This window comes from Phycodurus eques, chromosome 8 (genome assembly GCF_024500275.1).
Source record: "Phycodurus eques isolate BA_2022a chromosome 8, UOR_Pequ_1.1, whole genome shotgun sequence".
Classification (NCBI taxonomy): Eukaryota; Metazoa; Chordata; class Actinopteri; order Syngnathiformes; family Syngnathidae; genus Phycodurus; species Phycodurus eques.
In genome coordinates this window covers 12,730,541-12,874,719 of record NC_084532.1, presented here as the reverse complement: position 1 = coordinate 12,874,719, position 144,179 = coordinate 12,730,541, and the positions used below count along the sequence as shown (strand labels likewise).

General features: G+C 41.2%; 3 protein-coding genes across 10 annotated transcripts in view; 2 read left to right on the top strand and 1 right to left on the bottom strand.

Annotated features, from left to right (window-relative positions):
• Window positions 1-49,831, bottom strand: part of rnf13 (ring finger protein 13) — a 57,030-nt gene extending 7,199 nt beyond the window's left edge. Inside the window, exons 1-8 of one of the 2 annotated variants that reach the window (XM_061684827.1) lie at window positions 49,633-49,831; window positions 42,676-42,859; window positions 42,465-42,545; window positions 36,410-36,532; window positions 12,142-12,229; window positions 10,579-10,669; window positions 9,840-9,945; window positions 7,456-7,549 (exon numbers count right to left, since the gene is read on the bottom strand). In XM_061684827.1, the coding sequence (XP_061540811.1) occupies window positions 7,456-7,549; window positions 9,840-9,945; window positions 10,579-10,669; window positions 12,142-12,229; window positions 36,410-36,532; window positions 42,465-42,545; window positions 42,676-42,789 (697 nt within the window). In that variant the 5' untranslated portion in view covers window positions 42,790-42,859; window positions 49,633-49,831. Of the gene's footprint in view, window positions 1-7,455; window positions 7,550-9,839; window positions 9,946-10,578; window positions 10,670-12,141; window positions 12,230-36,409; window positions 36,533-42,464; window positions 42,546-42,675; window positions 42,860-43,543; window positions 43,657-49,632 lie in introns of those variants that run through there. The other variant, XM_061684828.1, reaches the window with a different exon arrangement.
• Window positions 49,832-58,832: 9,001 nt separating this feature from the next.
• Window positions 58,833-74,451, top strand: ppp1r2 (protein phosphatase 1, regulatory (inhibitor) subunit 2). 3 transcript variants are annotated; one of them, XM_061684357.1, is made up of 6 exons: window positions 58,833-59,192; window positions 62,377-62,484; window positions 62,719-62,802; window positions 65,792-65,898; window positions 67,428-67,595; window positions 73,146-74,451. In XM_061684357.1, the coding sequence occupies exons 1-6, from the start codon at window positions 59,062-59,064 to the stop codon at window positions 73,163-73,165; spliced, it is 618 nt and encodes a 205-aa protein (XP_061540341.1). In that variant the 5' UTR covers window positions 58,833-59,061; the 3' UTR covers window positions 73,166-74,451. The 3 variants fall into 3 exon arrangements, with proteins under 3 accessions (XP_061540341.1, XP_061540342.1, XP_061540340.1); XM_061684358.1 differs by lacking the exon at window positions 73,146-74,451 and adding an exon at window positions 68,612-71,772; XM_061684356.1 differs by lacking the exon at window positions 73,146-74,451 and having other exon boundaries at window positions 67,428-68,594.
• Window positions 74,452-76,061: 1,610 nt separating this feature from the next.
• On the top strand, window positions 76,062-130,441 carry LOC133406001 (arf-GAP with coiled-coil, ANK repeat and PH domain-containing protein 2-like). Of its 5 annotated transcripts, none has more exons than XR_009769010.1 (24): window positions 76,062-76,474; window positions 94,382-94,439; window positions 99,145-99,264; window positions 99,581-99,634; window positions 100,339-100,397; window positions 102,793-102,976; window positions 105,563-105,607; window positions 105,685-105,780; window positions 109,322-109,396; window positions 110,546-110,557; window positions 116,873-116,985; window positions 117,284-117,335; window positions 117,778-117,878; window positions 118,109-118,214; window positions 120,227-120,435; window positions 120,943-121,012; window positions 121,540-121,634; window positions 122,045-122,247; window positions 123,475-123,567; window positions 124,033-124,259; window positions 124,344-124,453; window positions 124,529-124,639; window positions 125,473-128,329; window positions 129,279-129,367. XR_009769010.1 is itself a non-coding variant. In XM_061683160.1 (24 exons), the coding sequence occupies exons 1-24, from the start codon at window positions 76,422-76,424 to the stop codon at window positions 129,380-129,382; spliced, it is 2,412 nt and encodes an 803-aa protein (XP_061539144.1). In that variant the 5' UTR covers window positions 76,062-76,421; the 3' UTR covers window positions 129,383-130,441. The 5 variants fall into 5 exon arrangements, 4 of the variants coding, with proteins under 4 accessions (XP_061539144.1, XP_061539145.1, XP_061539146.1 ...); XM_061683160.1 differs by having other exon boundaries at window positions 125,473-125,534; window positions 129,279-130,441; XM_061683161.1 differs by lacking the exon at window positions 110,546-110,557 and having other exon boundaries at window positions 125,473-125,534; window positions 129,279-130,440.
• Window positions 130,442-144,179: the final 13,738 nt, after the last annotated feature.

The following is a 144,179-nucleotide window of genomic DNA, read 5'->3' as shown; positions in this document are numbered from 1 at the left end:
AAAGAAAAACTGAAATATCACACAGCCATAAGTATTCAGACCCTTTGGTCAGTATCTCGTAGAAGCACCATTTTGAGCTAATACAGCCATGAGTCTTTTTGGGAATGATGCAACAAGTTTTTCACACCTGAATTTGGGGATCATCTGCCATTCCTCCTTGCAGATCCTCTCCAGTTCTGTCAGGTTGGATGCTAATCGTTGGTGGGTAGCCATTTTCAGGTCTTTCCAGAGATGCTCAATTGGGTTTAAGTCAGGGCTCTGCCTGGGCCATTCAAAAACAGTCACAGAGTTGTTCTGAAGCCACTCCTTCGGTATTTTAGCTGTGTGCTTAGGGTCATTGTCTTTTTTTAAGGTAAACGTTCGACCCAGTCTGAGGTTCTGAGCACTCTGGAGAAGGTTTTCGTCCAGGATATCCCTGTACTTGGCCACATTCATCTTTTCTTCAATTGCAACCTGTCTCCCTGTCCCTCCAGCTGGAAAACACCCCCTCAGCATGATGCTGCCACCAGCATGCTTCACTGTTGGGACTATATTGGACAGGTGATGAGCAGTGCCTGGTTCTCTCCACACATGCCACTTAGAATTAAGGCCAAAAATTTATATCTTGGTCTCATCAGACCAGAGAATCTTATTTCTCACCATCTTGGGAGTCCTTCAGGTGCTTTTTATCAACAAATCAATGAGGAGAGGCTTCCGTTGGGCCACTCTGCCGTAAAGCCTCGACTGGTGGAGGGCTGCAGTGATGGTTGACTTTCTAGAACTTTCTCCCATCTCCCGACTGCATCTCTGGAGCTCAGCCACAGTGATGTTTGGGTTCTTCTTTACCTCTCTCACCAAGGCTCTTCTCCCCCAATTGCTCAGTTTGGCCGGATGGCCACCTCTAGGAAGGGTTCTGATCGTCCCAAAAATCTTCCATTTAAGGATTATGGAGGCCACTGTACTCTTAGGAACCATAAGTGCAGCAGAATTCTTTTTGTAACCTTGGCCAGATCTGTGGCTTGCACCAATTCTGTCTCTGAGGTCTTCAGGCAGTTCCTTTGACCTCATGATTCTCATTTGCTCTGACATGCACTGTGAGCTGTAAGGTCTTATATAGACAGGGGTGTGGCTTTCCTAATCAAGTCCAATCAGTATAATCAAACACAGTTGGACTCCAGTAAAGGTGTAGAACCATCTCAAGGATGATCAGAAGAAATGGACAGCACCCGAGTTAAATATATGCGTGTCACAGCAAAGGGTCCGAATACTTATGGCTGTATGATATTTCAGTTTTTCTTTTTTAATAAAGCAGCAAAAATTTCAACAATTAAGTTTTTTTCCTGTCAATATGGGGTGCTGTGTGTACATTAATGAGGAAAAAAAAATCTACTTAAACGATTTTGCAATATAACAAAGAGTGAAAAATTTAAGGGGGTCTGAAAACTTTCCATACCGACTGTATATTAGTGTCAGATCACACCATCCGTCGTCGTTTGAGCCAAAGTGGACTTCATGAGTGACGACCAAGGAGGACACCACTGTTGAAAAGAAATCATAAAAAAGAGAGACTGGAATCTGTCAAACTGCATGTTGACAAGCCACAAAGCTTTTGGGAGAATGTCCTATGGACAGACGAGACAAAACTGGAACCTTTTGGCAAGGCACATTAGCTCTATGTTCACAGACGCAAAAATGAAGCATACCAAGAAAAGAGGACTGTCCCGACTGTGAAACATGGAGGAGGCTCTGTTATGTTCTGGGGTATCCATGCTGCATCTGGCACAGGGTGTCTTAAATCTGTGTAGGGGACAATGAAACTGAAGACTGTCAAGGTATTCGAGAGAGAAATGTGCTAACCAGTGTTAGAAAGCTTGGTCTCATTCGCAGGTCATGGGTCTTGCAACAAGGAGGTCATGGGTCTTGCAACAAGATAATGACCAAATTACCTGCTGAGAGGTGCATAAGTCTCATTGAAAGTTACACAAATCGTTTCGTTGCAGTGATTGGCTCAAAAGGTTGTGCAACAAAATATTAAGGGTAACATCATTTTTGTCCAGGCCTGTTTCCTGAGTTAGTTATTTTAAATAATTCTGTTGAACCACAATTCAAAATCAATATCTGATTTTCATTGTGTAATTTTCTTGAAATTTGTATTTATTATTAGTTTGGTCAAATTCTCATTATTTCTGTGACCATTGTGGGTTTTTCCTTTTCATTAACAGAGGGGTACCAACAATTTTGTCCACGTGTATTTGTTCAAATATACAGTATATCTATAATAATATTGTATATTACTATACATTTTTGTGTATATGTTAATAACAATTAAATGGATTCAAATTTGAAAAATTCCAACAAAAAAATACAACGCTGTGGCGTGAAGCATTGTGAACCCTGCAACATGCAAAATGCCAAGACCATCGGTACTACTACACAGAGAAATTGTTAACATGAACAGACCTAATTCAAAGATACCCCCAAGCATCTGCTTGAGGTGACATGCTTACTTGTGAGATGAGGTAAAAAAATAAATACCACATTGCCAAAAACTGCGGCCTCCACTATAATGGACGCCAGGTCTCACTCTCAATTAATCCCTGGTTGCATAATACACTCAACATAAGCGCCTTTATCCCCAAAGGATAAAAACAGGCAGTAACTGCTGCTATCTCAGTTCATAGGCAGTTTTGTTTACACAAGGAGATTTAAAAGTTAACTGCATAGCCCATTTGAGCCATGTTGCTAACCATAATAGCAGCACCTAAGCAGTCTGTTGAATTAAAATGTGGAGTCTTACAGGCTTCCACTTGGATAATAATAATAATTCATTTCATTTATAGGCGCCTTTAAGGTCACACAAACATCGTAAAAGAAAACAAGCAGTACAATAAAATAACAGAACAATTAAAATGGAAACTGTATGGGAACAATATTATAATCATGTTCCCTGTGCAGTTTTAGAGATCATTTTACGTGTTGAAACCTAATTTCTAATATTATCCACAAAATTGTATGAATTTATTCTGAACAGAGTATTTTCTTCATTTTTTAGCAATTCTCTTGGCCGCACAACTTCCATCCAGTAGGATGTTCGATTTTTTTGTCTAACTTTTAGCCTTTACGTGTTGCTGCCTTCAAAATCAGTAGTGACGGTTGATGTAATTTAAACTAGTATACTAGCAATGGGACCTTATCTTGTGCTAAATGAGAATTGTTAAGTACTTAACATGTTTTCTTATGTAAAGTCATGGCTTTAAAGCCATCAATACACACACACACGTCTTCTGCAAGAATTGCCCCCAATGCCCCTTAAAAGCACCCGAAGACAAATACAGCAAGTTGACATTCATTACAGCTGCTCAGGCTTTCTTAGGACTTGAATAACTGGTCGGGTGCCTTTTTTAGAATTATAAGATGAGAGTGCTCTATAACTTGTAAATGCAAATACAAGGCATGAGCCTCACTGCCCATGCATTTTACATTTTCTTTCTCCACAAGCAGGGATATGCAAGTTGTGAAATAATGGCTCTCGTGGGGGAAAAAAGTAAGATTGTATAGTATTCATTAGATCTAATTATATCAATTTGTCCCATTTTATTCCTTGTGATTTAATTTGCCAATTTAAAAAGCTGTCCTACATTCTCCGTATGCAATCTCAGAAGGCATCTTGACAACATGTAAAGCTTTCAAATTCCCGGTATTCCTGAAAACAGAACAATAAAAAGGACATACTGTACATCACAACTCATGTCCCCTCCTTTTTTGTTCTTTATTAATCAGCTAGCCTTCCAGCAGCGTCCTCGCATCTCGGAGGAGCCACGCTGTCCCACTGAACTTCAGATGAGCAGTGTGAAGCATGCTGGCAGGGACATGACACTCAGCGGAAGACAGGCCGCTAGAAACAGCCAAAAGTGTGCAGAGTGGTGCTGAATGAGAGAGTTGTTCTGTGCCCTCACCCCTGAGAAACTGCAGCTGCTCTGTTCACTGCAGGTTTGTGAGCGTGTGTGTGTGTGTGTGTGTGTGTGTGTGTGTGTGTGTGTGTGTAGGCATCAGGATAGAAGTCAAGAGTTGAGAAGGAGGGGCTTCCAAATACAGGCACCTCCAAAATGATTGGAACAGCAAGGTCAATTCCTTTGTTTTTGTTTTATACTAAAGACATTTGGGTTTCAGATCAAATGATGAATATGAGACAAAAATTCAGAATTCCAGCTTTTATTTCATGGCATTTACATTTAGATGTGTTAAACAACTCAGGACAAAGCACCTTTTGTTTGAAGCCACCCACTTTTCAAGTGAGCAAACGTATTGGAACAGACATTATTAAATTAACTTAAAGTGAATAAAATTTAATATTTGGTGGCATAACCCTTACTTGCAATAATTGCATCAAGCCTGCGAGCCATTGACATCACCAGACCATTGCATTCTTCATTTGAAATGCTTTTCCAGGCCTTTGCTGCATCCTCTTTCAGTTCTTGTTTGTTTTTGGGGTTTTCTCCCTTCAGTCTCCTCCTCAGGAGGTAAAATGCATCCTCTGTTGGGTTAAGGTCCAGTGATTGACTTGGCCAGTCTAAGACCTTCCACTTTTTCCTCCTGATGAAGTCCTTTGTTGTGTTGGCAGTGTGTTTTGTGTCATTGTCTTGTTGCATGATGAAGCTTCCCCCGATTAGTTTGGATGTATTTTTCTGTAAATTGCCAGACAAAATGGTTTTGTAGACTTCAGAATTCATTCTGCTGCTCCCATCATGAGTTACATCATCAATAAAGACTAGCGAGCCCGTTTCAGAAGCAGCCATGCAAGCCCAAGCCATGACATTACCTCCACTATGCTTCACAGATGAGCTTGTGTGTTTTGGATCATAAGCAGAGCCTTTATTTCTCCATACTTTGGCCTTTCCATCACTTTGGTAGAGGTTAATATTGGTTTCATCAGTCCATAAAACTTTGTTCTAAAACTTTTGTGGCTCTTCTCTGTACTTTTATGCAAAATCCAATCTGGCCTTCTGATTCTTTTTGCTGATGAGTGGTTTGCATCTTGTGGTATGGCCTGGATATTTCTTCTCTTCTTCTTCGAACAGTGGATTGTGATACCTTCACCTTTGCCCTGTGGAGGTTGCCAGTGATGTCACTGACTGTTGTCTTTGGGTGTTTCTTCTCAGCTCTCGCAATGTTTCTGTTATTAACTGCTGTTGATACCCTTGGCCGACCTGTTCAATGTCTGTTGTTCAGTACACTAGTAGTTTCTTTCTTTTTCAGGACATTCCAAATTGTTTTATTGGGTATGCCCAATGTTTGTACAATAGCTCTGATCGATTTTCCCTATTCTCTCAGCTTCAAAATGGTTTGTATTCTCCCATAGACAGCTCTCTGGTCTTATTTGTTCATGGTTGCTTAACAGCAAGTGCACTTTTCACAGGTGAAACCCAAAGCCAAAAACAAGCACTATCTAATATTTAAGCAATCAATCGAAAAGGCAACACCTGAGAAACTAGAAACACCCATCGGTCACATGTTCCAATGCTTTTGAAAAGTGGGTGGTTTTAAACAAAAGGTGTTCTGTCCTGAGTTGTTTCACACATCTTGATTCTGAACTTGTATCTCATATTCATATTTTGATCTGAAACCCAAATATCTTCAGAATATAACAAAAACGAAGGAATTGACTTTGCCGTTCCAATACTTTGGAGGGGACTGTATGTGCCACAAGCTCTAGGTCTTGACAGAATTTGATGGTGATTCTCACCACCAGAAATGAGCGCGGATGATGCAAGGCCCTGCAATCACACTGGAACCAACCAAGCTAAAATGACAGAGTGACGCTGACAGGCGCAGCAGCTGCTGTTACATAATTCTGTATATTGATACAGATCCTATGTCTCACGCTGCTATTGTGCACTAGTTACTTGGACAATATAGAGTTCACTGTAAACCATCTTTAGTCTGTACATTATCTATGGACATGTGAAGCCTATTTTGTCAAATTTATTCAAGCATAATATGAAAATCATATCCATCCTTGTTCTTTTTTGACTATACAGAAGTGATATAAATTTGTATTTGTAGGTTGCACTGCATCATACTGAGAGCTCTCTCAAATAATTGTTTTTTAGTGTCACGTGAAAGCCAAACTAGGAGGCTGTGGCACAGTTGGTAGAGAGGGTCATCCAGTGACCGAATCCCGGCTCCGACTCTCCGCATGTCAAAGTGTCCTTGGGCAAGACACTGAACCCTAATTTGCTCCCTGTGGGCCTGGCAGCGCCTTGCATGGCAGCAGCCGCCAACTGGTGTATGAATGTGTGTGTGAATGGGTGAATGTGAGGCTTTGTAAAGCGCTTTGGGCACTGTGATAGTGTAGATAAAGTCCTATATAAGTGCAGTCCATTTACCATTTAAAAAAAACATTGCGGCACGTTTGAAGTTTACTAAAGAGGACTTGGATGTTCCACAGCTCTACTGGCAAAATATTGTGTGGACAGATGAAACCAAAGTTGAATTGTTTTGGAGGATCACACAACGCCATGTGTGGAGGAAAATGGCACAGCACACCAACATCAAAACCTTATCCCAACCGTAAACCGGTGGAGGGCGCATGGTATGGTATGGGCGTGGTTTGGTAAATCTGGACAGCTTGCTATCAACAATAAAAAAAAAATGAATTTGCAAGTTTATCAAGATATTTTGCATTAGAACTTGAGGCCATCTGTCCAACAGTTGAAGCTCAAAAGAGGATGGGTGTTGCACCGGGACAAGGATCTAAAACATAGAAGCAAATCAACAACAGAATGGCTTCAGAAGAAGAAAATTTGTGTTCTGGAGTGAAGCAGTTTAAGTCCTGACCTCAACCCGACTGAGATGCTGTGGCATGACCTCTAAAGTGCTATTCACACCAGACACACCAAGAATTTTGATGAACTACAACAGTTTTATAAGAAGTAATGGTTCAAAATTCATCTTGATCGTTGTGCACGTCGAATATGCAACTACAGAAAAAGCAAGACCGAAAGAATGTTTGTTTACAGGTACTGTGAACACAACACACTCTGCCATGTGCCGCTGATTCTCTTGTTTGATTGGCTTGTATGTTTGCTATGATGTCTGTTTACATAGATGACACATAAAGCTTGATCAGGCTTTACTTGAGCTGAACTGTTCCACTTCTGTGTCACCATACAACTCGACTGTTTATCCTCTCAACAGCAAAAAAACCCTTTTTCCCAGTTTGGCCTGAGAACACATTCTTAACCCTCAGTCATATGTCCACCCTCCACACAGAATACCTCTGATCATCCAGGGAGAGTTTTGAAAGAAAAAAACAAAAACATTTGAATCTATAATAATCCGATTAGCACCAAGGTGGAAGAATGATGTGTCAATGCGCTGGTTATCATGCTCATCTGGGTCAAATTGTGAGAAAGCACATCGAGTATAAATATAAATCCCTACAATAACAGGACAAAGAATGGGAGAGGTACTTACCTTTTTTAAACTTGTGTATCGGAAGTTTCTTTAACTGATCTTTGCGCAGGCGGCTCCTCCGAGCCCTGTGTCGATCTTGGACAAACTTTGTGATCTAGAAACAATGAGACCATAAAAAGTGTCCATTATCTTATCATCATATCATATTGCTCCAGTAGCGCAGCCAATTGGAGAAGTTTGACCTTCTCTTAGGTCTAGGTCAGTGCAACGCGGACCAAAAGGACATTGGTGTTGGATGTGTCTCATGGTTTGTATTTCTTCGCATTGGAAGTTCGGGTCATTTGCATATTCCCATTAGTGGAACCCTGATTTATGAACACCTCAATTATTGAACTATTTTATTTACAAACCACAGTACAAACAATATATTTCCCATTGGGCGAACCCTATTGCAGTGGGCATATGTTTCATTCATCACGTTTGGGCTGGGCGGTGCGCCAATTGTGGGGAGGCGATCAAAATTGGTCCAAGAAAAGCAACGGACAAGTGTGGCAAGAGGGAGGGACTTTGGACTAAAAAAAGTACAGGTACTGTATATCAATGGCGCGTAAGTATGGAAGAAACAAGTCCAAAATTGGCACTATTGTGGAAAAAAGGAACTTTTTTTTCCTGACATGGCCAAGGGAGTGAATTATCTTCGAAAGGACCAAGAGAGAGACTTCTGCACCAAGTGCAGAAGTCTCTCTCTTGTCTTTTTTAAACAAAAACACAGCTAGCGAGAAATTTGAAAGAAAGCGAGGCACAACACAGACTTGTCGTCAATAAAAGAACCTGCAAGCTGCATATTTGTAGAAACCTGTTTTTTTAAAGTTGAGGGTTTTGTGATGTCCGACTGGCTGTGCGTGTCGGCAGGCAGCTGCATTTGAATGAGAACAGTTCCGCTTGTTGTTGTCGATAGAGATTTTTGATTGAACACCCCTTGTCATGTTTCATATAAAGTACTGTATAGCCTTTAATCGTGTTCAAAGTGTGCAAAGTTTACATTTACTAAAATAGGCACTTGTTGAGGCTGGAACCAATTATTCATTTTTACATTATTTATTATGGAAAAAATATGTTTAATTTACAAACCTTTCAATCTACAAACCCTGTTCAAGAACCGAATAAGTTTGTTTATTGAGGTTCCACTGTATGAGTGGCAGGCCACGCATTTTCATCTGTTGTTTGTTTCTCTCTCACACTTCTGGTTGCTATCTCTCTTCTGATTGGTGGTGGTACAATCGTGGCCACTCAGTGAGGTTAGGTTGTAGCATCCCCCCGTTAGTATTCTGCATGTTTTGTTCAACTCTCTATCAGACTTGGTTGCATCTAGGCCTGTCACAATAACTACTACATTGACTTATTGTTCAATAGATAAAATGGACACGATTGTTTTTCCGGACTTGATAAACTGCCATTGTTGTGGTGAGCTCACACAGTGAGCCGATGGTGAGTTGGATGGCTGTGTCATTAGCCACTAGTGGGCTCGTGGAACGCCAGCGGACCGGTGTTGGCTGCGTCCATTACTCCACAGCCATGCTCTATGTGCAGTGCGTAGCACACAACAGAGACACTTAGGGGAGAGTTAAATATTTATTATGTTGGCTAGCCCGCAAGCTAACAAGCTAAGGAGCTAAACAGTCCGGTCCACCACGGCGACGTCGTTTGAAACATCACCGCCTTGCTCCAAATTTTTGTGTGTTAGTCCCTAATTAACACACGCACGCACACACACACACACACACACACACACACACACACACACACAGAAAAGTTAACCGTTTATTAAGCATAACCTCAGCAGCACACGCTATTCAACCAGTAGTTGACTACAGTGAACTTATTTGATGGACTGGTGAAGGGCTTTTCTCCAGTGCCTTCAGCAGACCAACCACACAGTCTTGCAGCTAGAGGACGGGCCTTATTCTTCCTGATTTTGGAGGCATAAAAAACAACAACGATATCATTTATCATGATAGTTTTTTGAAAAATGTATCGTCCTAAAAAATATCTTATCGTGACAAGCCTAGTGGCATCACATGAACGGAAGCATACTGATGCACAATACTCTGCAGTATAGTAGCATAAATCAAACAGACTGTTTAGAGTCAGAACCCCAGGTTTTCTACATTCTCTTAAAAGTTAGAGTTTGAACTAGGGTTACCACACATTAAACTGGATGGGTGACATTCTCCAGTCATTATTTAATGATCCCGTAGTATCCATTTATTTCATCTCAACTGATTTTCTGACTTTTTACAAGGCTTAATTCCTTTAAATTAATTCTACTTCTTGACAGTATTGGACTAAGCATTAAATAAACTGCAGTTGCTTGATTTTCTAGAGTCTGATCTACTGTATTAGACGAGGTGTGTTCCAACTTGGAATCTGGACAAGACACCTACCATGAAGACAACAATAAGGATGAGGCAGATTCCAACTATAATGAGGAATGGGATCAAGTAGTACTCTAATGGCAGGCTGAAGTTTGGCATGAGGATCACATGGCCCCTGAAATAGATACAAATTCAAAGAGTGAAGGCCTCTTTATACACCCGCGGTCACGCAGCCGACAATGCCCGCATTGCATCATGTGACAGACGAATTGGCCCACGCGGCCCCCCTGCGTAGCTTGACGCGCACACGGCAAAAATTGTTGCTGCGTGTCGAACGCCGCGGAGATCATCTATTGTGATTGGTCCATTTTAGTCACATGCTGTGATGACGTACTCAGCGTGCCCCTTGGTTCTACATACCATCTACTCCGCCGCCTTCCCGATCGATTTTGCAGCATAATTAAACGTATCATCTGGTCATCTAGGTCCATTTGTTCTAGCAGACACTGTTCCACGGTCACCATTGTTGTTGCTTTGTTCCTTCTTACTGAAAGGAAAGTAAAAACAGCTACCGGAAATGGCCCAAAAAATTCGGAGGATACCCGACACCCCCGACTTGGAGGTGAACTGCAGTACATTTTCAAAACTGCGTGCGTGGGTTGTGCTCGATTATAAAGGCAAACTACGCGCGGGACAGCCGCAGTGACGTCAGCGCGGCCTCCGTCCGCGCGAGTATAAAGAAGCCTTGAGCGTGACAAACAACAACCGTTAATATACTCTCCGTATATTACAATTAACATCAACGTACCCTTTGTCAAACAGGTAGTCGTCTTTCAGAGAGGTGGCTGTATCTTCGCTTACAAACACAGAAGGAATATCAATCTTTTTCATCACGTCCACTGGAAACAAGAAATGGAAATTTAAAAACAAATGAGTTGAGTCCCCTTCAACTTTATCACACTGGTTATACTGAAGCCCTATGCTAAAACAGACATAAGTTAGGTGGTGAGTGGTGCATGGCTTCCTCCACACACTGTTTGGATTTGAAGCTCGAGTGTCACCGGTTCTGCAATTATTTCTTGATCAAGATGTCAAACTGAAGTTATTTACATGCATTCCTGAACAGAAACAATATTGTTCAGTGGTTGAATATTATTCTTGATTAATTTCTAATTTTTCAATTTCGAGCATAAAAAGTTGAATTCATTTTGAAATTCCTCATTCGTTTTGCGAAATGGTAAAAATGTCAAAGAGTTAACTCAAATTGAGACTGCATCCATCCATCCATCCATCCATTTTCTGAGCCGCTTCTCCTCACTAGGGTCGCGGGCATGCTGGAGCCTATCCCAGCTATCATCGGGCAGGAGGCGGGGTACACCCTGAACTGGTTGCCAGCCAATCGCAGGGCACATACAAACAAACAACCATTTGCACTCGCATTCACACCTACAGGCAATTTAGAGTCTCCAATTCATGCATGTTTTTTTGTGATGTGGGAGGAAACCAGAGTGCCACGCAGGCACGGGGAGAACATGCAAACTCCACACAGGCGGGGCCGGGGATTGAACCCTGGTCCTCAGAACTGTGAGGCTGACGCTCTAACCAGTCGGCCACCGTGCCGCCAAAATTGAGAGTCCTCATTAAAGCAATTCATCATGCTGGATGGTCACTTGAAAATGTGTAAAGAACTGAATATTGTCCAAAAATAAGCTCAATCTAAACTGTAAATTTCTTTTGAATGATTTTGAATCAATTAGAAATAATATAAATTGAAGAGTTATGATCTAGGGCTCATGTTGAATTATCAAATGTTTGAAAATTTTAACATGAACCGAATAAAATGGCCTTGAATGCGGCGGTGGCAGCAAGCAAAGTTAATAGCATATAAAGGAAGGGATGATCTGTAATTAACCGTGTAATTATTGGCCTCTGCACAGCAGACCAGCCGCTATACATGAATTTCCAGCAATTGCAGGAGCTTCACTTTCAGAAACTACCAGGAGCTGTCAGGCAGGAGTGAATGAAGGGATGATTAAATGTGGCATGACTCCACTTAGGTACAAGAAGAAACATGCCCGGCAGGTATGCAAAAGAGCGTGTGCCGTATTTGAGCAAAAAAAATAAATCACTTCCACAATGATTCATGACTCAACTGCGCCCCTTCAAGTGAGGACAGGGGACAGATACTATCACGGTGACTAAAGTGGGCTGTGCTCAGCTGCTGCGGGGCATCACAACATTCCACGAAACATCTTGGGACTTGAGAGGGATTCCTCAATTCAACAATCCTAGGGCTTGGTAAGCAAGCAGATGTGGAGGATGATGCATGCTTATGTACGGAGCAAGGAGAAGGCAGTGCAAGTGCACTTACGATCATTGGAGCCCATGCTGAGCAAGTCTTCAGAGTCCACATTATGAACAATGGCTGCCTTGTACCCGGCTTTCTGTGCATTGAGGACCTGGGAGAAGACATTTGCATTCTGGTTAGCAGAGAGATTTATCTACAGTGCATCTGGAAAATACTGACAGTGCTTTATTTGTTACACATTTTGTTGTTACAGCCTTATTCACAATCTCTTATTTGATTTAGATCTAAACCCTTTCCCCATTTCAAAATTCTAAACACAACACCCCAGAATGACAGCATGAAAATCGCTTGAGATCTTTGCATACGTACTAAAAATACATTTACAAAAAAAAAAAGAAATCAAACGTACACGAGTATTCACAGCCCTTGCCAGGAACCTTAAAATTGAGCTCAGGTGCATCCTATTTCCACTGATAATGCTTGAGATGTTCCTCTAGCTTAATTGGAGTGCATCTATGGTAAGTTCAGTTAATTGGGCATGAAATGCACACACCTGTCTATATTTAGTTCCACAGTTAACAGTGCACATCAGCGCACAAACCAAGCTAGAAGGCAAAAGAATTGTCTGTAGACCTCTGAGACATGATTGTCTCAAGGCAAAGATCTGGGAAAGGCTACAGAAAGCTTTCTGCTGCTTTGAAGTTCCCAATGAGCATAATAGCCATCATAATTCATAAATAGAAGAAGTTCAAAACTACGAGAGCTCTTCTTGGAGCTGACCGCCCATCTAAGCTGAGCAATCGGGGGACCTTTGCTAGGGAGGTGACCAAGAACCTGATAGTAACCCTGTCAGAGCTCCAGCATTCCTCCGTGGAAAGAAGAGAACCTTCCAGAAGGACCACCATCTATGCAGCAATCCACCAATCAGGTCTGTATGGTGGAGTGGCCAGGCGGGAACCATTCCTCTTGTAAAAGGCACATGGCAGGCCGACTGGAGTTTGCTCAAAGGCACTAGAAGAACTCTCTGACCATGAGAGACAAAATTCTGTAGACTGACGAGACAAAGACTGAACACTTTGGCATGAGTGCCAGATGTCATGTTTGGAGGAAACCAGGCATCACTCATTACCTCGCGGAAACTATTCATACAGTTAATCCCTACTTTCCAGATGCATTGTAAATATTCTATTGCAAAAGTGGTAACGCAGGTGGCTATGTAAAACCAAACAGGCTGAAACCATCCATATGAACTGTCAAATTATAGCATTTTGCTGAGAATTAGGTAGGCTGCCATTTTACAAAAGTCCATCCATCAATCCATCTTTTGTAACGCTTATCCTCACTAGGGTGCCAGGCATGCTGGTGCCTATACCATCTATCTTTGGGGGAGAGGTACACCCTGAACTGGTCGCCAGCCAATCGCAGGGCACATATGAACAAACAACCATTCACCCTCACATTCACACCTGTGGGCAATTTAGAGTCTTCAATTAACCTACCATGCATGTTTTTGGGATGTGGGAGGAAACCGGAATACCTGGGGGAAACCCACGCAGGCACGAGGAGAACATGATGCAAACTTCACACAGGCGACCCGAGAACCCCAGAACTGTGAGGCAGATGTGCGAACCAGTCGTTCACCGTGCCGCCAGGTGTAAAAAATCATGAAAGACTATAATGATGCAGGCAGCCCATTCCCCAAGAGTCTGTACAAGAAACAACATGTTTGGTTCACGCACACCCAAGACCCAGGGCACTCTCTTTGGCACAGTAAACAGTCAACCTGCCCTTACATGTCCCTACTTCACTTGTCCCCTCTCGAAGCCCAGGAGACATTCATTGAAGAAAAGCCATGGATGATCTTTTGGACCGCAAGGAAAAACAGGACTTTGACATGCAGTAAAGCTTAAGCTTCTTGTATTAGCTTTTATTTCCCCAGTTACAAATGCATTGGAAAACTACACGTTATATTCCCCCCCCACACACACGCACACACACGCACACACACACACACACACACACACACACACACAGCGGCTGAAATTAGCATTGAACATGTCACCATTTTTCTCACTAAACATACTTCCAAATGTGCTATTGACCTGAAAATTTCACCAGATGTTGGGAACAATCCAGGTAATCCACACATACAAAGAAAGTAGAACAAATACCATAATTTCCCATGTATAATGCACACCCCCAAAGTTGACCTCAAAATTCTTGTAAATCCTTCAACCAATGTATAATGCATTTTTACAATGCATGATTTTGCTTCTACCAATATGATCATAACGAAGTATTTTCTCTATTTTGTCAGTTTTTCTAAAGAATTGCAGCTTTATAGGTGGACTTCTTTCCCATTTGTGCTTGATGTACAGCTTCAGCTGTTCAACAGTCAGGGGTCTCCGTTGTCGTATTTTACGCTTCATAATGCGCCACACATTTTGAATGGGAGACAGGTCTGGACTGCAGGCAGGCCAGTCTAGTACCCGCACTCTTTTACTATAAAGCCACGCTGTTGAAACAAGTGCAGAATGTGGTTTGGCATTGTTTTGCTGAAATAAGCAGGGGCGTCCATGAAAAAGACGTTGCTTGGATGGCAGCATATGTTTCTCCAAAACCTGTATGTACCTTTCAGCAGTAATGGTGCCTTCACAGATGTGTACGTGACCCATGCCATTGGCACTAACACAGCCCCATACCATCACAGATGCTGGCTTTTGAACTTTGCGTCCATAACAGTCCGGATGGTTCTTTTCCTCTTTGACCCGGAGGACACGACGTACACAATTTCCAAAAACAATTTGAAATGTGGACTCATCGCAGAACACTTTTCCACTTTGCATCAGTCCATCTTAGATGAGCTCGGGCCCAGAGAAGCCGGCGGGGTTTCTGGGTGTTGTTGATAAATGGCTTTTGCTTTGCATAGTAGAGTTTCAGGTTGCACTTACGGATGTAGCGCCAAACTGTATTTACTGACATTGGTTTTCTGAAGTGTTCCTGAGCCCATGTGGTGACATCCTTTGCACATTGGTGTCGCTTTTTTATGCAGTGCCACCTGAGGGATGGAAGGTCACGGGCATTCAATGTCGGTTTTCGGCCTTGCCGCTTAAATGCATTGATTTCTACAGATTCTCAGAACCTTTTGATGATATTATGGACCGTAGATGATGAAATCCCTAAATTCCTTGCAATTGTACGTTGAGCAACATTGTGCTTAAACTGTTCAACTATTTTCTCACGCACTTGTTCACAAAGAGGTGAACCTCTCCTCATATGTGCTTGTGAATGACTGAACAATTCAGGGAAGCTCCTTTTATACCCAATCATGTCACCCACCTTTTCCCAATTAGCCTGTTCACCTGTGGGATGTTCCAAATAGGTGTTTGATGAACATTCCTCAACTTTCTCAGTCTTTTTTGCCACCTGTCCCATCTTTTTGAGAACGTGTTGTAGCCATTAAATACTCAGGTAATGATTATTTGCTAAAAACAATCAAGTTTATCAGTTTGAACATTAAATATCGCGTCTTTGTAGTGTATTCAATTAAATATAGGTTGAACATGATTTGCAAATCATTGCATTCTGTTTTTATTTATGTTTAACACAATGTCCCAACTTCATTGGAATTCGGGTTGTACTTGGTTGTTATCAGACAGCAATGTCATGAAAGTCATCTTGTTTTTTTATGGACTAGGTTGATTTCTACTGACAGGAGCCTTCAAACTCTGCCTTTGCTCAGACCATTTTCTTTACGCAAAATTACCATGCTGTGATACAAAGTAATCCATACATACCTGTGACGGGCCAATGTGCGTGTGTGTCCATGCATGTACGAAGACATGCTCGGACGCTTAGGTAGAACAGTCCTGTCTTTTGTCTGCGCCATCTCACTGCAATTGTAAGAGCGTGCACGCATACGTGAAGCCCGACTGCCATACACACTAGGAAGGGAAACACGCACACTTCTAGGTGTGTGTGTATTTGTGTGCGTGTGCGATTTGATAAGGAGAGCTAAGTAACACCCTTAGTGTTGTGTAATTCCATAGAATGTATAAAGATTAAATTAGCTTCAGTGAAACACGGACAGATAATGTTCATTTGCATACCATATATTCTTCTCTCATTAGATTACACAAGCGCCATTTGTGCACTCTGTCTGTGCAAGAGGAATTCAGCCTCTGCTGAGATATGGACATTTGATACATTCCTGAGACTGAAGGGGTGAGGCTCAGAAAGGAGAGCAGAAGTGAGAGACCAAGAAAATGAGAAGCGGTAGTTCACAGAGGGAAAGAAATAGTGAATATGAGACTAGAAAAATTCATGCAATTCTGCATTGCTGCTTTTCCACTTGCAGACTAGCATATTTCATTAGTGTCAAGTTAGCACAACAAAATGTTTGCAGGAACCCTCGGCTGGGTAGACATTACATTATGATATTTCATGTGTATCATACTACACATGAAACATACCTTACAAGGTTTGATTGAATAACCAGTTTCCCTAGTTTCATTCTTCATCCATCTCCTTTGTATTAGAAACAAGCTATGACCGACAACGGACTGAAGACAAAACTGATTGCCTTCACTTTGGTTAAATGGAGACAACCTTGGCTTAAGAACATGTGAATGTTTTGATGAGACGATTGACAGTAAAAGATACATTTTCACTGAACTCAATCTGATTGATGCAGTCAGGTAAAAATGAGGTGTCTAAATTTACCATTAATGGATGAATTACACGGCTTTCAATGTAAAATGTTAATGCAACGTTTTGATGACACTGCATTTTGTAGAAATGTGTTGTTTTACTTTACTGAACATTGTTATAAATGTCAATGAGAGCCAGTTATTAGACAGATTTAATAAACTTCGGTTCATCATATGGAGACCACATGACACTGTAGAAGTTATTGACAACAACCCTTTTAGCACTATAATAATGGATATATTTTTAGTTTCACAGCTTTCAGCTGCAGTTTGAAATGTTAAAACTGCGAGGATTTACGGTAATTTGAAATAAACATGCGCCGCGGTGTCACCGGTGATCCCTGTAGTTTTAGAAGGGTTAAGAAAAAAAGAAAAAAAAACAACCAGTCAGCCATTGACACCATTATAAGTACTTTTCCACTGGAAGTGTGCAACAAAGGGAGTCCATTTGTGCATTTGAACCTGCTGAACTCGCAAGGACATTTATGAGACTTTCAGCTGTTTGGAGGGCGTCACCCTGCGACTGTCTTTCCATTCAGGAGTTAATGTAAAAGTAAAAGTTAAAGTAAAGTTACCCAACAATGAACCGCTTATCCTCATTTGTCATGAAAATAAAATATCTTGGTATAATGGCAGAGGGATTACTTTCAGGGACTGAGGGCCCGTTTCATCAGAACGTGGTCAGATCAGGTCAGGGAACATCAGCAAGAGTATCGCTTTGCTGTGTCTATCATGTGCCTCAACTAGGGTTGGGAATCTCTGGCACGAGCCCGATTCGATACATAACTAGATACACAGGTAGCGATTCGATTAAAAAAAACAAAAAAAAACGATATCTTTACGGGCGGAACGAGTCGATACGATTCGATTCAGTATGGGAGCGACACGATTCTCAATTAGATTCGGTGCAGAAAAAAAATTATCGTTAACATTTGGACATGTGCTAACCATAAAGAACCTTGACTTGAACCAATTCTATAAAATGACATTTGTCTAACCTTATTTTCAAATATGTACAGTATAAGACCACTTAATCATGAGCATTCTTGCTTTATGGCACTGTGAAAAATAAAAATTATATATTATTTTATTTAAATAGACCACAACAATACAACAATTAATTTTAAAGATTTTCTTTCCAAAAACTGCACAAACAATATTTAAAGAGCCATGGGGTGTCTCGCACACCGTGCCATTCTAGCTAGGACCACCACTGCGCACACACACTCCTTATTATTTTTTATTTTTTTTTGCTGCTTACGGACTTTTAGAGTGCTGACGGACTTTTAGAACTTTTACGTCGTGTTAACTAGTTTAGTTCAACTGCCGATTCTTGTCTCAGTTTCGGGTCACACCTGGCTTTGTGTCCTCTCGGTAGTTTCTTTTTAGGGTTGCACAGAGCACGAGACCTCTCGCGCTTGTCTTATGAAATGAAAACCATAAAGCCTCAGGCAACCGATTCCTAGCCTCAAGATATCCATTCTGCAGCCCTACAACCGATGATTACTGGCAAATTTTGTATCGACGGAGTCTGCTACTGATACAGTCGTATCTCTCACCTTTACGAACGGCTAGCCGGTCGCATCAGTTAATCGTTCCCAACCCTCGCCTCAACGCCAGGAGATCCCAAAGATGGCACACGGGATCACAACACGAGAGGTCAATCTGTCCCAGCCAGGGGTCTTGTGGGTGCTCTGTAAGCAGCAACCACCGATAAAGTGCCCTAGCAGAGAAGTATCGACAAGTCTCAAGCCCTCACATCGTGCTGGACAAATCATAACACTGAGTTTGTGAAACTTTCCTGAGTTTGTGGGATTTGAACTGGCTGAGTCGGCAGGTCAACTTTACTACTGCGCATCGACATTTAAAACTTGAGGTCAACAAATTGCTAATTACAGGTTTTTGGCATCTCGTCTTACAATTGGACAATTTACAGAGGACTTTCAATTACCCGTTGCCGGACTATAACGCCCTCTGGAGCAGCAAATTGTCCAGCCAACAAGGCGACACGGTCTTCACACATCTGCGTGGGTACAAGAGTCGGAAAAAAGGATGGCTGTGAATAAGTAAAGCGTAGAGCCTCACGTCGTTAGCTTTGGCTCGCCATCACCAACGGAACCACGGGACTGGCGATGAGAAATGAGGACACTGGTCCGAAACGATGTTCCATCTTTGTCACCAAAATGTTATGTATGTCCAATAATGCACAGACAATAACTGTGTGCAAATAACTCAGCATAGAAGTTGTATGATATTACACGCACCAACATAGTGAAACTTGTGTTGCTTTACGACACTGTGGCGTAACACTTGTCGCAGTACGGCATAATGCCCTACTATGCTACAAGCATGTGGATATGTTTTCCTGAAAATGAGACCACAGCACGGTAAATTTTTAAATACGCAAGTCTATCCTCAAATACAGTACAATAAAAGCAAAAAGTGAACTACTAACGGTAAAACGGAGAAATTATTCAATTTTTAACAAAAACTGCACAGTAATTACAACAGTAATTAATTACAACAGTAATTACAACTGCAATTAGCATAATAGTTGTATTTTTAATCATTCGTTTTTTTAGTTTGTATTTTGGTCCTTGAAATATGCCTGTATGTGTAACTGGTCTGTGGCACAAAAAAGGTTGAGGACCACTGTACTGTGCTGGAAAAAATAATGGCATCGATTAATCTACTTCGACTCGACTTTCATGACATTCCATCCATCCATCCATTTTCTGAGCCGCTTCTCCTCACTAGGGTCGCGGGCATGCTGGAGCCTATCCCAGCTATCATCGGGCAGGAGGCGGGGTACACCCTGAACTGGTTGCCAGCCAATCGCAGGGGACATACAAACAAACAACCATTTGCACTCGCATTCACACCTACGGGCAATTTAGAGTCTCCAATTCATGCATGTTTTTTGTGATGTGGGAGGAAACCAGAGTGCCCGGAGAAAACACACGCAGGCACCGGGAGAACTTGCAAACTCTGCACAGGCGGGGTTGGGGATTGAACCTGGGTCCTCAGAACTGTGAGGCTGACGCTCTAACCAGTCGGCCACCGTGCCGCCCTTTCATGACATTGTATTCGAAAATTCATTAGTCGTTAAACCCTGCTGTACGCATGCATAGAAAATCTTTCAGTTGTTCAGGTTCTTCAGGTTTACTATATGCAAAGTGGTAATTATCATTATTAACTGCCGGTAGAAACAATCACATTCATTATCCAAGTTATGAGTGAGAACTCATTCCACCTCAAGGTCCACCTCTTTCAGTGGTGTTTGGGTCAGGAAAGTGATCGCGCTTTTGCCTGGATTGGGAGTGCTCACGCTAGTGAAACAAACTGGCTTTTATGTGTTAAGCATGCCCAGACACGGTACAAATTGCCCAATGTGAATGTGGCATGAGTTGGCGTGATACCAACAACACTTTGGTCCCCTACAACAAGTTGGTACAAGAGGCCCTTTCACACAGACTTTCACCAAATTTGGTGCATCGGAGATATCACAGTAGGGCCACCATGAATTCGTCTGTACCTTTGTCTGTACAACATTGCTGTCAGTGTGTATGTTCACACAGCCAACACCATTTCCCACAAACACCTAATGTAAAGGTCTACACCAGTCGCTATGTGATAGATACAACACTTGTCAAAGAGCGACAACTGCTTTCAACACAAAGGGGCGGGAGACCTGAGTGTCGAGTGTTAAAACTTCACACCCCATTGTCCAGGTCATAGGTCATATTAATGGTGGACAAAGTTTTGAAATTATTTGTCTATGTATAATTTTTTTACACCGCCAATACATGGCCTTTGATCAGGGGTGTGTAGACATTTCCACTGAACGTTATCTGGAATGCCAAACACTGACTCAATTACCCCTCATGCTCAGCCCAGAAGTCTATTGACCTCATGAGCAAAGTCACCAGAAAAATAAATGCTGCAAGCAAGGTAAATTATTCTTGCAATGCTCATAGACAGTATCTCTTCACCCACAGACAAAGCTGAGAGCAGTGTCCAAAAGTCATCTGATGCCTGGATTTTGGTCTTGAACCAAAACACACACAGTCCAAGGGTTAGCACTTGGATCCTTTTCTCAGGTATTCCATACAACAAAAAGGAACTCCATGTACTCAGAAAAATTAATTATCTTTATGATATGTAGTTTTGGTAATTACTTTTCCGAAAAAAATAAACAAATAAAAATAAATCCTACTAAATTATCACGCGAATATTTCAATAGAACAAAAAACAGTTTTAAGGCAATTCTGACATAATACGAAATGGCAATAATGTTATTTTTCCGTGAGTGTTAATAGCATAAGCAATTACAGTATGCAGCATGTTTGCACTTCTGGTTGTGTTTAAACACAACTGGAGCCCTGCTAGTCACAGCTCACTGCAGGTCTGTGAACAGCACAACATGGATCTGCTGGTGGATTTAACCATATGGATACCGTAAAGACCAAAAACAAGGATTAAGGTAAAATGTGCAAGAAAATCTATTCTTTTGACAAGTTATCAAACACACTGAGGAGTTACCAACTAAGAGAGACAACTGTATGGAATAAGAGGCAAAATATGCCTACGTGCACAGAGTAACTGCCTTTCTACTCTTCTAAAGCAACACCTGTGTGGAAATGGACCACTGATGGCATCATCGATCATTGCTACATCACCACCCTGTGTGTGTTTCTCAATGATAACCACAGACTCCTCCTCTCAACATCTCTTCCCTGATACAGCACTGCAGCTACAGCAGGTTGCCTCCTGCCCTGCTTTGTTATACCATACTATCAAAATCCATCCCCTTATCCCCCTTCAGCTCACGTTCAATAAATTTATCTTCTACGCTCCTGCCGTGTGTATTATTTACATTTGGATGCAGGAAGATGCTTGGGCTGTTTTGCTCTCACAAATGGGTGCACACCTATATTTCACTTTCTACCATCCAAATTAGCTGGTAGTAGGGGGTGTAACGAAGCGGCACGGTGGACGGCTGGTTAGAGCATCTGCCTCACAGTTCTGAGGACCGGGGTTCAATCCCCGGCCGCGCCTGTATGGAGTTTGCATGTTCTCCCCGTGCCTGCGTGGGTTTTCTCCGGGCACCCCGGTTTCTTCCCACATCTCAAAAACATGCATGGTAGGTTAATTGACAACTCTAAATTGTCCGTAGGTGTGAATGTGAGTGTGAATGGTTGTTTGTTTGTGTGTGCCCTGTGATTGGCTGGCAACCAGTCAGGGTTGTACCCCGCCACCTGCCCGATGATAGCTGGGATAGGCTCCAGCATGCCCGCGACCCTAGTGAGGAGCTCGCTGAGTACGTCATCACAGCATGTGACTAAAACGGACCAATCACGAGAGATGATCTCCGCGGCGTTCTACGCGCAGCAACAATTTTTGCCGTGTGCGCGTCAACCTACGCAGAGGGGCCGCGCGGGCCAATTCGTCGGTCACGTGATGCAATGCGGCCGTTGTCGGCTTCGCGAGCGAGGGAGTATAAAGAGGCCTTTAGGGGCTTCAAGTTCTCACATTACTTGTAGATGACCGCGGTCAGCAAACAATTTTTTACATCAGTCATGTTTTATCCTTGATCATTTTTGATTATTGCAAAACCAAAATGCATCCATATTTCTGATTTAAGCGTCGTAGGACGTTCAAATAGTTAAGTTTAGCACTCCGTTCAATGTGCCGTGATATTTCCTGCACTGCGCATGGGTATCTGGTTGCTTCATGAGGTTTGCTTCTCAGACCGGCCCACACAGTAGCACCAGAAAAAAACTACACTGTTTGATACTCCCATGAGGCCCTGCGACATCACAGACAGGAAAACTTATTCATAACATCTTCAACATTAAATGTGTTAAAAAACACACACACACATCTGCTGTGCTTAAATCCAATATTTTATTTCCTAGTATTGATACAATTGATTGATAACCTTTTAAGATGATTTAATTCAATATATTTACATCCAGAAGGATAACTAGCCAAGGACAGATCGATCCAATTGCCTTGTAAGAATATAAAATCGATACATTGATATAATGAATGAATCGTTACACCCCGAAATGGTAGGTTTGTAAATTTTGTGTCTTTTTCCCCATAGGTTGGTTTCTTTTCACAAAGTTGAAAAATAATAATAAAAAATGCAGCAAACCATGTGACATCACTTTCTTCTCTAATTGGTTACAAGAATGCAAACAGGAAGGTAGTGAGTGAAAGAGTAATAAAAAAAACATAACACAGAGCAAACCTAGCCTTTGGTAAGCTAATGATGTGTTTGGCAAATAAAACAATTTTCTATTTGTGGTTAAATTAACATTTTTGTGTTTAGAGTTGTGCCACTTTGGCGACTGGAATTGTTGATTGAACAATTGAACAACATCACAACAGACCAAAGGCTGCTAGAATAAAAACATCCTTTCATTATGTAAACAGTCAAATACAGAAGGCTTAACTCAAATATCTTTCTGTTCTTGTTTAAAATCTGTGATTAGGTTTTGCCTCATCTATAATGGTGACAAATATTTTACTCCACCCGAGTGATGACAACCCACAAGAAGCTACTACATGCATGTCTTTCTTTGGGTGCCAACGACGAGCCTGGCATCCTCGTTAAACCTTTTACTTTTGCAGTTCAGTGTGATAAGAGATCCTTTTGAATAATTTGGCATCTGCATGTCACAGTTTTAAAAATTGAAAAAAATGAAGAATGTAATTTTGTAACTTCTAGGTTACTGTCATAAAAATAAATCGCAAAAAAAGCAGGTAATACTCTTTAATTTGGTTCCTTTATTTTTTTTTATTATATCTTCTCATTCTTTCTTACCATCTCAATTCTGACCAACCTTTGCTCTGATGTTACGAGCCTTGCGCCATTATTCCCTCACGTGTCTTCCTCCTAACCACCATTCTCCATCCTCTCCTTGGGTTTCAGAGGAATCTCACTAAGGTTTGTAGCTCCAAGGTCCAGACAACTGATTAGACAAAGGGTTCAATAAACCTGTAAACTGCAGGGAGGAGTCCAGTTCACTGATAATCCTGCACAGCTGCAGAGTTATTTTATTGTGTGAGAGATGGTCATTTTGTTTGCGGTGTAACCACAGAGAGCTGTAATACATTTTAATGAGCCTGGCACCAACATATTCTTATCCTTTCACACTTGACTGTATGGAGAGAACCAATTGGATGCATTATTTTATTGGGTGTCGCAACAGATTGCTTATCAGATCTGGTAAGACGTAGCACACTCAGGCCTTTAGTTGGACTCTGCAACACACGTGCAGATTTGACATCGCTGGCTCTAACAAAGTACATGCTGTATACATTTAATCTACAAGTATATGTAAAGAAGGTCTTGCTTGTACAACCCCAATTTCAACGAAGTTGGGACGCTGTGTTAAACAAATAAAAACAGAATACAATGATTTTCAAATCATGTTCAACCTATATTTAATTGAATACACTACAAAGACAAGATAGTTAATGTTCAAACTGATCAACTTTTTTGTTTTTAGCAAATAATCATTAACTTATAATTTTATGGCTGCAAAACGTTCCAAAAAAGCTGGGACAGGGTCATGTTTACCACTGTGTTACATCACCTTTAATCTTTATACATTCTATGGAATTGCACACTTAGGGTGTTAGTCAGCTCTCCTTATCAAAACGCACACACACACAAATACACAAACACCTAGACGTGTGCATGTTTCCTTTCCCAGTGTGTATGGCAGTCGGGCTTTACGCATGCGTGCACCCTTATACAATTGCAGTGACATGGCGCAGACAAAAGACATGACTGTTCTACCTCAGCGTCCGAGCATGTCTTCGTACATGCATGGACACACGCACATTGGCCCGTCACAGGTCTGTATGGATTACTTTGTATCACAGCATGGTAACTCTGCGTAAAGAAAATAGTCTGAGCAAAGGCAGAGTTTGAAGGCTCCAGTCAGTAGAAATCAACCTAGTCCATAATAAATACAAGATGACTCATGACATTGCTGTCTGATAACAACCATGTACAACCCCAATTCCATTGAAGTTGGGACATTGTGTTAAACATAAATAAAAACAGAATGCAATGATTTGCAAATCATGTTCAACCTATATTTAATTGAATACACTACAAAGACAAGATATTTAATGTTAAAACTGATAAACGTTATTGTTTTTAGCAAATAATCATTACCTTAGAATTTAATGGCTGCAACACATTCCCAAAAAGCTGGGACAGGTGGCAAAAAAGACTGAGAAAGTTGAGGAATGCCCATCAAACACCTGTTCGGAACATCCCACAGGTGAACAGGCTAATTGGGAACAGGTGGGTGCCATAATTGGGTATAAAAGGAGCTTCCCTGAATTGCTCAGTCATTCACAAGCAAAGATGGGGCGAGGTTCACCTCTTTGTGAACAAGTGCTTAGAAAATAGTCGAACAGTTTAAGGACAATGTTCCTCAACGTACAATTGCAAGGAATTTAAGGATTTCATCATCTACGGTCCATAATATCATCAAAAGGTTCAGAGAATCTGGAGCAATCACTGCAAGTAAGCGGCAAGGCCGAAAACCAACATTGAATGCCCGTGACCTTCCATCCCTCAGGGGGCACTGCATCAAAAAGCGACACCAATGTGCAAATGACATCACCACATGGGCTCAGGAACATTTCAGAACACCAATGTCAGTAAATACAGTTAGGCGATATATCCGTAAGTGCAATTTGAAATTGTACTATGCAAAGTAAAAGCCATTTATCAACAACACCCAGAAACCCCGCCGGCTTCTCTGGGCCCGAGCTCATCTAAGATGGACTGATGCAAAGTGGAAAAGTATTCTGTGGTCTGACGAGTCCACATTTCAAATTGTTTTTGGAAATTGTGGACGTTTAGTCCTCCGGGCCAAAGAGGAAAAGAACCATCCGGACTATTATGGATGCAAAGTCCAGCATCTGTGATGGTATGGGGCTGTGTTAGTGCCAATGGCATGGGTAACTTACACATCTGTGAAGGCACCATTAATGCTGAAAGGGACATACAGGTTTTGGAGAAACATATGCTGCCATCCAAGCAATGTCTTTTTCATGGACACCCCTGCTTATTTCAGCAAGACAATGCCAAAGCACATTCTGCACGCGTTACAACAGCGTGGCTTCGTAGTAAAAGAGTGCGGGTACTAGACTGGCCTAGACCTGTCTCCTATTGAAAATGTGTGGCGCATTGTGAAGCGTAAAATACGACAGCGGAGACCCCGGACTGTTGAACAGGTGAAGCTGTACATCAAGCAAGAATGGGAAATAATTCCACCTACAAAGCTTCAGCAATTGGTTTCCTCAGTTCCCAAACATTTATTGAATGTTGTTAAAAGAAAAGGTGATGTAACACAGTGGTAAACATGACCCTGTCCCAGCTTTTTTGGAACATGTTGCAGCCATAAAATTCTAAGTTAATGATTATTTGCTAAAAACAATAAAGTTGATCAGTTTTAACATTAACTATCTTGTCTTTGTAGTGTATTCAATTAAATATAGGTTAAACATGTTTGAAAATCATTGTATTCTGCTTTTATTTATGTTTAACACAACGTCCCAACTTCATTGGAACTAGAGTTGTATTTACTTGAAATCTTGATCTCATGCCTCTAAGACAACATTGAATAAAACAATTTATTCATCAATCATCATTTAATCATTTGGTCTAACTCATGTCTAACATAACTACATACAAGGTATATGTCTGATGGTATGTCTTACAGTCTAGTAGAACAAAACACATGCCGTGGAAATTGATATTTAAGGAAACAACAGTACCAGTGACTCTGTGTGTTCTCATACAAAACTGTGTTTGTGTGTGTGTGTGTGTGTGTGTGCGTGTAAGCAAACCCATAGGAACAGACTGCACTGTTTATTGCCACAACACCGCAAGACAAATCCACACCTTGGAGAATCAGCGCGCGCACACATTCACGAGTCATACATCCAGTCAGTCATAGTCATAAGACTGAGTGAGCGCATGCAAGAAGCTAGATCATCACATTATTAAAAGCTAGGTCTGTATGTCTGTGCTTGTTATTGTGTATAACTCCGGGGCTGTGAGGTTAGTGCAGCAAGAACAAACTTTGCTTTCGTAACAGTAGACAGTGAGAAGAGGTTTATTTAAAAATAAATAAAAAGGTGAGATGACAAATTGTAAACTTTGGTTGCTAAAAGCAGATTCATATGGTTTCAACTCACTAATAGATTAGACTGTATCTGAAAAGTTGCCCCTCTAGGCCACACCTTAGTCAAACAAAGCGTTTCAGAAATGTGTGATTTGCCGATAAAAAACTGAGGAGGAAGTAACACTGCCACTCCCAACGATCTGCTGAAGTAGTTTTTTGCTGCCATGCAGACACCATTTCAATAGACAGATTGTCATACTGAAACTTGCCATGGGTGGAGATCACGATATGATTTCATTTAATGAAAGCCTACATGATTTCAGAATAAAGAACAAAGTAGTGAGCTGTGTGCTTGATTAGTTCACTACTCTTTTGGGCGCAGTCCCTTTAAGGGTTCAAGGTAATGAGAAAGAGAAAGCGAGAGAGCGCTCCACCTTTAAGTGTTGTTAAAAACAGTCTTTCATGGTACCGAGTATTAATATTACAATAGTTAATCTTTTTTCTGTCACTCCCCTTTAAAAACGTTGTTCTGTTCGACTGAATGACTGTAATTCTGAATATATATCCATCAAAATACAAATAAACCACAATGGCAGCTTAAAATGTCCACTGTGACACAGTAAACCTGTTCCGGCATAAAAGGGATACAGCTCTTCCTTTCTGCTTGACCTGGAGAGGAAAAAAAAAAAAAAAAAAAAATTGTACACTTGCATCACTGAACATTGCCTATCCAATTAATACGAGTTTTATGACTGGAGATCACACTGTTATGCATATTGAGTTATGATAGACTGGAAGCTGGGCAGTGATTTTAATAATTTATTCTACTTCCTTACTATAGTTACCTAAGGCTGCACAAAAGGCCTTCACAGGCCAGGGTATTGCTGCGAGTAAAGTTGTACCTAAATCCACCATTTATCGCATCACCAAAAACTTTGAGAGAATCTCAACAAACAAGTTTTCAACAAACTTTGGAAAATGTCACGTGATGTAGCTGCGAGATCAGGGGCACCACAAGTGCAGATTTCAGTACATGTGCATCCAAAGTGAGGAAAAGACAAAAGACTGGCCTGATGTCAAGAAGGGGAACAAGTAAGCCACTTCTCTTTGAGAAAAAGTATCAGGGACAGACTGATAGTTAACAAACGGTCGATGTATTGGACTACTGAGGACTACTGAAGCCATTTTCTCTGATGTTTTGGGGAATCTGGAAAACAGGTTTGTCCAGAGAAGAAAGGGGCTTTGGAACTAGAGTGTCAAGGTTGAGGCAAAAAAATATATATAATAAAATAAAATAATAATAACACAATAGTAACTAGTTTTTGCCTCTTGACTCCTGTCAAGGTGCTCTTGAGCAAGGAATTGGAACCTCAAACTTAGCTCAGCGGGCTCGGCAACGTTTCCGCACCTATTCACTCTGGGATCTCTCCTTACATGTCTCCATGAAATAATAATAATAATAATAAATAAAATGTTATTCATAACGGACCTTGAGACGCAAGTGTGCTTCTAAAGGTGCTTTGACAGAACCAGACAGGTGAAGGGCTGAGATCAGTATAGCATTCTTGAGACCATTCACATGTGATGTTTCTCATTAGAGTGAGCTAATTCACAATAGAAAAAGCAAAAAAAGAAACATTAACGAAGCCATGAATAGAGAAGGGTACCAAATATCCACCGAGTGCAACTTCTATTAACCATCCTAAAACCACCAACACAGCACAACACACACGACATAATGTCGGTCATAGTACCAAAATTGACCTGTGAGAGGTAGCGTGTTGTCACAGGGCATCAGGACTACTGGAAAATACAAAGAAAAAAAGAATAATAGTAGAAAAAGAAATAGAAGAAACTAGGCTAACTGTTAGCTTATCACACAGTCTTCTCCTTGTCATTTTTATTGTCTTGAATGATTTGTGAGACACAATATACGAACATAAATAAATGTTGGTCCAATGCCAGCAAAGCTGTGTATCAAAACCTTTGGTCTCTGCTGCACATGCTGCATAACGAGGACATTATGTCTCAATGTGTATAGACATCAAAATTCATGCAGTGGGACAGGCATTCACTTTGTAAAGAATGTGACAATGAAGGTAGAAAGGGAGCTATGGAAAGGGGGGTTCGGGGGTTGGGTATCCAGTTTCCTGTTCAACCCCTCTCCTACATAGAGGTCCATGTGCCGCCGCACGAACCCCAAATAAATCAAATACAATTTAAAAAAATCCCAGTATACAGGAAATGCAACCCTTCTTTCTGAGAGATGTATTTTCTAAAAGAATCAGGAGGAATGTCGACTCGCAGACACGCACATGCACACACGCAGACAAACTCTAAATGGTGTGACACCCCATCACTTGATCAACTTCTTCCCGGCCCTTCTCTTGACAATCGACCTCTTCTTCTGTCTCAACACACACATTCACATGCAATAACACACCACCCACACTGACACAAATGAGCACGTATAGCCACGCATACACACACACGCACGCATGGAAGTGCTCACACTTAACAGAAGGTTAAGTGGGCACAAGTCTCTCTTATTGCAACAGCTCCAACAAAGTGGTGACTCATTGGATGTTAACAAATAATGTATTAGGGGGAGGCTATATGGAAACAACATGTGGGTGGCATGTTGAATGCTGACACATGCATACTAACATTCACACTAGGAGTGGGACAAAATATAGATATGATGATACTATACAGTACATAGCGCTATTATCTCTTTACAGTACAGGCTCGCCAACATCAGGTACAGTAACTGTTGCTTACCGATGTGTCTCCTGCCCGATACTAGCCTGTGTGAAACTTGTACGACTGTATACGTTTCTGTCCTCCCTGAGCAGTTTGGCAGATAGCAAACAGTTCTTCAAAAAGCGTCAATGTGTGTTTGGTTCAAGCTGCTTATTAACACTACAGTTAAAGTTTACTGTAAAACTAAACACACAGAGAATTACACACGCTGTATTTTTAACCAAACACATGCTTTGTCTCACAAACACATAGCTACGTCCACACTTTATGCTAACACATAATACAAAACACCATAGATGAGCTAACAAAAACAAACCTCAATTCCAATGAAGTTGGGACGTAAACATAAATAAAAACAGAATACAATCATCCATCCATTTTCTGAGCCGCTTCTCCTCACTAGGGTCGCGGGCGTGCTGGAGCCTGTCCCAGCTGTCATCGGGCAGGAGGCGGGGTACACCCTGAACTGGTTGCCAGCCAATCGCAGGGCACATAGAAACAAACAACCATTCACACTCACACTCATGCCTACGGGCAATTTAGAGTCTCCAATTAATGCATGTTTTTGGGATGTGGGAGGAAACCGGAGTGCCCGGAGAAAACCCACGCAGGCACGGGGAGAAGATGCAAGCTCCACACAGGCGGGGCCGGGGATTGAACCCGGGTCCTCAGAACTGTGAGGCTGACGCTCTAACCAGTCACCACCGTGCCGGATTTACAAATCATGTTCAATCTATATTTAATTGAGTACACTACAAAGATAAGTATTTCATGTTCAAACTGATAAACCTTATTGTTTTAGCAAATAATCATTAACTTAGAAGTTTAGAATTTTAGTCCCGGGTCTCCGTTGTCGTATTTTACGCTTCATAATGCACCGCACATTTTCAATGGCAGACAGGTCTGGACTGCAGGCAGGCCAGTCTTGTACCCGCACTCTTTTACAACGAAGCCACGCTGTTGTAACACATGCAGAATGTGGTTTGGCATTGTCCTGCTGAAATAAGCAGGGGCGTCCATGAAAAAGACATTGCTTGGATGGCAGCATATGTTTCTCCAAAACCTGTATGTACCTTTCAGCATTAATGGTGCCTTCACAGATGTGTAAGTTACCCATGCCATTGGCACTAACACAGCCTCATACCATCACAGATGCTGGCTTTTGAACTTGCGTCCGGATGGTTCCTTTCCTCTTTGGCCCGGAGGCCAAGATGAAAGAACGAATCATTTCATAAACTGATTCGGTTCAGTTTGTTCGCTAACCAGATTCGGTATTCTGAACGAAATGTTCGCAAAAGAAACAACACTACCCACTTGGAGGCCAAGGTGCATGGTGACACTATTCGCACTCCCCACACCCAACCTTGCCAATGGTGAACTGAGACAGGATCCGGCAATGCAAATATTTCCCCTTTAGCCACGGTGGCGCATCAAAATGTCCCACATCAAAAGCCCTGCCTGATAAAAGTTAAAGTGAGTCCACTCATTCTGACATATGTGAACAGTGGTAGTGGTTTAGTTTTTCTCTCGCGTCGTAAAATGTTTCAATCCACCATCTAGCCGCTGCTGGCTAAGTAGATAAGCTCACAGGCTTTTCCAGCTTTGTGGGAAGACCTGATCAGATCGGTGAAAACTGGAAAGTCTACATGTTAGGTTCATTATAATCTAAACTGGACATTGGTGTGAATATGAATGGTTGTTTGTCTATGTGTTGGCGACTAATCCAGGGTGTAACCTGCCTCTCACCCAATTTCAGATGAGATAGGCTCCAGGTCACCTTAGACTTTATTTTTATACTGTAACAGGAACACATTTTTGTAGCCGTGTTTAGTAGTGTTGTGTTTCATGCAGGAATAGACTATAGAAACAAAAACACTAATCTCAGCAAAGGGGTGAGGAGTTTAAATGACAATGATCAAGGAACGTGTCTGTGTGTGTCTCTGTGCAAATCAGATATGTGAAGAGGAATCTCGTTATACTTCAGCCTATGTGTCTGTGTTTTAGGTCAAACCTGGTCATGGAAATATTTTAGGAATGTGAGGACATTTGGGCTAAACTCTGACTTTCAAATGTGAAGTGTGTGTGTGTGTGTGTGTGTGTGTGTGTGTGTGTGTGTGTGTGTGTGTGTGTGTGTGTGTGTGTGTGTGTGTGAGTGTGAATGTATGAGGGGTGGGGGGGCAGTGGTGGCCCTGCCTTGAGTAAATGGTTTGGAACACTGGAACAATAAATGTCCTCACAGGCAAAAGACAACAACAAAAATTTGCAAATCTGTGTGTGTGTGTGCATATATTGAAGTAAGACCTTATAAGGCTATATGGCTGGTTTAGTCACAAAAGACTAAATGAGTGAAACAGGCTTCATTGTAACAAAGTAGCTTCTATCAAAGTGTAAAAAACAAAACAAAAAAAACGTAGGGGTGATGTGCATGAATGTATGAATGGATGGATATGAAACAGGGTGGGTGAAGCTCATCCAAGGGAAAAGGTGCAATTCAAGAGCAAACAACTCAGACGCGACAGGGATGAGGAGAGGCTGCCAAGTCGTCCCTCCACAATTACTCACACCTCTTCCAGTTCTTCACCCTCGCCCTTTCTCCCATTCCCCTCTTAAATCACATCTCCGGCCTCTCTGTCCCTTCATCCTTTTTAGCAGAGCAAGATTAAGACAAAATAAGGAAACGACTGCAACAAAGGGGACATATTATAGAAAATTATATATTTGGGTCTCTGGAGTGTCTGCTCATTCATCAATGTAAAATTATACAACCAAGTAAGTCTTATTGTGTGTGCCCATTACTGAAAGTGTTTCTGTGATATGCATATCTATCCCACTGTTTACATAACACCTGGCGATTGGCTGGTAACCAGTTCAGGGTGTACCCCGTCTCTTGCCCAGAGTCAGCTGGGACAGGCTCAAGCATGCCCGCGAGCCTTGTGAGGATAAGCGGTGCGGAAAATGGGTGGATGGATGTTACGTAACAGTGGCACTAATTTACCTAATAACCATCCCCACAGTAATTTTCGACACCCAGGAAATGGTCAGCTCGGCAGGGTGAAGATTCAGAACCACTTTCAAGTGACGGCCGTAGTCCAGCCTGCAGACTACACAGTCTGAAACGCAGTGATTGCAGAAGCAACTACATCCCTAATGAGTCCTATGACCCTACTAGTATCACGTCAAAGCCAAAAGGTAAGCAAAGATGCCTGTAGTTTTGTTAGATGCACAGATTAACATTAGCTAACAGCAATAGCTTCTGATAATCATCATATATTTGATTGCTCGGTACAGTTGTCAACGCTGCAGTGGGGGAGGGGGGTTTATTTGTGTGTTGTGTATGAAGTCCTTCCTCCACGAGGAAGGTGTCCTTTTAATCTTGATCCTTGGCGTACTTTGATGAAAGCATGTTGAAAACGTTATTAAAACACCTGTGAACTTTTTTAAATTGTGAAAAACTGCATGTCTCGCTTGAAATACCAAGTAAAGTCAAACTGAGCATTAAGGAAGGCCTCTGAATTCCATCTGAAATGCCATCCAAATCTTTCTTTCATTTTTGGCTTCTCTAATCAGGTTTCCACAACAAATCATCATTTTCCATGTCTTCCTATCCTTTGCATCTTCTGATTTTACTCCGTCAACTCCATCCTTCTCCCAATACATGCACTGTCCCACCTCAGCATGTGTCCAAACTATCTCCATCTGGCCTCTATTGCTTTGTCTCCAGATCTTCCAGTCTATGCTGTCCCTCCAATGAGCTCATTGCTACTGTCTCTATACAATACAAAATGGCTCGTCTCACCACCGTCCTAAAAAGCTTTCCTTTTACTTTAGCTGGTGCTCTTCTTTCACACATCCCTCCTGACATCTTCCTCCACCCACTCCCTACTGTCTGTGCTCGCTTATTCACTTCTCTTCCAACCTCCCTGCTACTCGTAACAGTTGATCCAAAGTCCTTGAACTCCCGCACCTTCTCCTCCTTTACTCGTAACTTCTCATTCCACTGGACCTCCCATTAACTCAAAAACGGAACTCTGAAATGCCATCCAAATATTTGTCAGCAATCAGTTACCCGTTTAAGAAAACATACCGTGGAACCTCGAAATTTGAGACTTATGCTTTTTGTTTTGCTGCCACTAAAGAAGACTGAAAAATATAACCATAAAACCTGAGATTTGGCGCAATGTGGATAAAGCGGGACACACGTCTCTGTCCTGGCTGCTCAGGACAGCCCATTTTTTTATATAACCAGGCCCTCGTTGCCAGCACGCGGCCCCACAGTTAAGGAAGGTCTTTGATGCAAATTTCCCATGCAGCCGATTGTTTGGCCCACACATCACTTTCCAGGCTGCCTAGTACAATATGGCTAAGTCAACAAAAGGTTGACTATAATAATAACAGAAGAATTAAATTCACACTCATCTCAATGCTCGTCATTTTGCTTCTTGTTGTCTTGCTACTGGTAATGGTTAACTACCATTTACACTTGTATGAGAGGTACTGTTATTAAGAGTTTTCTTTGCTATGCCAGAGCTGACATCATTTAGAAATTCACTTACAGAACAATTTGTCCAAATTTGTCTGCATTTCCATATTTTAAAAATGTTGTCAAGAACATTACCACAGGACCGTTATTGCAGTATATTATATAATAGGATCAAAATAATTCTGCATACTGTTCTATTGCACACCATAATCATTACTCTATAATTGTAATCGTTACTAAATTATGGCTTAAATATTTTTATTTTTGTTTTGATTGCATCAACCTTGTAATGGTGGGCGCATTTGCAGCCTGAATCCAAGTAGATGAGATTTCAACGCGCCATCATAAAAATATCTGTCTCTGTGGATTAATACGCCTTTTCCAATTCTGTTTTCAACCTTGATAAAATAAAAAAATAAAGTCTATTAAATCAGATTAATCAGATCTCAAAAACCCCAAAAAATTTAGCAATGTATTTTGCAAACAAATAAATAACATTGCTGATAGATTGAAGTGGATACTTTATGCATGTCACATTTGGTCCAGTCATAGTGGTTGACTTTGTGTGTGTGTGTGTGTGGGAGGGGGGGTGGGGGGGTATGTGTGTGAGAGTGTTACGATTTTAATGGAGGTCATCCTTGCTCATTTCTCCTTCAACAGGTCAGCATCTGTCTCCTCGCCTCAGGTGAACGACAACTACGCTCACACATATGCACACAACTATTGTACGTTCATCACCGTTTTGCATCAATTGCATATGCAAGACAGTACGAGGAAAGAAACAAAATGCAGAGGCACATATAGAGTATGTTGGGTTGAGAGAAAAGCCCACTTCCTGTTTTTGAGCTTCTGTTTCAGACAAGCTAAACCTCAAACATTGAGAGCTGACAAGCAGGACAAGACGGCTGTTGAAATACTTTTTTTTTTAAAACACTTATGAGTTTGCTTTTCAGTCACACCACAAACTGGTCAAAGCTTTGATATTGGCGTGCAAGTGTTTTAAGGATTATTCTGGAGATGGTGACGTACTACTGTGTCATGAAAATAAAAACACTGTCATTAATTAAAGCTGGCGGCAGATATATTGTGCAGCGGTATCTTGTTTTACAAGTTTAATTTATTCCGTGATCAAGCTCCAAACTCAAATTACTCATATATCAAATACATTTTCTCCATTGATATGCCATTGTTCCGTTCCAGACAAAAAAATAATAATAATTCAATTATAGAGGACACCCGTTATTGGCAGGGCTGGAAAGCGAAAATCCACGTAAATTTGACACCCATTATAGTTGGATTAAGAGAAAAAAAAACTATTATTTTTTGTATGTATTTTTTTAAACTCCTCAAAATCTTGAATAAGCGGGGATAAACAGTCAATAAGCATTTTTGGGGTTCAAAAAACAGGCTCACACTGTACACAGTAGTAGTCACACGTAGCTACTCAAATTTTGTACTGTACTTACTAATGGTGGAATGCACTTTTGTCAACAACTATTTTATCGCCGTAATAGTAACGCAAAGTGATCCCATATAGCAGACCTACAGGGGGTATGGAAAGTATTCAGCCCCCCTTAAATTTTTCACTCTTTGTTATATTACACCCATTTGCTAAAATGATTTAAGTTCATTTTTTCCTCATTAATGTACACACAGCACCCCATATTGACAGAAAAAAACAGAATTGTTGAAATTTTTGCAGATTTATTAAAAAAGAAAAACTGAAATATCACAGCCATAAGTATTCAGACCATTTGCTGTGACACTCATATATTTAACTCAGGTGCTGTCCATTTCTTTTGATCATCCTTGAGATGGTTCTACACCTTCATTGGAGTCCAGCTGTGTTTGATTATACTGATTGGACTTGATTAGGAAAGCCACACACCTGTCTATATAAGACCTTACAGCTCATAGTGCATGTCAGAGCAAATGAGAATCATGAGGTCAAAATGAACTGCCTGAAGAGCTCAGAGGCAGAATTGTGGCAAGGCACAGATCTGGTGAAGGTGACAAAAAACATTCTTCTGCACTTAATACAAAGCGAAAAAAAAAAAAAACATAAAAGAAAATAAATTAAAAAAAAAAAAAAAAAAAAAAAAAAATCAACTCAGGGTTGTAACTCAAATTACTCTGAACATGGAGCACCCATAAGTCAAGGTACCACTGTATTTCAAAGAGGCACATACTGTCCAAGCGGCAAAAAAACGGTGTACCTTAACATCAAAGTTGCAGTCAAAGCGTTTGATAAGGACAATGAAGGCACCCGTCAGGTTGTCTCTTGGGGGGGGCTCAATGGGCTCGCATGCATTCGCTGGTCGTGCCCCGATCAGGAAACCCTGCGGGGATGACAACATTAGTATCTTTGAGATCATCACATAAAAAACAAAGGCCTTATAATGCGGCGCGCCTTATGTGTGCACAGAGTTCCAAAATCTGTAAATGTTGTGTGACTTTGATGAGCACGCTGTTTGACTGACGGGCATCATTTCCTGCCGACAGGCTGCTTATATAGAGGAAAGGCGGACCGTGACTGGGGACAGCATGCGGACGTTAAAGGGGGAAGGGTGCATGTGAAAAAAGCAGATACAACACTGTGTCAAACAGAAGTAGCTGTCAGAGGGGCCTTTTCTGGACACTCACACAACAAAATCAAGGTTGTTTTTTTTTTTTTTTTTTTTTTTTTTAAATGAAATTAACACTTTTATACTGAGTCCATGTTAGAGTCTTGCCGAAAATATGGGACCTTTAAAATCCCTTTTTTGACCCATTTCCCCCAAAGAAAACAAGCTGCCTAATAATTACCTACGCCTTTATGTAGGATGTTGATCTCCTTGGGCCACACCCACACTCATTACACAAATACACAGCACCTGCTATGCTTAAATCCATTAAGCATTCAGGTTTATCCAGCTGGGAGTTAGGAAATATGCCTAGAAGTCGTGATATAGTCAAAATACCTCTAATCTAATCTAATAATCCTGCACACAGTGTACACACATATATACTGTACATACATACACTATGGTTATATGTATATACATATTCATGAATACATATATTCATATACACTATTTGTATCTCAGAAGCAGGGGATGTGTCATGTGTATATTAAGTGTACACTGTAGAAGTGTCCGATGCTGTTTCAACAGGAAGTGTGGGGCAGTCAAGCACCCTCAAGATAACGGCTCGAAAAACCACCATGTATATCATCAGAACTTCCTCTTACTCTCTCTCTCACACACACTTTTTCCTTAAAACCAACTTACCTAAAATCTACAAAAATAAATAATTTTCACAGAAAGTGAGCATCGGAGTCAATGTGTAAAATGCACATCAAGCACAGGATGTAAATAATTACCAGCACCCTGGCCACCCTCACCCCTGTTGCCTCCTCCACTGGCGCTCCATGACGTCACTGTGCTACTGCCCTACTGACTGTGGAAACTGTGGCAAACGCGCCCTCTGTAGGCCAAATAAGGCTATACAGTTGGTAGAAACGGCAGCGCGCCAACGGGTCGTCTGTTGGCCAAATATGGATATACGTGATGTAGCAAGGAAATGACGACAAAGCAGATGAGCCCGGGTGCATTATGGGGGAAAAAAGCGAGACGGTGGAGGGGGTGGGGGGAAGTAGTGATAAAACACATCCTTGTGCTTCTTTTAATAAGTAAATAGTCACTTACACAAAGTATTTGATATTTCCATGGATAAATCTGAGAAGGGCAAAGAACTCATTGAAAACCACCTGCGGTAAATCTAAAGCAACAACAAAAGCATAGACAATAAAATCAGGTCTAAATAGCTACATTAGAGGTCTGTTTTTTGGACATACTTGGCAAATAAAGATTATTCTGATTCTGATTCTGTTGATCAAGAAATAAACAAAATTAATGCTAAAGGTGCCAGATGGAGTTGTGTAGAGGTTCACCTCATTTAAATCAATGCGGACAGAGGGGTGAGCCAGACAGAGAATACTTTTGAGACAAAGACCTAAAAAACACAGTCACTGAGCAATAAAAGGTTACCAGTAATGCAGGTAATTATTATTATTTTTTTTTTTACAGCCAGTGTCTTAAAGGTCAGTACCCAAAAAGCCGACAGTCAGCCAATTAGTGCCTAGCTTCCGACAAGTTGTGTATCTTTTTTGGAAACGGAATGGGTGGATGCAGGGAAAGCCTGCATGCGGCAGATGTTCTAATGACCTGTAAATTGTTGAATATTAAGTACAGCAGCTTCATTGGAGCTCGAAAAGTTGCAAAAACAGCACTGATAGGACAAGTATCTTGACGCTCACTTCTCCCACCATTGTTGCATTGAAAGCAATGTCACTGACGTGTTTTTGATACTTGCCATTCGACACTGACGGTGACGACGTTGTCTCAGGGGTAACTGTAAAATGTGCAGTTCCTCTTAATGTGTGGTGTGTGTAATGTCGTCGTGTCAGGGGTGGCTGCTGCTCGCTGTGTAAAAACCACACACGTCCAGCAATATTGCTCCTCTACAGAGTTGTGTGTAAAACGTTAAGTTCCTCTTAATGAGGGACTTTTCTGCTGCAGCTCTGATGTAAGGACCCTGTATAAAAGATGCTGAGAGCATGATACAAAGGGCTCGTGGATGCATTGGTTACTCATGTTAAGGTCCTTACACACTGTACTTTGTTTATGTGGTGGCCACCGCAGGGTGGGGTGCAGGACGGAACACGGACAGTGGTGGCCTAGCGCAAGCTTGACTATATTTGCCACTGGTTTGCTAAGCGACCAGACCGAACATGAAGCAGCCTGGTGCCTTTTCCCACCGACTTGGACGTAAAAGTAGGCCGCAGCTGAGCAATATGTATTTGTCATTGTTACCATGGAAAAGCCCTGGCAGCAGCTAAAAAAAGGATCCATCCTTTTTTTTTCACAGCAGAATCTGGGGAGTTTAGGCTTGTCGATGAGTTATAGCCCCATGATGGCCGCATTGCTGCGTTCCTCAGACTAAGCAGATCAGTGTCATGGTAAGAATGACATTCCCAGACCCTTTCCAAAAAATTGGAATATCATGGAAAAGTTAATTTATTTCCATAATTCCATTCTAAAAGTTAAACTCTCATAGATTACAGATTCAAGGCCCACAATTTAAACAATTTCAAGTATTTATTTGTTTATTTTTACATAATTTTAGCTTCCAGCTCATAAAACCCCATCTTCTCCTGCCATATTTTGTCCTTCCGCTAGACTTTCCATTGATATGCTTGGACTCAGAACTCTATGAACAGCCAGCCTCCTTAGCACTCTAAACCTTTGTGGCTTACCCATCCGATGGAGGGTATCAATGAAGGTCTTCTGTCCAGTTGTTAAGTCTGCAGTCTTCCCCATATTGAACCCAACTGAGACAATTGTACCAAAACGAAGCAATTTAATGACACCTGGAGAAACCTGTGCAGGTGCTTTGAGTTTAGGAGGTGATTAGTGTGTGACACTCAGTTTAAAACATTTATGGCCTGAAAAATTTGGGCTGATTTCGTCACAGTATTCAAATTTTTGGAATTCCTGATTTCATAGGTTTTATGAGCTGGAAGCCAAAATTATGTAAAAATAAACAAATTGTTTAAATTGTGGGCCCTGAATCAATATTCTATGAAAGTTTAATAACTTTTTGAATGGAATTTTGGAAATAAACTTTTCCATAATAATCCAATTTTTTGGAAAGGGTCTGTACTTGTCTTGTGCCCAATGGCTTATGACACTGGGACCGCACATTCATATCTTTTTCCTCCATTTTTTCCAGCTGTTTTCAATGCACAACTCTGCCAAAATCTCTTGCTGTTGTCACTGAAATCACTCCGACACCATCTGTGCAAAAATCTCATCACAGGACGCTGCTGCCCGAATGAAAATTTTTTCAATTCAGACACACCAGTGGGCAGCCGCACATACACAATGAACGGGTTGGTTGGTGGCCTAGTGCCCTGTGACAATTGAAGTGTGACAAGGCCTTAAATCCCTTTAAAAAAACACCAGGACAAAACTGTTACTTTCCATTTATTTCAACTTGACGTATTTTATTTCTCTACATTATATATTTTCTGATAACTGTATACTGTCAGGCGGCCGACTGGTTAGAGCGTCTGCCTCACAGTTCTGAGGACCGAGGTTCAATCCTCGGCCCCGCCTGTGTGGAGTTTGCATGTTCTCCCCGTGCCTGCGTGGGTTTTCTCCGGGCACTCCGGTTTCCTCCCACATCCCAAAAGCACGCATGGTAGGTTAATTGAAGACTCAAAATTGCATGTAGGTGTGAATGTGAGTGCGAATTGTTGTTTGTTTATATGTGCCCTGCGATTGGCTGGCAACCAATTCAGGGTGTACCCTGGCTCCTGCCCGATGATAGCTGGGATAGGCTCCAGCACTCCCGCAACCCTTGTGAGGATAAGCGGCTCAGAAAATGGATGGATGGATGTATACTGTCAAATATATTTAAACACAAACACACACGTCATCAATTGTGTACTGCTTATCCGAGGGCTAGGTTTGGTATGTCCCGGAGACCACATAAAGCCCGTTCTGTGCTTCAATCTGGCTCACGGAGTATTTACATTATTGTTGGATTAAAAATATATTTCCTAAAATTGTTTATGCAAATGTATTTATTTATCATTCATTCATGGCATTAAAAAATGGTTAATTGCTATATTGTAAATAATACAATTTAAAATATTAATATAATAAACAATTTTAAAAGGTACATTTAATATTTTAAAATTGTATTTAATTGATTTATTCTAAGTGAGTGTTGCTGAAATTAAATTTTTTTTAAAGCAATAACAAATTAATGAAGATTTCTATCTATCTAATTACATTAATTATACATATAGAAAATTATACATTATATAACTATGAAAAATAATTATTTTATTATTAAAAACACTTTCAGGTATTTTGCTATTATCTTCTATTATCTCACACACATTGAAACTTGTTTTTCTTTTTTAACCTCATCTGCAAATCACCTGGCCCAGCTCTTCATTTAAAAAATAATTCCTCACAAAAGTTTTCCCACCCCTGGCTTATTGTGGTCAAGGCTACTGGAACATATCCTAGCTGACTTTACCAGTTGAGGTAGTATGAACCCTTTTAATCACAGGGCACATAAAGACACAGAACTATTCAGTCACACCTATAGACATTCTCAAGTCTTCAAATAACCTACCATGTATGTAATTTGGAATGTGGGAGAAAATCGGAGTACCCAGAGACAACATGTGAGCACAGGGAGACTCGAACCCAAAACCTCTGACTTTTAGGCCAACATGCCAGCCAAACGCTCCACTGTGCCGCCTCTATTAAAATCATTATATTCAATAAAAAAATGGTATGGAACATGGTGTTTTACAAGCTGCTGCTTATAAATGCTGTCCAATGCAAAGCCTCTATCACCAAATGTTGCAAGATGATCTTAACGTTAGGCTTACATTTTGTTCTTTGATCCCCATCATTCAGCTACAAAAACAATCAGTTGGTACAAAGAGGAGTGTTGTGTTCAATGGGCTGACAGAAGTGATGCTGTTTTGGAAACGTGGAGCAAGTGTACACAGCAGCAGTTGTGCAAGTGAAAACAAAGAAGACTTTGTTTGGCCGCCTGCTAGCCTGAGGGGAATCCTCAGTCTTGTGTTGCCTTGTGATGCAAAAGGTGTGTTCACATTTCATAAAACCCTAAAAATTCGGTAAAAATGTGTTTTCTCTTTAGGGGTTATAATGCCAATTGTTGTTTTCATATGTACAGTCTATAAAGTGGTTAAATAATTTTGACATGTGATTCATTCATTCATTCATTCATCTTCCGTTCCGCTTATCCTCACTAGGGTAGGGTGTGCCGGAGCCTATCCCAGCTATCTTATTAAATTTCCTGTAACATTAATATAGATTTTATAATGGCACCAGTTTGACAAGAGAACAAATTATTTGTATTTAATTGATTTCATATGGTAATTTGTTTTTAATAGGAATAAATTGGAGGGTGTGGAATGGATTGTGTTTGATGTATAAGAATATACCGTAATTTCTCGTGTATAATGTGCACCCATGTATAATACGCACACCCCTAAATTGACCTCAAAACTCTGGAAAAACCTTCTACCCATCCATCCATTTTCTGAGCCGCTTCTCCTCACTAGGGTCGCGGGCGTGCTGGAGCCTATCTCTAACCAGTCGCACACCGTGCCGCCCCTTCTACCCATGTATAATGCATTTTTACAATGCATTATTTTGCTTCAGATGCTTTCAGACTCACCTTCAATCCATCACTTGGTAGTCGGTACCCAAACCGTGAAGGGAGGTCATCAAAATTCTTAGTTTTGTTGTCAAATGAGTACTGAAAGATGCCAAAAGGGAAGAATTTCTTATTTAGGACACTAAAATAAGGCAGTTAGTTAGTACAAAAAGGCTACGGACAAATCATCACTGTAGTCTTACGTAAGGCATTCGCATTGAGAGTTACTCACAGCTGCAATGTTGGCTTCCACAGGCAGCAGGTTGAGGAAAGCAAAGAGCTGAATGGTGAAGATGGTGTAGATCTGCGTGGCCGACAGCATCAGCATTCCCAGAGATAGAAGCATCTTGGCATCAAGTTGCAACGCTCACCTGCTACACTGGTCACTCATACACATACAGATACAGCGTTCGTATCTACAGAAAAAACACAAACCTTTTTTTTTAGTAAAAGTAAGTACTATGAATGGGCATGATAACTGCCAATTAGTCACTGAGGTTTATGATCAACTGTGTTTTAAAGAACATTAAGTAACACAGTGCACCACTTGACTACAGTCTTAACTATGTGGTTGCATTCCACAGCAAATTTTACGTAATTGCATTGTAAAATTATTTACTTACTAGTGCAAATAATAATATTATTATAACATTATACATATATATATATATATATATATATATATATATATATATATTATAATTTATGCCAGAAACACAGTGACAAAACAAATGTTTTTCCACTAGATAGCAGAAGGTCCATTTAACCTGTGCAAAGTCGTATATGAACTCTGGCTAGCTGTGCTTGGGCAACATGTTACCCACCTTTCTAGTACCAGCATACCGCTTATGATTGGATTCCAGTCACTAACTGTCATCTTATCACTAACTTGAACAACTGAAACTTTAATGACACGTCATCGCAGCGAATGTGGAAGTACGAGTTTATTAAAATACTAAAACTAAAACAATTGAATGCAAGCAGTATTTGACAGCGACTAGCTAGAAACTATTATCATGTTTAAAAAACAAATAAAAACAAGAAAATCACTATTTATTTTAAAAAGATAATACGTAGTCTTCCTGGGAACTGATGCTTACGTATGCCTCCGGGACGAGTGGAACAGCCTACAGCCACACAACAAACCATTTGGATAAAATTCCACTTACAAAATGAGCAAAGCCACCACAATTAACCGCACGCCTATGGGGGGAATGCAAACGCTGGGTAACAACATGTTGCCTGAAAACCATGTGACGATTTAACCAATGACAGCAATGCGGTGAGTTCATGGGCGGTTTCTGATATGGGTTATATGGGCAGCTGCCCAGGGCGGCATTTTCTGAGGGGCAGCACTCCAACCTCTCACCCCATCCCACCCCCTTGACCCCCACCCGCTGACGACCAGGCCGTCACTGGGTGACTTCACAGATTTTCCAACCTTTATAATACTTTCAACCTGTGTATCCACCAAGGCTGTAATAGATAGGGGTTTTTCATTTAGTTTGTTTTTATTTCATTTTAACTTTGTTTTTCAAATTCTGTTAGTTTGAATTAGTTTTTAAAGTAAGTTTGGTAGATTTTATTCGGTATTTTTTGTAATGTTGGGTTTTAGTTTAGTTTCTTAGTTTTAGTGTTGTTTAATATGAGGTACTTGTTGGGTGCAAGATTAAGAAAAAGTCATAAGTATTGTGAAATAAAAACTCAACAAGATACAATTAAAAAGAAAACATTTAATTACTAACAACTAAATGATGAACAACTATCCACAAATCAAATATAGCTCCTGTATAACAGCCCATAGAACCTGAAGTGCAACTGCTTTTAAGGTAAGATGCATCACAGCGTACAATAAAGCCATTCAGGAGGCTCATGATGTGTGTGCTTTGTTTTTATGTTTATATGACAGGCTGTCCATTAATTTAAAAAAAAAAACCCATCTTTGGCACAAAATTTGTTGGGATTGGTTGAGTTGTTCACATTACATAACTTCAACAAATTTAAGAGTTTAATTAAACAATATAAGACAGAAAAGAATATAACAAGAAGACCAGACAAGTCTCTTCCAATATATATTTTATTGATAGTCTTTTTCTTTGTTAGAATATTTGGTATTTTAGCAATGAAAAAGTATTTGAAGGTAATCAAGTTAGATTACTTTAATATTATAGCACTTGGATTTCATTACTGACTACATTTTTAGGTAACTAGTAACTACCAGCATACATTTTTAAAGAAACCCTCCAAACCGTTATTCCCCTTGAAGTATTCCACACAAATCTGCCGCTTCCACATCAAGGCACTTCTTTTTATCAGTAAGAGACATTAGGTACAAAAAAATAATCTTCTACCACTCCCCCATATCCACACATCTTATTTGATTTCACAAAAATGCTTGTCATTCTCTTTAGCTTTAACTTAATAAACCCAGTTGGACAGCAACTATACTTCACCACAGCATGTTATCCTTTTCCATGCACCGTATTTTCCGCACCATAAGGCGCACCGGATTGTAAGGCGCACCGGATTGTAAGGCACAGTCTCAATTACGGGGTCTATTTCTGTACTTAAGCCATACATAAGGCGCACCGTATTATTCGGCGCATGCTAAAACAAGGTAACGGAAGCAAAACAGTGAGTTTGGTTGAACTTTATTCTACTACGTATTTAAAAATACACACATTATTTTTTGATGAATCTTATGTCACAAATCCATCAAAGTCCTTAAAACATGCCGGGTTCCCTCTCGTCATTGTCGGAGTCAGTCTCGTTGCCGGGTGGCTGTTCAGCAATGATGCCGGCTTTCGCGAAAGCTCGGACAACAGTCAAAGCAGATGCCTTAGTCCAGGCATCCACAATCCATTCACATATGGTGGCATAACTCGCCCGGCGCTGCCTTAGTAAGGGTGTGTTTGCCGTCTCTCATCCATCAGTCCCACGCCGCTCGCAACTTCACTTTGAACGCACTGTTTACACCAATGTCCAGTGGCTGGAGTTCTTTTCTTAATCCTCCCGGAATGATGGCAATCTCCGAATTAATTTGCTTCACTTGGTTTTTCACAGTAGCAGTGATATGGGTGCGCATGGAGTCGCAGATCAACATAGACGGTGATGCGTGGAAAAAAAAACATCCGGTCTCTTCACATACACCTCTCTCAGCCACTCTCTCATTTTCTCCTCGTCCATCCAGCCCTTTTGATTGGCCTTAATGATGACTCCGGCTGGAAACTTTTCTTTTGGCAGAGTCTTCCTCTTAAAAATTACCATATGTGGTAGTTTCTGTCCATTACCGTGGCAACCAAGAACAACAGTGAAAGCAAAATTCTCATGCCCCGTGGTGCGTATGGATACCATGCTGGTCCCCTTTTTCTCCACAGTATGGTTCACGAGGATGTCAAAAGCGAGAGGGACCTCGTCCATGTTGGTGATGTGGTTGGGCTGGATCTTTCAGTCGGTAATCTTGTTGCTGTAGTAGGTGTGGAAGATGGTCAGCTTTTCTTTGTAATCCATTGGCAGTTGCTGCGCCACGGTAGTCCTTGCGCGGATGGCGAGATGGCGCCTTTTCATAAAACAAAAGCAGCAAAACGGACCTCCTTGAAAGTGTTCGATCTTAATGTCTTGTGCTATCGTTATTGCCTTCAGTTGAATGGTGACTGTAGAGATGCTTCTCCCGGCTGTTCTTTGTTCAAGAATCCATTGTTCAAGTTGGTCTTCCAACTCTGGCCACTTCACCTTGTTCCCGCGGAAACTCTGTTTTGTCTTCTTAACTTGGCGCAGTTCATTCTCCTGCTTCCATAGATTCATTGATTTTGAATTATCTCGCGGATGCTCTATTCCCATTTACAACCGAGTAACTGATAGCATGTAGTTTGAATTGTGCCTCGTAAGCATGTCTCTTCGCTTATGCCATTTTCGGGGGTCCTTAGCCAAATGTTGTTTTGCAGCAAACTGGTAGTACAGTATACCTACCAGAGGTGTGGCGGAAGTAAGCGTACGTACTGTAGGTAGCTTTACGTAATGTTCTCCAATTGGTTTATCGCTGCCAGCGTACGTAGTGTACGTATTACATCCCTATGTCAGCGGAAAATGGTCCAACAGTCAATCAAGCGGAGCGCTTACCAAAATCGCACAACATTTTTACAGATTTTGGAACTCAGTGCACACATAAGGCGCACCGGGTTAAAAGGCGCACTGTCAATTTTTGGGAAAATTAAAGGCTTTTAAGTGCACCTTATAGTGCGGAAAATACGGTAAGCCTATATCTCCTGCATCCTGCCCTCGAACACAAACTGCCCTCATGTCAGTATGTGTGTTCTTTGTGATGGGTAAAATGCAGAGAACAAATTTTGTGTGCGTACATGCATTTTCATGACAATAAAGATGATTCTTCTTCTTCTTCTTCTTCATTTCCGTCAACATCAGCTTTGCTTCCTGTTGTCTCTTCAGTGCCACTGTCTCTAATCTGTACACCATGGCTGGCCTCACCACTGTCTGATAAACTTTGCCCTTCATCCGAGTAGAGACTCTTCTGTCACACAACACACCTGACACCTTCTTCCACCCGTTCCAACCTGCTTGGACCCATTTCTGCACTTCCTTACCACACTCACCATTGTTCTGGACTGTTGACCCCAAGTATTTAAAGTCCTCCGCCCCTGCTATTTCTTTTCCTTGTAGCCTCACTATTCCCCCTCCATCCCGCTCATGTATGCACATATATTCTGTTTTACTTTGGCTAATCTTAATTCCTCTCCTTTCCGTTGCATGCCTCTACCTTTCTAACTGTTCTTCCACCTGCTCCCTGCTCTCACTGCAGATCACAATATCATCTGTGAACATCATGGTCCACAGGAATTCCAGTCTAACCTCATCTGTCAGCCTATCCATTACCTGTGCAAACAGGTCAGATCTACAAAGACAGTGTAACTCCGTCAGTGTAACTTTCTCTGTACTTCTCCATCAACACCCTCAAGGAAAATAATGCATCTGTGGTACTCTTTCTAGGTTCATCATTGATCATCATTGCTACGTGCTGGTCCACCACACCTGCCTCTTCTGGTATTCCTTCTCTTTCATTTCCCTCATTCATCAACTCCTCAAAATATTCTATCTATCCAGCACACTACTGGTAGCAGTCACCACATTTCCATCTCTATATTTTAGACTTTACACCGATATGATCGGCTTGATCGGTATCGACCAATAATTAGCATTTTATGCTGATCAGCTTTAATGTCATAATTCGATCTGATCAATGACTCTACAAAAGACATTGTGTACAGTATATTTTAATCCAAAAGCTCGTTTATTTTTAGCCTTGTCGCGTGTCTTTTGATGTAGTACTGTAAATATCTGACCGCCAATAAAGTTTTCTTTTTTTTTTTTTAAACATGTCGGCAGTGTGAGACACACAACACGTTTGAGACAGACGGTGCTCAGGAGAGGACTTTTATTTCATTTCACTTTCAAGGATTGCGTGAGGTATGTTTACATACTTTTATTACGATACGGCTCGCAAGGAGGCAACAAAACATTATGTAGCCCAGCAAGCTAGTGCTAGCACTAACGGTTGTATGTAAATATGCCGCCGTTCTGTGGAATAATGCTCTAAAGTTTCAGCGTGCGTGAAGTAATTTCATTACAATAAAGTCATTTAATTACAGTAAGTTGGCACCCATTATTTCTTTCATGTTGTAATGTTGGTTTGACCTGACTGATTAAAATACTTTTGAAGATACTCTGTATACAGTCCACAAGTATATATGGTAATTGAACAAGTCATTTAAATAGACACATTGCTCCATCTTGTGATCGAATTGGTGATCGGCTATCGTTTTTTTAAACTCGCTGATCGGTCCCAAAAATCATGATTGTGTAAAGCCTACTATCCTTAATCAACCTAACCTGCTGCACATCCTTCCCATCTCTATCCCTTTATCTGGCCAACCTAGATAGATATTTTCTCCTTCTTCAGTGTCGAACCTGGCATACATGTCATCATATGCCTCTTGTTTGGCCTTTGCCGCCTCTACCTGCGCCCTGTCACATCTCCATGTATTCTTGTCTCCTCTCCTCAGTCCTCTCAATGTCTCACTTCTTAGCTTGTATGTTTGATTATACTGATTAGACCTGATTAGGAAAACCACATATAAGACCTCACAGCTCCAAGAGGAAGAAATGCTTGCACATTATCTGTAAAGATTTGCTTTTCCAATTGTTTCTGTGAAAGTTTATGCTGTGGGGGGAAAACTGACAGAAAATAATTTCAAAGCTTGTTTGCTATTAGGAAAAATAAAGAAAATCCTAAAAGGAGAAAAAAAGAAAAAGAAAAATTTGGTTTAAAAAATGTAATTGACATTTGCTTATCCTAAAGCAAGGGGAATTGGGGGGGGCAGTGAAAATCAGAAATCAAATTACTTTGAAAAAAAAATCTCAGGTCATGTCGCGCAGTTTTATGATAATCCATTATAACAACGATGCACAACTGTTTGAAATTGCAGCACACACTATTTGACACTAACCGTATAACCATATTATTGCAAACAAGTAATGTAGAAATCAAAACAATCCTCAGTTGCATTACAAAATAAATGTTCTTAATTTGGTGGCACAATAAAAATATATATAAATACACCTATTTACTTGGAAAAAAATAAAAGGGAAGCGAAAGCTACACTCCATATGACAGCTGCGAGCAGATGACTAAAAATCAAGTGACTTATGAAATACAGTAAGATAACAGTAACGATGTGATTTATTGAAGTCAAAACGTGCAAACAGTCCAAATCATAACCTTAAATATTATTGAAGCGAAGATGATGATGACAACCAAATCTCGGACGCCCATTAACACAACGACTACAGATGTGCAAATATGAAATGACAAATCAAGTCAAAACGTACAAACAGTCCAAATCATAACCTTAAATATTATGAGGCGAAGATGATGATGACAACCAAATCTCGGACGCCCATTAACACAACGACTACAGATGTGCAAATATGAAATGACAAGGAGTGTAAACCAAACAAGGCGAGATAAGGTTGCTTATTCTGGGCTGGTACACACAAATAAGTGGTAGTGGACGGCGTTAAATATGATAGTTCGCGAAAAACAAACTGAGCGTCCTTTAATTGTTCCGCGAGCTAGAAACATGCTAACGCATGATAGCTAACAAATGGTCTTTACCTCGATTTCTCCGCGGTGTTTAATTTTTTTGGTTGTTTTTTTTCTTATCCTTTTGAAGCTCCAGGCAGGGACATCGCTATATTTCTCTACGAGTCATGTGAAGGAGTGAGTGCAACGGCATCGATTGGGCCGCACTCATGCCGTTCGAATGGTGGGGCCGAGCCGCTTATCCTTTGCAGACTCCAGTCCGCTATCTTCACTTGATGGGCGAGTACAAACTTCCGCCATACACTCAAGCGGACGTGCGACCCTTGATTGGGCAAACTTGCTGTCAATCACGTTTCTTTCCGGAAATGAATCCAGAAGTAAACACTTCACACGTGACGACTCAAACAACAGTTTGAGCTGCGCAGACTTCAACGCTGACGAAATGGCATACATTCATTCGTTTCTTATACGCCTATTGCTTGTAACTGTAGAAAACGTATTACTGTGGAAAAAGTTTTTGTTTTTGTTTTGTTTTTTTACGTTTTTGCCCTTATTTTATGTATGTATAAAGGTATAAGTAAACTACACTTGTGGGAAAAAAGGACAGAACAAACTTACAAATAAAAGCAAAGTACCAGTGAGACAACAAAAGAGAAAGTAAAACATTAGTCAACTCAATGATTGGTAATAAATTACCCGCTTACACACATGTTCGACAGGGACTGTCGGAAGAAGTATAAATTTATCTGTCCCTACTCCTTTAATCTCTCTTCCGTTATCAATATATCAACAATATTTTGGAATTTTCATACACTACTTCTATAACATAAGATATAATATTATATACAATGTACATGTACTACATGAAATCCACTTTCCTATCTGCTAATCATGTTTATACATATGTAGTTATGCATAGTACTAGTAGACTTACCGATAAGATAGCTAATATACTAATTATTAATAATAAACAACCACTTTTTCTATAACAATAACCTATTAATGCAAACATTATGTTTAGCAATATAACATGTGAATGTAAGGTAGTAGCTGAACGTTGCCACAAGAAGTGACTGTTTATTATTGTTTGTGAGAATTCTTACGCGCTCTTGCGTGGTGGGAAAATAAGAAGGACAACACGATTAACTTTTCAGGCTCCAACAGGCATATATAATTTCTTTCAGTCACATCTCAACACGACATGCTCCGCTTCAACCGCTCGAGCATTGTGACGTCATCGCGTCATACAGAACGCCAATTTAACACTTACTACCTTTACACATGGAGCAAGGGCGCACCCATAGATCAGTACTTAACAGTGAGCATTGCTGATAATATCATCTGTTCAATATTTTACAAGCCATTCATAGTATGTCTTCATTTCATTGTTCAATTTAGATGAGTATTAACGTGTGAGGGGTTTAATGCTGAATTCTGTGGATGTTGTATTTTGTGTTTGTCATTGACTTGTAGAAATTGACATGTAATCAAAATATTAAATGCCCTTGTTTTTTAAGTCACACTGTATTTATTTTATGTTAATTATTTGTAAAATAAAAATATTATGGTGGCAGTGGATGACTTAATGGCAGCACCGTGGACAATAATAATAATAATCAGAATCAGAATCAGAATTATCTTTATTTGCCAAGTATGTCCAAAACACACAAGGAATTTGTCTCCGGTAGTTGGAGCCGCTCTAGTACAACAGACAGTCAATTTACAGAACACTTTGGGGACATAAAGACATTGACAAAAAACAATTGTGCAAAAAGATGCAGAGTCCTCTAGCACTTAGAGCAGTTCGAACGACTAATATTGCAATAGTCCGGTGCAATGACCAATGTGCAAAGGGCGCTGAGACTTCAAGGAGTGTATGCGGTTTAAAGTGACGAGTAGTGCGATCAGCTGGGACAATGATGGTTGTGCAAATGTTACAGATACTCCTCAATCAGTGTGCAAATGGAGCAGATGCTCCTCTGGCATGAGTGGCCAGTATATGCAAATAGTGCAGCATGGCGAGACAACTACAGTGAGTGCACGAGTAATACATAATTGGCCCCACACAAATGTGACAACGAACTCAAGTCAAAAAATAAAAAAAATTCCAGCTTGTTGTAATGGAATTATAGGTTAGGTGTTTAAGAAGTTGATCGCAAAAGGGAAGAAGTTGTTGGAATGTCTACTAGTTCTAGTTTGCGTTGATCGGTAGCGCCTACCTGAGGGAAGGAGCTGGAAGAGCTGGTGACCGGGGTGCAGACGATCCGAGAGGATTTTGCACGCCCTTGTCTTAGTTCTGGCAGCGTGCAAGTCCTCAATGGTGGGTAGGGGGGTACCGACAATCCTTTCAGCAGTTTTGATTGTCCGTTGCAGTCGGAGTTTGTCCTTTTTTGTAGCAGCACCAAACCAAATAATAACAATAATGGCAGCACGGTGAACAACTGGTTGGCACATCTGCCTCACAGTTCTGAGGACCGGGGTTCAAATCCCGGCCTCGCCTGTGTAGAGTTTGCATGCTCCCTCTGTGCCTGCGGGGGTTTTCTCCTTTTACATACCTACATAAACAACCTTATGCGCCTTACCTTATGTCATGATGTCACATCGTTGTCAGGTTTATTTCTGTATTTTACTACCTTGTACAAACAGTTTTGTTTGGTCACCTGCTAAATGCAGTCCCTACATTTTACAGTGTAGCTATTTCAAAAGTGATACTTTGTTGCCTCACAATATAATACAATCAATTAAATACAATATATCTGTCAGGGTCTGTGTCCTGCAGTCCCCTTATTGGAGCTTGGGTGGCGCTCCGCACCTCTCCCTCTCCCTCTCTCCCCTTACCAATCAGCACCACCTTGGCCGCGTACCTGTCTTCTATCAGCAATCTTCACTGCCTGTATTTAAGTCTGCTTGACCCAAGGACCGGACGCCAGAGTATTCTCGCTACTATGCGGTACAACAGCCTACGTTTTACTCCTTTGAAAATAAGATTTATTCGCTGACACCCGTGCTTGTATCCACCCCCTGCTGTTTCTCCTTTTCCAGTGTCCTCCCGTATCTCCCGCTCCGCTGCCCGCTCCAGCCATGCCGTCAAGCCATTCCACCCACCCACGCTCCCATTTCCTGGCCGCTCCTTGCTCTCACGTACCACCATAGCGCCTTGGAAACCCAGACCTTGAACTATTCATCAATAAACCATTCTCAACTACTTCCTCTACCTCCGTCTGTGTTTGGGTCCAGTCCAAAACCGTATGATTACTAATCATGACAGAATACTCTGGCCAAAACATGGACCCAGTGGACACCCGGGCCACTTCATACCCACCTGTGCAATAAAATCAAAAGAAAGGGCTCCCCACAAACAGAGCGCCGTGGTGAGCCAAGCCAACACTTCTCCCAACTCTCCCTCCTGCATGACTGTTCCCTTGGGTATTCTTGGTCTTGTTCGCAACACCCCTATTACAGCCCTCATTGACTCCGGTGCTGAGAGTTTTATTCATGAGGGCTTGGCGTGTCAGCTTCAGCTTCCCCTTGACGGGCATCTCATCTCCCCTGTCAAACTGCACCGTTCACCCTGCTCATTTCCGGTAATCACTGTGAAGCCATCAGCTGTTTGTCATTCCCTCCCTGGGTACTCCGTTAGTCCTTGGAATCCCCTGGCTCCTTGTCATCGATTGGACTCACCTGTCCATCACCGGTTGGAGTCCCTTCTCCCACTTCCATTGTCTTCTCTCGGCCGTTCCCCCCTCCAGTAAACCTCCGCCACCTGCCATACCTGTCAATCTCTCCCGGGTTCCGGAGGAATACCACGACCTCTCTCCAGTGTTCAGTAAAGATCTTGCCATCTGCCGATATGACTGCGCCATTGACATCCTGCCTGGTGCCCCTCTCCCCTCCAGCCGGCTATTTAACCTGTCACATCCAGAAAAGGAAGCTATGGCAAATTATGTCTGCGAATCCCTGAGCTCCGGACCCATCCGGCCCTCCTCTTCTCCACTGGGGCCAGGATTCTTTTTTGTTGATAAGAAAGATGCCACTCTCCACCCCTGGATTGATTTCCGAGGTCTCAACGATATCACAGTCCAGAACAAAGCCCCGCTGCTCGCCCACGATAGCCCCGGTAACCACAGGCTCTAGCAGTTTAAATACTGAGCTGGGTGAGATGCATTGTTCCCTCCAGAGGTCTGTAAGGGGTTGGCGAGGCCAGGAACAGTGGTGGGCAAGTGTGCCTTCTCTAGAAGGAGTGGAGGAGGTTAGTGATAAGGGACGGTATCATGTACCGCTGCATCCAGGACGGCCAAAGTGGAGTGGTGGAGCAGCTAGTCCTGCCAGAGAGGCAGTCAAGACTGCCCTGCATGACGACTCCGGGCATTCAGGATTGGAGAGGAGTTCAGTTGAACTAATTAATTAATTTGCCTCTACCAATTCTGTTTTCAATCCTGGTTTAAAGAAAAAGGAAGTCTATTTAATAAGATTAATCAGATCTCAAAGACAAATAAACTTCAGCACTCTAGTTTGCAAACAAACAAATAACATTGGTACATTCGCCTGACTTTGATGCGGGCAGCGTGGTTTCAGTTCCCACTCAGTGACGGTGAGAATGTGAGTGCGAATGGTTGTCCGGGTCTATATTTGCCCTGCAACTGACCGGCAAACAGTTCAGTAGTCGACCTTTCGCCCGAAGTCAACTGGGATAGGCGACCCTGAACAGGATAAGCGGTATTGAGAATGGATGGATGGACAAATAACATTGCTGATAGATTGAATTGGATAGTTTATGCATGGAGAATAGTTTAGATTTCTATTTTGTGAATGTATTTGTATAGATGTCTTCTCTTAAATGCTATTTATATGATATATTTATATTTTCTATAGCCACTATTTGTCACGGTGCGAAGTCGGATATGAGTTGGATTGGACGCAAGAGCAGACTGAGGTGGAGTGAGTAGATTTAGAATGTTGGCACAGGGTAAGGATTTCCAAGTTGAGGTGGTGGGCCGTCGGGGATAAGTGGCGAGCAGGAAGTGGGAACATAAGCAGGTGGTGTGGCCTGGCGGCATGGCTGGAGCAGGCAACGAGGCGGGGAAGGTACACTGGAGGTGGGAGAGAACAAAATCGGGTGAGTACAGATGCGGGTCGTCGGATAATTACTTGCATACCACAGAAACCAGGAAGTCCTAGCATCGGCCAGTGATTCACACACAAGTGTCAATACTCAGGCGAAGGCTGCAGGACTTGAAAGGCTTAAATGCAGGCAGGAATCAGTGCTGCTTAAGACAGGTGCGCGGCACAGGTGATGCTGATTGCTGGGGAGAAAGAGTGTGAGAGGGAGAGACAAGGCGCAAGGTGCCACCCAAGCTCCAAAAGCGGATCCACTTTCGTTCATTGAACTTACTCAGGGACAACACTGAGTGCTAGCAATACTAAGCTGGCATTAGCACTGTAAACAAGCCAACATTAGCCACGGCTGCTACGTTGGCCATATGACTAGTTATTCGTAAAATAGAGTTTTTCTGTAACTGTAACTCTAAATGTTATTGGGTTAAAGTTTTATTCTTTCGAATATACAATCAGTGTAAAATCAAAAAGAGTAGAAAAGTGATAAACATACATTTCAAGCAGAAATGTGGCTAATTCCATGTTGCTTCTAAATCCTCTCAGCTGCATGAGGTCCCTTCGCTCTGCTTCAGTTTGCTAGTCTTATGCTTGGTTGTTGGCAAATAAGGGATGGGCATTTTTTTTCATTTCCCAGAGGTGGATATTATGCCATAGTTTCAGTAAAGCTCCTGAACCCCAGGGTAACAGGTCAGCACGAGACCATCGCGGTGTGCCCGCAAAGAGTGTGCTCGTGAGTGCATGGCAAATGATTGATACCTCATCAGTCACACCTTCTGTTTCTGATTGGGTGCTTTTCCTTGGGCACGGTGGTTTCTCAAAAATCAAATTAAATGTACTATATGGAGCCAGAGTGGGCAGATTTTTTTCACTGATAATTTGACTAATGTAGGACTGCAAAACGAAACTGGCAAAAAGGGTTGATTTTTTCCAGAAAGTTGCACACTTCTATTTTAAATTTAAAAAACAAAGGACAATAAATGGAACAAAAATTGAAAATATTGTTGAGCAACATATTTGTATTTGTTTGACAATCTTCTTCTGGGTGAGCAGGCTACTTCCTGGTTCATGGAGTACATCACTAGAGACGTTAGGAATAGTTGGACAAGACTCTACCACTTACTGAGAGAGAAAGAACGCTTCAGTTGTGACTTTTACGATGAAAAAAGAAAATGTCTTTGTCAGGGACATTTTAACCATGTAATTTTTGTGTAATCCAACAAATGCAAAAATGAAATGGAATGGGAAAATAAAATAAATCCATTCATTGTTTCTGTCTTAGGTGCAAACCTCCATTTGGATATCTGAGATGGGTGGATGGAGTACAGAGCAACAGTCCAGAGTCATTTATCAGAGGATAGGCTTGTAATCATGTCTCAGAACCTTTAATAAAAAATCTTACTGTAAATCTGCATAAACTATTCCTCAACTTTTTTCAGGTTTTAACTGCGGGTAGCGCTCTACATCGCGGCCTCTTTTGGCCATGTAGTGCTGGCAGATTGACTGCTGCAGAGGGGTGCGCATGCTGATTAGCCAGTGGGGGTCCATCCGTACTGCCAGTGGTGGGGGTCCATCCGTACTGCCCATCCATGTAGCTGCAGAGAGCAGTCAGCTCCTCATCCTCAAGCTCTTTGTCACCAAGAATATTATGACCTTGGGATGCTGGGATGCAGCTGGACTAGAGCCTTTGAAAATTGCCATTTGGCATGGACGCAGAGAGTGTGCGTGCTACTTAGCAGAGAAGCTATGTTCAGTGGTCTGCCTGGCAAATATGCCCCTCCCCATGCGAATCTACCTTCAGATGAGACGCTGCCTACGCCTAGTCCAACGAAGGATGGCTTCAGGTTGCTATCAGCATGCCTTAAATCGCAAAGTGCTGTTGATTGATGGCTTCACTGAACAAAAGATGTCATCCAAACCAAGGAGAGTGGAGACCAAACGAACTACCAGCTACTTAGTTTTCTCCACCAACAAGATGTTGCCACATCTTCATAGCATGCTGCCTATGAAACCTGCTGGTTTAACTAAGGCGACCCAGAGCAGGCCAAAACATAGTCAGATGAAGGGCAGAGAGGACAGTGCATTGGTTGACATCATGGAAGGACCCAATGGCCTATGTGGTGGCCAGTCTTCACTCCCACCTCTTACCAGAAAACACATTCCATGGCAAGCATTTGTTGGCGCATCACCAACCTCCCACTGCTTATCCAACTCACCTTAGCATCCCAGAGGCCGAATGGACAGAGAAAAAGCAATATACTGCTTGACAGTGGCCAGGTTTCTATCCTTCCTACCTCATGTCTTAAAGCAGTGTTTCCCAAACTTTATTGAGGTATGCTACATATTTTACATGAGAAAAAAAATCTCACGTCATATCACTAAACAGAAATGTCACAAATAGTGGATACAGAGGTTAACTGTGTACCTTCTGTCATCTCGTGGAATAGCATTTAATTGTTCTGCTTGTCAATATACATTGCTGGCATAGATAGCTAAACAAAGATCTGTAGTGAATAATGTCTGGAACAATAAGGTAAAATTTGACAATTGGATGATTTTCGGCGGCATGGCGGCCCACTGATTAGCACATCTGCCTCACAGTTCTGAGGACCGGGGTTCAAATTCCGGACCCGCATGTGTGGAGTTTGCATGTTCTCCCCGTGCCACCGTGTATCTGTATCTCTATCTATAACAAGAAACCCTAAACACATGAAGGGCAAATAATGTCATTTGTCTTGACGGAATAATGTTGCGGATATCTGAAATGACAATTGTGGACAGGAATAATGTATTTGTACAATAATCTGAAATGTTCTTTCTGACGAGACAAAACTAAATTACGGATATCTGCAACACATATGCAGTCGGGCGGCTGTGGCTCAGTAGATAGAGCGGGTCATCCAGTGACCGAAGGGTCACCGGTTTGAATCCCGGCTATGACTGTCTGTATGTTGAAGTGTCCTTGGACAAAACACTGAACCATAATTTGCTCACAGTGGGCCTGGCAGCGCCTTGCATGGCAGCAGCCGCCCACTGGTGTATGAATGTGTGTGTGAGTGGGTGAATGTGAGGCTTTGTAAAGCTCTTTGGTCACTGTGATGGAGTAGATAAAGCGCTATATAAGTGCAGTCCATTTACCATTTTTACCATCTAGCTGTTTACTGTTAAAAGGTCTTGCAATAGAAGTCTGCATTTTGCTTGAAGTCAGCTGGGATAGGCTCCAGGTCCTGAACAGGATGCTCTCTCTCTCTTTATACATATTTAAATGCAAATACATGATACAGATATCCATCCATCCATTTTCCATACTGCTTATCCTCACTAGGGTCGCAGGCGTGCTGGAGCCTATCCCAGCTGACTCCGGGCGAGAGTCGGGGTACACACTGAACTGGTCACCAGCCAATTGCAGGGCACATATAAACAAACGACCATTCGCACGCACATTCACACCTAAGGGCAATTTAGAGTCTTCAATTAACCTATCATGCATGTTTTTGGGATGTGGGAGGAAAACGGAGTACTCGGAGAAAACCCACGCAGGCACGCTCCACACATGCGAGACCGGTTTTGAACCCGGGTCCTCAGAACTGTGAGGCAGATATGCTAACCAGTCGTTCACCGTGCCGCCCTAATAGATAATATAATAATAATAATTATTATTATTATTATCTATTAGTGGCGAGGCTAGCCCTATTTTGGGTTGCCCACCAAATGGTCTTGTCTAAAAAGTTTGATCAAATTTCAGAAGGGTAGAAGGGTACTTTCCAAAATTAGGCCTACCTAAAGTACTCGACCTAGACTCGCCCTTGCGTTAATACTTGAATTACACTGTATTTATAATCCTATGCGTTCTGTTCTGCTAAATCTCCCTCACTGCCCCAAATGTCAATGTGGTAATTAGGGATTAATTTACTACCTCTACCACGCATGTATTTTTAAACAAAATTAAATGTATTCATTTATTAATTTTTTTTTGTTAAAAAAAATAGTACCTTTAAAAATAAATTCATAAATGCACATTTGTTTTCCAAAACGAAAAACAACACTATCAGGCGGTTTAAAAAGGTGAAACCCAGCACAGTTTAGAAATGTCAGAGGGGCCCAAATGTTACACGACACTCACGTTTTCAAAATATCGCGATAAACTGTCCGTAGTCCGCCCGCTCCTCACAGAATAGTTCCCCCGCCAGTCGTGAACCAACAGAAGAGAAATGTGCTCCTCCTCCGTGGATCCTATAAAGGGGTTTCCTGAACGTACCGAAGATAGTTGAGTTATGAAGGCGAGCATGTTTGATCCACTCTTTGACTACTGAGAGGGAGAAATTGTCGAGGGGATCAACACCTGCGGGAGCGAGCGAGCCCGCTTTGACAGGCATCCTACGTGTGGGAATGGCAGCTCCGCGGCCGATAAAAGGCATCCTGAAAAACAAGAATGACACCGGCAGCGTTCATTCTACGCCTGGCGAATTTCTGGGAGATAAACCGGAACAAACTCCCGGACTTTCAGATGAAGACCAGCAGTGAGTGGTCCCTGTAGCCGTCGTGTGTGTGCTTGTGTGTGTCCTACATGACGACAGCTAGCTTAACAACAACCACGCTCATTCATGGATTGCAGCGATTCTTAAAGCATAGAAACCATATAATTTCCCATTCCACCTGTTAAATGAAGGACAAATGAACAAATCAAAGTTGATATTGACACCCAAAGTATTAGAGGTCCCCAGTATTTGATATTGCTTGGTCCCTAGAGGTCCCCAGTATTAGATATTGCTTGGTCTCTCATATTGTCACGTTGACTTTACTCACTGTCACGATGTTATATCATACCCCCTTCTCACCTGTCTTGGTAACTGAGTTACTAATGGGCACATAATCTATTATTTAACACGTCCTTATTTTGCAACCTAAAACACATTTGCTATTTAATTCCGAATCCTAATTGAATACTGTACATACCATCTGCTGTCAATAAGTACCCACCCCCTCCAAAAAAACCCAAACAAACAAACAAAAAAAACGGTTGTAATTAGTCGTTGTCGAATGGGTGTTGCGGTGCAATTCTACACTATTGTAAACGACAATAACACTCGTAACCATATGTTTACTACATGCTTGACTAGCCCTGTGCGATATGGACAACTTTTTATATCCCGATATAGGTCATTTTAAATCCCAGTAGCAATATTAGAGGTGTTTCTTAGAGTAACATGTTAACCTTATTGTCATTAGGTTTAAGCAGAATTGAACCGTTAAAAAAATAATAAACCACTAATGACGAGCGTAATAGAGTAATTACCGTCGTAGTGGTGATGCACCAAGCACATCAAAATTGTTTTTACATTAATTGTCACACAAATTATAAAATCAAATCAACCACGTCCTATGATTTCCCTTGTTATTTGCACTGTTGAATATTTTGGAGGGAAAAACGTACTATTGTGCTCCATCACTGTTCGAAGAAAAACAAAAACGTGACTCAGTGATAATGACTATTATTATTTCATCTATTTCGTTTGATCTAACTTTTCATTTTACATACAACTGCATATTTTTCAACTAGGGAAGAAACTCTCTTTGCCCTGCCTTATTCCTTTTAAAAAAATCCGTATACAGCCTTTCAGTCCAGCCCTATCACCAGTCACCAAATAGCTAAAACCATTTCCATTGCTCACAAAATGTTTGTCAATACCAGTTCCAGCAGAGAGGTCTAGGAAGCTGGGAGTGTGAACGAAAACTGTGCTTAACTTGTCTTTCCAGTTTTTTTTCTACCATCCTTAGTCTTTCTTTTCTGTCAAAAATACAAATTAGGAACAAAGACGTCGACTCTGCTTTGAATTTTAAATTATGCTCATATTTGTCTTGTTGTTATTAAAAAATTTAACTTCTTTTGTTGATGAATGTACTGTAAATGGGCATTTAGAGGCCTGATGTAAAATTGTCCACACAGCACAATTTTGGGGGAGAATATACATTGTAAAGTAAACTGAACCGAGTATGTGTACTGTAGACTGGTCCAGTACCTCTGTCGTCATCACAGAATTTTCTTAAGGAAAATCCTGTTTGTGTGCTTTTCTAGGCATTTATTTGTCAAATTGTGTAGGAGACCATAAAATAAAGACTACCGGGAACTCACTGGTCTTACCGCTCTATCAGGCATTTTGTGATTAGTGAGTATCAGCCATTGTGCCACCTGCTAACCTAGCCAGCAGCTCTAGACATGAGCTACTAATGTCAGAGCATCGCTCTGTGAAATTAGGCCAGAGATGACAGCTATTAGTGAATTCCATTCCCAGCAGTGAATCAAGCTTTTTTTTGCGTTGATCCCAAAATAGCCTCTGTAAGTGAGTGAGGCGGTAAAGGGGAAAAAAACAATTCTAAAAGGTTCCTGGAGTGGAGCCAAGCACCAAACACTGAGCACCATGGTTGAACCAAATCCTTTACGTCGAGACAGTTTTCCCATAGAAATGATGGAAACCCAAGTGGACAGTCGATTTCTTGAGTCACAGTTGACATTCTTAAAAGTCATACAAGAGTAAAAATAAGTGACCCCTAATCTGAATGGAGCTTGTGAGGAACATTGAGGCACAAGATATGGTGAAGTCTTGTAATGTCAACCTTCACGTTGCCCATTTTTGGAATAAGTGGTGCAAAATGAACGCCCAAAGTTGCATAGCACACATGTCGAAAAATAAATGTATTAATGCTAAAGTACTACTGTCAGCTGCTTAGGATGCACAATAACTCACTGGTTTCCAGAAAAACCTCTGATATCTTACTGATTTGTCTTTACGTGCACCGGTTCCTGATGGCTCCTTGCCATTAAAAAAATATTTTTTCACAAGACCCAATATGAGCTTTCCCCTACGCGTTGTCTCAACAATGACCCTCCTGTACACTCATTCATTTAGTTTGCCAACAACTTAAAACACATTTTCCTGGTTATGTGTCTCAGTAAGATGAGTTTGAATCGGGTGTGAAACGGGCTTAATTGGCACATGGCATGCCCAGCTTTAGTCTGTCCAAATGTCAAACTTTACAAATAATCAATCAACAAATCTGTTTTATGGCGATTCTTAGTTTAAACCACGACTTGATTCATGTGTGCTTGTACGGTGCAACCAGCATCTATCCCCACAGTAAACCACTGCCCACTGCCGTTTTTGAATGGTTCATTTCACAGAAGTTAGTAGGGCAGAACTTTCCGACTCTGTCACCTGATAGTGCTGCTCACCTCTCTCTCATGACTCGCTTTATTTAATTAGGTATCTCCAAGTGAAATGTTGCCAGCTGTAGACCTCCGGGTAAAGTCATCAGAATATGAACCTATATTTATCTTGTAACTGTGGTTGGTTGTGTTCCTTTCCCCCCTGTGGTTATGCAGGTTTTTATGACAGAGCAGAAATTACCTGACTTGCATCTCTGCTAAAATACTGTCACAAAATCAAATATTAAGTCATTTTCATATACTGATTCAGAAATTGATGCTCATGATATTTTCATGCATTTGGTCTTGAGTGATCACAAAATGATGCAGTCAGAAATAAAAACTGGGACATGTTCAGCCCCAGTTTAAATGTGGTTGCTTTCGGCCCTGGAAAGATCTTTTGGGATTGAGGACGGCGGTTGGTAGCAGTCTGTCGTGGTCACAATACCCTAGTATATGATTGACTTTGTCACTGCTTTTGCTCTGGTCTTTTTTTACAGAAAGAAATCCCAGAAGTGGGATGAGATGAATATCCTGGCCACATACCATCCAGCAGACAAAGATTACGGCCTGATGAAGATAGATGAGCCCAGCACACCTTATAACAGGTCCTCCGTTATTAAATTTTATCACAGTGATATTTTACTTAGGGGAAAGAAAAAAAAGACAGAATATTTATGTAGCATGTTCACAGCCCTAATAAATCATAGGATAGGAAGGTTTAGGTATGGGGTTTGTATGCATTAGAATGATTCGGGGAAGGTTGCATGACATCCTTTTCACCTGTCGTGACTGTCAAGTTTTTGTCTTGAGGAATTTAAAATGTGTTTTTTTTTTTTTAGGATGGTTGGGGATGACGAGGATGAGGGGGCCTTGAGCGACTCGGAAGGTCGGACTGCACTCCAAGTGGATGACCTGACATCAAAGTAAGAATTCAATGAGCATGCAAGGGATGTGAAGGCGACGTGGTCAAAGTTTGTGAATTCAAAAAACAAAGGGCTAGTTAAGTTGGTTCAGTTTTGTACAACCCCAATTCTAATGAAGTTGGGACGTTGTGCTAAACATAAATAAAAACAGAATACAATGATTTACAAATCATGTTCAACCTATATTTAATTGAATACACTACAAAGACAAGATATTTCATGTTCAAACTGATCAAAGTTATTGTTTTTAGCAAATAATCATTAACTGAGAATTTTATGGCTCAAACACGTTCCAAGAAAGCTGGGACAGGTGGGAAAAAAGACTGATAAAGTTGAGGAATGCTCATCAAACACCTGTTCGGAACATCCCACAGGTGAACAGGCTGATTGGGAACAGGTGGGTGCCATGATTGGGTATAAAAGGAGCTTCCCTGAATTGTTCAGTCATTCACAAGCAAAGATGGGGCGAGGTTCACCTCTTTGTGAACAAGTGCGTGAGAAAATAGTCGAAAAGTTTAAGGACAATGTTCTTCAACGTACAATTGCAAGGAATTTAGGGCTTTCATCATCTACGGTCCATGATATCATCAAAAGGTTCAGAGAATCTGGAGAAATCACTGGATGTAAGCGGCAAGGCAGAAAACCAACATTGAATGCCCGTGACCTTCGATCCCTCAGGCGGCACGGCATAAAAAAACGACATTAATGTGTAAAGGACATCACCACATGGGCTAAGGAACACTTCAGAAAACCAATGTCAGTAAATACAGTTTGGCGCTACATCCGTAAGTGCAACTTGAAGCTCTACTATGCAAAGCAAAAGCCGTTTATCAACAACACCCAGAAACGCCGCCGGCTTCTCTGGGCCCGGGCTCATCTAAGATGGACTGATGCAAAGTGGAAAAGTGTTCTGTGGTCCGACGAGTCCACATTTCAAAAAGTTTTTGGAAATTGTGGACGTCGTGTCCTCCGGGCCAAAGAGGAAAAGAACCATCCGGACTGTTATGGATGCAAAGTTCAAAAGCAAGCATCTGTGATGGTATGGGGCTGTGTTAGTGCCAATGGCATGGGTAACTTACACATCTGTGAAGGCACCGTTAATGCTGAAAGGTACATACAGGTTTTGGAGAAACATATGCTGTCATCCAAACAACGTCTTTTTCATGGACGCCTGTGCTTATTTCAGCAAGACAATGCCAAACCACATTCTGCACGTGTTACAACAGCCTGGCTTCGTAGTAAAAGAGTGCGGGTACTAGACTGGTCTGCCTGCAGTCCAGACCTGCCTCCTATTGAAAATGTGTGGCGCATTATGAAGCGTAAAATACGACAACGGAGACCCCGGACTGTTGAACAGCTGAAGTAGATTAGAGCATCAGTGTGAGCAATTAGGTTATAGAAAATGAAAGCTTGTTGAACTTGCGTGGCTCCATAGCTTTAAATTTAATGTATTACAGGCTGACAGCATGCTGGCTTTATCTTCTTAGCCTGAAATTCACATTAAAGTTGGCATCATTTACGAAATCGCTATCAAACTCCTTTGAATGGTCCCTGATCTAAACAAATTTTTGGTAGGATGAGAAATACTTACTTTTTGAGCCCCTTATCTTGTGTGAGGCCTGTGTGTTGGGGGAGAAGTGGGTTTGTTTTCTGCTGTCTAATGGAAGTGCATTAATGCAGGAATGAGACGAGCTTCAGTGAGGACGGTGCTTAGCTCCAGGCTAGCAAGTCAATTAGCCTCCTTTGTCTATTTCCTCCTGAGGCCTCTAGATATCAGATGCTCTTTTCCTCCTGCATTCTCTCATCACCATGTCCACCCGCTCAGCCAACAAATGTTAAAGGTCCCATATTTTAGCTATTTAGACCTCCACAAATTGACTCTCCAACATGGACTTGGTATAATAGTGTCAATTTAATAAACAAAAAACACCTTGGATTTGTCATACGAGTGTCCAGAAAAGGCCCCTCTGACAGGTACTCCTGTTTGACCCAGTTTTGTATCCGCTTTGTCCATATTTGGCTAAGACCGCCCCATTTCCTCTGATTGGTTGCCTCCGTGTAGAAGACCCACTTGTGAGCGCACACGTGCTTGTTATGTTGACAGCGCTGGCTCAGGAGCGGAGATGTAGGTGGAGATCTTCGCTCGTGACGTAGATAATCAGAATCGTCTTTATTTGCCAAATATGTCAAAAACACACAACGAATTTGTCACTGGGAGTTGGAGCCAGTCTAGTACGACAATAGACAGTCAATTGACAGCGAATGCTTTTGAGACATAAAAACATAGTCACTGAGGAATAAAGGGTTACCAGTAATGTGGTAATGCCGGTACAAAAGTATTTTATTTATTTATTTATTTTTTTAAACACGAGAAATTCAAAATGACATTAGGACCAAGGCCCCTTGGCAGAAAGATGTCTGGAACTCAGGAATGCGTGGACAATTTAAATTTACATTTCACATGTTTACCGAGGCACCGTATTGCAAATATAACATCCCAAATAGTAGAAAAAGATGGTTTGGTAAAATACGGGACCTTTAACATATTTTTGATTGATTCACCTTGTCTTTGTCCACATCTTATGTGAAGATCAGATTTAAGATGACAGACTGAATCAGGCCAGTTTTGTTGGAGAGCAGTAGTACAGTATTATAAATGGGACCTTCCCCCACAGTCATTCACCACCATCCGCTCAGCCATAAGCCATTATTCATTTTGTCCTCTGCTATTGTGTGTGAGAGATGGCAATGGTAACGCTGTTATTTTTGCTTCATGCGCGAGTACTCACATGCTCGCTTCTTCTCTTCTCTCTCTGTGCCTGGTCTCTCCTCCCCCTAACCTCATCTTAATTTCTCTCCCTATCTGCTCCGACTCCAAATAGGGCCTGTTTTAAAGTTTCCCAGATATTCACAACTGAACTTCAGTTGAGGTGTGATTGAATGTCTCAAGGTAATAAACTGAAGAAACCTCTACTCTGTTTTTGTCAAGGTTGAAAGCAGCAGAAGGCTCAGAATCTCGATTTATGAAAGAGGAGGAAGAAGAGGAGGAAGTGGAAAGTAGTGAAGAAGAAGAGGAGCTGTCCCCCGAGGAACAAGGTGAGCAAAGACATCTGCTAAACCTTGACCTCACTATTGAATATAATTGTTGTCATTGAGATGGTCATATTTTTTCATCTGCAGCTCAGGAAAAACTTAACAATTGATTGACAATTTTGTGAATGCTGTCTGGCACATTGTATGGTAAGATTGACTCTCTCAGGATAAATGAGTGCTCCAAATAATCTATCCATCCATTTTTCTATACCGCTTAACATTGGGCAAGAGGCAGGTTTCAGCTTGGACTGGTCGCCAGCCAATCGCGGGCCCTACGAAACGCATTTTCATATACAGTCAGGTTCAGAAGAATTTAAGTTCTAACGATTTTGATGTTTTACACACCACAATGAATCTGACATAAAATCATAAGTATGTTTGAAGTGTAAACTTTCAGCTTTAACTTAAAATGTGTAGTATTGATTTCAGAGACTCTAAATGTAAGGCAGTCAGTAGTTGCAAAAGATGTTCATCAAAGTACTAAAAATCATTGTTATATTCAATGCGCACCTGAAAATGTGTCTGTAATTCCTATATTAATAACTAACATGTGCAATGTGCAATTCTGGTAAACCCTTCTACCCATGTGTAATGCATTTTTACAATGCATGATTTTGCTTCTACCCATATTATCAAAACGAAGTATTATCTGTATTTTGTTAGTTTTTTTCAAATAATTATTCTGAAGTTAAGAACTTTATTTGAACACGTAATACTTTTTTATTTACTTGCTCTTATTTTTTATTCACAGCCCTGCTTTATTTCATAATTGAGAAAACAGAGTTGTGCTTATATGTTTATTGCCCAGGCAGAATTTGTAAGATGGGTACAAACATGAAGGAACAGGTGAAACACATAAAATTTTATTTTAATAGGATTCAAATAAAACTGTTATCCATTAAGCAAAACATAAATCATAAAAAAATTAATGGTGGCTGTTGTTCAGTCATGAATTGTATTTTAAAAAAGTCGTATTAAAAAGATATATATAGATATATATATTTCACAAATCCTGCCTAAGTATGTAAACTTATGAGCACAACTGTGAAATGCTGTTTCCTAACCTCTAGGTGGCGGTGGCATATTAAAATTAAAGTGTACACCTTTTTCATAACCTCTAGGTGGCGGTGGCGCACAAGAATGAAAGTGTACAGATTTTTCATACCCTCTAGATGGTGGCATACATTTATAAAATGTGAAAGTTTTTTTCCATTTTCCCCTATACCTATGTATAATACGCACTACTAACTTTTGACAATTTGGGGGGGGGGGGGGGGATGCTGATTATACGCGAGAAATTACGGTAACTGTGTAGCCCTAGTTTAACGGTTCCTGTGCAGTATGTCTTCTGCTTGATCCTCTTTGACACTACAGAGGGATGAGCTCTTGGGGGAACCGTTTCTGGAAAAAAGTTAACCTTAATGTTCTATTTCATCAGGGCTAGTCGTTGCCAGATGAATGTGTCGATTGTTTTTATTTTTTAATAAAAAGGTTTTCATTTTACAGTGATATTTATCCCACTTCCTTTGCAGCAAAAAAGAAAAATTTTCAAATGATGCGAAAGAAGCACTACAATGAGGGCCTCAATATCAAGCTGGCTCGACAACTTATCGCCAGTGAGCTCGAAGAGGACGAAGACGAGGAGATGAGGGATGAAACCGAGGAGGCAGAGGAGATCAGTGTCGACCCGCCACAGGAAGGTAATAAAGTGTTAGTGTTGGGTTAAAGTAGCTATTAAGCTCCCTCAGTGAAGAAACTGTGTTCACTTATGTAGCGTAGCCACTGCATGGTACCTCTGCTCACTATTTGCTATTGACACTTTTCCATTAATAAAACCAGGCATGAAATGTACTCTTTCGGCATTTACTATATCCAGATGTTTTCCCCACAATGAGGATATGTGTCATGTAAGCATTAGAGAAACATAACAAAACGCATGCAATCGGATATCTTTAGATCAGAATCTTCCACCTGTTGTAAAAAATCTGATACGTATTGGATATGTGTGCATGTGCTAATGCGAGTGCAAACTAAATGTGCACATCAGATAAACCCATCAGTGTGAGCTTGATGTCATCAAAATACACAGATTGGTTATATACACTAGGGCTGCACAGTATTTTGTTGGAGCATCATCATTGCGATGTACATGTGCGGAAAAGTCACAGGGTCACAGGCTCTGCTCTCCAGTGAATCAACTGTAATATTAAAAGTGACCAGCAGAAGGACCTGTTTGGACATGCTCAAGAGATTAAAAGATTTTATACCTGCTGCATTTCCTATTTCGCTCTTCAGAATGAAACTAGGCAGGAATTCAGCAGCTGCGTGAGTGGGTGAGGTGGAGTCAAGGACACTGCGTAAATGGGAGTGAATGTGTTCTTATGTAAAACTGAACATAATTGTGCAAATGGATTACTAGGAAAATTATTATTTGAATCAGAATGCTATAGTTAAAACACTCTACGATCACACTGTGATAATATGTAATTTGTTTTGTAATATAAGCGTAGATACATTATTTTAATATAATCAGTCAGAGCTGTGAGGGATGCAAAGTTATCAATGTCCTTTCACCATCATTCCTGCCATACTGTGTTATGTGTTTCTGTTTGCACATTAAGGACAAAAGCTCTGTTCTTGTTTTAAATCCTCATTAAAAAAAAAAAAAAAAAAAAAAACACCATTCAAATTTTTCCTCATGCTTTTGACATTGTAGGGTGAAAGCTACAGCTGGCTACTAGTGTGGACTGAACCGGTGCCAACTAAGGTTTACACCATCAGGATTTTTGGGGCCGATCAGCGAGTTTAATAAAAAAAAAAAAAAAAAAAAAGATGCCTGATCACCAATCCAATCACAAGACTGAGCAATGTGTCTATTTAAATGACTTGTTCACTTACTTGTATAGTTGTGTACTGTATACTGAGTATCTTCAAAAATATTCTCTTGTCATGTCATATATTCTAATCAGTCAGGTCAAACCAACATTACATGACAGAAATAATGGCTGATAACTTACTGTAATTAAATTACTGTTGTAATTCACACACACCGAAACTTTAGAGCATAATTCAACAGAACGCTGGCATTTTACATACAACTGTTAGTGCTAGCACGAGCTTGCTCGGCGACATAACGTTTTGTTGGCTGCTTGTGAGCAGTATCGTATTAAAAGTACGTGAACATACCTCAAGCAATCTTTGAACGAATGTCTTCTCCCAAGCACCGGTGACCACCACCACACATTTTTCCCATTTTGTTCTTTTTTGACCAACACAATAGATGCGCCGATCCATTGTTGTTGTGGCCATGGTAACAACTGTATCCGGTCAATAATAATTATGAACTACTTTGTCTTTGGACCAGTGAACGTAGTTAAAAAATTTGAATTATGAACTAAGAACTGAACGAGTTCATTTTTGGAATTATGACCTGAACTTTGAACTAGTTCGCGTAGAAAATGAACTTTCCCACTGATTCTGTATTTTTTCACATCGCAATATATATCGCAGATTAAAAAAATTATAATTCCAATGTGATTCCCCCCCCCCAATATCATGCAGCCCTAATATACACCCACGTCTGCTCAAGCAACACAAATAGAGACATTGAAGAGCATCTGCTGTAAATCTCAACAACAGCAAAAACAGAAAAGTATGGTCAAAATATGTCACATTAGAGTTGTGGAGGTTACCCTCATTGAGATCAATGGTGGGATGAGTCACCTCTGGCTAACTAAATGTTGAAATTTTTTATTATTGACGTATCATTGTTTATAATTTGGGCATTTGTGAATTTGGGTTGTTTCAGTTGTTTGTACTCAGTCAATGTAGTCGAATGTGTCACTTGAAATTTACACGTTAATTTACTTGGGTACGGACATTCAATCGGAATTAGCCACTTGGACCAGCAGAGTAAATCCAGCTTTACTCCACAGTCTCTTTCCTAAAGCTCCTCATATACAATTAGTCTTCTTACCGTCGCCAACAGCCACATATTGTTGAGGAGTAAAGACAAACCCCAATTCCAATGAAGTTGGGACATTGTTTAAATTGTAAATAAAAAAGAGAATACAATGATTTGCAAATAATGCAGCCCTATGGGGGGCACAAGCCAGTGCAAACTGTAGGCCGGTCCCAAGCCCAGATAAATGCAGAGGGTTGCGTCAGGAAGGGCATCCGGCTTAGAACGTTGATGAGCCACACACTGATGTTATGGGAAATAATAGTGGAGGCTAGACTCAGGACAGAAGTGAGTATTTGCAAGCGACAGTATGGTTTCATGCCTCGAAAGAGTACCACAGAAGCATTATTTGCCTTGAGGATGTTAATGGAAAAGTACAGAGAAGGTCAGAAGGAGCTGCATTGTGTCTTTGTGGATCTAGAGAAAGTGTATGACAGAGTACCCAGAGAGGAACTGTGGTACTGCATGCGGACGTCTGCAGTGACAGAGAAGTATGTTAGAATAATACAGGACATGTTTGAGGGCAGCAGAACAGTGGTGAGGTGTGACAGAGGAGTTTAAGGTGGAGGTGGGACTGCATCAGGGATCAGCCCTGAGCCCTTTGCTGTTTGCAGTGGTGATGCATAGGCTGACAGATGAGGTTAGACTGGAATCCCCGTGGACCATGATGTTTGCAGATGACATTGTGATCTGCAGTGAAAGTAGGGAGCAGGTGGAGGAACAGTTGGAAAGATGGAGGCATCCACTGGAAAGGAGAGGAATGAAGATTAGCTGAAGTAAAACAGAATATAAGTGGATGAATGAGAGGGGTGGAGGGGGAAGAGTGAGGCTACAAGGAGAAGAGATAGCAAGGGCGGAGGACTTTAAATACTTGGGGTCAACATTCCAGAGCAATGGTGAGTGTGGTAAGGAAGTGAAGAAACCTGTCCAAGCGAGTTGCAATGGGTGGAGGAAAGTGTCAGGTGTGTTATGTCACAGAAGTCTCTGCTAGAATGAAGGGCAAAGTTTATAAGACAGTGGTGAGGCCAGCCATGATGTATGGATTCGAGACAGTGGCACTGAAGAGACAACAGGAAGCAGAGCTGGAGGTGGCGGAAATCAAGATGTTGAGGTTCGCTCTAGGAGTGACCAGGTTGGATAAAATTAGAAATTTGCTCATCAGAGGGACGGCCAAGGTTAGATGTTTTGGAGACAAAGTTAGAGAGAGCAGACTTTGATGGTTTGGACACATCCAGAGGAGAGAGAGAGTGAGTATATTGGTAGAAGGGTGATGAGGATGGAGCTGCCAGGGAAGAGAGCTCGAGGAAGACCAAAGAGAAGGTTGATGGGTGTCGTGAGGGAAGAGATGAGGGCAGTTGGTGTAAAAGAGGAGGATGCAGGAGATAGGCTTACATGGAAAAGGATGACACGCTGTGGCGACCCCTAATGGCACAAGCTGGAAGGAAAAGAAGCAGACAATGATTTGCAAATCCTTTTCAACCTGTGTTCAATTGAATACTTTACAAAGATAAGATATTTAATGTTCAAACTGATAAACTTGTTTGTTTGCAAATATCCACTCATTTTTTATTTGATGCTTGCAACGCTTTCCCAAAAAGCTGGGACAGTGGCATGTTTACCACTGTTTTTACATAATACTGTGATAAAACCGAACCGTGAGATATAGCAAACATTTTAGTGCACTTGACCGAACAGTGCAAGCTCAGTTTGCCACAGGCAAGCAAAAATGTTAGGGCACTTGCCTGAAGGGAAAAAAGTTAACTTCGAGCCCTGTATTTGCTCTCGCAGTTGTTCACAAAGTGGTGAACCTCACCCCGTCTTTGCTTATGAACAACTGAGCCTTTCTGGAACGCTCCTTTTATACCCTATCATGACACTCACCTGTTTCTAATTAACCTGTTCACCTGTGGAATGTTCCAAATAGGTGTTTTTTTTTTTTTTGGACCATTCGTCAACTTTGCCAGTGTTTTGTTTTCCCTGTCCCAGCTTTTTGGGAACATGTTGCAGGAATCAAATTCAAAATGAATAATAATAATGAATAATATGAATATTTGTCAAAAAAAACAAAACAAAACTATAATGTTCATCAATTTGTGTTAAATACAGTATATTGTCTTTGTAGTGTATTCAATTGATAATAGGTTGAAAGTGATTTGCAAATTGTTGTATTTTGTTTTTTATTTGTTTTGCACAATGTTCCAACTTCATTGGAATTGGGTTGTGTACATTGTTGTTTGTTAATTTATTGTTGGATGCATTTAATGCAATGTAAGCACAGATAAACAACATCACCCGGTCTGCGTCCTTTCACTTACAAAATATCAATCGCCTCCATCTATCCCTCACCCTCCATGCTGCTGCTGTCCTTCCTCATAGCCTCGCCACGTCCCACCTGTATTACTGCAACTCTCTCCTTTATGGTCTCCCTCACAAGTCACTACAAAAAACTGCAGCTTCTCCAGAACTCTGCTGCCAGTATTATCACAAGGACACCCTCCACTCATCACATCACTGCAGCCCTGCAACAACTCTATTGGCTCCCTGTCCAATATCGCATTCCAATATGAAATACTGATCTCCTTTCGAAACACGGACTCATTAACCCTCCTCAAATCCAAACACTCAAGACACACCTATTCCGGACTGCCTATTCACATTTGCCATATAATTTGCCATTATTATCATCATCGTCATCTTCATAGTCATCTCATTATCATCTTATTATCAATCAAATATTATTATTTCCACCTTCAAGGCCATTAACAACCTCGGCCCGCCATATCTTTTGGACCTCCTTCATATTGCCATACCACCTCGCTCTCTTAGGTCTTCGTCCTCCATCCGCCTAACCGTCCCTTCTGCCCGCCTATCCACCATCAGGGACCGAGCCTTCAGCCGCTCTGCCCCGAGTCTTTGGAACTTACTACCACCGGACCTCCGAAACACAGACTCATTAACCCTCTTCATATCTAAAATCAAGACACACCTATTCCGAACCACCTATTCACTTTAACATTCCCCATATTATTTTTCATTTAATTTTCATTTCATTGATGCTTTATGTTATGTTATTTTTATTGCATTGCTTGATTTCTTTTAACTATGTTTGTATTTTGACCTTGAGTGCCCTGAAAGGCGCCTATTGATAAATTGTATTATTATTATGAATGTGCTTTTTGCAGTTTCGCACGGTACTAAAACCAATCTGCTCAAACTAAATAGAGCTGTGCTGAGTTGGTACTGTGCAGCAGCATTAGTAATGTAAATATTTGTGTCTTGTTCCCTCTAGTTCATTCTCTGGACTCGTAGATGAGGTGTCTCTCCCCGCTTCAGTGTGTGTCGGCTTGCCACGCTGACAATCGACATCACTGCGTCACCTTTTCAATAAGCAGACACCGCTTCACCCGTTTAACTCCCCTAAACAGCCAGTAACCGTCAATTCACCTCTTTCCACTATTACAAAAAGTGAAATAGAACCCTCAAACCTCATAAAAAATGTCCTAACCTGAAGCCATTTAGGTCCCAACTCCCTGCTTCCCTCCTCACTGAACTGGCACGCACTAAATATAATACGAATGTGAAAGGAATTGAAGGGCTTCGAGGACAAAAAGCTGGGACTTCCCTCGCTACAGGCCTAAGCGCTAGAAGGTCAAGCAAGGGGAAACCCCATCAGATGACTGTGCATTGTACCAGCTGCAGTGCAGATGGACTTTCAGTCTGTGACTCACTGCTCTGGTTTGTTTTGATATTGTTGGCAGTTTTAATTTGACGCCCATATTTGCTAGACGTGGATGCTGGAGTGTCAAACAGTAAGTCGAAAACGGTTTTTCTTAAAGCAAATCAACCAACAGAGATTTTTTGATTTTATTTTTTGCTCTTTACAAAGCACCAGCCAGACCTCACTTATAATTTTGAGAACAATATATCTCTATCCTCTTGAGTGAATACATTTTCTACACACTGAAAGATATAACATAGTGGTTTTCTTTAAAAGAGCAATTTTCCATGATTTTTTTTTTTTTTTTTTTTTTTTCTCCCCCCCTCCCTCTCTCTTTTCTTTCTCCCCCCTGCCCTCTCCACCTCAAGCTGATGTGTGTAAAAGCCAGGACTGACTCAAGCTCCAGCTCCCTGTTGTCCGTGGGTGGAGTAATAATGTTATCTAACATCCAAGGACAGAGCAGTATAATAATATGAAGTACAAAATGGTGGACCAGCATATGTCCATAGGATGGTGAAATGTTTCTTTCACAAGGCTCTACTGTCAGCTTGAATACAACCAATGTTTACTGCACATTCGTAATTTTGACTTTCCATCATCATTTCATCATAAAGAATTTAACAGTTGATTCTCATGAAGAACATACAATTAAAAGGCCTACTTGATTTTGTGCTTTCCTAATAATGGCCAACCAAGAGAAAATAATGCTACGGATGAATAAATTAATATGTTGGCTTTATTATGTGTTCCTAATATGTAAAATTATCATTTTGAATATTAAGGGAAAGGTGGAAAGTTAAGTGTTTAGGAGCTCTGACATTGTCTTGTGCTGTATCCTTAATTTCTTTTTGTTTGAACCATTAAATTCTCGTTGTGACTGGTGATGTGCTGAGCATTGTGTTATGGAAATACAGTACAGAACATCCGGACCTGTGCAAACTGACCTTTGCAATTTGTTCATGTCATTCTGAATATAGCGTTTTCAGTTTTTGATGGATTAACCTTTCCACCATTTGCACAAGTTGGGCTCATTGTGCCACAAAAAAACAAAAAAAACAAACGAAAAACAAAAACAGGCACAACCTGAAGAAAAATGTTACTGTCATGACCACCTCTTAGTTGAATCAAATGTTTATTCACCATTGAGTGCGAACAGACAAGTGTATCGTGTAAATTTCTTCGTCTTGCCTCATTTTCTCCACCGTATTGCGTTTCCCCTTACGTTGTAATGATCAGTACTACTGTCGTATGTCTGAAAACTCTGGATGTGTCAGCTATTTTGGGTTTCCTCTAGGAACCCCACCCCCAAGGTTGTACAATTAGATCCTAATCATCATCATCATCTGTGATGCACACAGGATGACAGGAAATACTAAAGCTCAATAAGCATCTTGGTTTTATGATGACCCAAAAGAATAGTACAAAGGAGACAAAAAGTGACGATAAGCACGGAACTAAAAATGGAAACCGCTGCGACATTTGGAAAGGATCTCTGGCTCCTCTGTGCTCGGTGTCGGTACATGAGCAATACAATAAAGTATCACGTATACTATTATTATTATTATTTAAAAAAAATATTGACAAGCAAATGCTAATGTAAATGACGTAGCTGAAAGCACAGTATCTCCCCCAAATTCAAAAATAAAAAGAATTCAGAACACATTCCTTTTACGTGAGCGTGCAGTGACGATTGGGTACTTGCAATATTTCTACCCACCAGTTGATGGCGCTGTTCAACAGCATATTGAATTTATCCCCTTTGGATTTGTAGCAACTAAAAGCGGATAAAAGCCACGATGAGTTCATGCGAGGATACTTCTTCCACGTTCGCTCTGGTAGTGTGAGATTTACAACGAAACTGCAATTCACAAACGCACGTCCATGCAATGCAATGCAATGATTTAACAAGTCTCTCAAATCATCGGAATGCTCCAGTGCTTGAGTACAAGCTACCGATATACATATTTATTTAATGCAGACAATGCCCCAAATGGATTCAATCGAGTAATACGGCAAGGAAAGAGCTATCAACAGTAATTCCAACGGATCAGGAAGCCTGTCACTCGGTGCAAAGATATTAAATCACAATAGTAACAACTCACTCGGAACGCATATGTTGCGCCTCATTTTCCATTGCTGGATTGTACGTGTGGCTTTTTTGGTGGAAAATATATAACTACATTTAATCAATGTTTGATTTCTATTACAGGACTGTTGACACAATTTCGTTTATTATTATACTTTTTTTTTTTGTTATAACCAACCAGTCATCAATTAAAAACAAATAAAATCCTGATTTTTGACATCTGCACGCAGTTCCTCATTAATTACAGTTTTATGAAAGACATTTTTTATGAATCGGGAGTGTGATGACCCGATAATTTAGATGTAAGATTTGGTCATGCTCACTGTGTGGCCAAGGCTGGAAATGCGTGCCATCTGCTTGGAGTCGATCGCGGCGCATCATGCCTTTACGTGTATAGACGATCTCCGTACGAGTCCATAGTATGTGCGTGGAAGAAAATCCTCCCTCCCACTGGCTGCCGTGACCGAGCTCCAGGGCGACACTTTCTGTTTCCGTGACTGACTGCCGTGTCCGAAATAGTCGCGTTAGCTTTCAGCGTTATCGCGGTCCACTTGCACTCGTTTATGGTTACATTTGTGCGATTTGTGAACCGAAGCTGCTGGCCTTTTGTGGCTGGTCGGCAAGCAGAGCCGCGACGGAGCCAGCTGCTCGGTACAGTAACGTTAGCAAACAAGCTAATTAGCCACAAAGACTCATCCTGGATTACTGTCTTGGCAACAGAACAGCGCTCAGGTTTTTGAGGTTAACGTGCACACGGCAAAATGAAGATAACTGTGGATTTCGAGGAATGTTTGAAGGACTCCCCACGGTTCAGGTGAGCGATGACAACTGTGTGTGTGTGTGTGTGTGTGTGTGTGTGTTTACAGTATATGTCAAATTTCCCCCAATGTATATTTGTCATAAAATATTGCTCTCTCATTTGTTGACGACTGCCACATTGCTATTTTAGTCTCAAGAAAGCTGAATCCAGCCGAGCAGACAGAGAAACAAACTCATTGAGCAATATAGTGTTGTCGCCATAGTAAGAAGTGGGTCTCTTTTAATGACGATCAATTATGTAAAGAGGACCAAACAGCGTCAATAATAATAATAACCGACCCAATACCCCTCTGTTAATAATGTTTGCAAATCTCTTAATTATGCAGTGTGACTTTATAATGTTCTAATATTACAGCAGAATATACACTAGCACTTTTTAATGTGGATGCTTTTATAGCTCATTAAGATTTGATTGAGTTCTATTTATATGCTCCATGTATATTATTGTTGAGCGAATCCCTATCAGAAAATAAGTCAATTAAGTAGACTACTGAATACAAATCACTTTGTGCTAATTTTTGCCACTTTTTCTGTGGAACTCCCAAGTGCCTCTTAATTTCCCACAATCCACCATTCATGTCTGTCATGTCTCATAGTCTATGATGTCACACGATTTGATGAGGTTGTGACCTTTTGATGACTGGACAGTGGACACACTTTGCAGTCCAATGGGTTCTTTGGTATGTGACAAAAGGTTATGGTCACTGGCTGTAGCCAGTTTCTTTCATTGCGTCAAGCAAATAGCGTTTTTTCAAATTGTGATTTTTAGCCCTAAACGTTTTTATTTGCCCTCATTTTGCATTTTCCAGACATTTGAGAAACCACCTCTTGCGTGCCTTTTTTCGGCCTCCTCATTTTGTGATTCTGCAACATTCCTCATAAAAATGAGGAACAGATGTTAGACTCATTTGTTGAGCATTTTAGTATTGAGCTCTTGTGATTGTTAGAGTTGGCTGGTCAAAACAATAAGTGCAATCATGTCTTAAAGCAATCTTTTAATTTCATGTTCTTTACCGCATGGTTACATTTATTTTTCGACCCCAAGAACAGAAAATGCTGAATCATTGCAGTTTAATCTTGTCATCATTGATGTTTGATTAATGACTCAAAGATACTAGACAAGCAGACAGGTTAGCTGGGTCATTGTTTAGCAGAGAGTGATATGGACAATCAGTGATGAACTCATACCTGTAAATAGGTAAGCTTGCCATCTTTCCCCGCTGAAACCATGTCATCCATCTCCTTTATTGTACGCGGGGTCAAAGTGCAGTTGTAACTACAGTACAATCAACAGTCATGTACAATCCATTCCAAGATGCTGGTCGATCGACCTCAGATTTGTGCGGATTTTGAATTAGGAATCGAAAATACATGTTTACAAAGAATTCTGTTTCTACTGCAGGAATGTAACCTGAATTTGTATGCAAGTTGGAACGTCATAAACCTATGCTAAGCCAGCAGTAAAGTCACAACTACAGTAAATATTTTTATGAAAGTCACAGAAATACAGCAGTAACTGAATGTGGCTGCTTCTGCCACTTAACCACATATTCCTACAGTCCAGAAAAACTAGTTAATTGCACGCCGTTTGAAACTGAAATATCCTATGTCGAGTAATTTGATTAAATAAAGTCAAAGCAAATCACTACCTCGAAGCTTTGCAGTGATAATTCTTCCACACGGACTAATATTATTGCAGACTCATGCACAACTCTAATATTAGGGATCATTTCCCACTTTAAAATAGAGAATAAAAAAAGTGCAATGTCTTTACTGCAAAGCAGAACTGGCTTACGCAACAGCACATATACGATCGCCAACACAAGGTAATATAAACATCGTAAGTTCATTTAATATAGCCTACCACCACTAGTTAAAATGTATTGCAATGCCCCCACAAGTGGTCAAGGATAGACACAGTGGCAGGGGCACTTTCAGTTGCTTCAATGAACAAAACAAACATGTAATAAGAACATTAATGCACGAGCTGCAATGGCCACAAGTTACAACTAATGCCCAAGGACTCTACGCTTGGGCTAGGCGACAATGGAAAAAATAATAATCACGATTATTTTGATTGCTATTGAAATCACAATTAATAAACACAATTATTTATTTAACTACCAAAACTCAACTTTAAATATAAATTAAAAGAACAACTTGAAAACAAATTAGGAAGAAGCAAAATAATGTATTAAAAAATAAATGCAGCCATGGGTAAAAACATTGGCATGCCTGGGGTGATTATATATATTTGTCTGAAAAAAAATCCTTCTCTCAATATTCTGGCATTCAGCAAATAGACATAATGTTGGTAATCCTAACTGACCTAAAATGGGAAAATTTAGTCTGATTTCGTGTCAGACATTCAGGGGGAAAAAGTGTTTGTCTTTTTATACAAAGCCATGACTGTATCTGGTGTTCCTCCTGTGCGCGCCGTGGTGTTTTAGGGGTACTGTGGTGCGATGCATGCATGGACCTATAGTGGGGCAAAAAAGTATTTAGTCAGCCACTAATTATGCAAGTTCTCCCACTTAAAAAGGTGAGAGAGGCCTGTAATTTTCATCACAGCTATACCTCTCCTATGACACAAAATGAGAAAAAAGAACCCCGACAATCACATTATCTGATTTTTAAAGAATTTATTAGCAAATTCTGATGGAAAATAAGTATTTGGTCACCTACAAACAAGCAAGATTTCTGGCTCTCACAGACCTTTAACTTCTTCTTTAAGAGGCTCCTCTGTCCTCCACTTGTTACCTGTATTATGGCACCTGTTTGAACTCGTTATCAGGATAAACCTCAAACAGTCACACTCCTAACTCCACTATGGCCAAGACCAAAGAGCTGACAAAGGGCGCCAGAAACAAAACTGTAGACCTGCACCAGGCTGGGTAGCCTGAATTGCAATAGGTAAGCAGCTTGGTGTAAAGAAATCAAAGGTGGGAGCAATTATGAGAAAATGGAAGACATACAAGACCAGAAATAATCTTCCTCGAGCTTGGGCTCCACGCAAGAGCTCACCCGTGGGGTCAAAATGTTCTCAAGAATGGTGAGCAAAAATCGTAGAACCACACGGGGGGACCTAGTGAATGACCTGCAGAGAGCTGGGACCAAAGTAACAAAGGCTACCATCAGTAACACACTACGCCGGCAGTGCTAGACGTCTCGCCCGGCTTAAGCCAGTACATGTCCAGGGCCATCTGAAGTGTGAAGCATGAGGGTGGAAGCAGCATGCATTGGGGCTGTTTTTCTGCAAAGGGACCAGGATGACTGATCCGTGTAAAGGAATGAATGAATGGGATTTCATGAGATTTTGAGTGAAAACATCCTTCCATCAGCAAGGACATTGAAGATGAAACATGGCTGGGTCTTTCAGCATGACAATGATCCCAAACACACTGCCTGGGCAACGAAGGAGTGACTTCGTAAGAAGCATTTCAAGGTCCTGGAGTGCCAGTGTCCAGATCTCAACCCCATAGAAAATCTTTGGAGAGATGTTGAAAGTCTGTGTTGCCTACCGACAGCACCAAAACGTATGGAGGAATGGGTCAAAATACCAGCAAGAGTGTGTGAAAACCTTTGACCTCTGTCATTGCCAACAAAGGGTATATAACAAAGTATTGAGATGAACTTTTGTTAGTTACCAAATACTTATTTTCCAGCATAATTTCATAATAAATTATAAAAAGAAATTTCTCATTTTGTCTCTCATAGGTGAGGTACACCTATGATGAAAATTGCAGGGCTCTCTCATCTTTTTAAGTGGGAGAACTTGCACAATTGGTGGCTGACTAAATACTTTCCCCCCACTGTACCTTCTGACATTTGGCTAAAAAAATAATAATTAAAAAAAAGTATTAATAGAACTTGAATATAATTTTTTTTCACAAATTAGGAATAATATATGCCTGTGAGTATTGTTATATTACCTGTCTGCATGTGTTATTACGGCGTTTGTGTGTGAATATTTATTTGAAAGTAAATCCCTCCCATGATCTATTGCTAATGTTAGCTAGCCCGTCAATAGGGTTATCCATTGACAGTTAGCATAGGCTGACAATCTCTAAAACGATGTGTGTTGTATTTAAATATACAATTTGTGTAATTCTCTTTGTTGTGTGCTAAGTTTTAGAGTAAACTCCAACTGGAGTGTCAATGAACACCTTAAAGCATGCTCAGGGAAGGCAGAAGAACATGCGTCACAGGCTTGCTATAAGCCACACAGGGTGTGTTCAAGTTGCGTTTACAGTGACAGGAACTTGCATCCACAACCTGCGCCGTGATACATTAATCTTTTTTCTTTGATGATAACGTTTTTATGATCGTTAGAAGCCAAAATATAAAACACAATTACATTTTGATTAATTGCTCAGCCGTACTCTACACACAGACTGCCTATCCTGAGCTAACAGCGAGCTAAGGAGGAATGGCAAAAGACCCCCAAATCCAGGTGTGAAATACATCATTCCCAAAAAGACTCATGGCTGTATAAGCTCAAAAGGGTGCTTCTACTAAATACTTAGCAAAGTATCTGAATATTTATGGCTGTGTGATATTTCAGTTTTTCTTTTTTAATAAAGCTGGACAAATTTCAACAATTCAGTTTTTTTTCTGTCGACATGGGGTGTACATTAATTAAAAAAAAAAGAACTTAAATGATTTTAGCATCCATCCATCCATCCATTTTCTGAGCCACTTCTCCTCACTAGGGTCGCAGGCGTGCTGGAGCCTATCCCAGCTGTCATCGGGCAGGAGGCGGGGTACACCCTGAACTGGTTGCCAGCCAATCGCAGGGCACATAGAAACAAACAACCATTCGCACTCACAGTCATGCCTACGGGCAATTTAGAGTCTCCAATTAATGCATGGTTTTGGGATGTGGGAGGAAACCAGAGTGCCCGGAGAAAACCCACTCAGGCACCGGGAGAACATGCAAACTCCACACAGGCGGGGACGGGGATTGAACCCCGCACCTCAGAACTGTGAGGCTGACGCTCTAACCAGTCGTCCACCGTGCCGCCATGATTTTAGCAAATGGCTGCAATATAACAGAGTAAAAAATTTAAGTGGGGTCTGAATACTTTCTGTACCCACTGTATTACAGTGTAAAACATGATTATGATGACCCCAAGTGGACAAAAATAATACATGCACCTCACATGCATATTTTGTATTGATGTTTAATAATGCAAAATAATTTTTCTTCCTATTACTTGATTGATCGATGGGATAAAATGTATAATATTCCACACTAAAAATATTCTATAGCTGCAGCCCTCGTTAATATTAAGGCAGAAAAAAAATAGACTTTACAACGATTGTATAGGGCTGATTGGTATCGGCCGATATTTAGCATTTTATGCTGATTGGATTTAATGTCATAATTCGCCGATCTGATCAATGAGGTAATTGAAAAAAAAGACAGAAAAAGACATGAACTCCACGTCGCCGCGTGCACAGTATATTTGAATCCCAAAGCTAGTTTATTTTTAGCCTTGTGTCTTTTTTGCCGCGTGTCTTTTGACGTAGTACTATAAATATCTGACAGCCAAAGAAGTTATTTAAAAAAAAAAAAAAAAAAAAAAAAAAACACGTTGGCGGTGTGGGACAGACAACACGTCGGAGAGAGGCAACACGTAATGCCCGGATCAGACTAAAAGACAAATTTGCTCTTTCACGATTGCACGATCAGACTACTGCAATAAAATCTTGTATTCCGATACCACCGCATCACGTTTTTAACAATCATTGGGCTTTATCTTGTCAACTCAAATGGGACCGGATACACTCGTTACCGTGGCGAGGACAACAAGATTGGAGCGCGCCGACGGTATTGTGAGGACAAAATGGGGGAAAATGTGTGGTGGTGGTCACCGGTGCTCAGGACAGGAGAGGATGTTCGTTTAAGGCTTGTTTGAAGTATGTTCACGTAAAGCAAACAATTTTGAACCTGAGAGAAGAGGGGAAAATTGATCAGAGCTATTGCACAAACATTGGGCATAGCCAATACAACAATTTGAAATGTCCTGAAAAAGAAACTACTTGTACTGAGCAACAGACATTGAAAATGTAGGCCATGGGTATCAACAACAGTTGATGAGAGAAACATTGTGAGAGCTGTGGAGAAACACCCAAAGACAACAGTTAGTTACATCACTGCCAACCTCCACAGGGCAGAGGTGAAGGTATCACAATCAACTGTTCGAAGAAGACTTCGAGAGAAGAAATATACAGGCCATACCACAAGATGGAAACAACTGATCAGCAAAAAGAATCGGAAGGCTAGATTGGATTTTGCGAAGAAGTACAGAGATGAGCCACAAAAGTTTTGGAACAAGGTTTTATGGACTGATGAGACCAAGATTAACCTCTACCGAAGTGATGGAAAGGCCAAGGTATGGAAAAAGAAAGGATCTGCTTATGATCCAAAACACACAAGCTCATCTGTGAAGCATGGTGGAGGTAATGTCATAGCTTGGGCTTGCATGGCTGCTTCTGGAACGGGCTCACTGGTCTTTATTGAAAATGTAACTCAGGATGGGAGTAGCAGAATGAATTCTGAAGTCTACAAAACCATTTTGTCTGGCAATTTATGGAAAAATGCATCCAAACTAATCGGGATAAGCTTTATCATGCAACAAGACAATGACCCAAAACACACTGCCAACACAACAAAGGATTTCATGAGGGAAAAAATCTGGAAGGTCTTAGACTGTTGAAGAATGTGAAGTCTGGTGAAGTCAATGGGTTGCTACTATACTATACTTCAATGCAGTTATTGCAAGTAAGGGTTATGCCACCTAATATTAAATGTTATTCACTTTAAATTAAATTAATCTAATAATGTCTGTTCCAATACTCTGTCCTGAGTTGTTTAACACATCTAGATCTAACTACCATGAAATAAAAGATGGAATTCTGAAGTTTTGTCTCATATTCATCTGTTGGTCTGAAACCCAAATGTCTTCAGTATACAACCCAAAAACAAAGGAATTGACCTTGCCGTTCCAATACATTTGGAGGGGACTGTATTTCCCAGAATGCTGTGCAGTCATAACTACAAACATCTATTTCTTAGGTGACCTTAAGCCGTGTAGTAAAGTCATCACTTGGCTATCCTCGCGCCACTGCAGACTTATCACGTTTGGATGAATCACAGATTATTTCCAGTTTTCCATTCATACCACGTTTAGCTCCAATTCCGCACACACACACACACACACACACACACACGCACACGCACACACACATGCACACAAAACAGCTTGTGTTTGGTCAGAGAGGAGGATAAAGCGGGAGAGAATGGATGAAAACATGATCCATACAACAGCAGAGTGGAGTACGTTCCATTCACCCAACATCTGTTTCCATTTTAGTGTTTGCTTTCAAATTTGGGCCAGAGAATATGGAGCCCCCAAAGAAAGAGGCTTGTTTTCAAGTGGTAATTTGGCACGGTCGTTTCTTTTTTTTTTTTTGCACTCATCATCATTTTATCCCTGGAGCTGTCCATGTTCATAAACCATGCTTTCAGCCTGGTGAAAAGACAAGACTTCGAATTTTTTTTTTTTTTGTCAAACTTGATAAATCTACGAGATGCATAAAGTATATATGGTACATGCTTCGCTGTCCTGCTACGATGATCATTAAAACGCCTTTCACAGAATTATTTCTGCTACTATATGGCTAGATGCAATCAGTAATACTAATCCTATACAAGAGCTGTGTGAAAGAATTCCAACTTTACAAAGATGTTTTTTTTTACTGTCTGTCTATCACTGTCAGGGAGGTATAAATTTAGCAATGTGTTTCTAGTAACGTAATACTGCTCTGAGCTGCTAATCGTAGCCCACGATTGGCTAGCTGCAGTACCCACTTTCACTTGAATGCATGTAATTTTTAAATTTTACAAATAGGGCTTGGCATTTTATCAATTTATTTGATACATTATATTTTTGGGAGGGGTGGGGTTACATTGATTTCTGTTCTTTAAAGGTCCCCTACCATCACAATTCTATTTCCCACTCTTTCAAGCATTAAATAGGTCAAAATGAATCTGTGACCTGATTTTAATTTGACATCTACGCGTTTTGTGGATTCAGTGCAAAAGGCGATAAACGGCATAGGGCTTGCAAAATGACCCAATCATATTTCTGTGTGTTTGTGATGTAGAAAGTTACTAATTATTAAAATAACTCCCTACTTCGTGGGTGTTACACACCCATAGAAAAACTGGCTGAGTGACATATACTGCGTCATCTGTAGAGCTTTGCATCACCTGCCAAATTCAGATGAGTTGAGGTATTAATAGCTTCAATTGTATTTTTTTTTAAATAACTAAGCATTTCGGAACCAGACTTGTTCTGTGTTCAGGTCCATTTCGTCGAGGATGACTTCGTAAATAAACTTTCACACATTGCTGGTTTGTAGTGATCGACCAGCCAGGCGGCTGCCGCAATTTAATGTAGTACAGTATAAAATAACACGTTTTGTGGTTTACAACAATACTTAACTATATAATTCATAATGTAGCCATAGATAAAATAGTCTTGTCAAGTTTATTTGTATTGCCCTTAATCACAGAGTCTCTTCACAGGCCCACAGTTGGCAAAGATTGACGACAACTAAACTTCCCAAGCGGGCAAGGAAAAACTCAAAACCCCATTTGGGGGGAAAAAGGAAGAAACTTTGAAAAGGTACCGTGGATGGAGGGATCCCCTTTCGGGATGACCAGGCTGCAGTGGATGTCGAGTGAGCAACATTTATCACAAAGTACAGTGGAACCTCAATAAAACGGACCCCGATATGTGTATCGGATAAAATGGACCGTCAGGACCAAACAGTATGTCCAAAACTTGTTTTAGTATTATACAAATAGTAAAATTTGTCACTTACACTGCTGTTGACAAAGTCTGTTAGTTCCAGAATTTTTCGCTGTTAATTTGCTGACGCTGTGGCGCAATGGAGGCAGAGAGTGGGACTGACTTATTTCCGGGTCACAGATATACAATATGACTAGATCCAATTCCAAAAGACGTGCCTCCTGTGCCTACGCTGCAGTCATGTTGAATGTGGGGCATTGATGTGGCGGCCATGTGATGATGGTTCTATCTATTGTCTATAGTACCTGGAGCGCTGGCAGAGAGAGAGCGGCATGGCTCTAAGAAATATAAAGCACAAGTCTTTGGAGTCTGGAAATTGCTATTTTTGGTACAGTAACAGTTTTTTTGTCAAGCCCTTCGCCTTTGGCAACAGATTTGGAACTAGGACGCACACTAAGTCCTCGTATATCATGAAAGTGTCTCTCCTATGATGAGTACTGTACGTCAACAATGTCACCGTGACCAAGCACACCGGTGTCATAAGTTTGGATAAAATGTGAAACTTTAAAGGTTCAAGGTTTTTTTTTCTATTTATTTTCAATAACCTTGTACTGTACTGCGTGTTTTAGGTCATGAAAAAAAATACAAAACAATATTTTTGTATGCATATGGCCTAAAAAAAAAAAAAAAGAGCTTCAATGTAACAGACATTCGGGTATATCGGAAAACTCCCCCCCCCCCCGCAAGTCGCCAGTTACATTGAGGTTCCACTGTATAGTGCTGTACAATGCTAATTAAAATGGCATAAGATTCCATTTAAAGAGATGAAACGCAGCAGGTGGATGCCTCAGGAAAGTGGTTCTGCCTCAGGTTTGGCCCGGTCGTTCGGTTGTGAACACATGCATATCTGTGATGCCTATTTCGAGCTGAGCTGACTTCTGTGATATGAAAGAATTGTTCCAACGTTCCCGCTTTCCCCTGAGTCACCGACAGCTGTCGAGTCAACAGATCACAGAGACTGAACCTGCACCTGGTAAGCAGTGCTCATAGATGAGCGTCTCTTGGGAGGCAAGATGTGTGCTTTTTAGCATGCTGGCCCGGTTGTTTGGTTGATTTAATTAATCTCTAGGCCATTTCCTTTTTAATGGACTTTTGTAATGGTAATTAACTGTGGGGATTGACAGGGTTTGTCCTACGGTGTCATTGTACACCTTCAGGCCGCACTAAATGTTCACCCCTTTTAAAGAGCAAATAGAATCCCCCAGCAGCATTATGACCTTAAAGCCGATCAGCCAATCAGCATAAAATGCTAAATATCGGCCGATACCGATCAACCCGATAAAATCGGTGTAAAGTCTAGTAATCACAGTATACAGTGAAACCCCCGCTATTAATAGGGGATAGGGACAGACCTGTCCTTTATGCCGTAAAGCCGCAAAGTGATGCCCTCTCTAAAAGGGGGTAAGCTTGATACGATCAGGATTTTTGGCGCCGATCAGCGAGGTTAAAAAGAAACGATCACAAGATGGAGGAATGTGTCTATTTAAATGTGTCTGTTTTCTGCGTATCTTCAAAAATATCTTGAAATGTCATGTATTCTAATCAGTCAGGTCAAACCAACATTACAACATGACAGAAATAATGGGTGCTAACTCAGTGTAATTCAATTACTTTTTGTGTGTGTGAAGTAATTTAACTACAATACTTTAAAGCATGATTCAACAGAACGCCGGTACAACCGTTAGTGCTCGCTACATTACGTTTTGTTGCCTGTTTGCGCGCCGTATCGTATTAAAAGTACGTGCACATACCTCAAGCAAGCCTTGAATTAAGTCCTCTCCCGACCACCAGCACACGTTTTCCGCCATTTTGTTCTTAATAGTACACACGACTCTATCGATTGTTGTTGTCGTGGCCGTGGTACGAGCGATATTGGCAAAATTGTGCACATTTGCCATTAGGTCAACATGGTATCATATTTCCCCTCATGCTGAATCAGAATCCTCTTTATTTGCCAGGTATGTCAAAAACACACAAGGAATTTCTCTCCTGTAGTTGGAGCCGGTCTAGTACGACAATAGACAGCCATTTGGACAAAAAAGTATTTTTTGTCCAAAGACATAAAAACAAAACACTATGAAGAGTCACTTAGCCTCTAGCAATGGAATGGCATAGTTTAGTTAGTTTGCATTGATCGATAGCACCTACCTTAGGGAAAGAGCTGGAAGAGGTGGTGACCAATATGTGGAGGGTCCAAGAGGATTTTACAAGCTCTTGTCTTAGTTCTGGCAGTGTGCAAGTCCTCAAGGGTGGGTAGGGGGGTACAGGTGATTTTTCCGGCAGTCCTGATTGTCCGTCGCAGTCGGAGTTTGTTCTTTTTTGTGGCAGCACCAAACCAGACTGTGATGGATGAACACAGGACTGAGACGATGACTGCTGCGTAGAACTGCCTCAAGCGCTCTGTCGAGATGTTCTAGGATGAAGTGCTGCCCCATCTTGACTGCGTCATCCACAGACCTGTTTGCTCGGTAGGCAAACTGCAGGGGGTCCAGCAGGGGTCCTGTAACGGTCTTGAGGTGGTCCAGCACGAAGCATTCAAAGGATTTCATGACCACAGATATCAGGGCGATAGGTCTGTAGTCATTCAGATCCGAGATTGCAGGTTTCTTGGGGACTGGGATGATGGTGGAGCATTTGAAACAGGATGGTACTTCACACAGTTCCAGAGATCTATTGAAGATCTGTGTGAAGTCTGGCGCGAGCTGGTCCGCGCAGACATTGTGGCAGGCAGGGGACAAGGTCTGGGTCCGCCGCTTTGTTGATCTTTTGTAGTTTGAGTTTACGACGTCCATCTGTGTGGTGGATGGCAGATGAGAAGGAGGCTCGCCATAAATTATCATTAAGGATGTGTGTGTGACGGCAAATCGCTGGGCAATTTGAAGCCTTTCAAGCTGGTTAGCTTATCGTAGCACACGAGCCGCTAACAACGATAGCAGAGTACCCCCAAGACGAAATTTGGGCGAGCAAGAGGAGAACCATGGACCAATGTCAGAATTGAGCTGGGCGGTGGCCTAAGGCAGGGACCTTGACGATCCGATCCCCAGCGACAGAAGCTGGCTATAGGGACAACGAATGTCATCTCTCTGGCAGGGAAGTGGCCCGAGCTGGAGTGTGAGGTTGAGAAGTTCCGAATAGATCTAGTCGGGCTCCTCTCCACACGCGGCTTGGGCTCTGGTACCAGTCCTCTTGAGAGGGGTTGGACTCTCTTCCACTCTGTAGTTGCCCACGGTGAGAGGCGCCGAGCAGGTGTGGGTATACTTATTGCCCCCCGGCTTGGCGCCTGTACGTTGGTGTTCACCCCGGTGCACGAGAGGGTAGCCTCCCTCTGCCTTCGGGTGGGGGGACAGATCCTGTCTGTTTGTGCCGATGCACCAAACAGCAGTTCAGAGTACCCACCCTTTTTGGAGTCCTTGGAGGGGGTGCCGGAGAGCGCTTCCGCTAGGGACTCCATCGTTCTGCTGGGGGACTTCAATACTCACGTGGGCAATGACAGTGAGACCTCGAAGTGCGTGATTGGGCGGAACCCAAGCGCTGTTCTGTTATTGGACTGTGCTTATCACGGATTGTCCATAACGAACACCATATTCAAGCATAAGGGTGTCCGCACGTGCATTTGGCACCAGGACACCCTCGGTCGCAGTTCAATGATCAACTTTGTGGTCGTGTCATCGGACTTGTGGCCGCATGTCTTGGACACACTGGTGAAGAGAGCGGTAGATCGACAGGCGGGTCGGTGCAGTGATGCAGACTTTGTATCGGTCCGTTGTGGTGACGAAGAAGCTAAGCCAAAACGTGAAGCACTCACTTTACCGTTTGATCTACGTGGTCACGAGCTGTGGGTTGTGACCAAAAGAACAAAATCGCAGATACAAGCAGCCGAAATAAGTTTCCTCCGCAGGGTGTCCAGGCTCTCCCTTAGAGAGAGGTTGAGAAGCTTGGTCATCTGGGAGGAGCTCAGAGTAGAGCTGCTGCTCCTCCACATTGAGAGGAGCCAGATGAGGTGGTCAGGGCATCTGATTTGGATGCCTCCTTGGTGAGGTGTTCCGGGCACGTCCCACCGGGAGTAGACCCCGGGGACGACCCAGGACACAGAAAATGGATGGATGGATAGATTTCTAGCTATTGAATTGTTCGTATCGTTCGAAATGAATCAATAACGTCCTTGTATCGAATCGGGAATCACAAATTTTGATAAGAATCAAATCTTTGCTAAAACAAATCATTACACCCGTAGTTTTAAAAATAAATGTAAATGAAAACGACAGACAAATTTAAACAGGTTATCTTTGTAGGTAGCAGTATAGCCCCCCACACACACACACCATTTTTTTAGAGGAAACATCCAAGGCACCTGTTTCAGTAGGAATCAAAATGTATTTAAATGTAATTAGTAGGGCTGCAATTAACGATTTTAACACACACATACGTAATTTTGAGACGATCATATGTGACGTCACTCAGGGAAACAACTTTTGGTTTTATTCCTGTGAAAAATGTAGCAGCATTGGTAATGTTGCATGTGAAAAGAAAAGCTGTAGGTGACTTGTAGCTGGAGGAGTTTACCGGCTTACCGGACTCTACAAGGGAAGTGCGGGCTAGCTAGCTTGCTCACCAGTATTACAGATGAGTTGAAGGCTCACTCTTGTCATTTAAATTGAATAAGTAGCGGGCCAGCGTCAATAGCTACATGGTGCCCGCTGGCCAGACACAATGGCGTACTACCCGGTCTGTGACACGCATATGTGGTGCACATGTATGTGACGGTGCTGTTGATAATAGAGTGTCCCGTCTGGAAGAAGCAGTCAATTACTATGTTGCAGCCCGCAGGTCGCTTATAACTCAAATGGAATTCCAAACAATGATCGAGACGGCGTCACAGCTCTCTCTCGCTCTCTCGCATTTGCTCTCTCTCACTGGCTCTCTCTCACAGGCTCTCTCTCATGCAGGAGGGTGAGATCGCAGTAGAAAAATTACAACTTTGTACCCATAAAACATGATCTCACACAAATACGACTGAATGTTTTTTTATCGCACAAGCTGAAAAAAACAGTCACAGTCTTGAGCCCTGTGAGTGTATGGTATAAACACTGATCAGAATTTGAGACAACAAAATCAGCCTTTGCTAAACGGTTAGCATTCATGATTAGCATTAGCGCACTAGCAATTACCATTTTAGGTAAAACAAAACACACGCTAACTACCATTTAGCTCACTCATACGTCACGTTATACACTATATTGCCGAAAGTATTCGCTCATTTGCCGTGACTTACATAAGATCTGAAGTGACGTCTCCTTCATTTTCAATAGGGTTTAATATGACATTGGTTCACCTTTTACATCTATAACAGCTTCAACTCTTCTGAAAAGGCTTTTCATAAGGTTCAGGAGTGTGTGTGATGGGAAATTGTTACCATTCTTACAGAAATGCGTTTGTGAGGTCACACAGTGATGTTGGGCGAGAAGGCCTGGCTCTCAGTCTGCACTCTAATACATCCCAAAGATGTTCTATCAGGTTGGAGTCAGGACTCTGTGCTTTCACTGGAACGAAGGAGCCAATATTTTGAACAATTCCATGGTCCCAACTTTGTGGCTACAGTGATTACTTGTGCCCTTTAAGTAGGCCAATTGATTGATTATAAGTTTGACGACACCTGTGAGGCTAATTAGAGGACATACCTTGTTTAATCATGTCCCTATGGTCAAATTATTTTCAATCTTTTTTCGGGGTCCCATCATTTTTGTTCAGGCCTGTTTAATGAGTTTGTTTTTTAAAATAATTCTGTTGAACTACAATTCAAAAGCACTCTGATTTTCAGTGGTTAATTCTGTGATCCTTGTGGGTTTCTCTCATTAACAGAGAGGTACCAATAATTTTGTCCAAGTGTGTAACACTCAGCAAAGATAAATGTTATCTATGAGTAAACAACACAGACAGTGTAAATTCCTTTCTTTGTCGCAATCCATATTATATTTGCAAAACTATTTTTGTCTCTTTCTACCTGCCTTATTTTGGGGTGACTTCAAAATAGTACCGTTTGAAACTGTGAAACCATGCTGCATTGAACCTGTCAGGCAGAACGAGACACAGTTGCACCAATTTTAAGAATTTTTAATATTTTTTTAATTGCGTGAACATCTCAGTTTTAAGAGAGACCATCCTTACTGTGGCGAAATATCACTTCAGTGAGAACAGGGAGCTAAACATTCCTCGAGTGCTGAATTGGCCTTTTCCTTGCTAATGTGGTTTACAAAGCTGGCTTTTTTTTCCTTTCGATGGGCTGTAGACTCCATCAAACCACACCTCAGTCTTTATCTAAGCCATAGCTTCAACCTCACTACCCAGCTTTCAATCACGTCTTGTTTCTCATATTTGTTTTGTCATATACAGAAAAGGCAGAGTCTAGTACACAGAAGACAGTATACTGTATAGTTACAGACACTAAACTGCTGTCGGGATTTTGACATCTATGACATTTCTGAAATGCAAAAGTAGCCCCACATATCATATCGCAGTCTAATTTAGTTAATTCTGATAAAATTAGAACAAAGTCATTGCTTGTGTGCCTTGTGCAGTTTCCATTACCTTTTTTTAGCTTTGCTCGAGCCAGATGTCAGATGATTTGCCAAAAGTGCTATGCGCGTGAAGCAAAATACCTGCATCACCCCGCCTTCGTCACAGCAGCATGTGGGCTCTCCACAGATGCAAACTTATTGATGCCACTTTGAAAAGATGAGATAAGCATGTTTGCACAAGTTTTTCGAGAGTCTATGTGTTGGATTTATCTCACCAAACATTATAATGAATAAACACAAAAGGAATGAAGACGTTGGTCATTTTACTCATGAGGAGGGCGCATGGGAGATTGTTCAGATTACAGCCTCTCAACACGCTCTAAACAATCTCTCCCGTCGCTCCTGCATTTATTTGAAAATAGGGAGGTTTCTAAGTTTACAAGACATAACGTACTAAGCTACAAGACACAACACACTAAGGGTAGGGTTTCAAGGTGAAAACATGGCACCTGCCACGTCCCGGCCACGTCCTTCTCTCAGATGATTCCTGCTGAGTCATCTTCTTGAAGGCGAGACATCTTTCTTTCTAAACATTGTCCATAATACTAATGCAAGCTAAGCAAATAAATGATAACTTCTACAATATATCTAACACTATGTAAAGAAAATAATCCTCCTAGTCCCTTTTTAAAGTTGGTAAATATTTGATATATATTTTATTACATGATTTAAATGACTTGTTCATTTACTGTATAGATTTGTGTACTGTATACTGAGTATCTTCAAAAGTATTGTCTATTCAGGTCGTATTCTAATCAGTCAGGTCAAACCAGCATTACATGACAGAAATAATGAGTGCTATCTTACTGTAATTAAATTACTTAATTGTAATTAAATTACTTAACACACACCAAAACTTTAGAGCATGATTCCACAGCACTCTGGCATGTTTACGTACAACCATTAGTGCTAGCACAAGCTTGCTAGGCTACATAACGTTTTGTTGGCTGCTTGTGAGCTGTATCTTATTAAAGTACGTGAACATACCTCAAGCAATCCTTGAATGAACGTCTTCTCCCGAGCACTGGTGACCACCAGCATCACCACACGTTTCCCCCCATTTTGTTCTTTTTTGACTAACATAATACATATGCAATCCAATGTTGTTGTCGTTGTGGCTATGGTAACGAGTGTATCCGGTCGCATTTGATTTGACAAAGCCCAGTGATCATAAATGACGTCAAAAGACACGCGACAAGGCTAAAAATAAATTAGCTTTTGGATTCAAATATACTGTATATGACGGCGACGTGGAGTAAATGTCAAAATGTAAATGATCGGATCGACGAATTATGACATTAAAGCCGATCAGCATAAAATGGAAATGGAGGAAATGTAGTCAAATGCCCATATCTAGTCGAGAAAGTTACTTCTCAAAAAATAAATAAAATGTCTTTGTCCTTGTTGTCTACTTCAATGTTTTTTCAATCTAGTATGTTAGTTACCTATATCTCACAAAGAAAACAGCAGAATTGTTCTATGGATTGGTTGATTTTAACTTCTGTATATCGCAAGTAGTATCTAAACATAGTTAGCAAATTAATTGATTTACACATTTGCACAGGTGCAAGGGCTATGTTTGGAATGTCTACAGCTTCACTTGCTGCCAGTGCATGTTTTTAACAATAAATATAAATACACTTGATAGCTGTTTTGCCTACATTGCGTTGGTTTCAGTACATTCACAAGCTTTGAGGTAATAGTCATGTTGTCCTTGGTCGCACAATGACCACAGCATGTTTTTTTCTCACTGTTCACATTGTGTGTCACCTGCATTAGGACTGAGTATTTTTGTTGAAGGTAACTCTAAGCAGTAAATAAGAAGTCACTTTCTACTAAGTGGATTTGATTGGTTGCATCAGGAAATTGAGTATTTTCAATGCGGTAGGTTGCTGTGTTTTGTACTTTCTGTATTACGTTTTCTCTGACTCTTGCACATTTTTCCACTTGATTCCTTCATCTAAGCGTCTCTTGCTAAAAGCAGAGCAGAAGCTGAGGCAGCTTCTTGTGCTGTGACATGATGCTAGATGATGTTGGTGGCAACCGTGGCTCCATTTGAAAGGAACAAACAGCTGGAGAGAATTTGGCAAATGTTCCGCTTTTGTAGAAGGGTGTTGCTCTTAATCCATCTGCTCTAATCTGCCCCATTTATTGAATCACTCTCTCTTTTTATGTCATTGAGAGGACCGTTGCTGACCTCATGCATTTCTTATACTGTACTATACTGTACCTTCAGTAGTACAAACAATTTATATTAACCTGATCTAAAGACAAAATGATAGAAAAGTCAACAACAAAAACAGTAAAACTAGTTGTGTAGTTTCTTTCATAATTTTGACTATTTTTTTTAACATTTCTATTAAGCATCGGTGTATCACAGATGACTAGTAAGTTAACAGAATTAAGATAACATTTCTTTTCAAATGTTGTAATTTTCCTCTGCAGAGCTACCATAGAGGAAGTGGAGGGGGACGTATGTGAACTGGAATCCAAGCTTGACAAAGTGAGTACCACACAAGAAAAACATTGCTCAATTGTGCATTTGTTCTGTTGTGTTAAATTGCATCTTCAGAGGCTATCATGTAAATGTGATATTGGAATTTGATTCCATTTCTTGTCACAGCAGCTCAGTGAAACACTGATGTATCAACCCTAAAATGACACACGCTTGCGTTTCAAGAAAACCACTTTTCCACTAAACATTGTAATTTCCCAACATCAGATGAATAACAGATGAAGCAGTTGTTTTGCAACTAACCAAACCCTTCAAATTTTGTCTTACCAGTGTGAATTTATAGTTGTACTGTACATTTTATCTGATTATCTGTATGCAGTAATTCCCCCTCCATCACAGGGGTTACAAATCCAGTTCACCCCCGCAATAAGTGAAATCCAAGATATCAAAATCTTCTTCTTTTCCTTTCGGCTTATCCCTTTAGGGGTCGCCACAGCGCGTCATCCTTTTCCATGTAAGCCTATCTCCTGCATCCTCCTCTGGAAGACCAACTGCGCTCATGTCTTCCCTCACGACATCCATCAACCTTCTCTTTGGTCTTCCTCTAGCTCTCTTGCCTGGCATGAACACCGCTCGGGTTCTGATCGGGGGGGCTGTTCCTCCCAAATCACGCCCTTCCAGGTCTCACTCTCATTGCCCATTTGAGCATTGAAGACCCTCAGCAGAACGATGGAGTCCCCAGTGGGAGCGCTCTCCAGCACCCCCTCCAAGGACTCCAAAAAGGGTGGGTACTCTGAACTGCTGCTTCAGTCAGGACCCGTCCCCCCACCCGAAGGCGGAGGGAGGCTACCCTCTCGTCCACCGGGGTGAACCCCAACGTACAGGCGCAGAGCCGGGGAGCAATAAGTATACCCACACCTGCTCGGTGCCTCTCACCGTGGGCAACTCCAGAGTGGAAGAGAGTCCAACCCCTCTCGAGAGGACAGGTACCAGAGCCCAAGCTGTGCGTGGATGCGAGTCAGACTATATCTAGTCGGAACTTCTTGACCTCACACACCAGCTCGGGCTCCTTCCCTGCCAGAGAGGTGGCATTCCACGTCCCTAGAACCAGCTTCTGTACCCGGGGATCGGATCGCCAAGGTCCCTGCCTTCGGCCACCGCCCAACTCGCACTGCACCCGACCCCTCCCACATGTGGTGAGCCCATGGGAAGGGGGACCCATGTTACCCTTTCGGGCTGTGCCAGGCCGGGCCCCATGGATGCAGGCCCGGCCACCAGGCGCTCTCCTTCGAGCCCCACCTCCAGGCCTGGCTCCAGAGGGGGGCCCCGGTGACCCGCATCCGGGCAAGGGAAACCTGAGTCCATTTTTTGTCTTCGTCATAAGAGGTCTTTGAGCCGTGGTTTGTCTGGTCCCTCACCTAGGACCTCTTTGCCATGGGTGACCCTACCAGGGGCATGAAGCCCCAGACAACTTAGCTCCTAGGATTATTGGGACACACAAACCCCTCCACTACGATAAGGTGACTGCTCAAGGAGGGTCACACTCCTCAGCCTCCCTGGTAAGGTCTATTCAGGGGTGCTGGAGAGGAGGGTCCGTCGGTAAGTTGAATCTCAGATTCAGGAAGAGCAGTGTGGTTTTCGTCCTGGCCGTGGTACAGTGGACCAGCTCTACACTCTTGGCAGGGTCCTCGAGGGTGCATGGGAGTTCGCCCAACCGGTCTACATGTGTTTTGTGGACTTGGAGAAGGCGTTCGACCGTCTCCCTCGGGGTGACCTGTGGGGGGGTGCTTCGGGAGTATGGGGTACCGAACCCCATGATACGGACTGTTCGGTCCCTGTACGACCGGAGTCAGAGTTTGGTCCGCATATCCGGCAGTAAGTCAGACTCGTTTCCGGTGAGGGTTGGACTCCGCCAAGGCTGCCCTTTGTCACCAATTCTTTTATGGACAGAATTCCTAGGCGTAGCCGAGGCGTAGAGGGGGTCCGGTTTGGTGGCCTCAGTATTGCATCTCTGCTTTTTGCAGGTGATGTGGTTCTGTTGGCTTCATCAAGCCGTGACCTCCAACTCTCACTGGAGCAGTTCGCAGCTGAGTGTGAAGAGACTGGGATGAGAATCAGCACCTCCAAATCTGAGACCATGGTCCTCAGTCGGAAAAGGGTGGCGTGTCCTCTCCGGGTCGCGATTGAGATCGTGCCCCAAGTGGAGGAGTTCAAGTATCTTGGGGTCTTGTTCACGAGTGAGGGAAGAATGGAACGGGTGATCGATCGGTGCAGCGTCTGCAGTGATGCGGACTTTGTATCGATCCGTTGTGGTAAAGAAGGAGCTAAGCCGGAAGGCGAAGCTCTCGATTTACCGGTCGATCTACGTTCCTACCCTCACCTATGGTCACGAGCTGTAGGTTGTGACCAAAAGAAGAATATCCCGGATACAAGCGGCCGAAATGAGTTTCCTCTGCAGGGTGTCCGGGCTGTCCCTTAGAGATAGGGTGAGATGTTCGGTCATCTGGGAGGATCTCAGAGTCGAGCCGCTGCTCCTCCACATCGAAAGGAGCCAGATGAGGTGGCTTGGGCATCTGATTCGGATGCCTCCTGGACGCCTCCCTAAGATTCGTTCCGATTTTAGTCCGAAAATTCGGATTTGCTGATGGCTTTCCATGTCCACTCGAATCACTATTAGAGTCAGCACTGATTTGTGTATATCCCTAATAAAATGATATTATCCGATTAGTAAATGTCAGATATCTCGAGACATTCTGCAGCTTTTCTTCTTAAACTGTTGCATTTAGATTTTTGTAATAACGCCTTTTCCCCCTTGGAATTGTACTTTTTTTTGTTTTCCTTTTCAGTGTGGCTCCAATACTTGATATAAATTAGTTCTGCATCATCACCGCATCTGTATAGCAAACCAATTTAAAATATGTTGTCCAAGCAGCAGAGCCTATGTTTACTTACTGAGGGAAAGACCTTGGGCACAAACTATGTTCATTGTTCCTGGACTTAACAGTTTAATCACCTTCCTCCTCAAAACCCCACCTCTGTGACTCCAGCCTTCACTTCCTTTCTTGCTATAAAGAGGAAGGATCTACTGGCGAGTGGGAGAGTCTGTTAGCAGTTGTGTGTGTGTTGATGGGTGGAGACTTTAAACAACTACACATACACATAACGTACTTAACGAGACAATATGAAAGGACTACATTCCTGTGATTGTTAGTGAACTCTCCTCAGACTTAAATTTTCATCCTGGTGACTACTATTCTGTGTATTCTTAACCCCTTTTCCATATTGATGCAACTCATCAGTCAGTCTAGCTGTGTATGTGTTGATGCAGTTGCATTCATTATGTCTGTCTTTGTGTGTCCCCAACTATTGTATATACACTAGCTATATTGTCAAAAGTATTCACTCACCTGCCTTGATTCACATGATTTAAGTGATATCCCATTTTAAATCCATATGGCTTAATATGATGTTGGTCTACCCTTTGCAGCTATAACAGCTTCAGCTCCTGTGGGAAGACTTTCAACAAGGTTTCGGAGTGAGTTTATGGGAATATTTGCCCATTTTTCAACAAGCATATTTGTGAGGTCACACACTGATGTTGGTCGAAAAGGCCTCGCTCACTGTCCACTTGAAATCAACCCAAAGGTGTTTTATTGGGTTGAGGGCAGGACTCTGTGCAGGCCAGTCAAGTTCATCCATAAATTCTCATCTGTTTCTTGCACAATCCTGACCTCAACCCTATAGAACTTTCAGATTAATTAGAGTGGAGACTTGGAGCCAGGCCTTCTCGTCCAACATCAGTGTGTAACCTCACAAATGCGCTTCTGGAAAAAAATTTCATAAATTCCAATAAACAGTCCTAAACCTTGTAGAAAGCCTTTTCATAAGAGTTTAAGATGTTATAATTGCAGAGGGTGGATCGATGTCATATTAAACCCTATGGATTAAGAATGCGATGTCACTTAAATTAATATCTGAGTCAAGGCAGGTGAGCGAATACTTTTGGCAATATCGTGTGTATATACTTGCCAATGTATTCAAACCTCGCAGAGTTCTTCATAATTTGAACAGTTCTCATCAACGGCTTTAACCAGGCCAGAACCACATGTTCCAGTGACTAGTAAATGAGCAGCTGGGGATGTGGAGTTTGCATGTGCTTCCCGTGCTTGTGTGATTGTCAGGCTCTCTGTGCCCTCTGATTGACTAGCGATGAGTCCAGTGTGTACCCCACCTCTCACCCGAAGTTAGCTTGGACAGGCTCCAGCTTCCCCTTGACCCTGCACAGGATAACCAGTACAAAATTGATGGAAGGACCCAACAAAGGGGAAGAAAATGGCATGAATTTATATAACAAGAATTTGATCCATCCATTTTCTGAACCGCTTAGGAATCCAGAAAAATACTTTTTTTTTGTGTGTGTTTTGTTAATTGGTACAGAAAATTGATGAATTGATGTTTCTTTCAGACCTTGACAGTTGGTTTCTTTTTTTTTCTTTTTTTATTTTCTCTCTGTTGGCTGGCTGCATTTTGGCACATGCAGTACACCTCTGTGGGAGAGGATGGATTATCCCCAAAGTCTGTTTATGTTTACGTAACCTGAATTTTTCTTTGTCCCCCCAGTGACCCATAAGTGGAATAAGTGCCTTTTTTATACCAAGAAACTAACAATGTTTTAGACTCATACTTGACACCTCCTAATGAAATTCCTAAATTATACCACTTTTTCTTGACATTCTTTCTTATCTTTCTTTAGCTGGTGAAGTTGTGCATCGGGATGATAGATGCTGGGAAAGCTTACAATGCTGCCAACAAACAGTTTGTCAACGGGATCCGGGAGCTTGCCCTGCAGTCTACCAAAGATGAGGTCATTGAGGTAAATACAAATCTGACTCATATCTCTTTTGTGTTTTTAAAATGAAGCTGTATTTGAAAGAATTTCATCTAACATTTCTTAGTATGTTTTCTTTAAGCTTGCTTGAGCCAAAAACATGACATAACCTTGTTGTATTTCCCTGAGTGAGCATTTGTTGTTTCTTTTTAACACACAGTGTTAATCATGTCATATTATGATGGTGTAGTTTGCATTTGATTGAGCATATCATTGTCTTATGATTGTCGATGTAATTTTGCTTTCTACTTACTCTTGCATTGTTTTTTTAAAACTGATATTTGTCCTTTTATCTCCACAGTCTAGTCTCTCAAAGTTTGCAGAAAGCCTTCAGGAGATGATCAACTATCACACGGTATGCTCATCCATGTGAAACAGGATGTGTTTTCAGTGTTTGAATTCCCTGTTGACAGCTGGCTGATGACAAAACCCATCTGGTATGACAGTCTGAAGCGGCATCTGAACATCAACAATTGTTCTGCTGCCCAAGTAGCTATGGGCATTTAAGAGTTAAGTACATTTTAGAAATGGGTAATTTCCAATTATTCAACACTACAGTATATTTTCACAAAGGTATCCTAATTCTTTAAGATTCTTTTAAATTCATCAACTATCTATATTTGAGCATGAGAATGAGTGCTGGTCACGTCAGCTGATTCTCATGAGTGGTTGTTGCCACTCAGCGATCTTTAAGCACATGATCTCAAACAGTGCTCTGTTTGACAGTGGTAGCCTCTCCTAGCCACACTGCTCATATTGTCTGCTCTGCTTACCAAATTGCATAGAATCAATGATCAGAGTGAAATGCTCACATGAGAAATCTTTGCATAGTAGTGGTTAAGCTATAACTGAATGACAAAAATATACATGCTCTGTCACAATGAACACAAATCCAATCAAACATACAGTAAGTGCAGTTGACTTGCCATTTTATACCTTGCAAATAAATGCAGTTATAATCCTTTTTTTTTTTACTCTCTTGTTACTCTCTTGGAGAACTGTTTCTCTTGTTTCATACAACAGTTGTTCATCTAAATGAAATAATCTTTTACTGTACAGATATTATTTGATCAGGCCCAGAGATCAATCAAGACCCAGCTTCAAACATTTGTTAAAGAGTGAGTATGAAAAGAATAATGAATATTAGGGCTGCATGATATTGGAAAAAAATTACATTTTCCCTTAAACCTGCGATATATATTGCACTTTTACAGGATAACTTACACGTAACGTGAAATCGAGCACACATTTCTTTTTCCCTCTCTAGAAAAACTATGCTCAGTAGAGCACTAAAGCATAGAGAGTCATTTTGTATGAAGTCCACCTGTATTTAAATGCACTGTAGCATTGAGCAATAGTACAGCAGACATGTTAAAATACTTTCTTTTCATGCCCAGTTACAGTATACTGTAGAGTCATTAGCACATTCCTAACACTATTTGTTTTTAATCACTTTTATTTCACACCTATGTTTTCACATATGCATTACTACCGTATTTTCACGACCATAAGGCATAAAGTATTAAAAGCCGCAGTCTCAGTTATGGGGTCTATTTCTGTATTTAACACATACATAAGGTCTGTATTTAACACATACATAAGGTGCACCGTATTATTGGGTGCAAGCATGGTAAAACATATGCTAGCTTAAGACATACGTTAGCATGCATGTACGCTAAAACAATGTTTTTAAAAAGCCAGCGGGAGCAAAACTGAGTTCGGTTGTACTTTATTGAAGTATTTATGTTCTCACGTTATTTTTTGATCAATCCTCCTCCACAAATCCATCAAAGTCCTCATGTTCTGTATCCAAAATGAACAGCTGGGCAAGTTCTCCATCAAACACGCCAGGTTCCCTCTCGTCATGGTCTGAGTCAGTCTCGTTGCCGTGCGGCTCCTCAGAAATGATGCCGGCTTTTACGAAAGCTTGAACAACTGTGCAAGCAGACACGTTAGCCCAAGCGTCCACAATCCATTCACAAATTGTGGTGTAACTCGCCCTGCGCTGCCTCCTAGTCTTTGTAAAGCTGTGTTCGCCATCTGTCATCGATGGCTCCCATGCCCCTCACAACTTCACTTTGAATGCCCTGTTTACACTGATGTCCAGCGGTTTGTCAAGCCTCCCGGAATGATGGAAAGCTCCGAGTTATTGCACTCAGTCGAATGGTGACTATAGAGACGCTTCTCTTCTTGACTTGGCGAAGCTCGTTTTCCTGCCACCTCGCCTTGTTTCTGCGTTTAGTTTTTCTTTTCTTCCCGCAGAAACTCAGCTTTGTCTTCTTGACTTGGCGAAGCTCGTTTTCCTGCTTCCTCGCGTTGGTATTCCAACTTGGGCCACCTCGCCTTGTTTCCGCGTTTTGTTTTTCTTTTTTTTCCGTGGAAACTCAGCTTCGTCTTCTTGACTTGGCGAAGCTCATTTTCCTGCGTCCTCCACTTGCGAACCATGGATTCATTGATCTTGAATTATCTCGCGGCTGCGGCTGCTCGATTCCCATGTTCATCCGCATAACTAATAGCTGGCAGTTTAAACTGTGCTTCGTAAGCGTGTCTCTTTGTAGGTGCCATTTTCGGGGGTCCTTAGCAAAACCGATGCACATACTGGAACGTTGTCCTCATTAATAGTTAATATTAAGAACAAAATACGTATATTAACACTCTGGGCTGCTCTGTGGGTGTTGTTTGATGGGTTATAATTACCGTAACATCGGTGCTAGTCTTATTAGCGAGTCTAACCAGGTCCCTCTGCTGGTTGCTTATTAATATTACAGTTGATTGACTGCATATCAATACACCCAACATTGCACAGGACCGTTATGTGACTATTGCACACACATACATTGCGATGAGGATACTCAAACGATATATTGTGCAGCCCTAATGGATATAAGAAATGACTATAATTTGCCTTCCATTCTGAAGCCAAGTCAGATAAATTATATAAGGAGGAAGAGAGCAGGTATACTTTAAGAATGGTTTGAGGATGAAAAATTATTTGTTTTTCATGGAGACTTATTTCCAAATATAGCACTCCAGGTGGGCTGTTCTTTGAAGAAGCAGTGGAATCTTAACCCTGGTTAATTAGATTTTTAGGAATGAGTATTTTTTGCCCCTGACTCACTCAGGCTTAACACCCACATCGGTAGTCACAATGCTTGTCAGATAAAGCGGGGAAGTGTGTTCCTTTATAATCACCCACTGCATTACAGCATTCAAATATGACTTAATCTCTCTAAACCCAAAGACACGAGAGAAGAAATGTGACACACAAGAATATTTAATGTGTGTACACTGCAGACACTTGCAGAAACACAGCTTCGTTATCATAATGAAAGACTTGGGATCTGTATGGACTTATTTATTTAAATATATTTATCATTCACCCTGCTGTGTTGGATCTAAAATTATGATAACTTGGCTTCTTTTCAAGTTTCACTTTCACCGACCATAGTCTTTACAGACACCGTAAAAAAACATCTAAAACGCTACCTGTCTGTTCACCTATCCAATTGCCAGTGACCTACGTAAGTTTAAAGAAGCCAAGAAGCAATTTGACAAGGTGAGTGAAGAAAAGGATGCAGCACTGATCAAGAATGCCCAGGCTCCCCGCAACAAGCAGCATGAAGTGGAAGAGGCTACCAACATCCTTACTGCCACACGCAAGTGCTTCCGACACATCGTCCTCGACTACGTTTTGCAGGTAGGATGGCATATCAATGCACATTGTAATATTCAGTGACAGGAAATCAATGATATGTTAGGAGATGGCCAGGTTTTCTTCTGTCTTTTATTATAATTTCGCCAGTCGTTATTTTCCGTTGAAAGTAATATGTCAGCATATTGTCTAAAATCATTAAAATGTACTTGTTACTTAAATTGGCCGGTGTTGTTCTTTTAGTTAATTGAATAATCAAGTTATTACACCATTTTGGTTAATGGAATAATAATTTTTTTTCTGAAGCTCAATAATGCAAGTTTCTTTACTGAGGAGGTTAGTTTTTAAATAGGAAAAAAAATAGGAGTAGCATGCATCTTTCATCAACCAGGCGTTCTAAAATGCTGCACTAGCAGTCACAGATTTGAACTGAAAGCCTAATTTGCTGTGTCAGGGTTAAACATGCTGATGTGGTACAAGGAAGAATCAAACTCAGACGTGTTTGATCCGAATAAATACAAAGTAACACACTACCAGATGGTAGAGGACAAAGCTAAACTGGAGGAATCCTATTTCAGATGTACTTGTATAGTGGAGATGGATATATAGTGCAAAACAAATTATTTAAATAAGAGTATGTAAAAGAGGAAGAACAAAGACAAGAGGAAATGAGCAATAGAACAAGTAGAAATCCAAAAAGCCTCACAGCCACATTTGGATTAAAACTATTGTGTGTGTATGGCCAACCTAAAAAGCCTCAGAAGCAAAAAATGCAGATGTGGAAAATAGGTTTGGTAGTGTGTTCCTGTGGTTCATTGGACAAGTTTAGTTCTCTCAGAAAACAAAGCTTAGCCCTAGTTGTTCCTGCCTTTTGGTCTGCATATTGGAAATCTTTGTGGCAAGCTGCTGGCACAGCAGAAAAAAAACCTCCCACTTATGGGTCTTGTAGGAAACAGTTAAGACTTGGAATTTAGCTTTCCTGCGATAATGTAAAGTGACATACAAGATGAAAGAGGCAGAGGAACTTAGTTGAGAGAACGTGTAAGCCTGGTGCATTTATGATACTACTGTGTTGTGCGATATAATTCTGCATCATGACATCCCTTCATGAAGTGAACAGCTTTAATCATTTACTACTGTTATATTAACTATGGTAGTGTTGGGCTCAAATACATCATAATATGTCTTTACTGGATTAATATACAAATCTCCACTAACATGAAGGTACATTTTATAAACCTGAAATATAGCATTCTACATGGGGGGGAAAAAAAAACAAAAAACAGTTTATCATCCGAACGAGAAACTTTCTCATTCTAATGAGAAATGTTCTCATTACAATGAGAGAGTTTCTCGTTACAATGAGAAACGTCTACCTGTCTGTCTATCTGTGAGTGGTATCTTATTTATACACACACACACTCGCAAATATGGCTCAGCTATTCTATACCCTATACTGCTATATTCGTGTGATGAAAGTTTACATTTATACTCACCTTATGATCTTTTAGTTGGTCGGTGACACTATCAGGTATATTCCTTGTTTTGAGGAAAGAGCAAGTTCTCTTCTGTTGCTATTCTCTCATCTTACATGCGCTGGAAGCAAGTTGTAAAAATGCTACTGTACGGCTACCCTAATGCAGGAAGGTAAATAAGCTAGCACTCACAGGTAGACGTTTCTCATTCAAATGAGAAGGTTTCTCATTGTAACGAGAAAGTTTCTCGTTCGAATGAGAAACAAGTTTCTTCTCCCCCCCTCCCCATGTACCTTTACGGGCTCCGTATCATTAAATTAAATGATTACCGATAATTAAAAACTTACAAACACATGAATTTAATCCTTAAGTTGCTCACTGAGCTGAGGACTCACAAGAGTTTCAGATGTCACCCATGCTGATGGTATGAACTCCATGTTTTGTTTGACTTCTGAGGTGTATTATTTACAAAAAATAGGATTCTTTTGAATGTGAGTGCGAATGGTTGTTTGTTTATATGTGCCCTTCGATTGGCTGGCTACCAGTTCAGGGTGTACCCCGCCTCGGCGGTCCAGAAAATGGATGGATGGATGGAGGTTTCTTTTGGAGATGCCACTCAAGCAAAAATGAGTGAAATACTAGAAGAATAAATCATTTCATTTCTTTGATCTATTAGACATGTACCAGAAAGTGCCCAGGGCAGTTGGAAGTTTGGTGCAATAATGAATTAATCAAAGATGTTAAAATCTTAAGTTGCCATCCACTTGCAATTCTTATATTGGGCTCAAGAGGAATTTGCAAAAGACTTGCAAGATTAAGCCATGAAATTATAATTGCACATCTCTTCTTTACTCTGCAGCATTATCCTGAAGTGACTTTGCATGCCCAATTAACAAGACATTAATAATTAGATCTTGAGGGAAGAATAAGTCGGGCTGGTGCACATAGAGGAAAGCAGATATACCGAGAAAGCGAGACAAGGCTAGAGGCAAGAATTTAGAAGCTGCTTGTGTCACTAGTATCATCTGCAGTCATACAGAGCTCCCCCTGGTGTCTGTGAATTGGAACTTTTGGTCGTGTTAATATTTTCCTTGTGGCCTACATACATCATATTCGCAGTCACCCAAATGGCTCAATATTGTATTTATTTTTACAGATTAATGTGCTACAGTCCAAGAGAAGATCGGAAATCCTAAAATCTGTAAGTACAGTATCCTTAACTGTTTCACAATGTAGAGAGATTTTTGATCTGGATATTAATGACTGTCCTCACCACAGATGCTGTCCTTTATGTATGCCCACCTGACCTTTTTCCACCAAGGCTATGACCTCTTCAGTGAATTACAGCCGCTAATGAAACACCTCGGAGGACAGGTAAAACATACAGGCTAGCTCAACAAAATACACCCACACAGATATGTACATGCGTACAATACAGTATCCAATTAGTGTGCCTTGATTTACTAATGTAAACCTTACCGTACTCACAATGCTCTCGTTACAAAATCACATACATGTATACTTTTGTGTATATTAAAGACTGGGGACCATGGATGAAAACTGCAACATGACTCATAACTAGGGACTATTCAGGGATTCATTTTAGGGGGGCTTCAGCACCGCCAAAAATGAAACCCCTTTGCCAGTCAATAAACTATACAGTAGAACCTTGACTTTAATATTATCAGACATACATGACACAAGAACTAACTTCTCTTAATCCAATTCAAACAGAGGGCAGTGGAACTGTCTGACCACCTGAGTGGTTTCCTATAGCTAGAAAAAAAAAAACATCACCTAACTCCTACCTAACAACATATATTGTGACCTATGATTAAATACAGAAAAAAATGAGGACATGTAATGATAACAGTGTGTTGGTACTTAGTGGCTGAAGTTAAAAGATGTGCCACACATCCTGGTTTAAGCCGGGTTTTTACACCATATCACCGGAAGACAGCGTATTGCTCTGCGCACTGAGAACCCAGTCAGGGAGAGGTGGTAGGGATTGGGTTGAGCAAACCATCTTTGAGGCAATGGGGGCGGAGGGTTGCTGTAATTTTGTTGTTAAAATATTCGGTTACAACCAAGCGCTGTGGTTGGACAGTTTTCTAGGTTGTTGAAAAACAAAATAGTTTAAGTTTGTTTTTGATCTCTCAAATTTTAGGGGTGCAGGGATTCATTTTAGGGATGCTTGAGCGCCCCCCAAAATGGCCTAGAAACACCTATGCTCAAGAAGAAGAAGAAGAATCACCTTTATTGTCATGAACATGCATGCATGCACAGACACGAAATTTGTTCTCTGCATTTTACCCATCACAATCAACACACACACTTGTTAGTGGAACACATTGGAGCAGGGGGCAGCTGAAGCGCCCAGGGAGCAGTTCGGGGTATCAGTGTCTTGCTCAAGGACACCACAGCTGTGAGTCCGGGGGATGTTGGCGGATGGTCCGGTCGGGGTCGTGAACCTAGTTCTCCACGGTGGCAGGCGATGATCTGCCACGGCTGCCCGGTCTCAACATATTCTTGTTTAGCAATAGTGTGCAACTATTCTTGAAATTTTTTTATCTAATACTTACACAGGTACCTAGACAGTGAGTACAAAAGATCACATGCAAACTTGGAGTTATTCTGAGCCAAGCAAAAGACTTACTGTAAGAAATGTTTACATACCAGTACCATGTGATGGATAAACATTCATTGTTATGTTTGGTAGGGGAATGTATAGTTTGATTATAAGAATTGTTCTCTGTAAAGTGAATCTGTGTACATCCCGATAAACACCCCTCCCTCTTAGCCCATATGTGACTTTGAGATGATGATCTCAGTAGAATGAGGAAGACGGCAGCTAGAAGGTTTGTGATGTGTTTTCCCACCATCAGTCTCACTAAAGTTTCGAGTCAGCTGAGAGAATGTGGTGGAGAAACCCAAGAATCATATTGAAGTCTTGTGGATTGTTAGCAGGTAGTTCTGAGGCTAGATCAGGAAAAAAAATCAAAATGAGAAAACATTTTTCTGAAAGTAGGAGAGTGACAAGTTAGAGAAGAAGAAAGTAGTGGACTACAGTTGTAAAAAGAAGGACAGACCAAATATGGTTTCTATGGGAACAAGAGAGGAGGCTTGTTTGTGAGTGAATTCTGAACAGTTCAAACAGCATTCCTCTAAACTGGAGTGGTGAGACAAGTGCGGTTTTTAGCTTTCGTGCTGAAATTGGAACCATCCTTCACAAGGGAGAACAGTATCAGGAAAATAGAAGCTTTTGTTGATGCATATTTGGGACAGGATGAGAGGCTGAGTGTAATCTTCCATAGTGATCGACGCAGAAGGAAGAGGCACATATGGAAACACGTGGCTTCAAAGGAGAGAAGAGGTAAATTGTGAGAGGAAAAATTCAAACATGAAGTGTAACCCTGGTGTGTGAATCTGGAAGACTGCATACACGCTGAGCTTGAATCTGTGCAAAAGTGACAAGGGGGGAGAATCCAAACGGAAGTAAGGACGAGACGATTAAGTCGCCTTCTATCATGAAGCTGAAGAAGGTGGAGCGGCTGTGTAGGGAATTGTGGAGGAGCTATCAGCAGGTCTGTTGTCCTATGTATGACTAAGGGCAGGAAAATTACACTACAAACATCAAATATTGATACTGCCTCTTTGTGTTATTTTGGTTGGGTGAGGAAATGAGAGAAGTAAATAAATCTGGTGTCTTACTATGAAAAAAGCAGTTCTCTGTAGCTACAGATGTCAGGATATTGGTTAAATTTGGCGTCACCATTGGTAGGATGCTTTGTGGACATAAAACATTGAAGTTAAGGTGATTCACTTTCTAAAAGTATGTATGTGAGCTTCACACACATTTGAATAAAACGTATGTAGATAAACAATGTGGACTGGACTGGACTTGTTGTTATGGCTGTGACAGCGGGAAAATATTTCCCATCTGATGCTATCATACTGTCGCTCTGCCGTCCACCCATTTCCTGCCCAAACAAAACAAAAGGCAAAGCCCCCCCCCCCACCCACCACAAAAAAAGCATATCTTTTTTTTTTTTCAAACATCACATCGCTACATGTTTTTAATATCTTACTCCTAAATAACAGGTCATATTATATCATACATGTGTCATATTATTGTTAAAGTATATAACTTTACACCAAACGTTGCTCCTCCCGGAAATAAAATGCTTCTTCCGTCCTCCTATATTTGCAAAGTGGATTCTATGCAATAATAATAATAATAGTTTTCATTGTCATATAAAACCTCAAAACAATTTACATACATTTTACTCAAAAATAATTAATTGTATTTCTGTGTCAGTAAGATAGCAAGATATTAGTGACAGCTGTCAGAGAGTACTAAAGTGTCACATTTCGCTCACGAAAGTTTTGAGTCCTCACCATTTGTTCAGTTTACCCTCTTTACCCATTGACCTGTAATCAACATGATCCTTTTGTCTTGCCTTCTGATTTAGGTCGCAACAAATTATGAATAGACTTGAACCTCTACGCCTTGGGGCAAACTGGCACATTTGTGGCACCCCCCCCCCCTCCTATGAATGCAGGCATTTGTTGCTTTCATCTCTGATCAGAGGAACATATGTTTCTTTTATGAATACCTGTATAATGTTTACATGCAGGGTTGAAGAGAATAATTCATTTCCCACCTGATTGCACACTCTCTTGCCGACGGGTCAGTTTTGTTTGTAGGAGAGGGATTTACTATCTAATTTATGTTCTAATCCAAAGAATGTGAAGTGCATATGAAGCGTGAACAACTTACACTTTTGGATTAAGCATTAGAGAATTAACTGCTAAAAATGCCTGTTATGTTTTGTAGAATCACATCGTGGGTTTTTTAAGGTATGAGTGTGGCCAGGTGGTTTTGCATGCCTGACTCATCTGTTGTCCTTTATAGTTGGACCAGCTGGTGGTGGATGCTGCCAAAGAGAAGCGGGACATGGAGCAAAAACACTCCACCATCCAGCAAAAGGTACACATTTGTGTAAAATATAGCCTTGATTTCATTCAATTTCTAACTAGAAAGTAACTGAAATGGCAGTCAAATAATTGTACCATCAATGAAATGTGTGCAATTAGGAATGATGCCCTACTTCTTTAACATTGCCCTTGCCCACAAATGTGAAAAATACAAGACTTTTTGACATATTCATTCGCAAAGTGTGGTACAAGGTGAATACCACTATTTGCATGTGAAAGAATCAAAGCCAAAGTACAGTTCAGTTGTATTTAAGTTTTTTGGTACGTTACATTTGCATTTCATTTTTTTGTCTTGTCCTATACTTAATGTTAAAACTGTGCTTCATGTTACAGCGGCCTACAATGACATTTAATGTACTTTTTGGGAAGAAAACATTTGCCTCGTTTTTGATGAACACTTAGGCCTGGTATGCTACTCTATGTTAATGATGGTGGTAGTTGGAAGACCAATATTTTTTTTTTTTGGTTGTGCTTGGTGTCAAAGGTTTAAGGACCACTGTTTTAAACTATTCTGAGCCCCGGTTCTATAATAGCTTGATAGATCTAAAACCATCAGCAACGCAAAATCCTGCTGCTCTTATGTATTTTTACTTATGGGCTTATTCAAATGCAAGGAAAATGTCAGTTTTCGAAGTACGAGTGATACTCCAAAGACAATATGTCAACCACTCACCATACAATGAGGTAATGAAGGAAGTACTCCACCCTCAGGTGCATTCAGTGTGAAGACCCTGCATGATCTCAACCACACAAATGTTGATTGTAAACGGCATAACATCTAAGTGGGTTACTAGTAGTACCGTACGCGGTAGTTTTATATTTGTATACATATCCTCAACACAAAAATATATATGAACTCCTGTATTTGTCAATGGATTGTTTTGGTTGTGTATTTTTATTTGTATGTTGACGTAACGTAGACCAGGTAACATAGACCAGGTATTCACATTCTGGCGTCTTAGCTCACTAGTTGTGTTGTCTGCATACCCCACTCTTTCTTCTTGTGCCAGTTCATGTTTGGCATTTAACACCTCTCCTCCTCATCCACCTATAATGTTGTCTTGTCTGCCAACACTCTTTTTCTTCCCTCCTAACCAATTGTCTGATCCTCTTTTTCCCCATTTTCTTCTACTTTCTTCAGGCTGCTTTGCAGGTAAGCAATGTTTGGTCACCTCTTTTCCCTCTTTAACTCCCTTTGCGTAGACTGTTGTGTGTGGACAGATGACAAAAATAAAAACTATAACCTCCTAAAGATGGGGGCTTTAGTAGACCACAAGATTTAACAGAATACTTCTGTCATTCACAATTTTAACACATGATCACCAAAGCTGATTTTGTGTGTAGAACAGGACATTGTTTTATTAGCCATATGACATTTTTTCATATATTTAATGCCCCTCAAAAGTCAATTAACAATGTAATTTGAGCTGACTTTATTATTGAAACGTGATGGTTATGTTGAAAAACGTTTATGATACATATACAACAGCATCATAAACAATTGAAGAATACCCGTTGCAATATGTTATAGTTCTATGGCCATGTGATTTTTTTTATTTTTCCCAATTTCTGGACATTTCTATACTCAAAGATTGTTAGAAGGAACATCCACAATTTTCTGCATGACTCACCCGTAACACTATGGCCTTAGGGGAAAGAGCATTGTTGCTTTCATGAAGGTTTTCCACAGCTTGTAGTGATGAAAATCTGACTGTGTCGCTGCTAAGCTCAATAGCATATAAATGTTTGATGACTGAGCTGTATTGCACCATTCGCTTTAATATCGGATCTCCCCCCCCACACACAGACACACACACAAACAGGCACACAGGTGACCTTCAGAGCATAAGGACTCGAGGAGCAGCAGCAGTGGCTGTGACAGGGTTTTGACACACACACACACACACACAGTCAAAGGACATTTGTTTAGGAAATGGGCATGCTGCTTAGTGTCAATGAGATGCTACACTTTGAGCTTTTGATGCAGAAGACTTATTGACCTTGCAAGGGAATCGCACAAGATTGTACGCACTTGACAGGATTGTTGAAAATGAAGATTTTCAGTCGTTTCCACTATGTTTGGTATCTGGTGAGCATTTCTGTGTATCTCTGTTCATATTCGATTGTGAGCCTATACCCATGACTGTTGATGTATTGTTGAGACATTTGTTTTCTCTTACATTCAGCTTGTTTTTCTTTTTTTTCAACAAATCTTTATTAGGGCCATGAAGTACGTTTCTTTTCCTTTTGCTGTGTGTGTGACGTTTAGGAAGTGACGGAGTTCGACTCAGACCACCGAAACTTTTGTGCTTGGAGGTCATCCTCCGTACGTAGTATCACCTCATTGATTTCTGTTTGGTTTATGTTTTCTAACCCAACCTTTCACCATCTCCTCTCCTTTGCCGCACTAACCAACCAAGAGTGTATTGCAGTGTTTGTGTACGTGATTGCACTCACGACTTCCCATTCATTTAAGAGTGCCATACATGCATTCATGTTTTCTCTTTATTATGTGGTGTGTTTTGTTGTGATGCCTCATTGATTTTGCCATTCTGTCATGAACCAATGTTGTTGGTTTGAAGTCAGCAACAGTGTTGCACTTAATGCATTTATTTATTTGATCTCAATAATTAGTGGTGTATGTGTGTACATGTACAGTGCTGTGAAAAAGTATTGCCCCCCCCTTCTCAAATTCTTATATTTCTGCAAGTTTCCCCACTTTGTTTAAGATCATCAAACAAATGTAAATATCAGACAAATATAACACAAGTGAACTTAAAATGGTGTTTTAAAATGGTGATTTCATTAATGAAAAAAAACTATTCGAAGTTACCTGGCCCTGTGTGAATACTGTGTGGCCTCCTGGATGAGTCTTTGCTGTTCTCTTGGGGTAATCTTTGTAGGCCGGCCACTCCTGGGAAGTTTCACCACTGTTCCATGTTTTCTCCATGTGAGGATAATGGCTCTCCTTATGGTTTGCTGGAATCCTAAAGCTTGAGAAATTGATTTTGTAACCCTTTTCAGACTGATAATAATAATAATAAGAATCGCCTTTTATTGTCATGAACATGCATGCATGCACACGAAATTTGTTCTCTGCATTTTACCCATCACAGTGAACACATACACGTTAGTGGAACACACTGGAGCAGGGGGCAGCTGAAGCGCCCAGGGAGCATTTTGTGGTATCAGTGTCTTGCTCAAGGACACCACAGCCGTGAGTCCGGGAGATGTTGGCGGATGGTCCAGTCGGGGTCTTGAACCGAGGTCCCCAACGGTGGCAGGCGATGATCTTATAGATAGATACTTTATTTCTCGACTGTTCTGGATTTTCTTTGGATTGTGCCATTTTCTTGCAGCTTTTTTAGACATTTTTTCTGACTTGATTTTGTCGAGACAGATTCTGTTTAAGTGATTTCTTGATTGAACAGGTTTAGAGGTAATCAGGCTTGGGCGTGATCCATGAAAATTAACCAAATGTTTTCATTAACCACAATTAATTCATGATTTAACAAGGGGGTAATTGCTTTTTCATACATTGCCATGTAAATTTGAATAGTTGATTTTTTTTTTAATTAATAATAAATGAAATCACTAGAAAAAAAGCATTTTAAGTTAACTTGGGGTTATGTTTGTCTCATACTTGCATTTGTTGAATGATCTTAAACATTAAAGTTGGGAAACTATGCAAAAATCTAAGAATTTGAGAAGGGGGCCAATACTTTTTCACGGCACTGTACATGGCTCAAACTTAAGTAAAATTTTGAGCGGTTTGCTCATTCAACTTTACCCAGATTCATTTTGTTTCACCTTAATTAAGCAAGTGGTGACAAGTTCAATGTTTATAGAACCTTTCTCCTCAGGACCTTTGTTGTGCATCCAAAAATAAACCCCAGTTGTCCTAGTGCATTTCATGCGGACGTGTTATGAAATGGTGATTTGACTGGACTGAGGGGGTTCTACATATTTGGCTCTTGCTCAGGTTACTTTCATGGAACCAGGTCAAAGCATGTACAGTACTCACCATGTGGACTAATGACAATGGACTCAGTGTACAGTTCTGTGAATAAGTATTTGTCTCCTCCTCAAATTATTTTTTCTTTTTTTTGCATATTTTCTGTACTTTGTTAAAGATCATCAAACAAATGTAAATATCAAAGATAACCCAAGTAAACATAAAATGCTAATTTTAAAGATGATTTTATTTATGAAGGAAAAAGAACTATTCAAAGTTATTTGGCCCTGTGTGGAAAAACGAATTGTCCCACAAACCAACTAACTGGTTTGGGCACCCTCAGCAGCTACAACTGAAATCAAGTGTTTTCAATAACCGGCAATGAGTCTTTCACATCTCTGTGAAGATAGCAGCTCCAAACCATCACACTACCAGCACAATGATTGACTGTTGTTATGATGTTCTTTTTCTGAAATGCTATTTACGCCATATGTAACGAGACACACACCTTCAAAAGAAGTTCGACTTTCGTCTCGTCAGTCCATAGAATATTCTCCCAAAAGTCTTGGGAATCATTCAGAGGTTTTTTTTGCATAAGCAAAGCAAAAGCCAAGCAAATTTATTTATATAGCGCATTTCAGACACAAGGTAACTCAATGTGCTTGACACGATTAAAAGCATTTAAAAACAGCTTATAAATATTTAAACCAGAGAAAAAAAAATAAAAGTACAATTAAAAGAGCGTACAGTGAAAGAAATATCATTTAAAAGTGGAAATGCTCTATAAAGAAAGAAGGGGGGGGGGGGGAAATAGTTTTAAAACCTGGCCTTAAATACATTCACACTTGGGGCTAATGTCTCTTCTGTTGGCAACTTATTCCATTTGTGTGCATCATAATAGCTAAATGCTGCTTCACCATGTTTGCTTTGGACTCTGTGCATCTCTTTCATATGTTCAGGACCTAAGCCATTTAGTGATTTATAGACCAGTAGCAGAACTTTAACCCAATGTAAAGACTTTAGCAATTGCTGTGATATGCTTTGACCACATTGTTCTGGTCAGAACCCGAGCTGAAGCATTTTGAATGAGCTGCAGCTGTTTAATGCTCTTTTTAGGGAGTCCAGTCAGAAGACCATTAAAATAGTCAAGTCTACTTGAGATAAAAGCATGGATGAGCTCCTGGTCTCCTTGACACATGCAAGCCTTCACTCTGGATATGTTCTTCAGATGGTAGAAGGCAGTTTTAGTAATTTATTTGATATGACTGTTGAAAGTCAGGACGGAATCTTATCAGAACACCAAGGTTTCTGACTTGGTCTTTGGTTTTTAAAGAGAGTGACTCCAGGTATTTACTAACAGCAATCCTCTTTTCTTTATTGCTAAAAACAATTATCTCAGTTTTGTTGTTGTTTAATGAAAGAACATTTTGGCTCATCCAGTTATTTGTTTTAGACAGTGACACAACACCTCAATTGTACTGGAGTCATCTGTAGACATTGCAAGATATAACTGTGTGTCATCTGCACTAGCTATGATAGTCAAAATTAAAGTTCTGAAGAATTTGAGTAGCATATACAGGTTGAACAGGAGGGGTCCACAAACAGACCCTTGAGGGACCCCATAGGTCATTGCCATTTGATGAGATTGAACACTTACAATGGTTGCAAAATAACTCCTTTCCTCCAGGTAGGAACCATTTAAGGACTGTTCAATTTAGTCCTACCCACATTTCAAACCTGTTCAGCAGTATATTATGATCTACCGTATCAAAAGCCACACTGAGGTCCAACAAGACCAGAATTGACACCTTTCCCAAGTCAGTATTCAACCTTATATCATTTAGCACTTTGATAAGAGCAGATTCTGTATTGTGATGAGTTCGGAAACCTGATTGAAATTTGTCAAAAAGTCAATTTAAGTTCAAGAAATTGCTGAGTTTATTACAAATAACTTTCTCAACAATCATAGCTATGAAAGTAATGCATAAGTAATATAAGCCTTTGTTCTTTTTGGTCAGCAGTGGTTTTCGCCTTCAAACTCTGCCATGGATGCCATTTTTGCCCAGTCTCTTCCTTGTTGTTGAGTCATGAACACTGACCTTAACTGAGGCAGGGGAGGCCTGCAGTTCTTCAGATATTGTCCTGGGTTCCATTGTGACTTCCTGGATGAGTTGTTACTGTGCTCTTGGGTTAATGTTTGTTGGATGGCCACTCCTGGGAAAGTTTGCCACTGTTCCATGTTTTCTCCATTTGTGGCTTTATGGCACTCACCGTGGTTCGTTGGAGCCCTAAAGCTTTATAACTGGCTTTGTAACCCTTTCCAGACTGAGAAATGTCAATTTTTTTATTTCTCATCTGTTCTTAAATTTCTTTGTATTGTGGCGTTTTGTTTCAGCTTTTTGAGATCTTTTGAGATCTCAGGTTCTGTTCAAGTGATTTATTGCTTGAACAGGTCTGGAGGTAATCAGGCTTGGGTTTGGTGACTGAAAATGAACTCAGCTTTCCATTAAACATGATTAGAAATCATTAGTTTTTACATTGTTAAATAATCAATTGTTTTTTTTAAAACAAAAAGAGAGAATTTGAGAAGGCCCAAATAATTTTTTCACAGGACTGTAAACTGAGAGAATCGATGCTACATATTATAAATGTCAGTGTAGATCTTTTCTCTCAATGAAGTCTTGTGACAACCATTTAATTAAATTAATAAACCGTTAAATCCTTGCCTTAGGAATGAACAGAAATTTGAGCCAGGCAATTTCCAGTGATCTCTGACATCACAAATATTCCTCTTGATGATAGGACAAAAATATCTACATATCTACTCCAACGTCAGGAAGAAAATCTTCCAAGGTGGAGTGGACGCTGCAAATGGGGAACTTACTCCATGTTTTTCCCCCCCCAAGCGTCACTTCTGGTGGATGGCACGGTCAGGGTTACTTTTGTCCATGAAGTGTAGATTACCATAGCTGTAATTGGTTGACAGATCACTTAGCCTTGATGTAAACTGAGACCTCAAGGATTCACATACTCACACACATGCATGCCATCCCAGTGTTCAATGTCATTTGAAGCAGAGGAAGCTGCAGGGGCTTTATCACAGTGCAACAATAGCTCACTGAGGTAGTTGAACTCATACGAGCCCAGTGAAGATCCCATGACAACACATCAGATTGTTTTACATCAGAAGACAATACAATGAGCTGCTTCTATAACAACTATTAAAGTGATGGATTTTGGTTTATAATTTTTCACCAAGTATGCAAGCTTCAAATGTGTAATTTGGCCCAAATTCAGGTATAAAATATGTGGATAAGGTATGGACATTTAAAAGTTCATTTGTTCAAGTTCAAGTACCCTTCCTTTTTTACTTTGGCAAAAGTGCAGAATCACTCATGACCTTCGAAAGCGATCCGTTACAACAGAGAGCCTGCAAGGATTATGTGTATAATTTTTTCTTTTTTTATTTAACATCATGCTTTTTATCTTTGCAAACCTTTCTTCCCCGTTTAGGACTTCTCAAATGACGACACCAAGTTGGAATACAATGTGGATGCAGATAATGGCATCGCCATGGAGGGTTATCTTTTTAAGAGGGCCAGCAATGCCTTCAAGACATGGAATAGGTATGACAGGAGGGACCACTTCAGATTAAATGAACATGGACACATGAACAATTTGACTACTCTCAAAATGCGAGACTAGGCTTGATTTGGACCTCCCTTTTATGATTGAAGAAATATATAAAACATTGATTATTTATAATTTAGTTGATATTATATTAGGGCCTCACCATTCATTTGAGTCTCAAAGTGATGTTAACAGAACAATATTGAAATTAATTTACCACTGTCTTTAAAACACAGTAAACCTAACAGAGGTACGGATTTTTCCTTCTCTAATAATCTTGTGATCTCTTTGCAGACGGTGGTTCTCCATCCAAAATAATCAGCTCGTTTACCAGAAGAAATTAAAGGTATGTCAAGTGAAATCCAGTGCACAACCCTCAATTAGACATGCATGTATGTTGCTTGTTTTAAGAGGATAACAGGATGTTTTAGCATTAAGATGTTATCCACAATTCCAAACTGATAATTTGTATGACCATCCAAGGGATTTGTTAGCCTTTCTTGTCGGTGCTCTGCAGGTCACATTTCTCAACTCTGTAGGTTTATTGTGAAAAGGAATAACACTGACAACTTTGAATGATACTTGGCAGCTGACACATGGTCAAATCAGTATATGTCCCTTTTCTGGGTTCAACCAAACACACTGAACAAAGCCAAAGAAAAATAAATAAATTTGGCATACCCATTGCTTTTTATGTTCACCCCCAGGACAACCTGACAGTTGTTGTGGAAGATCTGAGGCAAAAAATTTTTATTTGGCATATCCACTGCTTTTTATGTTCCCCCTAGGACAACCTGACAGTTGTTGTGGAAGACCTGAGACTGTGCACTGTCAAGCACTGTGAAGATTTAGAGCGACGTTTTTGTTTCGAGGTGGTGTCACCCACCAAGTAAGTACACATACAAATGTACTGCACACAAGTTCATCGGTCTATAATGCAGCCACATTAACTTTTGGGGCACTACTAGTCACTCAGTCAGTTTTAATGAGCATAGTAACATGAAAACGTAGTAGTAATGTACCAACGTCCGACTACAAGACAAGGCATGCACACACTGACACACATGGTCGCTCACACTGAGCAGGCAGCAGTTGTGTGACGCTTGTTTGTCCCAACAGGAGCTGCATGATGCAAGCAGATTCTGAGAAGCTGCGACAGGCGTGGATCAAAGCAGTCCAGAACAGCATCGCCACTGCCTTCCGTGACAAGGGAGATGACGCTGAGGTAAAATCGCGACAAGGCTAACTGGATGGAGGGAAAATTTATATTTATAAAACACATATGCTATTTGTAAAACTTCAATAACATAAATCCTATGTTAAGGGACTTCCGTATCTTGTTTCGGAAATCACTGTACGCTGACTCGTAATGGCCCTAACACTGATTGTTCTGGATATGGGAGTGTTTGCCGTGTCGTCACCAAATCGTCACGTTTGTGTCTCGGTTGGCAGAAAGCCTATGGAAGTCAATAGCCGACCACCAGTTACTGGGTTATTCACACTTATTTCCGTTAATTAATAAATAATTGTGTCATTTTACGTCATAGGCTGTACATACAGATTGTCAACGAAGGATTCTTATTTTTTTTAGGGCATCCCAAAGACACATGAAGCTCAATGAAAGCTTACGTGCACCCACATTACATGACAAAAGAACCCATACTGACCGATCATGTTTGCTTTGGCTTTTTATATAGTAATGGTGAGACACTTAACTTTATAATAACTTGTTTTGCAATATAATATTACTATATTAGATACATTGTTCTAATTTAATGCCATTTTGCATGCAAACAAAAGATTAATTTCACATTAGCTACAACCCCAATTCCAATGAAGTTGGGACGTTGTGTTAAACAAATAAAAACTGAATACAATGATTTGCAAATCATGTTCGACCTATATTTAATTGAATATACTACAAAGACAAGATATTTCATGTTCAAACTGATAAACTATTGTTTTTAGCAAATAATCATTAACTTTGTATTTTATGGCTGCAACACGTTCCAAAAAAGCTGGCACAGGGTCATGTTTACCACTGTGTTACATCACCTTTTCTTTTAACAACATTCAATAAACGTTTGGGAACTGAGGACACTAATTGTTTAAGCTTTGTAGGTATAATTCTTTCCCATTCTTGCTTGATGTACAGCTTCAGCTGTTCATCAGTCCTGGGTCTCTGTTGTCGTATTTTACGCTTCATAATGCGCCACACATTTTCAATGGGAGTCAGGTCTGGACTACAGGCAGGCCAGTCTAGTACCTGCACTCTTTTGCTACGAAGCCACACTGTTGTAACACGTGCAGAATGTGATTTGGCATTGTCTTGCTGAGATAAGCAGGGGCGTCCATGGAAAAGACGGATGGCAGCATATGTTTCTCCAAAACCTGTATGTACCTTTCAGCATTAATGGTGAACCTTTTGATGATGTTATGGACTGTAGATGATGAAATCCCTAAATTCCTTGCAATTGTACGTTGAGGAACATTGTCCTTAAACTGTTCGACTATTTTCTCACGCACTTGTTCACAAAGAGGTGAACCTCGCCCCATCTTTGCTTGTGAATGACTGAGCAATTCAGGGAAGCTCCTTTTATACCCAATCCTGGCACCCACCCGTTCCTAATTAGCCTGTTCACATGTGGGATGAGCCAAACAGGTGTTTGATGAGCATTCCTCAACTTTCTCAGTCTTTTTTGGAACGTTTTGCAGCCATAAAATTCTAAGTTAATGATTATTTGCTAAAAACAAGAAAGTGCATACATTTGGTGTTTGCATGTCTGATAGAGTAATGATTATGTTGTGCAATTCAACAGTATGCAGAACAGTTTTTATTATTTTACATAATATACTGCAATAACTGTCCCGTGGTAATGTTCTTGACAAAATTTTGAAAATATGGAAATTCAGACAAATTTGGACAAATTGTTCTGGAAGTGACTTTCTACATATCGGCAGCTCTGTCACTGTAAGGATTGCACAGAAACAAATCAATAACCTTAACATGACTTGGGGAAAATAATGTGATGGATAACAGCACATTTTATCATCTTGTAATCTACAATGCTTGGATTTAAGATGCTAATCATCATAGTAGTCTGTGTTCATTTGTATACCTGTGTGTTAATTTTTATACCCTTGTGATGATTTGTATACTGACAATCTTGAGGTGTCCTGAGTCCACAAGGACCATCACAACAAATCATGAGTATTTATTTGCTGTTACCACCACAGAAGCTGGAGAGGAAGTCTTCCACATCAACAGGGAGCTTAGACTCTGGTGGGGAGCCCAAGGAGAGATCACTGAAGGGGGAGAGTGCCCTGCAGAAAGTCATCGCCATCCCGGGCAACGCTTGTTGCTGTGACTGCGGCCAGCCAGATCCACGCTGGGCCAGCATCAATCTCGGCATAACTCTTTGTATCCAGTGCTCTGGAATTCACAGGTGAAAATATTGTGATAAGGATTGTAATGAACAAAATGCTGATCTCCAGGGGTTTAGGAAATGTAAACTTAGTGAGACGAATATCCAGGATTTTATTATATTATTAAATTCAAATAACTAGGCAACATAGAAATGTAATGACAAGTGTGCACTGTCCAGGTCATTTCCCAGTGTCCGTAATGCATTCATACCTAGAGTTATCACACCAAATATAAGTTGCTCTTCATACAAAATTGTCTATTGAGTCCTATTGACTTTATTATAAATATTCTTAAGGGAAACAAAATAACAGAATTTTAAGCATACAGTATGGTTCAGAGATAAAGATAGCGAGGCTATATAACCTTTAATGCTATTAGTTAAATCGACCATTGTACAGTATGTACAGTACAGTATGTACAGTATGTAAGACCTCATAGCAATGAACCGTCCTGGCCTTCTACAAAAACAACAACAACAACAAAATGAATTGCAATCAACATTGTGACAATTTTTCTTCATCTGCAGGAGTCTGGGAGTTCATTTCTCAAAGGTCCGGTCCCTGACTTTAGATTCATGGGAGCCAGAACTACTTAAGGTACAGATAGTTAGTATTCATAAAGAAATGCACAAGAACCACACTGTTCCTTTATGTCAGGGGTGTCAAACAAATTTTTGTCATGGGCTACGGTTTCATTCAGAGGTTCATCATGACTGTGAAACCATGGGTAATGGTTAATGCCTCATATTATTGCATATACAGAACAAATTGATGGATAACCAATTTGAAGTCAGAAGTCAAGGATAAGAGGTTGTTAAGTTACTGAAAAGCGGATTGGTAACAAAAAATACAATATTTTAACATTCATTTCATATGACAATTTGAAACTTTGATCATGGAATTTGATGCACATGATTTGCTTTCGTGGGTCACATAAAATGATGTGGCGGACCAGATCTCGCCTCCGGCCTTGAGTTTGACACCTGTGCTTTACGTGAACTACTTTTAATTAATTTTCAATTTAATTTTCTTATTTCATGATGTTTGAGTGCTTGCATGATCTATTCAGCCAACAAAGTGCAGATGATTTCTTTTCTCTCCCACTTTTAACTCATCTTTCACAGCTTATGTGTGAACTTGGAAATGGAGTTATTAACCAGATATATGAGGCTCGGCGAGAGGAGCTGGGAGCGAGAAAACCACAGCCAGGAGACCCAAGGTATACTTTTGTTAGGGAAAAATTTATTTTTTTTCTCCCACAAGAAAGATAATCCTATACTGTACTCATTCACTGACGCAGTATGCAGGCTACGGGTAATTTTTTATCATTTATTTATTAACTGTAGGTTTGAAATAAGGCACTGGGAAATGTGAGCCCAAAGCACTAATCACAGCACATAATCATCCCATCATATTTTTCAGATGTTAACCCTACACTCATCAAAGACGCTTAGGGGCATATTTGCACAGTATGTAGGGATTGCTATCATATGCTGGGACGTAATTAACCCGTGTTATAGTTTTGCATTTGGTGTCAAGCAGCATGTATCACGTAGTTTTTGCATACTTTTGAGAGTGTAAAAAAAAAATCTAGTTATTCATTTCCTTCTCTCCTTTTTGTTTTACCAGACATGAAGTAGAGGCTTACATCAAAGCCAAGTACGTGGATCGCAGGTTTGTGCGCAGGCCATCTGACGAGGAGCTTCGGAGCAAGGTGGTGTCCCTCAGTAAACAGGAGAAGAGACTTAGCAACAGCTCCGAGCACCTTCCTCCAAGACCACCACCGCCCACCCCAAAACTTCGACCTGGTTCCAACACCTCTGGACAGTCAGGTCAGTGGAACGAGTTAAATGGACCCTTGTTAGCCAACAATGTTACACTGTATGGTATGGTATGTATTGACTTGAAAGTCTTAAATCTTTTGTCAGACTTTATTATTTGAGTTTAAAGAGTGAGGTTTGCCTGTGACAGAGGTGATTACATAAGCACAAGAACTTAAGAGTCCTTCCCTCATCGTAGCCTGTCCTATTCCCGTGTGCTTAATGTGGTTTTTACACTTTAGTGAACAAGCCCTCTGGCATAGTGTGTGTTCTCTGTGAACAGCATATGTCTAAGCTCTGTTTGCGTCCCATTGCCTCTCGTAGTCTGTCTCCTCCAGTGTCAGCCAACCTGTTACTATAACTATCTCTCTCGCTCGCTCGCTCTCTCTCTCTCTCTCTCTCTCACTCTCTCTCTCGCTCTCTCGCTCTCTGTCTCCTTCCCCTGGCTGTTCTTTGCTGCTGAACTAATACCTGCTCTACCCGCCCTACCTTAAATCGCCAATCCCGCCCACCCTGCTGCTCAATCAATACCCTGTGCCGCCCAATCCCATCCCCCAAATCCCATCATCCCTTGCGTAGCTGTTGCCAGTGGCTCGGAGGCCAGGCGGGACTCTCTCTTCTGTCCTGATGAGCTTCACTCACTCTTCTCCTACTTTGACAACTCCTCCAAGCTCAGGAGCAGTAAGTATTCAATGTTTATGTTTGGCCTGCTTCTCCATCTCATTTGTCCATTTGGCTCTTGCTAATTGGAGTCTGTGATCCTAACATCCCTTCATCCTCTTGCCTTCTTCCTCATCCATACCCTAATAATAGAGGATTTCTTTGTCTAAAAAGAAATATTCCATGTTGTCTTTTCCTGGGGGAGAGCGTGATTCTCACACACTGTTGTGATTCCCTGATTAATATACAGTACACTGTGTCTTCATGTTGTTGGGATGTAGAAACCCGATTGTGGGGATCCGTCATTCCGTCTTTATCTGTCAATAATAATAATGAATAACAAGCGGCACGGTGGACGAATGGTTAGCACATAATGATGAAATCAGTAAACTAGCACATTCATAAATGCCTTATAATATTAAGTAATAATAATGTTGTTGTTTTTTATATATCAAGACAGCGCTCAGTCTCAATTATATAATATTACAGTTACTGAATCCACAAACAAATTCAGAAAACATTTCTTCAGGTTGTTGTCCATCTGTGTTTCTCATTGATGGTCGTTTTCTTTCTCCACAGTCAAAAGTGCAGACAGTGGCATCCAGCACAGCGCTGATGGCAGCAGGGAAATGCTGGTCACCACCCCCTCTAATAGTAGTTTGGCAGAGGCAGGTAAAAAAAACATAGTCAGTCTTCTCATGACTTAACCAACAGTTTTTCACCTAATCTAAAGCCATATCCACACGAACTCTTGTTTTTTCAGAAAACAGACATTTATAAGTGCTTTAACTTTTCGCAAACACAATTTTGCTTTTGTAAAACTTGTCATTTAAATTGTGTGATATGCTCTCACATAATAAAAACATGCATGTTAGGTTAATTGAAGACTCTAAATTGTCCACAGGCATGAATCTGAGCACGAATGGTAGTTTGTCTATGTGTGCCCTGTAATTGGCTGACAACCTTTCCAGGGTTTGCTCTGCCTTTCGCCCAAAGTCCGCTGGAAAAGGCTCCAGGTCACCAGCCACCCTAATGAGGATGCTGTAGACAATGAATGGGATGGAACTGAATTTAACAATACCACGTCTAAGTTATTCTCACTTTATGTATGCTGATTTCTTTGTCTTTATTATTCAGATATTGCTGAGACTCCGCCCATGCCAACCACCCTGCCTCCACCATCGCCTTGTAAGGAGATGGTGTTCTACGAGCCCAAGGAGTACAGTTCAGGCCTTCAGCTCTACTGGGCTTCATGTGCTCGCAGCCTGCCTGACATGGCTGAGGCCTTGGCCCACGGAGCCCAAGTCAACTGGGTCAACACGGAAGATGATAAGAGGACGCCACTCATCATGGCCGTGCGGGGGGTGAGCAGGCTTCACTGGCTCAGTGAAGTATGACTAAAATCAGAATTATTAAAAAAAAATATATATATTTATGTTGCATTTCAGGGTTCACTGGTGACCTGCGAGTTTCTGCTCCAAAATGCAGCCAATGTGAATCAGCAGGATGCTCAAGGTCGAGGACCTCTGCACCATGCCACCATGCTGGGACGCACAGGGTTGGTCATCCGCACTCTTTGACTCATAAACTAAACTTTGTCACACCATATGTTAGACTCTTGTCTTGCTTTCAGGCAAGTGTGTTTATTTTTGAAAAGAGGAGCCAATCAAAATGCTGCAGACATTGAGGAAAAAACACCGCTTGCCATCGCGGTGGAAGCAGCCAATGCAGACATTGTTACATTGTGAGTGTCATTTATTTTTGTCCTGTCATCAAGATATCTATCTTTTGTTTGTGAACCTTTTCCAACTCTCAGCTTAGTAAACGTCTCATTAATTTTGTTTAGCATTCAGCACACATTTTTGCCGAGTAGTCCATCATTTTAATGAGATATGACTCATTGTGTGCTGGTCATTGTCAAGAAATAAACCCGGACAGCGGGAAATTATATATGGAGGTTTATAGTACAGGCAATCTGATCTGATGACAGTGCAGCACGGTTTCCTAGTGTTTAGCATGTGTGCCTTACAGTTCTGAGGTTCCTTCCCTGTGTGGGGTTTCCATGTTCTTCCCTTGCATGCTTGTTTTATGCTTCCTTCCGCATTTGAAAAACATGCTTGTTAGCTTCTTTGAAAACTCTAAATTGTTCCTAGGTGTGAATGTGAGTATGAATAGCCATTTGTCCATGTGTGCCCTGCAATTGGCCAGCGGACCAGTCCAGGGTGTACCCCCGCCTCTCGCCCAAAGTCAGCTGGGATAGGCTCCAGTTCACCTTCGACCCCTATGAGGACAAGCCACGTAGAAAACGGATGGATAGAGGGCTTCGTCATGCTTATTTTACATTTTTCGTGCCAGTTTACTTGTCTGCATGAATGAAGGACGAGGTACTTTTAACCACAAGGTGTCACTATATGATCACGTTCATGTCATTCGTTGTTTGGTGCTTGCTTAGACACATTTCAGTGGCCATTCAGAAGCATCGATCATTCATAAAGCTGCTCTGTCTGGAAGGGGATTTTTGATTGCTGATAACAATCTTTCTAATGTCATTTGGTTTCCTCTCTCCCTGCTCCGCAGGCTGCGACTGGCCAAGATGAACGAGGAGATGCGCGAGGCCGAGGGGCCCTACAGCCAGTCAGGTCAATATAACGCGAACAGCCCCACTGAGATGCAGTACAGAAAGTGTATGCAGGAGTTTATCAGTCTGCAGCTGGATGACACTTAATGGCCTGTACATTGGTGTCACATAAACAGACTCTGCGGAAAAATACAGGGGCCTGTTTTCTGGTTATCATAAATTACTGGAATCTTTTCCAGGTGCTTCTTACAAATTGGAAGAGTCTTTCTTTTTAAGGCACTTGCAGTTCAGTGGAAAATGATCTGATGTCAGCGACCAGCAGCACCCTGGCATGCTACAATGTTGGGTGGAGTGCTAACGTGACTGCAGTATTCAGTTTCCAGATAGAAAAGTCAACATTGTGCTAAAATATTTACTGATGACACACAATGAAAAGCTGCTTGAGAACATTAGATAGATGCTGCATCCTCCCTTTAAATTCAGAGACCCCACTTGCTGATTTCTATTGGTTGAACACAATAGGGGTTGAAATACAGTACAGTATTAAATTACATTTGCTGCTAAGTCTCGACCACAATATTGGAAATTCTCAACTCAGTGTGAGGGCAAATTATCCTTGTTTGGGAATGCATATTTCTTTCAAATAAATGTCAGGTTCAGGGGTGTCAAACTTTGTCGCGGGTTATCACGGTTTTCCTCAGAGGGCCGTTGTGAACCCATATAAACGCCTCTTTGTACTATTACATATACACAACAAATTGATAGATAACTACTTTTTTAACAAGTTGTAAATCAGAAGTCAAGGACAAGACTTCAAGTTACTGGTTAAAGGTGTTTGGTAACAAAAAACTGCTTGCAATATCTCAATGTTTTTATTTATTGTATATGATAATTTGATTTTAGCAAGAATCATGGACGTTGATGCACATGCTTTGCTTTTGGGCAAGATAAACTTATGTGATGGGCCGGATGTGGCCGCTGGGACGTGAGTTTGACACCTGTGACGCCTAGTTTATTGTGTAATTATACTATTTACTAGGATGTTATTTTTTTGCCAAGTGTGAATTTACCCAATTTTCTGTTGGTGTTAGTTAGTGTCAGTGAATTGTCTCTCTTAAACTTTCAGTGCCACTTTGTTGTTGAATGTTTAAACACGAAACATCTTGCTGTTATGATGTTGTTTTGCAACAATCTTGAGGTATTATTTTGTTCTCAGAGAATTCTGTAGTGCATTGGCTTAAAATACAAAATACAAAAATCTTTTATGCACGGGACTGGACAGAAAGAAAAGCCGATTTGACTGAAGTTTCACCGATAATTAACGATGTTATGACAGTGTCAAAAGCCTGGAGGATTTGTGTATCGTAATCCAATGTTATGGCAGGAAATCCAGAATTGTAAGAAATGACCGATGGTCGTGAATGTTTTTGGGTTCTTAATGCAAATCGGCATAGTACATGCTCTGGCAATAGTCTCGATAATTAGCTTTTGATGTTGAAAAGATGGTGGCATTAGAAGAGGAGGCTGTCATATTGTGTAGCTAGTGACTGAGTTCTGAAAACAGCACATTTTCAACTCGTGTTCCTGCAGCCCCAAATATTTGGACAGTGCACAAGCACTTTGATTAAAGGAGCAGTGTGTAGGACGATGTAGTGGCCCTCAGTCACTCCCACATGGGCTTACATTTCTCGAAACCCTTTTTCTCAAAACAACACAAATGTGTGAACACTCAGTTAACCCTCACAATCTTTTAAATGTACTTGCAGGGGGTTCTCGGTTGACGACGGTCTCGTCGACGTACATGGTTTCGAGAGTTACAGACGGCGTGTAAGAATACGTCGTCGCTCAGCACAAGAAGGCAGCCTCAGAGTTATTGATTTGTATTCATTTCTAGAGCGCCTGCCCTTATAAGGGTCCCAGCTGATTTTGGGCAAAAAGGCAGACTACATAACAAATATATGCGGCAATTAGGATTTTATTACTGTGTTTGTAACAGACTACGGCGTGTTCTGACCCACAAAAGTTATGTCGCCACCGTATGAATGGAACTGTCGTAAATCTAGTGTCCCCCCCCCCCCCAGACATACACACTGGCCCTTAAAATGATTATTACGCTGCAGCGCCCTCTGGTGCGTCGTAGGGAACTGCTGGACTGTTAAATGCCACTTGGCACACTGCTTTTTTTCCCTCAAGAACCAATCATGTCACTTTTGGAATAATGAGTGTTTGGACCTATGCCAAGAAGCGTTTTCTTGATGTGGGCTGTTAAAAGGGGGATGAAACCGATGATTGCTGACTGTGGATGCGTGCACGCCTCAAGAGCATTCGGCAATCATGGAGAGATGAACACAAACAAGTGATTTGATGCCAACATCATCATTTTCATATTTGCTCTTCAGTCGGCGAGGGCCTCTTCATCAGTCAGCCAATCAGATGATGAATGACGCCTCTGATGCACGACAAGCCACCTCATCGCTTCATTTTTTTTTAATTTTTTTTTTCAATTACGCTTACAATCAACAAATTGGAACCTGATGAAGTGCAGTCTGATTACAACTGCACAAATTGTCGCTTTTTAAAAAGATATTTTTTATGAGTGGCGAATTGAGAGCTTTGGGTTGTTTCAGCTGGTGTAAATTCCCACTTGAGAGTTTGTGCCTTTCTTGTTTGCTTCTTTCTTGACCCATCTGTATTTGTTGTTTATACAAGGCTGCACTTTAAACACAATACAGTTGCTAACAACAAGCTAACTTCTTGTGTGCGCGTGAGTGTCTTCTTGCTTCTTCTGCTCCATCTTTTTGTCTCTCTGGACCTCGTTTCTCTTTCATATGTCCAGCCACGCCGGGGCTCTGACAGGTATGGCTGACTTTTTCTTCTTTTCACTTCTGCTCCTTCTAAACATCACCCTTTTGTTTTCATTCTCGTCTGTTGACCGGCTGATCACTTCTCAGGTCATTCCTACTATGATGTGATGTTATTACTTGATAGTTCCCCTGTTGACTAAAGCAGACCGATGAGCTGCCAGTGTAAGGAACAATTGAAATTCTCTTTCTCAAAATGATCATTAAACTTTGATGCCACATTACACCTGCATTAGATGGTGCAGGCAAAATATTTCCAGGATGTGCTCCTAAGTGGGGTTTGGGGCATTGTGTTCAGACCCCCTAAAATGCACACATTGTCACCAGGATATGCAATTTACCACTGCCCGCCTGCTCGTTGGGGCTCATTTTGGTGAATTCCCTTGTAATGCTGTGGAATTTGCTCAAAATAGCTGCTTTAAACCAAAATATCTGACTCTGTTCAATTTCAGAGATGGGTCCTTGAGACTTTTTCCATGTATCCTGTTATGATTGACATATCACCCACAAACTGGTCAGATTTCAGGCAGGCGATTCATTCTTCGAGATTAATCAGAAACAGTAATCCCAAGAAGGCCTAAAGTGTATCATTTTAATGTTGTAGCTACCGTTCTGTCATTTTATTCTCATTTGGTTTAACTTAGTTTTGTATCATTTTGTTCACATTTTCTCTTTCATAGTTTTAGAGTCTTTATAGTTCTACTATTTTAATAATTATTTATCGGTTTGACATCGTTTTTATTTTTAATTTTTTTTTTATATTCATGTAAAAATGTATTGCGATGCACTTGTATTTATGCATCCGGTGATCCATGTCCATCTAACTGTCCGTACATACAGTATCTCATTCCATCCATACTTTCTTTTAAAATACTAGTATTATACAGATGTAAACTTGTTATTTTTGTTAAAGGTATTTGGTGTTTTTATTTTACTTGTTGCAGGAGATGAAACCTACCAGGACATTTTCCAGGACTTCACCCACATGGCCTCCAACGACCCGGACAAGCTGAATCGCTACAAGCAGTACGACCCCCAGAGACCCTGATGATGACCACTTCTGTGGCTCGAGCTGTTAATTTTCAATATATGACTTCAAATTGTACTCTTTTGACTTGGAGATGCCTGCATATAAACACAGGCTGTGCATTAAAGTGAAGGAATGCTGATTGATGACGAGCTTCAGTCAAAGTGAAAGGTACCCTGTCGAAGCCAGTTCATCTCCTTCGTGTCACATAGAAACGCTCAATTATTCATTGATTTGAGGCCTTATTTGGACTTTTTTTTTTTTTTTTTTAATCAACCTTTTATTTTAATTTGCACAAATTTGTCTTACATGACCACCAGTGTTTACCTCAAGGTAAGGTGTGTGTGTGTATGTACAGTTATGTGTATGATATATTTCCATATTCCGTGTGGTGGTGAATGCCAACGACGCAATCAGTCGACCGTGTGATGATGGTAGTGATGCAGGATGAAAATAGGATCAGGCTTCTTGACATATTTGTTCATTTTGAACACTTGTAAAGAACCTTTATTAGCCTATACGCACATCCTCTTTGTTTTTAGTCTGTTGATTTGCGATAATGTAAGCGATTTTATCATTGTCAAAGTTTCCATCACAATTTCTGTAGTTTTAAATTGTGAATTGTCCAGACATTTGATTCATTTTGTCTTTTTTTTTTTTTTTTTTTGTATTTGATCTGTTGAAGAGGACTATTCCGTACACTTTTAACTGAATGTTTAGCATTGCAACATGAAGTCTGACTAGAAAAAATGGAAGAAAAAACTTCTTTCTTCTTTGAGACACAGTATTGAAAGTCAAGTCATCATTACCTTTTTTTTTTTTACAAGTTTCTTTCCATCAAGTGAGTGCATGATTACGTCCTTGTCATGTTCAGTGTTATTTCATGTAAAATGAAAAGACAAGTTGGGATTAAAAAAAAATATTGTATATAAATGTTAAAATTGTTCACTGGTACTTGAATGATACTTGCTTATTCTCTCTCCCTTTTACTCATGTAGCCCTTTTTATATTGTTACATGTACTGTGCTGTATATTATTATAGCTGAACTTCAATACACAATCTGATGGGTCAATTGTGTTGCTTTGTGCGTGAAGATCAACTAAATACAGCTCAATACTAGTGTTTGCCATGTTTTAACTTGAATGTCGTTTGCTAAAACTAGCATTTTAAAACGTACAAATGTGGATGGAAAACGACTGTCTAAAGTCTTGACATATGCTAAATTCTTGGAAAGGAGGGAGCCCGACACTTCAGGAGAAAAACAAAGCGACATTTTCTATACTTTTTCCTATTATGTAATGTGCACATCCTTAAAGGGAACAGTTGTTTTTTTTTTTTTTAGATTACATTTCCATTATATTCCATGATCAAAACTTTCCCCACCATTGATGTGGCGTATGACATGAACAACTAAGTTGATAAAAGAAAAAATTTCTTCGAGGGAAAGTGAAATTAATGTGGTTGGGCCAAGGAGCTCTTACGGCTGGGATGTGGACACGTTTGGGAGATTTGCGTCGCACTCGCCCGGCCGCCTCCGAGTGCATATAAAGTGCCACCAGAAAGTATTCACACCCCTTCCCATTTTCTACGTTTTGCAATCAGTGTTCACACCGTTTGCTATGACACTCAAACTTAAGCTTAGCTCCATCTGTTTTCCACTGATCATCCTTGAGTTGCTTCGACATCTTGAATGGAGTCCACCTGCGGTAAGGAATTGTCTGCAGACCTCCGAGACCGGATTGTGTCGAGGCACAAATCTGGGCAAGGATAAAAAAGAATTTCAGCAGCATCGAAGGCCCCAAAAAGAACTGTGGTCTCAATTATTTGGAAACGTAAGGAGATTGGAACCACCGGGACCCTTCCTAGATCTGGCCGTCCGACCAAGCCGAATAACCCCGGGAAGAAGGGCCTTGGTCGGAGAGGTGAACAAGAACCTTATGGTCACCAAGGTGGAGTCCAGTGTTCCCTTGCGGAGATAGGAGAACCATCAAGAAGGTCCACCATTGCTAAAGCACGCCACCATTCAGGCCTTTATGGTACAGTGGCCAGCCCGAAGCCACTTGTCACTAAAAGGCACGTGGCAACCCACTTGGAACTTTTCCAAAAGGCACCTTAAGGATCCTCAGAGCTGCAGAAACAAAATTCTCTGGTCTGATGAAACCAAAATAGAACTTTTTGGCCTGAATTGCAAGCGTCATATCTGGAGAAGAGGAGCCACAGCTCATCAGCTGACTGACACCGTCCCTACTGTGAAGCATGGTGGTGGCGGCATCATGCTGTGGGGCTGTTTTTCTGCATGCAGGAATTGGACGACAAGTCCGCATAGAGGGTAAGATGACAGCTGCGAAATATAGAGAAATTCTTCAAGAGAATTTGCTCCAGAGTGCTCTGGAACACAGGCTACGGTGTGATGCAAAGCACACAGCCAACATAACAAAGGAGTGGCTTCAGGAGCAGCGTGTGAAAATGGCGGTCTACCGGCGCTGCCCATCCAGCCTGACTGACCTTGAGAGGATCTGCAGAGAAGAATGGGAGAAAATGCCACAAAACAGGTGTGCCAAGCTCGGAGAGACATACCCAAGAAGAGGCTGTGATTGCTGCCAAAGGTGCTTCAACAGAATATTAAGCTGAAGGTGTGAATAGTTATGTACCTATTATGTTTACATTTTCAATAAATGTGCACAACTGTCTGAAAATATCTTTTTACTTTGTCATTATGGGATATTCTAAGTAGGTTTTTGTTGTTTTTTTTAAATAAAGAAAACTACACTCAAATCAGTTTCAGAATAAGTCTGTAACAGCAAAATGTGGAAAAAGTGAAGTGGTGTGAATACTTTCTGGTGGTTTGATGTCATTTTGAGAATGTACAATCAATTAAAAAATATGAGAGGGGATCAACATACCTGACGGTGACACCGGCGCCAGTTGTTTTCCAGTTCAGTCATGCACTCGAACATGTAGGAAACCGCTGTTATACCGCATATGTTTGCCTTTGATTTGAAGTAGAGAGCTGTCCAATTCCTTCGGTTTAATTCTGATGCTAACCAATTCAATAATCCAGTCACGAAGATATATCAGTCTCCTCTGTGAGAATCCGCAGTATCTCCGCAAGGCACCGTGTGCAGCAGCTTGGGTGCACGGTAAATGGGAGTGAACGAGAAATTATTGTCTTTACACTCTCTGATTGGCTGTTCCTGTCGCATCGTGTCCAGTTGTAAAATAATTGAAAAACATAAAGTGGGGCCAGAGAGAGATGATTTTTCACAAGATATTTTAATAATATTCTACTGTCAGGTCATATGTAAAATTTTTAGCATGACAAAAAGTGAATTTTTTTTTTCTTTTTCTTATAACATCTGAGTTGTAAGAAGTGTGCGCAGTTGTTTCTTTTTTATCTCCACTCGAAAAGATGAAAAAGAAGAATCAATTGAGTCGTGCAGGTTCTGGGTCGCATTAGTGGTGGCAATGTTTTTGAAAAGATTTATCTTGATCTCATTTTTCATGTCACAAAATCCTGTCGTTCGAACAGGGTTGTGGCAACCTTATATCCACTGGATGTCTTTAAGAGTAAGGAATGCAGAATTGTTTAAAAAAATAATAAAATGTTGTTCACATAGGTCATTGCGCATATGATGCATGTTGAATGGAAGGAAAGAATTCCCTCAGGCAGTTGAGGAAATTTTTTATAGGAGATCCATGTGACCATATGATCTTTGGCCAAGGGTTGTAATGTGTGTTGGCCCACACACACACACACACACACACACAAATGCACGCTATGGCCTTGGTTCTGGTTGTTTTCCAGGAAGTGTGCGGTGTGCTCGCCTGTGGAGAAATGGAGGGCCACCACAGGAGATGTTCCCCTCTATAAAAACATGTTACAGTCCAGTGCTGACTGACGTCAAAGCTTCCACTTGTCATCCCTGGACATAACGTAGTTACACTCATTGGACACAACAAAACACACACCAATCCATCAATTTCCCATACCGCTTATCCTCACTAGGGTTGCGGGCGGGCTGGAGCCTATCGCAGCCATCTTCGGGCCAGAGGCGGGGTACACCCTGAACTGGTCGCCAGCCAATCACAGGGCACATAGAAACAAACAACCATTCGCACTCGCATTCACACCTACGGGCAACTTAGTGTCTTCAATCAACCTGCCCGTGCATGTTGCAAACTCCACACAGGCGAGGCCAGATTTGAAACCGGGTCCTCAGAACTGTGAGGCAGATGCATTAGGTACACGCGTCCTTCTAATTGGCTCCAATTCAAGCGCTTCATCAAAGATTGTACATTTTACAAAGATAATAATGCTTACTTTTGATTCGTGTAAAGACATGTTGGCGGTGGTACTTTGTGTTTCTGCACTGCACAGCAGAATCTCAATAATGAGGCGAGATGTGTTCACAGTCAATTAAAAAGGTTCCACTTTCAGCGTTGTGGAGCTGCTTTTTGCTGAGAATCCAAACAATGAAGTGTGTGCTATGAATACATTTATTGTTCTTGTACTTCACTGCACATAATTATTATGATGTGATCCTTCTGGATCATTTCAACCTGCAGCCATTTGCATTGCGCCTTTTTCCAGCAGCTTTCCCGGCCGGGCTGCTGGCGGGAAACGCAAAGCAAAAAAACAGGCGCGTTGCCACTGTCCCAGATGCTCCATGCAGCTGTTCAAGACCCTCACCGTGGAAACCTTTTGATCACGCAGAAGCAGCATTCAAACGTACTTTATAGTTTTTACATAATATTTTCTAGAAGAAAAAGAAGAATCACCTTTTATTATCATGAACATGCTTGCATGCACACACAATTTGTTCTCTGCATTTAACCCATCACAGTGAACACATACACGTTAGTGATCTGTGCTCGGATTAGAGTAGCCGCTTCCTCAAAATGGACTGATTTAAATCCGCACCGCACAACGTTTTGCAGCACCCCTGCGTCCCTAGTGAGGATAAAGCGGTCCAGAAAATGGAATGATGGATGGACTTGTTTAGGAAAGCCAAACACTTGTCTATATAACTGTACATAACCGTCTATATGACCTTACACTTTGCTTCCCGGGCGCTTCAGCTGCCCCCTGCTCCAGTGTGTTCCACTAACATGTGTATGTGTTCATTGTGATGGGTAAAATGCAGAGAACAAATTTCGTGTGCATGCATGTTCATGACAATAAAAGGTGATTCTTCTATTCTTCTTCTTCTTCTTCTTCTTCTTTACAGTGCATGTCAGAGCAAATAAGAATCATGAGGTCAAAGGAACTCCTTGAAGAGCTCAGAGTGGCAAGGTCTGGCCAAAGTTACAAAAAAAAAATTCTGCTGCACTTAAGGTTCCAAAGAGCACAGTGGCCTCCGTAATCCTTAAATGGAAGAGTTTTGGGACGATCAGAACCCTTCCTCGAGCTGGCCATCTGGCCAAATTGAGCAATCCGGGGAGAAGAGCCTTGGTGAGAGAGGTAAAGAAGAACCCGAAGATCACCGTGGCTGAGCTCCAGAGATGCAGTCGGGAGATGGGAGAAGGTTCTAGAAAGTCAACCATCACTGCAGCCCTCCACCAGTCGAGGCTTTACGGCAGAGTGGCCCGATGGAAGCCTCTCCTCAGTGTAAGACACTTGAAAGCCCCGCATGGAGTTTGCTAAAAAAAAAAAAAAAAACACCTGAAGGACTCCGAGATGGTGAGTAATAAGATTCTCTGGTCTGATGAGACCGAGATAGAACTTTTTGGCCTTAATTCTAATTGTAATTCAACAATTCCGGGGTTTTTTTTCTGTCAATATGGGGTGCTGTATATACATTAATGTGGTAAAAATGTACTTAAATGATTTTAGCAAATGGCTGCAATAGAACAAAGAGTGACAAATTTAAGGGGGTCTGAATACTTTCTGTACCCACTGTATGTGTATGTATGTATGTATATGTATGTATATATATATATATATATATATATATATAAGTAATTCACACAAAAGCTATTAATGTTCCTTGAAAAGACATTTTATGCAACTTAAGTTTTGAGACGAAAGATCTAATTGTATGAAAATCTTTTTGTATTAATACTTAATTTAATTATTACAATGAAAACCCGAATTTTACAAGAAATTGTATTACAACAAAAAGCACAAGTAAGAACAAATATGAAGTATATAAATAGTGAAATAAATAAGTCTAGAAAAGTGACAAGCACGCATCATGTACTGTACACCTGGGTTGAGATGGGGACAGTTGAGGATGTTGTCATCAAGTTACACTTCAGTAGAAGTCTAACAATCAACATAACAGTCAATGTTTTCATCATCAGTGTGAACAATTTCATGTGATCGTAGGAAAAAGGTTTCATATTTAATGAGATTAGCTTATGAATATGGCACGTCTCCAGAGAGAGACACCATCTGTCACACCCATCAGCGGACGAGTGGAAAGACAATTGCAGAGAACAATGAGGAAGCGGAAAGTTACTTGGCCGAAGGGTTGGACCACCTACTGCAAACGGGAGCCTCGGGAACAGCCGCAGTGCTCAACGGCTGCCACTCTTCTGGGAAGAACAGAGCTTCCCTCTTGGAGTTCAGCCATCGCCCAATGATGTTTGATGGGAAGATCTTCCACACCAAGCGTACCTTTGCTTTGTGTGAGTGATCGTCTTGTAGCAGCTCAAGCCAAGAAGAAGACTTTTTTGACTTTTTCAAGAAACTTTATTTAGCACACCTTTTGACAAAAAAAAGATCCCAATATGTATTTACTTTAAAAACATGAAAAAGGATATCACCAGAAACATATTTAAAACAAAACAAATGAAAATGTACACAAAATAAAAAACTAAAATTTAAAAATTCAACACCAGTGATCCATATTCATCTACTGAACACAAAACATTCCCAATAGCCCACCGATCCACAAAATCCTCCAGATTATTGGTAACCGTATAAAAGGTGTGCTCCACCCTTAAACGGGCTGCCACCAACCCTCTCAAACAGTAAAGAGGATCAGTCCAACTAGCTCCAACAATCTTGTTTTTCCTACTTTTCCATATAGCCAATTTAGCACTTGCAAACATAAAATTCATTAACACCACAGTTTTCTTTCTTTTTCTGGAATAAATTGGTCCAAAAATAAAAAGATGGAAAGAGAAAATCTCTCCCAACCCCTCCACCCACTCCTTTAACATTTTAAAGAAAACAGCCAAACGGGGACATAGAAGCACTAAGTGGTCCAATGTCTCTGGGTGTAAACAAAAAGGACAACCTTCCCCAGTGCTAGGGTCAAAGTGAGCTCTGTATCTGTTCGTAGCTATTATTCCATGTATAATCCTCCATTGGATGTCACCCATCCGTTTTTCAACAGGAGGTTTATACAGGACCCACCAGCTTCCTTTTGGGGAAAATTCCGAACCAAACACCTCTGTCCACCTCGACTCTCTGACTCCAGTGAGCGATCCATTGTTCAGCACCTTTACACAGCTCTCATACAGCCGCTTTCCACTGCAAGAGCTGAAGTTCCCAAGTTTTGGAGTTTTTAGGGACAGTACGATTCCACATTGCTCCCTCCATTCCCACCCAGCAGGAATTACGCCAAGAGGAGGAAAAACGTACTCAGCCCCCTCACTCCACTGGCGAGCTAAATCACTGTTCCGTATATAGTCCTGGTGTTTCTCTGACAGCAAGTGCCACACCTCCTTCACCAGACCCTGTAGAACCCGGTTGGAGTGGACACCAGTCTTCTCCGCCAGTGTCTCTGGTGATGTCCTCATTAGGTGTCCCATCTTCACAATCCCTGCCTCCCTGAAAGCGCTTCTCATTGTGTCAGACGAAAAGGCACTCAAAGGTAGAAAACTGTTATTGAATAGTGGCTCTTCAAACAACCACAATCCAGGCTCTGCAGAGGCTCGAGTAAAGTCCAAAGTCTGCCAAGCATCAAGGACAGAGCTGTAAAAAGGTGACAGTCCATCCAAACCGGAGCTAGAGGACAGCAGAAACAGATGTTTGTCATAACCTAGCCGTCCGGCCCTCCGGAGCAGCAGACGAGCGACGGCTGACCAGCAGATTGAGTCTTTGTACAACAGTCTCTGTGCCGTCTGTAAACGAAAACCAGCCATCCTGGAGGCAATGTCTATAAGGCCTTGCCCCCCTTCCGTCACAGGGAGATACAGGACTGACGCTCTCATCCAGTGATGACCAGACCAAAAAAAGTCCACCAGCATCTTCTGTAGCTGTTTAATCAGTCCTGGTGGGGGTGCTAACACCTGAAGTCTGTGCCACAAAAGAGAGGCGACGAGATTGTTTACAATCAGAGTTCTTCCCCTGTAGGACAGCTGAGGTAGCAACCATTTCCATCTAGACAACTTAGCTTGCACTTTTCCCAGCACTCCCTCACAATTTTTAGCAACCATCTTGTCGTCACCCAAATAAATCCCCAGAATTCTCAACCCACTATTTCCCCATGTTAGGCCACCAGGGAGACCATACGCAGTCGCCTGTGTTGGATTACCAACCCAGCATGCCTCACTCTTTTCCCAATTTACCTTAGCTGAGGAAGCCTTTTCATACAGCGTTAGACTTTCTCTCAGTGCCTCTATGTCACGACTATGGGAAGGCTATAAGTCATCTCTGGCAGACATAGACCTTTCAAAGTTTTCCTAAGTCTCAATAGGAGAGGCTCGATAGCAAAACTATACAATAGTCCCGAAATAGGACAGCCTTGTCTAATCCCTCCCCCGACCACGACTGGTCTGCTCAGTCCTCCCCCAACCTTAACTACACAACATGCACTCTCATACAGGAGTCTCACCCATGATACAAAGTGCTCCCCAACTCCAAATGCGCGCAATGTGGAAAATAAGAAAGAAAGATCCACCCGATCAAATGCTTTTTCCTGATCAATAGAAATAATGCCTACATCAACACCGTATGCCTTGCACACATCAAAAATATCTCTCATTAAAAATAAATTGTCCAACAAAGATCTGCCAGGGATGCAGTACGACTGGTCTTCACCAATTACGATGTCCATATAAACTTTTAGTCTATTTGCCAAAACTTTGGATAAAATTTTATAGTCGGTACATAGTAAGGCAACAGGTCTCCAATTTTTGAGCAAAGTTAAATCCCCCTTTTTTGGCAGAAGAGAGATCACCGCACGCCGACAGGAAGCTGGAAGAGTCCCTCTCCCAAAGGAGTCCTTGAAAACCTCCAACAAGTCAATCCCAATTATATTCCAAAAGTGTTTATAGAAATCTGCTGGTATTCCATCCAAACCTGGGGCCTTACCAGAGGTCAACTGGGTCACCGCAGTCGTCAATTCCTTTAGAGTAATGTCAGAACCCAGGACATCTTGTACATCAGATCCCAGCTGAGGGACACCCTGAAGTAGTGTCTCGGTAGCCCTTCCATCGCACCTTTCTGCCTCAAACAGGTTGGAGTAGAAAGACACCGCGAGCCTTCTCATTTCTGCAGGATCTGAAGTCAGCGTCCCATCAGGCCGCTGTAGGCACACCATTTGTTTCCTCTGTCCAAAAGATCTCTCCAGGTTAAAAAAGAAGGAGGTGGGTGCATCGATGTCCCTCAGTGTGGTAAACCGTGACCGGACCAAAGCTCCTTTAGCCTTCTCTTGAAGAAAACAAGTCAACTGCTGTCTTTTTTTTTTTAACTGCTCGGTATTTTCAGCAGCCACACTCTCCAAAACCTCAATGTCCTCTTCTAGTTTCTCTATAGCCTTCCTAGTATTAATACTAGAGTAGGATGCGTACTGTTGGCAAAACACTTTCACTTGACTTTTTCCTACCTCCCACCACTGAATTAAGGAGGGAAAAAACTCTTTCTTGGCTCTCCAATTACTCCAAAACAATTTAAAATTTTTACAAAAAACAAAATCATGTAAAAATTTGACATTAAAATGCCAGAATGATTTCGGCTTGTCCATGTGGGACAAAATTAGTTCCAATAATACCAAATGATGATCTGTAAACCCAACTGGGGAAATTTGACAATTAATTGCCCTGGTGTTAAAAGCCACAGACATATAAAATCTGTCTAATCTGGCTGCAGTAACCACGCCATCAAAAACTTTCATTCGGGTATATTGTCTGTCGGTCGGATGCTTTGTCCTCCACACATCATCTAAATCCAACTCCTTAGTCATCTTTGACAAGAAACAGGACGACTGGGTATGGAGCTCCTGTCCTATTCTATCTAAAGCGGGATCGGTGCAACAGTTCCAGTCCCCCCCAACTAAAACACATTCTACTTTATCACAGTTGTCCAAATTTTCCTTTAGTACTTTGAATAAACTCAAACGGTCCCGCCCGCAATTTGGTGCATATACATTCACAAATTTAAACATAATGTTTTGGATTTCCGCTTGAACCATTACAATCCTCCCTGCAACTATTTCTGTGATCGCTAAAACATTAACACTAAGAGTGGGACTAAATAATATACCGACCCCCGCACTAAGATTAGAGCCATGACTGAGAACGTACTGACCGCCCCAACATAGCCCCCAGTCCGTTTCATTTAAATTATCACTGTGTGTTTCTTGCAACATAGCGATATCGATTCTTTTTTGTTTTAGGATTTCTAACACTAGCGCCCTCTTCTGTGCATTTCTACCCCCGTTAATATTTAAGGATGCAACACGTAAAGAATTCATATTAATAAAAGAGAGAGAAAACCAACCAGCCAAGAGACAACAGCAGAGAAAACACCCAGTGTTGTAGTTCCATTCCTAATTTAATAATCAACTTTCAATTTTTTCTGTCTTTTACCACTTAAAATTTTCCTAGCAGCAGTCACATGCTTCCTCAGGCGATATCTCTTCTTGTCATCAAGCAAGTCTGTTCCTACCACCTTTTGTAGGGTACTCACAGTCTTCACAAACTTTCTAACATCTGGAAAATATTCTTGTACATCAACCGTTTTACCGAATGTATCCTCCAAAAACTCATCTAATTCTTTCAAAGGGTATAAATCCTTACTCTGGGAAACGCTGTCAGCAATTGAAGCACCATCAGAGTCACCATCAGTCTCCAGCCCCATAGCCTGGCTACCATCACCATGCTGAACCTGGTCTACTATATCAGCCTTCAGCTGCTGTCTCACATCACTAGCCGGTGCCATTTTCATCCGAGCAACAATACTATTCTGTTCTATAATTTGCATGTCATTCTTACTTTCATCCTTCTCCATAATAGCACGTTGTCCCTCTACCTTCGCCGCCGCCGATCCACTGCTTTCAGCAAGGGGTACCTCCGCCGTCGAGACGGCATTCACACTCATAGGGCCCACTCCAACGGAGTCAGGCTCAGCCGTCCGCTCCTCAACGTCAACGACCCCGTCCACAACCGGACCTGCCTGGGCGTGCTCCTCGGGGCTATCAACAGCAGCAGGTCTCACTGTAGCATTGTTATGCGGACACGCCACCCGTTTATGACCAACATCTCCACACTCAAAACATTTGATGCTTCCCGAGCTCGCATACACCATGTACATTCCTTCCTCATGACGAACACGGAAAGAAACATCCAACGTCTGCGTCTGAGAGTCTAAAAACATGAAAACCTGTCGTCTAAAAGACTGAACATGCTTCAGTTTTTCATTCTTGCATCCTAACCCAACATTACGAAATCCGCTAGCAAACTTACCAAAACGCTTCAGCTCCCGTTCCAGCGCCTCGTTCGAAATAAACGGAGGGACGCCCGAAATAGTGATCCGTGTTGACGGTACGGCCAGCGGGGAAACTGGGATAAACTCGTCGTTTAGAATTAATCCATTCTCTATAAGTTCCGTTACATATTTTTGTTGCTTAAAAAACACGACCACCGCTTTATTCATGCGGGATGCATGTGAGATATGCATATATCCCACCTGTTCGCCAACAGCCAGCAGCACTTGCTCCACCGTGAAGCTAGGCTGTGGCACAATCCGCACGCCGTGCCTCAGAGACGGTGGCGTCTCAGGCGGCGCCATCCTCGCCACGAGGCACGGACAAAACCTTACGAAAAAAAACTAACCTCTATTAATACACAAAAGCCTACACCGTGAAGATACAATAATAACACTGTGAGAAAACATGTATTTACATAAATATCAATTTTTTTCTTCCAACTCTCCCTCACACTTCTCTGAAACACACCACCACAGAAGAAGAAGAAGAAGAAGAAGAAGACATGGATTAGGGATTCCTTAGAACACCCGCGCACTCGCGGTGACATGGGAGGGATCAAAACTACCTCGACAAATTTTGGCCCTTTTTCCTTCTTGGTACAAAGTGAACAATGTGCTTCTGTGTCACGCAGGAAACATCTTCAGTCCCTTGTGTTTCTCCACGTTACAAATGAAGCCACGTATTCATCCAGCATACTTGAGCTGGAAACTTGGCAGGTTGAAAGCAAATAGAGATGAAAATAGAATCAATTTCTGCATAGTTTTTGGTCTGTTGAGATGGCGAGTCGACTGCAGGATTGACTAAAAAGGAAGAGTAAGAGTGCTGAGGGGGGGAAATTTTTTTTTTTTTCGATAGACAGTTACGAAGAGAGCTCAAATGAACTTAAAAATCACACAAAATATATTTTTAAAAGAAGATAAATAGCATCAATACCCAGTGGGGAAAAAAAGTCATTAACAAAATATTTATTTATTTTTGTCTATTTTCCAAGTTGTGAAAATTAAGACTAATGAGGGAAACAAAAATCCATTGAAACGAGACAACCCATTTTTTGTACCCTCACAATTTAAGAGTTCCCAGGAGACTTGATTAAAGGTATATGACATTCTTCGGTCAAAATACATAAAGTTTCAGGAATTGTGGTCAACATATCCACTTATCGCACTCAGGTTCAAATTGTGATGTTTTGGGAGAGCGGTGATGTCTTCTCCAAATTCCAAATAGGGCTTTAAATAATAATACATTCAGCTTTTGTTAACATGACAACCAGGGGCATAGCTAGGGCATCAAACAAAGCAAAACATATTTAGCATATTTAGCAACCCCGAAAGTGAGGAGCAACAAATCTAGTGGCTTTTTTTTGGTGGTGCTATTGGAGACTTCTGAGACACCCTCCAGAGCGGGAGATGCTCAGCCCTCTGCGTCAAGATTGCAAATGAATGCCAATGTGCACAAAAAAGGGGAAAAAAGAAAAGGAAAGCCAATTTTACATATGTCGCCTAATATATTCAAAATATAAATCCTTCACAATAAGTCTCAGTTTTATTAGAGTAAAGGAAAAGTTATAATGATATGAGAAGATAACATTTATAATGCACTATATTGCCAAAAGTATTCACTCACCTGACTTGACTCACATTTGATTTTAAGTGACATCCCATTCCTAATCCATTGGGTTCAATATGACGTCGGTCCACCCTTTGCAGTTATAACAGCCTCAACTCTTCTGCGAAGGCTTTCCAACAAGGTTTAGGAGTGTGTTTATGGGAATTTTTTACCATTCTTCCAGAAGCTCATTTGTGAGGTCACACACTGATGTTGGACAAGAAGGCCTGGCTCTCAGTCTCCGCTCTAATTCATCCCAAATGTGTTCTGTCGGGTTGAGGTCAGGACTCTGTGCAGGTCAGTCAAATTCATCCCCGCCAGACATCCATGTCTTTATGGACCTTGTTTTGTGCACTGGTGCACAGTCATGTTGGAAGAGGAAGGGGCCAGCTCTAAACGGTTCCCACAAAGTTGGGAGCATGGAATTTTCCAAAATCTCTTGATGTGCTGAAGCATTTAGAGTTTCTTTCACTGGAACTAAGGGGCCAAGCCCAACTCCTGAAAAACAACCCTACTGCATAATCCCCCCTCCACCAAACTTTACACTTGGCACAATGAAGTCAGACAAGTATCGTACTCCTGGCAACCGTCAAACCCAGACTCGTCCATCAGATTCCCAGCTGGAGAAGCGTGATTCGGCACTCCAGAGAACGCGTCCCAACTGCTCTAGAGTCCAGTGGCGGCGTGCTTCACACCACTGCGTCCGACGTTTTGCAATGCACTTGGTGACGTATGGCTTGGATGCAGCTCCACGGCCATGGAAAACCATTCCATGAAGCTTTCTGCACACTGTTCTTGAGCTTATCTGAAGGCCACAAAGTTTGGCGGTCTGTAGAGATTTGACTCGGCACAAAGTTGGCGACCTCTTCGCACAATGCGCCTCAGCATCCGCTGACCCTGCTCTGTCAGTTTACGTGGTCTACCACTTTGTGGGCCGGCCCAATCCCCACATGCTGCCGGGTCTCGTCAGCTCTCGGAAGCTAAGCAGGGTCGGTCCTGGTTAGTACTTAGACGGGAGACCTGGTTCGTACTTAGATGGAATACCGGGCGCTGGGGTCGAGCACTAGGGCAATCACCTGCTCCCCTAAAAAACTACAGATTACAGAAACCGCAATTGCAGCCTAATGTGCCTCATGGCATGGAGAGCTCCAACTAACTAACCACTTTGTGGCTGAGTTGCTGTCATTCCCAAACGACTCCACGTTCTTGTAATACAGCTGACAGTCGACTGTGGAATATTTGCGAGTGAGTGAATTTCATGACTGGACTGGACTGTTCCATGCTGGAATTGACCCAGCTTCTGAGAGCAACCCGTTCAATCACGTGTTTGTAAAAACAACCTGCATGACTAGGTGCTCGATTTTATGCATCTGTGGTCACGGAAGTGATTGGAACACCTGATTCCGATTATTTGGATGGGTGTGCAAATACTTTTGGCAATATCTTGTATTATGAAAATAAACTCACAATATTACAAAAATAAAGTCAGGTTATGAAACTAAAGAGAAAATGAACAAAGTTGCAATTTCATTACAAATATGAGAATAAAGTT

What these genes read in the sequence shown, in the direction of transcription:
- ppp1r2 (XM_061684356.1), top strand. Translation starts at nt 59,062, where the DNA reads ATGGCAGCTCCGCGGCCGATAAAAGGCATCCTGAAAAACAAGAATGAC. An exon ending in CCCAGCACACCTTATAACAG is followed by an intron (nt 62,485 to 62,718) that starts GTCCTCCGTTAT and finishes TTTTTTTTTTAG; the next exon opens with GATGGTTGGGGATGACGAGG. An exon ending in GCTGTCCCCCGAGGAACAAG is followed by an intron (nt 65,899 to 67,427) that starts GTGAGCAAAGAC and finishes CTTCCTTTGCAG; the next exon opens with CAAAAAAGAAAAATTTTCAA.
- LOC133406001 (XM_061683160.1), top strand. Translation starts at nt 76,422, where the DNA reads ATGAAGATAACTGTGGATTTCGAGGAATGTTTGAAGGACTCCCCACGG. An exon ending in ACAAGGGAGATGACGCTGAG is followed by an intron (nt 118,215 to 120,226) that starts GTAAAATCGCGA and finishes TTACCACCACAG; the next exon opens with AAGCTGGAGAGGAAGTCTTC. An exon ending in GGGAGCCAGAACTACTTAAG is followed by an intron (nt 121,013 to 121,539) that starts GTACAGATAGTT and finishes CATCTTTCACAG; the next exon opens with CTTATGTGTGAACTTGGAAA.